This window comes from Rhinolophus sinicus, linkage group LG06 (assembly GCF_036562045.2).
Source record: "Rhinolophus sinicus isolate RSC01 linkage group LG06, ASM3656204v1, whole genome shotgun sequence".
Taxonomy (NCBI): domain Eukaryota; kingdom Metazoa; phylum Chordata; class Mammalia; order Chiroptera; family Rhinolophidae; genus Rhinolophus; species Rhinolophus sinicus.
The window spans coordinates 55,617,916-55,762,094 of record NC_133756.1 but is presented as its reverse complement, the minus strand read 5'-3'; the positions used below and the strand labels follow the sequence as shown (position 1 = coordinate 55,762,094).

Here is a 144,179-nt window from a genome sequence, read left to right as displayed (position 1 = left end):
AAAGTCTTATTGGCCTATTAAATCCCCCAAACTAGACACTACTGCTTTTAGGGCCAGCAGGATTACAGCAAACAGTATGCACAGGAAGGGTTCATTGACAGAGGGGGACAAACTGGACAGGGTTTTGATGGTCAGACTGGAGGCAGATGGACATCCTATACTAAGTCTCAGTATATCTTTGCTGAGTTGAATTTAACCACACTCTGTATGGAGGTGATGTGAACATAGATGTGTGGTGGCCATGGGGACGGCCTGCTTGGGCTCTCCCTCTGCGTGTATAGGTGACTATTAGGAAATAAATTTGAAGAGTAAAATTGGGGCAGGTTATAGAGAGCCTTGAATGTCCGTCCCGGTAAGGAGATAGACTTTAGAGAAACGGGCGGCATTTTAATGGGCAGTTTTAAAGTGGAAAAGCAACATGAAAGAATATTATTTTTAAAAGATTAACCTTAAATGTGAACGATGGCTTTGGATGAAAAGGATGGGCTGCTGTAAGTTCATCAGTTGTAACAAATATACCCCACTGGTGTGGGGTCTCCATAGTGGGGAAGTTTGTGCCTCTGTAGGGGGCTTATGGGGACTCTCTGTACTTTCCACTCAAGTTTTCTGTGAACCTAAAATACTCTAAAAAATAAAGTCTATTAAAAAATCAAAAAGATAAATCTGGCAGCTGAGTGCAAAATGGGCAAAGATGGGGAAGATCCTGTTTTGAGAGTTCTGAAGCTTATGCAGTTTTAGGAGTCTTCTATAAGGAAAGGAATATAAATTTACAAATGCAAATTGAGGTATAAACCACTTGAGAGGGGTCTGTTTATGCAAGCCAGGCATCCTGGAGTTTAGGATTTATTACTAAATGCTAAATTCACCTCTGGAAGGGAGTGACTCTAAAGGAAGAGAACACAGTCAGGAAGCAATGGTATTAGATTGGTGCAAAAGCCATTGCAGTTTTTGCAATTATTTCTAACCTTTTAAATCGCAATTACTTTTGCACCAACCTAATTAATATCCCAGACCCTAGGAGAGAAGGGCTGAAAACAAAGCATCCGAAAAAATGGAAAACAGGGAATGAGTTTGGGCATTAACAGGAAGTCAAACCCATGGTGCTTGATGATTACAGTTGAGTCTTGAACAATGGGAGGGTTTAGGGGTGCTGACTCCCAATGCAGTAAAAAAATCCATGTGTAACTTTGATTCCCCCCAAACTTAGCTACTAATAGCCTACTGTTGACTGGAAGCCTTACCAATAACAGTCAATTAACACAGATTTTATACGTTTACATGTATTACATACTGTGTTCTTATGATAAAAAAATAGAGAGAGAAGAAAATGTTATTAAGAAAATCATAAGAGAAAATACATTTACAGTATTTATTGAAAAAAAATGTCTGTGTATAAGTGAGCCTACATAGTTCGAACCTGTGTTGTTCGAGGGTCAACTCTATTTGGGATCAGAGGGGAAGGAGGGACCAGCAGAGACAGCCCTAAATTTGGCCCCTGAGTGATAGCAGCACTGCAGTCAGAAATAGGGAAATCAGGACAGAAAACTTTGTAGGGTATGTTTTCTCTCGGTAAGTGGGAATCAGTTGGCAACATTTCCTAATTGCCAGGCCAGTGCCAGGCCCAGCATATCGCTGGAAGCCAGGGGCGTGAATGAGATTTCTAAGCCAGAGAATCCAAGTCTGACAGAACTGTGTCCTCAATAGGAGGAGATTTTTCAGTCCTGTGACATTTCCAATTCTGTTCTCCCGTGGGCCCCAGGAATTCTTAGAGGAATAGAAAATTATATTATTTGCTCCAAGAATCTGAATAAAGACAGGAAGCAGTGGTTGCTGGTTACCTTTTCCGGGAGTGGCTCAGAGGATGTTTACAGGAAAGATTCCTTTCTGCTTTCTGACTTGTCGAGCTTTTAGACTAGAAATAGGGCCTCCAGAGTAGAAGTCCTGGGGGACAGAGCAGATACAAATAATAGAAAGCCAAAATGGAACTTGCTCAGAGACCAAATACCCTTGCACATCCTTCAAAAAGAAAGGAAAAAAAAAAGCTGGGGAGGAGGGGAGGGAAATTTCCATTAACATAGGGTTGCATCTCTGTTCCTTTTGCTCCCCTGATCAGACCCGGCCTCTTCATTTTCCCTTCTTTCCTAAATTTCCTTCCATCTACTAAACAAGAATATTCAATGGAGGTAGGAATAGGAAGAGCCTGTATAATAAATGTTTTTTCCCAATCATAAGTTATTTAAAAAGACCAGCCATCATCATTGTTGTTATTATAGTTACATCAAGTGAAATTATAGTTTTACAAAGCACACACCCAATTTAATACAAACTAGAGTCATGGTTGGCCTCCCCTAGTGTTCAGTAGAATTGTAGAGTTGGCCTCAAATGCCAGGGTACAAACCCTTGCATCTCACTCCCTAGTAGGGTAACTGTAGTCAAGTTATCCAGTTTCCTCATCTGAGCAGTGGAGGTGACAATAGCATCCATCTCATAGGGCTGAGGTAAGTAACCATGGAAAGTATCCAGCAGAGTCCTTAGAAAGGCAGAATGTACAGCAGCACATCCAGATTTGGTGGGACCTGAAGGTTATACAATTTGGGGAGCACTTTTTAATAGAAAAGATGACAAATCTTACTTTTGCACGTTTTATGTGAATATATGACTATGCATACACTGCTAAGGCCCTGCCCAGAGTCTGGGAAAGGCTTGTTAAAATGAGAGATCCTGCAGCTTAAGCTTCGTCACTTTCAAAGTTAACTCGCCTCTGAATAAACGTTCAAAATAGATGTTAGCCTTTGCTGTTACTTATTTATTTGAAAAATGTTTATGGAGCACTTCCTATGTGCCAGGCTGTGAGCTCCCTCTAGGTATTGGGGGGTGTTGTAGGTCTGGAAATTCTATGCCCTAGCTATCAGGAAGGTCATTAAATATCAAAGCAAACCAAACTCCTTATCTCAAGAATGTGCTTTGATTTGACAAAACATCTCAAAGCTACTAAATGGCTGCAAAACACTTCGCAGACCTCCTTAACAGAAACACTGCACCAATGGAATAGATGAGCTAGTTGCGGTCATTACTTTCATTTTTCCATTTAAAAAGTTTGTGGTAAAATACACATAACTTAAAATTTACTGTCTTAGCCTTTTTAGGTGGCACTAAGTATATCCATATTGTTTTACAATCATTACCACTATTCACCTCTAGAACTCTTTTTATCTTTGCGAAGCTGAAACTCTGTACCCATTCAACACTAACTGTCTGTTTCCCCCTCCCCGGAGCTCCCTCACAACCACCATTCTACTTTCTGTCTCTATAATTTTGACTAGTTGGAGTAGCCAAATACTCTGAGTATTTGCATGGTAAATCTGTAAGTATCCACGTATAGAGTATCTCATATAAGTGGAATCACAGTATTTGTCATTTTGTGAATGGCTTTATTTAGCACTCAAGGTTCATCCATGTTGCAGCATGTGATAGAATTTCCTTCCTTTTTAAGGCTGAATAATATTCCATTGCAGGTAGAGGCCACATTTGGCTTACCCATTCATCTGTCGATGGACATTTGGGTTGCTTCGGTGTTTTTGCTATTATGAATAATGCTGCTATAAACATGGATCTAGAAGTGGTCCTTATTTTTCTGTTATTTTGGAACATTTGCACCCCCATGATCATTTATGAGAATGTACTTGGATTGTCACTCTTCTTTGCTCACATGTGAATTAAATAAAGTAGTCAAATGCCTATGAGCTGAATTTAGATTAGAATCAAACTGAAATTCTTCCATCTTTCACTGCCATGGGCAAGGATAGTGGGTCCGTGGAGCCCTGATGCAGAGCTTAGGAAATCTGGGACTTCCTGGTGCTGGCAAGGCAGTGAGTGTTAGTTTCTTATATGATACTGAGGCAAATCCTTTCATCTTGCTGGGCCTCAGTTTCCGCACCTGTCTTCTGAGTGATTTGGACTAGGATTTCCTTGCTTGGATGATCAACTCAGCCTGCGTCCTGGGAGAGTCCTCATTCCCAGGCAAACTGGGATGGTTGGTCACCCTCCCTTCAGCAATACTCAAACATGACATCAGATTTTTAAAGTGTTCTAGATTACATGGCATGTGGCTGATTATCTCTCCTCCATTCCCCTCCAGCCCCGCCCCCCCATCCCAGGAAACATCAAAAGGGAATTCAGCAGCTGAGTCAGGCAGGGACAAAATTCCAAATGTGTAATTTTTAACAGGCCTTTTGGGAAAGGGTTGATTTCAGATCCTGTTAAGAAGTCATCCCCCACAAGTGTTCTGGTCAGGGAGGTCTGTAGGTTAACAATTAGACAAGGGCTGTTAAAATCTCAGCTGAACCGCTTAAAATATTTCCTACTTTTAATAAATAGCTGGGCTTCTCATGGAACCAACCATAAAGCAGATAGGATATTTTCCTCCCTCAAAGTGCATAATTTTATGTCATGGGGAAAAAAACAAAACAACAAAAAAAACAGCAACAATCAACAAACAAAGTTAAACTAAGGTGTGCTCCTTATCTGATCTGCAACTGAAAGGAAAGCTCAGCCTGGACTATGTTGAAACTCCCCCTCTTATATAGGAATGTGCCGACGTGCTGGCCTGAAACCCCCAATGAGCCCCCTTTCCTGGGGAGGACGATTCAGCCAGATTCCAACCACCATCAGCAAACAGGCAGGGCTGGTGTGAATGAAGTCAGTGAAGATTCAAGGACGGTTAACTTCTAGGAGTAAAATGGAGTCCTGGTTGATTTGGGCAAAAGATTCATTTTAGCTCAATTCTGTCAGCTGCATATTTTTAGGTTATTTGCAAATTTACTCCTAGGTCCATGGGCAATTACAGTGCATTACTGATTTGATTGGGTCTTGATATAGGTCCCAAAAGGCAATCTTGCGCCTACTCATACAACCTTCTCCCTAAGAGAAGACATGAAAAGACAATTCCCCATATCAATTATTATTCCCTATAGGCAATGGTTTTGTGACCCCTTTTTATGGTCTGTCTTGATAGACTATATGTTTATAGACCCAGTTATATTTTATGAAAACTTTCTACACATACAACATTCAAACTTCATACATGAAGATAATATATGTATGACATTATTATCCCCATTTTATAAATTCAGAACCAGAAGCCCAGAGAAGTTAGGCGTTTTACCCACAGACACAAAACTGGTAAGTGGCAGAGCTGGGCTCAAAGATAAATGTTCTGACTCACAATCAGCACTCTTCATTAAAATGCAAGCAAAGTGTATTTTGCTTTTAAAAATTCTCCTTCTAGCATTTTTGCTACCCTTTCTCATACTATTGATATCATCTAAAAGATACTGATTAACAGGAATTTAGAGCGAGTGTTAAAAAAGAAGGTCAAAACCAGTGTTGTGTAACACCTACATTTAAAGGATCAGCCAGAGGAAGAGAAGCCAGCAAAGGGGGTTCATGTGGTGCTCAGAGAAGGGGTGGGGGGGGGGCCCAGCCAGCTCAGTGCTGCCTTCTAAGCTGAGGGAGGGGAGAGGAAACTTCATCTGTAAGGACAATAATTAACAACAACCCCTGGGTTTGGAGTTTAGGGAGCTATTGATGACCTCAGTGAGCACACATTCACAGAATCTTAGCATCAGGTTCAGTTAACCCAAATATTCACCCTTACCCCGACACACACCCCGATGCCCACTGCTTGCCCACTCTAGTGACACTGATGAACAGCTCTCTGAGGCAGCCATTCATTGCACTTTTGAACAACTTTGATTCCACAGGAACTCATTCTTAAACAGACTTCCTACTGCATACTAGACACTATTTTAAGTGTTAAATGATGAAAGGAGTCAACAAAACATTCCAACTCTCTGCCCTCATAAACTTACGTTCTAGTGAGGAGCTATACAGAGGGTGCCAAAAAAATGTATACACATTTTAAGAAAGGAAAAAACTGTATTAATACATACCAATAACGAAAGACGAATATTAGTCACGTTTGACTTCTGCAATTACAAGAGGTGCTCAAAGTGGTTACCATCAGCATCCAGACTCATCTGACTACAGCAAACTACTGCTTGAGCATAGATAACATCTCTTAAAATGTATATACATTTTTTTGGCACCGCCCAATACTTTAAACAGCCAGAAGCATAATAGCAGGTGGTAAGAAGGGCTATGAAGAAAAATTAAGCATGGTGGTGGTTGTAGGGAAGAAATGGGACGTGTATCTCAATTAGATAAGGGCGTTATCTCTGATACGATGAGAGGCAAACCATGTGGATGGATAACTAGGAGGAAAAGAATTTCAGGCAGAGAGAACAAAGGCTGTGCAGAAAGGAATTGGAGGAGGAGGAGGAGAAGTGGAGATCAGGGAAGGATTAGGGGAGGCAGGGAATCAGGGTGCAGCATATGTCATTGAAAGTCATAGTAAGCTCTATGTCACCAAGGTTTTGGTCCAGAGCAACTAGAAAACTGATGTTGACATTTCCTGAGATGAGAAAGTCTGGGAGAGGTACAGGCTTAGGGGCAAAATCAGGAGCTCAGGTTCTGACATACTAGGTTTTACGTGCTCATTAGACATCCGGGAGGATATGTTGAGAAAGCAGTTGACGTCTTCATAGGAGAAGCCCAGGCTATGAGCATGTGCATGCTGTGTAAAGCCACAGGCCAGATGGGGAGGTAGTTGGAGAAAAGATGAAGTCTGAGGACTGAGCCCTGGGCACTTGCCAATTTAGGAGTCGGGAAGCTGTGGCATCCAGCAAACCTGAGAAGGAGGAGCCAGCAAGGTGGAAGCACCAGAAGGAACGATGCCTTAGAAACTAAAGAAGCAAGTGTTTAAAGAAGAAGCGTGGGATCAGATTTGTATGATGCTAATAGATCGAGCTGGATGACAACCCAGAACTGGACATTGGACTTGGCAACATGCAGTTTACTGGTTATCCTGACACTGGAATGAGGGAGAAGTGGCATGATGGGAGGAAAGCCTGACTGGAGTAGGCTCGGGAAAATGAGAGAAGAGGTGGAGACAGCAAGTGTAACAACTTTTTCAAGTGATTCTGGCATAATGAAAATCAGAAATGAGGCAGTAGCTGGGAGGCAATACAGGGTGAGAAGAAGGTGTTTGTTTGTTAAAGATGGGAAATATTACAGCATGTTTGCATATTTATCTGAATAAACCAGGAGAGAAAGGGAAATTGATGATGTCAGAGAGGGGACAATTGCAAGACCAAAGTCCTCACATGGGGGGAGGGGGGAAGATCCAGGGTACAGGTGGGGGCTGGTCTTGGAGAGGAACAGAGACAGTTATAGAAGGAACCTTGCAACAGGAGGGAAGCAGAGTGTAAGGATACAGATGCAGACATTTGATACAGTTAGTGGTACATCCGTGGAAGCTCTCTTATGCTCTTATTTTCTCAGTAAAATGAGAAGCAGTCCCAACAGTTTGAAGTGTCTGAGGAGAGAGGAGACTCAGCAGAATCCTCTCTTTAGGAGAACGGGAGAGTGCGTTGACTGAGGAAACCATCTAGGATTGCCAGGCAGCACTAAGGGTTTGAGGTCACCTAAGATTTGACGTTGTTATTGAGTCACGAAGATTAAACCACCAAACTCCAGGCGTCTCTTTGTCCCCTCCCCTCAAATATGGATGGTCTCCTTTAAAACATACAACATTTATTATGTTATTTGATCTACAAAGCCTTGTGGCACATTTAACTAAGTTCCAGGACTATAGGTGCAGTCAAGGGCACGTTCTCTCCAGGGTCAGGCTCAGAGGTGGGCAGGGAGTAGAGAGAGCGAAGGAAAGATTGATTTGAACAGAGGAAAATCAATATTTTTTGAAGGCAGCAAGCTCCCTTCAGGAAGGAGGAAACAAGCAACTAGACAAAGCAGCTTTTATATGAGAACCAAATGAGCTTTCTTTCTTTTTTTTTTGTAAGGAGGGCACCACTCACTGTCCCATGTGGGGATCGAACTGGCAACCTTGCTGTTATTAGCACCATGCTCTAACCAACTGAGCTAACTGGCCACCCTAGAGAACCAAATGAGCTCTGATACACTGAACCCCAGAATCAGACAGGCCTACCCACCCAGGCCCAAGCTGCAATGGACCATCACAGACTTCCCTAAGAGGCCCTGTTTGAAACTTACAGCATGGAGGAGAAAACAAATGATACCTGCAGGCAGCTTAATGCCAAGAAGACAGGCAAGTTACAGGTCGCACCTGCTGTAGGTCCAGTTTCTCCTTCCAAAGTCACTAATCAGGTACATGATTCCATCTGGTAGGGGTGGAGTGGGGGAGGGTGAGCAAAAGCATAGGAAGCCACACTGACTGTGACACTAATTCATGTTCCTCACACAGAAGAAAACAGCAGGTACGGGGAAAGAAAGTTCCCTTCTGATAGTCATGAACTGAAAGATCTTGGACCATCAGAGGCTGCCTGCTCTCATGCCTGGGCCTTGGACTCCCAATCAGCCTTAAAGCAAACACCGGGTAGATGATAGGGAAGGAGAAATTTGAGGGTATATACAAGTAATTGATTTCTATGTTGGCTTATGAAATCAGAGCCAGCCAACAAGGGAAGTGAGATAGTGAAAAGGAGGTAGGACCAATCAATTGGAAGTCCAAGTGAAGCCAAAGCATGGCTGGCTTTGAGGCTTTAGAGGGAATGTGTGGGAAAGTTCACAGCTTTTTACATATTTGAAAATCACTATTATTGTTCTCTTAAGTCTTTTTGCTAGGCTTAAACATACCCAGTCCCTTCGTTGGTCTTCACATGAAACTCAAGTATATTTATAAACAGCCTGGTTGCTTTCTACTGAGCATGCTCCAGCTTGTTCCTTTGAAAGGATGGCACTTGGAGACCACTACAAAATTCCATCCAGCAGAAGTAGGCAGGGACCATCTCCCCTGGCCATAGACATCCTCTCTTCGCTAGTACAGGAAGCCGTGGACCTGTCTCCTACTCCCTGCTCAGTCACCTTGAGCTACAACCTCCGTGTCTTTTTTGTTCAAGTACTGCTGCCACGGGAGGGCTCTGCCACCCCATACCTGGGCAGTGAGTTTCTTTTTTTAAAAAAACTCATGTGTACATTTTCCCTTATTAAATAGCTAGGGTTGAGGAGTGATTTATTTGTGGCTCATTTCAACTCTTATTAATGACATTTTTATCCATTTCTTGATCATTTAGTATTAGTCTCAGAAGTTTTGGGTAGTGAAGGAATGGAAGTGTGTAATTTATTTATATCTATTTATTCAGTGACCATAAATATTTATTGAGAATCTTCAGTACTGGGATACAGCTATAGACAAATAGGACATGCCCCCGTCTCCATGGAGTATGCAGTGTAGGATCAGAAAAAAGATTCTTGTGATTTATATTTTTGGATAAGGGAGACCTCAACTTACCTAGAGACCTGAACTGACATAGAAGTTTATTCTTCTCCCCTCTAATTATAACAGGGGAATTAATCCTTATCCCTTCTCTTCTACTTTGGGACTCATCACCTCTCACCTACTCTCTCTCATACATCACTTCTCTCTCTCTCTCTCTCTCTCTCTCTCTCTCTCTCTCTCTCTCTCTCTCTCTCTCTCTCTCTCTCTCTCAGGTGATTTCCGTTAGCACATGCATCTGCTCAAATATTTCTCACTTTCAAAACCCTTTCCTTGACCTAGATTCCCCTCTCCAGCTACTGCTCTAACCCCTTTGTATTCCTTCACAACAAACCTTGAAAAAAAAATCCTCTAGGCCTGGTGTATTTGAGGCTGGAAAAAGTGTGGATGTATTTGGAACAGCTGTGAGTGTCATGGCAGAGAGCTGATAAGCGAGGAAGAGTACTTTCCAGAGTGGTAGGCACTGAGATCAAAGCCCTCTGCAAATATTTTGATAGGAGGCAGCTGTGTTACAGCAAAGTGGGCACTGATCTCCCCTCAGAGGACTTTGCTGAATGCTGGCTCTAACATTCTCTAGCTGATGTGACCTTGCTCACCTTACATAACTTCTTTGAGCCCTAGTTTCCTCATCTATCAAATGGAAGTCTTTTTCGTAAGTTTGTTATGTCATAATGTGACAATGAAACAGGATACCTGAAAGTGAAACAAATGTTAGGAAGTATTGTTGTACAGTAAAATGTTTCCACTCCATTTTAAGAAAAGGGGTTTCTCCCAGTCTGGGTCCGGGTTCCTCCCAAATCAAAGCCTTATACAGAGGCTTAAACACATGACTCCCTGCTGTCCATTTGGGAACGTGATCCTGGAGAATAGGACTGGGGAAGAGGAGGAGTGAAACAAGGAGAGAGGGAGGGAAGGCCAGTGCAGGATGTTACTAAGTTGGTCAAAACTACTGGTGACTGGTGTTCTATTCCGTGTGACCTTCTGAGGAGCCTTATGAGGTGTGACAATTAAGGTCCCAAACACATCCTAGAGAAAGTGCCACATACCTCACTGCTGAATATCACTGTGGTCACCTTCGAAGTACTCCCCTTGGGAAGCTATGCACTGATGCCAGCACCTAGTCCACTCTTCAAAGCAATTTTGGAACTCTTTTTCTGGAGTGGCCATCAGAGCTGTCATCGTATTACCCTTTATGTCCTGAATGACATCAAAATGTCTTCTTTTCAGTATTTCCTTTACCTTTGGGTAAAGAAAGAAGTCATTGGGTAAAGAAAGAAGTCGTTGGGGGCCAGATCAGGTGAGTAGGGAGGGTGTTCCAATACAGTTATTTGTTTACTGGGTCAAAACTCCCTCACAGACAGTGCCGTGTGAGCTTGTGCATTGTTGATGCAAGAGCCATGAATTGTTGGTGAAAAGTTCAGGTTGTTTTCGTCTTTTTCACGCAGCCTTTTAGCACTTCCAAATAGTAAACTTGGTTAACTGTTTGTCCAGTTGGTACAAATTAATAATGAATAATACCTTTGATATCAAAAAAGGTTAGCAACATCGTTTTGACTCTTGATTTGGACTGACAGAACTTCTGTGGTCATGGAGAACTGGCTGACTTCCACTGTGCACTTTGTGTCAGGGTCGTAGTGGTACACCTACATTTCATTACCAGTGATAACACAGCCCAAAACATGGTCTTCCTCTCCAAAAGGCTCGGCAAACTTCACTTCTCCTTTGCTTTTGTTCATCGGTGAGCTCCTTTGGGACCATTTTTGCACACAGCTTTCTAATGCCAAGATTTTCAATTAAAATTTTCCTAACTGTTTCTCTATCTATGTTTACTTGGTCTGCTATGCTTCTCACAGTCAGCCGATGATTTTGACGCAAAACTAAATGAATTTTTCAATGTTTTAGTCATTTTCGCTCATTCCTGGTCGCCCTAACCTCCCTTCATCAGTGACACGTTCTCTCCCTTCAAAAAAATGTTGAATCCAATTGTATACTGTCGTTTTCTTCATGGCATTATCCCCATAAACTTGGACTAACATGTCCCTGATTTCACTTCCACTCCTGCCAAGTTTAACAAGAAATTTAATGTTTGTTGCTCTAATACAAGGTCAGACATTCTCGCTACGGCACACAAAAACACGCAACAACAGTAATGAACGTCACTCAGCAGGACACTGCCACACGTCGACACGAACACAGCTGTGAGACACAGATATACCAAGGTTATGAAACCTTCCCAAGCTGTTTGTACAGTGCTGCCAATGTAAGCGCATGGTGGCAAGTTTGTAAACGTAATTGGCAGACCTCATATGACATGCATCTCAGAACTGTCCCCTCAGGGGACTAGAGCGGTAAGAATTTATTTCAAAATTCTCATCTCTATTGATCAAGAGTGCCCCGTGGGCATTGACTCCCCCTCTCTTCAGGGTTGCACATACCTGAGTGACAAGTAGACCCCAGGGAGAAAGTGAAAGGTAAAAGGTGCAGGATGAGGAAATGTCAAGTCAGGTTGTACCTTTGAAACTTACTCAAAATGGGTTCCTACAGCAGTGACTGGAGTAAGAGGTAGGATCAGGAGGAAGTGAAATGGTGCACAAGATACAACCCTATGTGACAAAAAAGAAAATGATGAAAAGACCTGGCGTTTGCATGTATAACAAGTATTATATACCATCTCTGCAGAAAAAGAGGGTAGACCTTAGACATTAGTTTTTCATCCTATGTTCTCAGACATAAATTGTTTCTGTGGAATTAAGAAATATAATCCATAAACGTCCCATTGGCTTTTTGTATCAAATTATAATTAGAGACAGCATGACCTAATTGAAAGAGACCCAGACCAAGATTTTGGGCAAACTGCTTAATTTCTCTGGTGAAGTAGGGGCAGAGGTTGTGGGGTAAATTGGTATTACTGCTACGACTACTATTTCTACTACTGCTAGTGCTACTAGTACTGCTACTGCTACTACTACTGCTATTTTTCCTCTGTATATTCTAGTGGGTTTTTTTGTTGGGGAGGGGAAATTCATCAAATAACCTACGTGAAACTATTTTGTAAACTAGGAAGGGTTGTTATCATCTGGGTATTATTAAGCATTGATTACCAAAGCCCTCTATAATCCACTGACAATTCCAAGATGCATAAAGAGGAATGAATTAAAGAGCAAAGTTTACTATTGTGGTATTGCAGTTATAGGACGAAAAAGTAGCAGCATTAATGCTTTGCTAAATGGAACTGTTTAGAAACAACTGTCTTAAAAATATGGATATGTTGAAAATATGGATATGTTGTCCAGTAGACAAAACAATTGAAATAATTAGACAACTTCCTGTGTCTTTCTCTAATTTTCCAAATCTAGCACTTGTTTAGTAGGGAGTAAAAGCTGGGAATTCTCCTTAATATGCTTTGCCTAGGAAAGTTATTTAAATCACACTCCTAAATTCAGGAGCATTTTCCCCTTCAAAGTGATTTTAAAACAATTAAAGACACATGTACAAGATTCCATGGCAGCAAGAACTAATTAATATGATTAGGAGTCAGGAGACCCTAGCTCACTTACTCAATGGTTATTTATTAGGCTCTGTGTTAAGAGCTGGGTAGGTATTGAGTGGGTAACAACACAGATTGTTACTGTCCTCATGAGAATGCTTGGGATTGTCTAGGGAGGGAGTAGAGAGTGTGGAGAGAAGAGAACTCAGGTTCAGCCCCAAAGGACTCCAACATTTAGGAGTCAGATGGCCCACAAGTGAGAAGCCACCGAGGGAAACTGAGAAGGAGTAAGCAGAGAGGCAGAAGGAGTAAGCAGAGAGGCAGAAGGAAAACCAGGAGAGAGTGCTTTCTCAGAAGCTCAGAGAAGAAAGTGCATGAGGAAGGAGGGAGTAGCCCACCTTAGTGTAGAATATTGCTGAGATATCAAACACGGTTAGGGGCTGCAAAAGATCTCGCCACGTGGAAGTTATTGATGACCATAATAAAAGCTGTGGTAGAAGATGGGGCAGAGGCAGAGCGGAGTCCGTTGAGAAGTGACTCTTTCACAAACCTGAGTCAAGAAGAGCTGGATGGACAGATAGACATGTGAAGCTCAGGGAGAACTTTCAGAGATGAAAAATACTAGAGCATACTAGAGATGGAAGCTGATGAAAAGAATTCATAAGAGCAAAATTACTTAAATCATTATTTTTAAAATGCAACTGCCAGTAGGAAATATATTTTACACTGTGACTTGGTATGTACTCTGTACACATACAGTCGAAACAAAGGTTTCAGAAAACACTAGTTTATTGAAACCAGGTTTGCCTTTACTATGTACAATGGAATCTGATCATTTCTATTTTCTTCTATTTCATTTTTAATTGAATTATAAAAGTGTACTAGATTATATGTGCAATATAAGAAATTCAAAGAAGGAAGAGGTAAGTACAGTAAAAGCTAAAATTCCTCCTTCATACCTGCCATCTTTCCAAATCCCATTTCCCAACTCAGAGGAGTACTGAGAATTAGCAATTTGATGTGTATCTTTTGAGGGCATTTTCTATGCATTTGCATATGTATGTACACACACGGTTGTTTGTTTCTGGTTTTGTTTTTTGTAAATGTAATGATACATACTCTGTTGTCCTGAAACTTGATTTTTTTCTCTATCGCTCTCTGTAGAAGGTACTTTTATATTACTTTATATTATTAACTATCTCATTCTTTAAAAGGGTTTGTAGCTTTCTATTGCATAACTGTGGTATGATTTATTTAAAACATTCCTCTATTGTAGGACAGTGAGATTGTTTCTCACTTTTTAAACAGTGCTACAATGGGTACACATATGACTATTTTTAAGGAAAAGAATCTTGGAAGTGAATAGACAGGAATATTTTGATAGATATTACCAGTTTGACTTCCTTAAAGGCTGGGTCAGCATGTATGTGGAATGATAGTCACTCTGTGATTTTGTTATTGTTGTTTATTTCTTGGTTTTAAGCGTTGTTTGCAAAGCTTTTCCCATTATGAAAATTATAAACACTCTCCCATATTTCCATTTAGTTTTATAGTTTTACTTTGTACTTAACATACACCTTTTAAAATCTATCCAAAAATTTTTTTGAATTGGTGAGAAATAGAGATGAAGCTTTATTTTTTCCCAAAAGGATAAGTAATTTTTCCAACACCATTTGTTCAATATTCTGTCATTTCTGAGTGTTTTGAAATGGCACCTTTATCTTATCTTGTATTCTTATGTGTAGTCTCTGGTCTGTGCCATTGGTGTATTATTTATTCCAGCAACAATTCCCCATTATTTAATTATGGTAGCTTTATAGTTTGTTGATAACTGGGAGGGCCATACTGTCCCTGTTATTCTTTTTTTTTTCTCTCTCTTTTTTTTTGATGATTCGTGTGTATTCACTTTCATGGACAACATTTATTTTATGTTCCATTATAAAATCCCTTTAGGGTTTTGTGTCATGATTTTCTTATGTTTTCTGTATGAAATGTCATCCAAAGTCATCCATTTACAATAAGGCATGAAGGAAAAAAATCAAATGTTTGAGGAGAATGAAGGTATGAAATAATTGTTACGGAAAGCAGCAGAGCTAGCTTATCAGATTGTCCTATAAATGAGGACAATGAGGAGGGAGTCAAGAATTTATAATAGCATCTATCTGCTGATTGGATGATTTTTTCATCAATGCTCAGCTGCCCAGGAGCAGGCATGAAGAGTGATTTGGTTGAGCTCACGCTGGGATTGGGTGTGGCTAAGACAAGCATAATAGAGGGACAGACAGGGAAAAGAAGGGGGAAGATATTTTTATTTCTTTGCCTTCCTTTCAGCAAAGATGGAATAGAAATAATTGTGTTTCCTATTCACCAAATGTGAATATTTGTGAATAAAGAGAGGTTCAACTTTTTGTTTGTTTTGTTGTTGTATTAAACATCTTAATAAAATGAAAATGTTAACTTGTGGGCAAGAAAACTAAATTACAACTGATTTTTGTATTATATAAATAATTATGTACCGGGGGTGCCAAAAAAATGTATACACATGACTTGTATTCATCTTTTGTTATCGGTATATATTGAATATTACAACTTTAATACACTTTTTTCCTTTCTTAAAACGTGTATACATTTTTGTGGAATCCTCTGTATGTGTGTGTATATATATATGTGTGTGTATGTGTGTGTGTGTGTGTATATATATATATATATATATATATATATATATATACACACTCATATATAAAATCATGTTATACTTGAGATACTTTCCTTGCTCCAGGAGAGCACGTTTGGTGTAAACTCTTATTTTTTGAGCATGTATATATTTCCCTAACATTTTCTTTGGTACTAAGCATTCTCAAATGCATTCCCAGGGGTCTAGAAATGTTGGTACATATCCATTTGGCAGTTTAGGGATTTGTTAGAGTGTGGGAAAATTCTGAGTTTATTTTCAGGTTACAACATCTGAACACTTCTTTGCAGGTCCAAAGAATAGTTTATTTTAAAAACTGTAAGGATATCATAGTCTTGGTCCCCATTGTGAGGAGAATTTGTTGCTATCTTTGAAGAAATATTATTCAAAATAAAATCCCGAGTTAGAAAATTGAAGACCTAAAATCCAGATTAAATGTAAAAGCCTACTAATGTTTCGAATTGCTTATTGGTCTATTATGTTTTCCTTTATTTAGACAAACAAAGTTAAAGCATTAGTAAAGAAGGTGGTCCTAAGGGATATGACCATGGACATTCCTATACCAACCTTTTTGTGATTTCCCTCTCTGCATACTAAGGCTTCAGCAGAGGCTTTCTCTGTTCTGTCCTGGGGAAATAACTCAAAGTCTCTCCTCTGGGACTTCCTAGACTCTTGGAATGCTCCCCATTCCCACCACAGCTCTCTTAGCCTGACTTCCTGTGGATGGGAAAAGACTCAAAGACACTGCAGTAATCTCAATGACACCCAGAGCTCAACTATTGCAGAGAAGAGGACGTGATGCCCTGTATGTTGGTTAGGAAATGGCCTCATCCAAAAGCATCTTGTTGCTGTTTTCGTAGTTCCCATCAACCTTCAGAACATTCTCCATAGCTCCTTCAGTCATGGCAAGCGGGACTCAGGCAATTTTAAATGAGTTGTTGTTCCAGTCTAGACTTTCACTAAACTGACATGTAGTCAGATGGGGTGACTGCGTTTTTCAACAGTTGCCAGCAACCTCGCATTCAAATGATCTGCTCATGTATCTTTTGTATGATCAACCACAATTTATTCCCTGAACTTTGAGGGAAGACTGAAAATAAACACAAACATCAACGTATTTTTGGCACATCCCACCAATTAGAAAATCCACATTTCAAATTCTGACTCCTCTTGATACTCACTATCTCCATCCAATCATAAATCCAGTCAATTTTACCTAAAAATATATCTCTTGCATCCATCCCCTTGTCCAGTGGCACTGCCAGTTCTTGGTTCAAATCATCATTGCTCACCGAGTCCATTATAAAAGCCAGTTAACTAGTTTCTCTCATCTCTTGAAAATGTATGTCTATTCATAGTACTTCTCTCATTAACAATTTTCTATGGCTTATCTGCACAAATGGTTGATCTAAATTCATGTCAGTTTTGGTCCTTACCTAACCTGTGTTTCTTGCCTCTTTGGTCATTCTCTCATTGGTGCTCTCTGCTCCTACCACATAGAACTGCCTGCACTTCCAGTGCTGTTGCCTTTGCCCAAGGGTGAAATACAAAATATTTAAAGAACAGGAACCCACCAATCAGAATGAACCCCGTGACCACTCAGAACTGCAGCATTAGGGCGTTCTGCTGACTATCAGTTCTGGGGGCTGTTTCCAGCATCTTGATCTCGATTCTCTTGCTGGGGAACATCTGCAGGTCCTTCATGAGGTCCATAGAAGACTAGCCTTTAAGCAGGGGCTGGAGGTAAGAGATAGTGTCATTTAGAAAGGCTTATGGGCCTGTAGATGCCATAATTCACATTTCCAATACCTATGTAGAGACTAAAGTATTTGCAAAGTAGGCACTATTTGCAGAACCTCAAATGACCTTTTATATTTTTTGAGATGTGTTAAAAGAAAAGAAAAAAACCCACTGCCTTTTCTCTGGTTGCTTCATAAATAGTTTTGACTGCTTCTGTTTCTCAAATTTAATCAGCAAGAGACATCTACTTTTCACACAGGCCCACCAGCAGATCAGTTTTTTAACCAGGCTCAACCTTTTTATTTCCATGCTGACTAGGAAACATGATGTCCTCAACTGACCTAAAAGTACAAGGAAAAGTTCCAATATCTTCTCTAACAAGAAAGAAAATAATACATGTTTTCCCTCAATTCAACTAATGGTTGTGAGAACTAGTCATCATTAATTATATTTTCTGCATCCGCATCACTAAGAAATTATCAAGTTGCTGCTCAGTGCAAAACACTAAACTGGCGTGGAGAGAGATTTAAAGCAGTAACCAACACCAGCCCTGCTCTCCATGAGCTGACAGTCTGCTGTGGAGATAAGACATGAACAACTGAAGTAATAACTTTTATTATGTATCACATTCTGTGTTGCTAGCAAATAATAAACACTAGGGCAGTTAAGAGACTACGTCTTTCTGTCATTTTGGTGAGGTTTTCTGAAGGAGCTGGGTTTTGAGCTGAGCATTGAAAGATGAGTACAGTTTCCACATTGTCCCAGCAGGAGAACCGATATATGCTATGGACATGGATAACACAGAGCAGGATAAAGGAGGTCCTTTACTTTGAGAGGAGGCCATGAAAGTAATTGGGATCAGACTGTAAAGACAATTGTGCCAGGAGGAGACATTTGGACTTAAGACCAGGACCAGACCTCTTCAAAGTTTTGTTAAGCAGGAGCTTTACATAACCAAGGCAGCATTTACAAATATTAACCCAGCAATAGTAGCTAGCAAGCAGTGTGCTGGAAAGAAATGTAAAATAATTGGAAACAGCAGGGGACAGGGTTCAAGTATTGGGTTTGAGTCTGGATCTGCGATTTGCTAGCTGGGAGGGCATGGACTAGTTACTTAACCTTCCAGTCTCCATTTAATCGGAGGTAAAAATAGAAATAATACCATGTTCTACAGGTTATTACAAGAATAATGTTGTTTCACATTTATTCCTGTTGTCTCATTCAATCCTTATATCAATATCTTATTGTGGTAAAACATATATAACATAAAATTTACCATTTTACCCATTTTTAAGTATACAGTTCAGTGACATTAAGTACATTTCACATTGTTGTGCAGCCATCACCACCATGCATCTCCAGAACTTTTTTCATCTTTCCCATTTTTCACTTTTTTTCACCAACACATTGCACATGGTGCAGGATGGCTATTGCAGGAAGACATTCCATTGTTCTTGGTTATCTAGAACCACTTCCTCAGCTCATCCTGGTAACATAAGTCCTTTTTTCCTTCAGGAACTCTTACTGTGATTGTACCACCCCCATACAAGGGCCATACAGTGAGCATGTTACCCAGGCCAGGCCTTGTTCTCCTCCCCGCCAACAAGTACTGATTCAAGAGTGGTCACACAGTTGTAATCTGATGGCAACCATAGTTGCAGAGGATTGCATCCTTCTCTGGTGCTGTAAGGAGGCTGTGAGCCACGGGTCAGCGTTACTGTCCATTTTAAGATAAGCAGAGAGATGGCAAGAGAGGTGGAGTCCTGAGGAACCAATGACATGATTCCCGAGTTTAGACATGTCAAGCCAAACACTCCCAATCAACTTCCCAGATACATGATCCAATACATTCCTAGTTCTTACTTTTAAGTTAATCAGAGTTGAATTTCTGTAATTTGCAAGAGAAAGAAACCTGACTAACACACTAGATCAAATGGCTTTCATGGGAGTGGTAAGGAAGAAACTAACAAGAAGCATTGTGAAGCTGTGTGGTGTGAGGTAAAGGGAAAAGTCAAGAGTCCTTCTGAGGTTTGGATATTTGATAACCAATAATAGAACAACAATTCTATTATTGAAAAAATGGAAGAAGTTGCTGTTTGGGGCATAGAAGAGATAATAAGTGGTATTCCCAGGAGCCCCGAGTGCTATCTAGCTCCCAAAGGTAAAATGCACATTACTAGTAATTGCTTATCATTTTGTCCTCTTCCGGAATCTCAAACTCATGAAGTGTCCATGACCCAGGTAGGATAGGTCTTTTGGACTCTGACCTTTATCATCTATGTCCACTGAGAAACCTCATATGAATGCTCCTTGTAAATATAATTTATTCACTAATCTATTAATTAATTCATTCATTCCTGTAACACATATTTGCTGAATGCCTACTATATATGTCAGGTACTATGCTAGATGCAGAGGATACAGTGATGGGGAAATAGATACGGTCTCCTCTCTTTAAACAGGGTGTGATCTAGTGGAGAAAGCAACCATAGGATGGATTACCACACAAATGAATATAATTAGAAATTGTATTAAGCGCTAAAAAGAAAATACCTCTTCTAGAAGAGGTATATTAGGGGCATCTAGTTTAGATGGAGGACAGTGAGGGTATTAAAGGATAGCTCTCTGGGGAAATAACATTTAAGCTAAGGTCAGGCCAGGGTGAGAGATCAATACTGAAATGGAAAGAAAAGGTGGAAACCAGAGGAGTTAGCCTCACCCACCCATAAGAAACAAGTGATTCACCCATTAGGAATGTGGGGCAGGGAGGACTGAAACTCATTTCTTTGAAGTGGAGCCACACAGGGTCCTTAGAGCCAGGACTGGCAAATAAATTAGGTATTATAGGGACGCTACCACCTGCTTTCTAGTGACCTCTAAATGACTCTGCTCATTTATTGGTACTTTTATTTACTCATTCAAGAAATATTTATGGAATACCCAGAGGTAGAGGCATTGTGCTATATAATGAGGATTTAGGAAAAGAGAGACAATCTCTAGTCTAGTTCTCAGAAGGAGAGCAGAAGCAGAGGTGGGCCCCTCTTCAGATGGCTCCAAGAGAGACCTAGATCTTTCCCGTAGGGAATCCATTAGACACAGGCATATGTGTATATTTGCTAAGTCCTCTTTCTTTAAGTGCTCACCCTAGGAGACTTGTACACCTTTTTTTTCCCCTCAGAGATTTAAATTTAATCCTTCCAGCCGAAGCAAAGCTCCTTTACCCACATGAAGCTAAGAAAGGGATCACGTGGGGCAACATGGCAGACTGACACCAAACACAGAGTGGCTGCCCAGTCCCTCCAGATAAACATAAGGAAAGGTCATCCAAACACAGGAAGACAGCCGTCCCCTTCCCTTTTCCTTTACCCCCTCCCCTTCCTCCCTCTGGCTCCCTTATCCCCAGAGGGTGGACCCAGCCTTTCCCAAAGTTTATTCTGAGAGCTCCAGGCTCCCACAGTGGAACGTGCTGTGGACATGGGAATACAACAGCCTAGCCAACAGGGAAAACCAAAAATATAAACGGAGAGATTTAATAGATTCCTCTCTCTCTCCCAAAGTTGTGGCAGAAATGTCTGCTATTACTGCTTTTACTGTTTTTGCTATAAGTCAGCCCTTCCTGGAAGGAGGCCTTCTGAAGTTTATTGCATTTGTCAGCGGACACTTTGCACAGAAAAAAGTTAAGTTCTTTCTTAGGATTTCAGTGCCACTAACTTGATCCACTAAGCAAATGCAATAAAATGTTAGGAAACAAAGACCAGAAAGGCTTGCATCTCACAACTCTGGCAATGAGTTTCACAAGAGTACAAATAACACTAAAACTGCAGGAAAATTTTGCAAAGGCTAAATTTCCTTTAAATTCACTTATTGGAATTTTATAAAAAACCAGGAACCCCGAACCCATAAATAGGAAGTCATTTTATCTTTTACTGACGTATTCTGATCAAAACAGTGGTGAGAACATAAGCTTTGGTTTTTTTATTCTCTGCTTAGGAGAAAAAAGTTTAATACTACAGAATTGTGAACCTCATGATTGTAAACTAGCATTTGTGATGAAATGTTCAGTACTAATTTCAAAACAGACACAGTGTTTAAAAGCAAAGCATAACGGTGACCTTTCTCATTAGCTGTTGCTCAAACAAAGATATGTTCCAGCAATATCCGATGCTTCCTTCCTGCCAGGGCCTCCACCCAGTGCAATTTAAAACACTTGCGTTACATCCAAACCAGAGCTGAGGATGTGGTGAAGCTGAGTTTCAGCAGCATTGTGTTTATGGTTTATTATTACTTTCTAAGGTTTTTAAGTGTTTTGCTTTGTTTGTTTTCATAAATTTATTGTGATGAATTGGATTTGCATGATTAAATATGTGAAACCATATAAAGGAACTCATCATATATTTATTTACTCTTCTACTTCTCCATCTCTCTCTTTTTGTGGCAAACAGCATCATAGGTTCTTGACCATAAGGACAGAGATTTATCCCATTGCTCCTTGGTAAATGTTTTTATGAATAACCTCTAGGCAAAAACAAATGAAAACTAATTTTAAGGACTATGCTTAACTCGTTTTGTGCAAAATGCTATAAACACAAATCCAAGGAGAGACTATGGGAAAGAAACAGGAAGAGAGCTTGAGAGAGTGCTTTACTACAAGTCATCCTCATTTTCATCATGAGCGATGCTCCTAAATTAGGTAATACAAGTTGAAAATGTCAAAGTCAAGGTGAGTTTTCCATGGAAAAATAAAGAATGCAGAATTTTTCTTCTTGTCAAAGACCTGATGCTCGATCCTCATAGACAGAAACACTTAGTCCAACTATAAATGACATAAACCATTTATATTTTTTACAGTGGATGTAAGTTTATAATAAAAAAATGAATACATGTTATTTTAAAGGTAATTTTACTTCTTTTTACTTATATAGTATAAAGCTTTCTAAAGTACATGTACATGAGTTAAAAAGAGCTATACACTCGTAAATCTTATGAAAGACCTAAGAGATGGGTGACTCTGATTAACTTAAACCAGTCAGGGACTATTCCTGCATCTGACAGTGGAATCTGTCACTCTTTACAATTTTGCAAGAATGGGGAGCCCCTATTTCCCCAGAGAAAATCTGGGCACTACTAGGAAAGGGGAAGAGGAATGGACAGTGGAGAGGGAACCAATGACCATCCACTTCAGTACTCCACAGGAGTTGTCATGAAGATTAAATAATATTGTGGATATAAGACAGTTTGCCTACTTCCTGATGTACATTAGTGCTCAAAGGACAGGCTGAGAACCAAGTAAGGTCATTCTCAGTCCTTCCAAAAAATATGCTCTATGGACAAAGATTTTGGAAGGACTCTCTTCTGAAAGGATCATGAGATGCCAGTAGGTGAGCTTAGTTTGAGCTGCCAATAACCATTTCTCTTTATGAAACCATTTGGAGAAAGTCTGTTGCAAGAGAGAGTAAGGAATAGAAACCTCCAAGAAACCTTAGGAAATGAAGTAAAAGAGCCCTGCTAGTGTCTTCCAAAGCCTTGAATCCAGATACTCATACGTCTGAAGTCATCTCTTCCCTTGGACCTCCCAGTTATATGAGCCAGTAAATTCCTTTTTTATTTTAAGCTAGTTTGAGTTTAGTTTCTATTACTCAGAAGTGAAAGGGCGCAGACCAATACAACCTTCAAAATCACGAGTTCAAACATCCTATTCTTTCCGACAACTTGTCATCTTTCTTAGTAGTTTGTTCAGGTATACCTTATCAGGGCAGCCAGTCCTCTATCGACTCCTCCACATTTTCCATATGCATTAAATCCCTCCTGCCTTCGCTTTCCTGCCTTTGCAACTTAGATTTATGGTTCTTTATTTAAAAAAAACTCCCTTGCCTTCATTTGGCAAAAATTCAATCCATGGTGCCTAACTACCTGCTTTTTCTGAACACGAGTAACTAAATAACACGAGAGAAAAATCATGCAAAGGGGCAGATTGATTCTAAGGTCATGATCATACCTTAAATGGACCCTCAGTGTGGTTTAGCGATCCTGCTACCATTGTCTGGTTGGCTTTCTCTTATGTTCCCTCTTTAGGGAACACCAAACATTTCATCACTCTCATCTCTCCCCCACTCCTCCTTAACTGATGACCTCGCTTCGTAGACAAAATGGAAACCATAAAACAACCTGCTAATATAACCCATCCTCTATTAGTCATTTCTTCTCATAATAAAGGAGTTATGTTTCCTACTTAAGTCCCATTCATCCATCTGAGACTTGGATCCCATGCCCTCTCAGGTTGTCAGAAATCTGCACTATCAATTTATCCATTCTAGCCTATATCTTTAAACTTGGCTGGATAGCTCTGTTTGCCCCTTCAGAGTCATTTTTTCTCCTTCTCTGCCTGGCTTGTGCTGGGAGAGGCTGGAGTCTGTATGAACTTTATCAGCAGGCTTCTTTTGCGCTTTACTCTCTGGTGGGGTTGGCCAGTGGGAAGCCCCAGCAGGAGATCTGAGAGAGGGAAGAATATGCGATAGTGTTATTTGTTTCTCTGACTTCCCCTCAAAATCTTCTTGGGTTGGCTGTTCTTTTGATCAAAGTCATTGTCCTCTCAAAACAGCCCTCTCCTTCCTGGTTCTGGTAATTGCTCCCTTCCTTCATCCCTTTAAATCTAAGGTAATTGTTCTCCTCTTTCTTGCCTCAGAGTACTCTACAATCTCTTGTCAATTCATTGTAAATAGTCCCTCCCACAAATTATCCTGATCTGAGTGTTTCATCTGTTTCTTGCTGACTGACACACTCTCCCTCTCTGATGGATTCTTCTCATCAACACATAAACATGCTCAAGGATCCTAGCCGCACAGATTTTAATCTTTACCTGTTATCTACTTTTTCTATCCTACACTCTTGATCACATCTCAGATTTTGTTATTAATTAGAATTGTTCCATCTCTGAAATCTTAAACTCTAATATCTGAGCACAATCTCTTAACCTTATCAATGCATATTTTTTTAATTGCATCAAAGATCTAACCCTCTTGACTCCTTCACCGCACCTCCAATTTCTCAGTCTCATCTTGTTCTCATTTCCTTCTTCAGCCAGTTTAAAAACTCTCTTGCATAATACTCTCAATTCCATTTCTCTTCATTCTTCTACGTACCCACCTGGAAAAATCCCAATCCTGGGCCAGTCCAACTATCCACCTTCTCAATCCTATACCTAACACTAATGGAGAGGAAGATGCATTTTGTACATATTAGTGTCACTGTCTTTTTAAGATCTCCAACCTCACCTCCAACAATGCTAGTTGTCCCTGGTTGACATCTTTTCTTTCGCCCCAACAATATAATTTCAAACCTTCTTAAACTGAAAGGATAGACCTGCATTTGCTATTTTATCTTTCTCAGCTCTTTTCTCACCTTAATTTACTCAAATCTTTTTCAGTCTTACACTGTCCACCGGAGTTGCTTTTGCCATGGTCAACAATAAATTCCTAATTTCTCACTGCAGTTGTATTTTCAGCCTTTGTCTTATTTGGCCTCCCAAGACATTTGACACTGTTTTCCTTCTTGAAACTCTCCTCTCTTGCATTCTGGGACATTGTCTCCAGCCTTTATCTTATCTCTTAAATGTTGACATTTCCCCCAAGGTTTTATCCTTTTCCCTTTTTTCTTCTCATTTAAAGCTCTTTTCATCTCCCTAAGTATTTTTTTTCACTGCCAGTGGTCACTAGCACGGACAACCTATACACTGATGGTCCCTAAGTCTAGAGGTCAAAATTTGCTCCTAAATTCTAAATCAGCATATCTAATAGCTGAGGCTTTTGTTTGTATGTCTGAGTAGTACCCAGAACTCATATGTTACAAATTAAATGATTAATATTTATTTTCGCATTATAATCTACCCAAGTTCTTCTCTTTTACTGAATGGCACCATTTGCCATATTCCCAGTCACTGGAACCCAACTTTCTGCAGATATCTCTGACTCCTATCCTTCTTATTTATTTGATCACCATGCCCTTGTTGATTCTATCTCTTTCTCAATAGTTCTGAAATCCATGCATTCTATTTCTTCTGACCTCATTACTTCTTGCTTAGAATATTATAAGACTCTTCTAACCAATCTCTATAATCTTAATCTACACATCTTCCATACCATCAGAAGAATGATCGTTCCAAAACAAAAGTCTTATCATGTTATTTCCCTTCCTAAAACCCTTTAGTGACTCCTTTTTCTTGAAGGGAAAATCCAGACAGGCTAGCATGATGTAATAAGCTCTAATAGTGAAAATTCCTTTGGTTGCAGGGAACCAAAATTAGCTTCTGGCTAACTCAAAAAAAAAAGAAGAAGATAATTTATTGGAAAGATATTGGAGAAGCTTATGGAATTGGAGGAATTAAACAGCCCAGTATCAGGAAGAACCTGAACCAGAGCAGCTCTGACGATGTCAGCAGCAGAAGTTGAAAAACCTTAACCAGGTCTACCACTCATTAATTGTGCTGATTGTGCAGTGTTTGTAGTGGCCCTTCTCTCCATGAGGTTTCATTAATGAGACTCAACTTAAAGATTCCTAGGCTCTGTGTCCCTCACTTACAGTTCCAAATTCCCAGAAATAATACTCTGGTTGGCCTAGCTTGGGTAAATCAATTAGTCTCTAGACACATGGGAGGAGTACATGGCACAGGTGTGACCATCAGGGACTCCCTCTTGCATAGAGGTCGTTCTCAAAGAACTGGGAATCACTGTGAGCTGAGAGTATATCTAAGGGGTGTCTGCTATACTCTACTTTTTCTCAATTTTCTTTCTTTACTATTCCTCAAATGGTATGTTATTTTCCAGCCATGGTGTGTTATGGACTTAATGTTTGTGTCCCCCCAAAATTAATGTGTTGAAGCCCTGTCCGCCAATGTGACTATGAGAAAGTAATTGTTCTTGTTTAAGCTACCTAGTCTATGTTATTTTGTTATGGCAGCTCGAACTCACTAAGACCGTGCGCTACTTGCTGTCTCCTGAAACAAGTCATGTTCTTTCAGACTATCTAGTCTTTGTGACTTGCCTGGCTTTTTCACCCACTGTTTACAGGGGCTTGAATTAACTTCTCCTTATCTCCACCAGTATATCCCCTTCCCTTCACTCCGCAGTTAGGAATCAATGTAAAGATCACTTCCTCCAGAAACCCTTCCTTGATTCTTCCAGGCTGATTTCATATTTCTCCTCTATGTATCCACAGCTTCCTGAGCTTAACTTTATCACAGCTCTTATTGTAATTCCCTATCAATGAATCTGTCTCTCCTACTAGCTTGTGAGATCTTTGAGATCCAGGAGCTGGTATTTTTAAAATCTGTATCTGCAGAGATGAACATAGCACAACTCATTGTTGATGTTCACCATATATTTGTAGAATGAATGACCGAAACTCATGGCTACCTAATTCCACGTTCAGTCTGCATTCAACAACACACTATTTCCAACCCTCTACGCATTGCCTTGTGACTCAGCTGGTTATAAATGTGTGACTCTCACTCATGAAATTATGAATGACTGGATGAAAATTTTTTACCTTTTATGTTTGTATCATACATGACATCTCACTCTGTACTTTGCACATGTTAGGCAGACAATACATTTTTGTTACAGAAATAAGTATGGCTGACAAAAAAGCTAATGCACTCTAAGCTTCATTAACAGATATTCAGTGTAAAAAGAATGTTTGTACTTCTAATGATTCTTACGTGGATCAGATCACATCTGAAGTATTCTGTTCTGTTCTGGGCAACCACTATGCATTCCTTCCTTCAACAAATATTTATGGAGTGCCTACTTTGTGCCAAGCACCTTTTTTCTATGCCTCAGGCTTGGAAATTAAATAGACTTAGCTTTGAATCCTAATTTTGTCACTTACTATGTATATTGGGAAGGATAGGCTAGGTTTTGCTGCAGAAACAAACAATCCCAAAATATCAGCGGCTTACCACATCCCAGTTTTGTTTCTCATTTATACTATGTGTCCACCATGGACTGACTTGGCTTTACTCCACGTAGTTTTCACTCCAGGACCCAGTCTGCCTCCATCTGGCACATTACTGGTTTCATGGCAGAGAGAAAAAGCATGGTGAACCATGCACTAACTCTTAAAGCTTCTGTCAGAAATGACACATTAATTTCTGCTCACATTTCAATGGCTGAAGCAAGTGATATGACCACATCTGGATTGACACAGAGAGGGGCAAGTAAGGATGAACAGAAATATAGTCTGCCACACTAAGTGTTCTAAGGTTTTCAAGTCCCTCTTTTATCATGTGTAAAATAATAATAATAATAATAATAATAATAATAATAATTTCTGCATTGAAGACTGAGGTGAGGATGCAAAATAATATATGTAAAGTGTTTGATACATTGAAGTCTGTCAAGAAATGGTAGTTATTTCAGTTTAAAAGTTTAAAAATAATTCCGCTTAAGAAATTACTGTAAGTAAAGCTCTCCAAGCACTTCAGTATAAAGTAAATTAGTTTTCTCTTCCTTTGAATTTTTTCTTTGAAGACGTGACCCCACTTAAACTGTCTGAACTATGTTTCTAGCACTGACTTGATGTTTTTTTTTCCCATCGTGATTCTTGCCAGAATCAAAGTGACCTGTGAAGAAATAGGTTGGATAAAAATTCTATGATTTTATTATTCATCTTTTTATGTTCAAGGTCTATTTTCTAAACAGGATTATCAGCAACTGGGACAGGGCCATATCTCATGCCTTTTTGCATCACTAGAAACTAAGCACAGTTTCCTACCCAGGGGATTTCTTGGTGGTGACAAAGCTGTTTGGAAATGGAATTGGGATTTGATGTTATCATTTCATAGTATCCACTGACTTTCTAAATTTATATTTACATTTTAGAGACATTTAAAAAAGCATCTTATTTATTTGTTAAATTTATACACCATTTTCAACCAAACAATATCAGACGAAAGTCAATGGTTGTCTGACTTGGTATGCAGGTTGAGTTACATGAATGCAGGTGAAACTGTTTCTGGAGTCACCCATTGAAAACTAAGTAGAATAATAATTTACCACTTTTTCATTACTCTGCCTAAAATGACTTAAAGAAGTTCTACATATGTAGAAAATTGAAAATTCTTTCAATGAGGTAATTCAAATTCTAGTTCTTTTTAAAATTTGGTAACTGTGTGATCTATCAAACGTGATTAAAAAATAATTATGCAATTGGGGACATTCCAAAGTGAAACTTTGAAATATATGTATCTTCCATTTTAACTTCTTAGGAGGTATGGGCTCTGGCCCAGATCTTCTGAATCAGACTCTTTGGGTGGCAGGGTCTAGGAATCTGGATATTTTAAGAGTTCCTTGGACGTTTTGATTATCTGCCAACTTTGGGAAGTAGTGAGAGGATTGCTAGACTGTGGGCTGTACCTGGGGCTTGCATCGTTTTGGCAGTTAGAGAGATCTAGTGAGAACCATAACCCTCCCCCCCTTTCTGCACTGCCCCCCTCCCACACATACATCACACTGTTGTAGATACTGAGAAATGCAAACCTGTGGACCAGAGAATATTCCGTGCAGGGGCTTCAGTGACTGCATGTCCATTAACGTGGGAGTCCTAAGACATCATATCCCCAGGGGGAAAAAATTCCCCAACAGTGCTCCAAGCTGCACTTATTGCTCAGAATTGATTCTGACCTACCCTGGCTTCTCCCCATCTCACCATTTACAGTGTATATAGCATTTGTCCAACTCAATGTAGCTGGTCCCTGGTTGATTTTATCCAGAACCCCCTTTAGCTTGAGTGCTTATACAGCTACCTGCCAGAGGAGCTCTTTTAAAAAGAGAAGCCTGTGTGCACATAATTCAAATTCTACAGTTCCCAATGATAACACTATTATGTGTGATTGCAATTCTCTAAATTCTTTTCGCTTATTTCCTGCCACCAGAGTGACGAATGCTTTGATACGTTCCTGAATTTCTGTGATGCGCTGCCATGAAGTCCTGTAACATGTCTCACTGACGGTGTTGATCTCAGGGTTAGCTTTAAGTGCTGGGCTGTTTCCAGAAAGTGCAGCCTCTAGTACACCTCCTACCTTACGCTTGCCCAGTGAGATATGATAGCACAGGGACCCAATTCCTTCCCTATCAAGCTGTCTTGTTTGGCAAACGTCATGATTTAGTGTAATTTTAGAAAATTACAGATTTTTGTTTTTAGAAAGTGAGTTTCAATGTATGTGCACATATTGCTGTATGAACATTTTATAAATGCATATGTGTGGATACATGTGTATGTGTGGTATTACGATACATATGTACACCAATATACTATCAGACACACATTTTCTGCTTCCTTTTTTGTCTTAAAGAGCAATATTATAGCCATTTTGATACCTAGTATTCATAACAGAGCACAGTTATCACTTGTGGAGATACAATTAACCCTTGACATACTTGAAATGTTTCTGTCATTGGAAGTCATTATTCAAAGTTGGGAAGTGATGCCTAGAAATCCAGGATTGATGGAGGATGTGGCACAGGAAAATGAAATGGAGGACATCAGTGTTCTCTACTTAGCCCACCATCATTCTGTCTGTAAGGTAATTTGACAAATCCAACCTCTCAGTTATGGAAGATGAGTGGGTCATGATGCAGAGAAGTGGATTGAAGTTCGCAGAAAAAGATCAGGATAAACTCCAGGCACTGTTTCTCTTCTTCCTGAAACAACCCTCCTTCCTGCTAGTGCCCCACACATTATCATCTTTTATTTTTTATTTCCCTATTTCCAGGGCAAAACATTTCTTTTTCAAATTAGGGTAAAATATAAATAACATGGTATTTATTATTTAACCATTTGTAAGTGTAATTGACCCTTGAACACCAGGGGGTTGGGGCACTGACCCCCGTGCAGTTGAAAACTCTGAGTATAACTTTTTATTGCCTTCTAACTTAACTACTAATAGCCTACTGTTGACTGGAAGCCTACTGATAACATAAACTGTTGATTAACACATTTTGTATGTATTATAGACTGTAGCCTTAAAATGAAGTAAGCTAGAGAAAAGGAAATCTTATTAAGAAAATCATAAGGAAGATACATTTATAGTATTTATTGAAAAAATTTCTGTGTATAAGTGGACATGTGCAGTTCAAACCCTTGTTGTTCAAGGGTCAACTGTATACAGTTCAGTGGCATTACATTTCTGTACTTAATGGTGAATTCCATGAGTCTACCACGCTCATTGTGGCTAGCTTATGTGGCTTGTGGTAGAGATTAACAAAACTGTACAAGTGAGAACCCTGGAAGCCTCCAACCTTTCCAACTTCCTCTACAGGTTCTTTAATGGTTCGCTCACTTTTCGTATCAAAGCATTTTTACTGTGGGAAGGTAACCTGTAAGAGGCTATGCCAGATTGGGTGGGGGATACAGCATTGCAGACCATCTCCTGTCCTGTAAGACAGCCTCATCTGCTAGCAAAGAAAGCCAGACAAAAAAACTGTTCATCCCAAAAACGTGCAATGAAAGAAAGGTACTAAAAGGTAGAAGGAGAACAGAGAATTAAGTGTAACTGGGAGAGATCAGGAGATGAATAAAATTTTTCTAAAGAAGGAGTAGGGTGGTCCTAGTAGCACAGAATAAAGAACAGTGCTTGACATTTAGTAAGTGCTCCATAATTATTTATTCCGTGGATAAATGAATGACAGCCAAATCTGAGCAAAGGCCAGGAACTGTGAAAGTGTAAGGGAACTTTGATGAATGGTGTGTGATAATAGATGGATGTGGTCAAGACCTATAGTGGAAGGTAGTATTAAGATGATAGAGACAAAGTTAAAATCAGATTAGAGAAACCTTGGCCCAAAAGAGCAATTCTCACCAAATTAACATCAGAATGAATGAAAAGAAACACCTTGAGGGAAAAACTATGGGTAGCATGAATGACCAACTCAATCCCACCTTTAAGTGGCTGTTAGGACACTGCAGTGAGAATGAGGGTAGAGGTGAGGTGCAAGAATTAAGACAGAAATTTAGACCAGAGAAAAACTTCCATGAACATACTTATTTAATGAATCATAAAACAGTGAAGCAGCACCATGCATTCGACAAGCATGGACTAAAGGCCTACTCAGTCCGTTCCTGTGGCCACAGAGCTGTGTAAGACAGCTACTACTTTGTTTCCCCAAAAATAAGACTTAGCCGTACCATCAGCTCTAATGCGTCTCTTGGAGCAAAAATTAATATAAGACGCGGTCTTATTTTAATATAAGATCGGTATATTATATTATATAAGACCCGGTATTATATTATGTTATTATATTATATTATACCCAGTATTATATTACATTATACTATAGTATATTATACCCGGTCTTATTTTAATATAAGACCAAGTCTTATATTAATTTTTGTTCCGTGCTCGCTTCAGCTGCACATATACTAAAAGTTTTGCTCCAAAAGACACATTAGAGCTGATGGTCTAGCTAGGTCTTATTTTCAGGGAAACACGGTATATTCATGGCCTCCATTCTACTTTGAAAGGTAGAAAGGTAAATTAATGATTTTGATATGCTGTGAAAAGTGCTATAATCGAGGTTATATGTTAAATGAAATGGTGTAGAGAGGGAGAGATTAGTGCCACTGCTCTGAGGTCAGGAAAAATTTCCTAGACAGATGACATTTAAACCTAGTCTTTGAAGTATCATGTAGAAAGAAGCTCATCAGTTAGAGAAGAGGGACAGGGCATGCCAGGCAGAGGGTATAGCACAGACAAAAAGGGGCATGAAATTGCATGGCACGTAAAGCATTGCTTTATACTCTAAGCAGCTGCCCACTAATCTACACAAAAATACTAAGACTGCTAGAGATTAACCATCTGGAGGACCCTCACAGCTGTGAGAACCACTGTCTTAACGGACAAAAGGAAACCATGAGAAACAGCAAACCTGGCCAATACAATCAAAGGAGAAAGAAAGTAGGACAGTATCATCCAACACTTCCATGAATGTTTGGGTTAATAACAAGCTGTTAGTCAACGTGATTCCTTACAAATGTACTTTGTAATTAGTCTACTTGGATTCCTTATGAATGTAAATTGATCCGTTTTATTACCACCTTATTCTTCTACACATCAGAAGTTAGCATTTTTCTGGATGGCCACGTTTGTGCAGTTATCCAATAAGCTAGAATACAGTCCTGGTCACTCCACTTCCTCTGAGACCTGTGATAAACCCAAGCAGAAGCAGTTCTACCAGGAGGGCGATATAATGCTAGGACACTGTTAAGCATTTGCTCTTTTTTTATTGACAGTCAGGTTGGTCCCAAACCCATCTTTCTTGGCTGGCATGCCTACTTACTAATTAAAGCGAGGCTTTTACATGGCTTAAAATATTTTAATGTGACCATGCCCTGAGGGTCTTCAGCAATGAGTTTGGTTTAATAAATTTAATTACTAATTAAGACACCCTCAATTTCAACCTCCATTAGGTTATTTTTTAATGAGTTTCAGAACGTCACTCAGGACATTTCTTCCCTAGATGTAGTGAGAAAACACTTATGCACATGTACACACCAGGTGTGGATTTTAGTCTCTGATTTGCCAGGTATCACCTATGCAACCCTGGGAGAAATCACTGAACCTCTCTGGGCTGCTTTTTCCTTATCCATAAAGGAAAAAGTTTGGACAAAGTTTTCAAAGTTCCCTCCAGTTCTTACCTTTTATTAAGGCAACGGGTTGAATGGCTGTTCTCAGTATTCCCCCTTTTAGGAGGCAGAGTATGCAAAACTGTACAGAATACACTGTGTGTGTGTGTGTGTGTGTGTGTGTGTGTGTACTTAAATGAATCTCAAACAATCTGGCGGTTGTGAGCAAGTAGTAGAATTAGAATTGAGTATGTTATCAGTGTGCAGAAAGATTTCTTGAAATATTTATCAACTGGCTGATGTACAAATAAAATTTAGAGACAATCTGGAGTTACCAAACGGTATTTATTTTCCCCAAACTACTTAACCCCTCTGCTCCTAGAGTCTTGGATTAGTTTTTCTCCAGGAGCTATACATTGCAGGCCCCATCAGGACTGGATGGATAAGGTTAGCTGAAACCAACCTGTTTCCTTCCAGTAGGGATCTTAGGGAAAAACAATTCACCAGCCTGTCCCTGTCCCTGCCTTTCTTCTGGTATCACCACGTCAGGCAGATCACACTGTGGGATATTTACCTTGATAAATGAGAGATGAGAGAATTTCGGAGAAAGAGAAAAATTAAAACATTAACTATTTCATTGCTACAATTGAATGGCCCTTCTTCTCAGATAAACTTGGGGAGCAGAATCCCTTATTTTTTCCTCTTCCATCCTAAGACAAAACACACACACACACACACACACACACACACAGAATAAAATGCTGAATCTGATACACCTACAAAAATAATTGGTACTTTAAAAAAATAGCTATTTTATAATTTGTTTAAAATCCTAGGCAAAATGAGCATTTGCTTTCACGTTGAACAGGATCTGAGGAAAACCATGGTCTGGACTGTCCCATTCAGTGCAGCCAAATGTTGATTATCCAAATCCATGACAAATCTGCCTTTCAGCTTCTTTGTGACATTCCTCCCTCTCCCTGCATGTTTAACTCATCTTTAAGAATGAAAAGTTGGCCTGCTCTCCACTTTCTTCAGAGCTGGATCTTCCCAGAATGGCAACATTATTTTATTTAAAGTCCATTGAATTCCCAGAATTCTAGAAACATCCATATTCAAATGTTAGAATAAAAACATTACAAAGTAAGACAAAAAAGTGCACTCTGCTTCAAAGCATGGAAAATTAGGAGTTGACTGTTTGGGAAAGTTCCTGCTGTGTCAAAATCGGTTGAAAGAATGCCTGTTTTCATTTTTACTATTCATAAAGGCCTCGGTAACAATTTGGGGTCATAACTATGGTAGTTAAACCCATTGGCCGGTTCATGCTAAAACTTACGTCATAATTATTCACTACAATTAGCTGGCCCTTTACAATGCTCAGGAGCAGGGTGACAAATGCTAGCTATAAAAAAGAAACTGAGAAACATACAGGATGAGTATTCTTCTCTATATATCAATAACAGGAAATACAGTGACGATGGAGAATTCGGACTCAATTAGGATTTTTTAATTCCTATATTATAGCTTTTAAAAAAATCTCTAAAAATAAACTGTGTATGAATAATTATGGCTTAATGTGATCATTTGATACAGCTATAGGATTGTTCCTTTAAAATAGTATTCATATTTCTGAAATCTTACAAGATGCTCCTCTACCCTATCCCCTCTGAAGAGATAAATGCAGTAATTTAATATCCGGGATGGCTTCTAGAACTTTTTTTAGGTTGGAAACCCTTTTGCTGGGCTTGTGACTCTGTTTCTACCCAAATGTCCAACTTTGGAATAGAAGCTGAGGATTCCAGGTCTTTGGAGTAGCAGAGAACCCGAAATCCAACAAGTTGACTAATTTTAAAAGCAGAATCAGGAAACAGGAGCCCTTCTGCCACTCCAATATTTCTTTCTCATTGCCTTCTAACAGTCCCTCTCTTGTAGGTTGCTTCTCCTTTACCCTTTTCCTTCCCCCGCTTATAGCTTTTGCCAACTGGCATTCAATGACCCTACTGGACATTAGTTTAAACTAACATGGGGGCTAAGAAGCCTGCCAACCTGCCTGTTCAGAACCTGGAGGCAGGAAGAATCTTGCTGATGCTTTGCTGGGCTTGATTTATTCACAGGTGCTGCTCTTTTGCTATGTAAAGCATGCCTGAAGTAAGCATGCAGGAATGATCCATCCAAGATTCACATTTTTGTTATGTTACCTAACAAGGAGGAACTCCTGATCATTCTTCAGCATATTAGGGCAACAAAGTTGATTCCTATGCAACAGCCTATCACACAAATCATTGTCCCTATATGGTAGCACTGGGAAGGTAGAAACCATGGCAAGCATCCCTAAAACCAGTTAGATTTTCCCATCCTTCTCGGTAAGATGTTTATAAATGTAGTCATGGCAATAAACACAGAATGGCTGGCTGGAAAGGTTAAAAGCAACTTTAAAAATCCGCCGTACCAGCAGTTTCCAAACAGTTCATGCACATCAGAATCTCTTGTGGTGCTCCTTAAAAAGTTGGATTCTTAAGACAGTGACCGAGATCTTCTAAATCACAATCTCTCGGGTCAGGGCCCTAGAACTCTATTTCATGTAAGTATCTCATAGACAGTTTTCAGAACCACAGGCAGGCCAGTCCACAGTTACCCATTTTCTCTACATGCTGTTCTTTGGGGGAACAGACGACCCCTGAGAATGAGCACGATGGCTTCTTAGGAAGGGTCAGGATTGAAGGCAAGGTTAGAGAAACTAAGATCCTTAAAAATAAACGGATGATTTCTTTGAACAGACTTCCAGGTGACATTGTCAGGCCCTACTGCACGACACATTTACACTGTAAAGAGTCTGAGCTTGAAACCAATGAAGACTGTATGACAAGCTGAAGCCAGGCTCCAGCTGTTCTTATTCAAATAATCTTTGCTCGTGGAGGATGAAGTGGCAGGAGCACAGAGTTGTCACAGGATCATTGGCCCATTCTTTCAGAAGACCCCTGATTCCCCAGGCCAGATTAATAGTCCTTTTTCTATGTTCCCTTGGGAACTAATCACTGCCTTTATCATAACACACATGTATTAAATCAATAATTGTCTATTTATGTGCCTCTTTTCCCATTGTAAACTCCATCTAAGCCAACTTCCAAGCAGTAAGCACTCAGTCAGTATTTGCTGAAAAAGTGACTTTGCATTTTAGATAGTTCTCACTTGGCTGGATTTTTCTCTGCAAGATTCTAAATACATTGATTTTGAAAAGCAACCGATGCGCTTCACAGTTTAAAGCACTGTCCCACCTGAGAACAGGAAACAACATTCACAAAGGTGAGGCCCACCCTCCAAATCCAGATGGCCTGTTTTTGTAAATAAAGCCTTATTGGAACAAGTCACACCCATTCATGTATGTTATCGTTTATAGCTGCTCCCGTGATAAAACAGCAGAGCTGAGAATTTGCAACAGAGAGACAGAGATTGTATGGCCCACAAAGCTGAAAATATTTACAATCTGGCCCTTTACAGAAGGGTTTGCCAACTCCTGCCATAGAGTCATCTGGAACTGACTGTGTGACATGGGACACATTGCTTCACCTCTCTAAATCTTGGTTTTCTCATCTGGAGAATTGGGATAATAATGATATTCTATCCTATAGGGTTCTTGTTTGGAATACATGAGATATCCTTGTAAACGTGCACATAGTAGGTGTTTAGTAAATATTAGCTGTTACTTTTAGAGATTTTAAAAAGTTGCCTAGGGCCGGCCCGGTGGCTCAGGCGGTTAGAGCTCCATGCTCCTAACTCCGAAGGCTGCCGATTCGATTCCCACATGGGCCAGTGGGCTCTCAACCACAAGGTTGCCAGTTCAATCCCTCGAGTCCCGCAAGGGATGGTGGGCTCTGCACCCTGCAACTAAGCTTGAACATGGCACCTTGAGCTGAGCTGCTGCTGAGCTCCAGGATGGCTCAGTTGGTTGGAACGCATCCTCTCAACCACAAGGTTGCCAGTTTGGTTCCTCGACTCCCGCAAGGGATCGTGGGCAGCGCCCCCTGCAACTAAGATTGAACCCGGCACCTTGAGCTGAGCTGCCGCTGAGCTCCCAGATGGCTCAGTTGGTTGGAATGCGTCCTCTCAACCACAAGGTTGCCGGTTCGACTCCCACAAGGGATGGTGGGCTGTGCCCCCTGCAACTAGAAAACAGCAACAGGACCTGGAGCTGCACCCTCCACAACTAAGACTGAAAGGACAACAACTTGACTTGGAAAAAAAAAAAAAAAAAGGCCTGGGAAGTACACACTGTTCCCCCAATAAAGTCCTGTTCCCCTTTCCCAATAAAATCTTAAAAAAAACACACAAAAATTTGCCTATATTTCATCTTGTCCTTTTTTTGTATTCCTCATCGGCTTAAAAAAAAAATCAATAAAGCCGGAACATTCTCTAGCTTTAATGGAAGTATTGCCGTTTGAAAGAACTTTGGATTCAACCCCTTTCTGATGATTAACAACTCAGCTCCTCAGAACAGACTCTAAAAAATCCTTTAATTCTATGAGAAAAATCCAAGTCAAGACTTTTGGGTATTTAATAAACATGCTTTAATATGAGATGTTTGTTTTGCACAAACTTCAATCATAACAGACAGAAGTGGGGTTTGACTTCACATGCATTTATCCCCTAATCTGGGATCTGTCTTTCATAGCACTCCATTACCTCTAAAACCAAACACTCACAGCACTTCTATTAAATTTCTTGAAAAAATGCAGAGGCAGGGGTGGAGCACTAAATATTTCAAATGTTTTTTTGTGTGTGTAGCAAGAAAGGTTTGAACGATAAATAAGAGACCAAGCCAAGAATCTCCAAAGGCATCTTTTACTTAACTTGTAACCCTCATTGCTGGAAAGCCTGCTGACCACTCTTGTTAAAATAAATTGCTTAAGTCCTTTAATCAGACAGATGTCCTGCAGAGTGGATTGTAGCTCATGCAAAGGAGGACAGCTCTGACTCATTTAACATCTTACTTATTAGTTTCTCTTTCTGATCATGGAGCTTAAATGGATTTCAGTTTTTCCTTTAGCATTCAAGATTTCCAAAATCTTGGCATTGACCAAGATTCTGCCCTATGGGAATTTACAGCAGTAGGCAACCCCTACCTTGCTGGACTCCTTTCAGGACTCATCTACCCATCTGAGGAGTTACCTGCTTGGGACACTGGGTCTAGTTGCCTACAGAAATGGAAATGTACAGTGTTTGCTAATGTCCAAATCTGTGCTCCAAAAGTTGGACTGCAGTGTGGATTTGTATAGTTGGGATAGTCATAGATTAGATTAGATTAGAATCAATCTAGATTTAAGAAATTTCTTTTGGAATGTTACCCTGAACTCCAAGGATAAGTTGACTCTGCTCTTGTGTCAGTTTGGGTCCTTTAAGAAGCAGTCACAAAGAAAGAGTTAGCCACGCCTGAGATTTACTGGCAAAGACCATAAGTGGAGGTAGGCAGGAAGAGCCTTCAGAGTGTGGCGCAGGGGGCTAACATGTGAAAGGGAGAGAAGGGAAAGAAGAATTGGGTAGAAGGAACCTCAGACTGCTGCACAACCCTACGGAAGTTTCAGCCAGGCTGGTAGAGAGCTAAGACTGTCCATCTCAGGCGACTTATGTTGGGTAGAAATGACCCAGCTCTAGTGTCCCACCATCTCAGTCATTGGCTGGGACCAAACTTGGGGAGACGGTGGTCTTGAAGTGAACGCTGGTCTGTATCCAAAGGTGCAGTAGCCGGAGGCTGTGCTATACTTCTCGCATCCAGTTCTCTTGAAGGGAGGTCTGAGAAACACTCTTCCGTGGTTAACATTATCCACCGCTTGCATCACACAGGTCCACTTCTTCACACAGGTTCAAATAGCAGCTCCTTCATGGTTCCCATGGTTCTTTCTTCCTGGGGAACAACTTAGAAAAAGGAGGGTAGTAGGACAAACTCTAGTCTCATCTCTGGCATTCACCCTCTCTCTCTTGTACTAGCCATTCAAAATTTCCCTCATCCTCAACCTTCACTTTCACTTCGACAAGTATTGGTGGCCCTCCTGCTGGTTGAAGCCAAACCCTCATCCCTGAGGAGTATTTATTTCCTCCCAGCACCCGGGTTTCTCTATGTGCCCAGTCACAGTTACAGTTGGGTGACAGAGTTGGACAATCTGAGTTCCCGTTGTGTAAAAGCATCTCTCTTGCTGATCAGGGTCAATTATTCCTGATTTTACTTTCTGTCTACTGGTCTCTGGACACAAGGGAGCCAAAGTGTCTAGGTGGGGGCTGTGCCTTGTAATTCAATGGGAGTTCTTGCTCTGTCTCCTGGCAAGAGGTCACTTCCTTTGAGGACCAGGACTTCTAACCCTGCAGAACCCAGAATTCCCAGGATGAGTCATTGGGAGTAATGGTAAATGAGACCACTACTCTTTCTACCCTTTGTATTCTTTTTAGAGGGGAAACAGTCGCATAAAATGGTCTCTAAAAGGTTCTGTGTCCTGAAGGATGCCACTCCATCCTGTAGGGTATTGTTACTAAATTGGCACTTCGCCTGTACCTTCAGCAGGCCATTCCAATGCTCGAATGGGCTGCTGTTACTGGCCATTGCCCAGGAATCTATTGTAGAAGGCACTTTCTAAGATGGTTCCTAGTGGTCTCTACCTATTGGTATTCATGCTCTTAATTTAACACCCTTCCCTTGAATGTCAGCTGGACCTAGTGACTTACTTCTAACAAACAGAACACAGCAAAAGTAATGAGATATTACTTTTGAGATGAGTTACAAAAAGACCAGCTTCTATCTCGCCCACCCTCTCTTATTCTCTTATTTGCTCACGCTCATGGAAGCCAGCTGCCATCTTGTGAGTTATGCTGTCTCTCTAGATCCGTGTGGCAAGCAACTAAGATTGGTCTCTGGTCAACAGGCTGCAAGGACCTGAGACCCTCAAGCTAACATCCTGTGAGAAATTGAGTCCTGTGAACAACCACATGAGTGAGCGTGGTCGCAGACCCTCCCTCAGTCAAGCCTGGAGATGACTCCAGCGTGGCTGACATCTTGGCTGCAGCTTTATAAGAGAGGCTGAGCCAGAGAAGCCAAACCACACCCGGATTTCTAACTCACAGAAAATGTGAGATATGTGTTGTTTCGTGCTGCTAAGTTTTAAGATGATTTGTAATGCAGCAGCAGATAAATATACAGTCTTATCTTGGACCACTTCTTCCTCACAAAGCAGATATTCAGGCCTGCTGCTTTCAGCTCTGTCCATTTTCTTTCTTTATTCTCTTTCAAGTCCATGCCTGAGGGTGGCTATAATGTAACTGCTGTCCATTTTTGGCTCACTCCATATGCAAAGTTAACTCATTTATAACTCAGGCTCAAACATTTTCCCTCTGTTTGAGCTGGTCATACAGGGACCCCCCTTATAAGGTGTAGGTAGGTGCAAGTAGAGGAAGAAGTGCTGGTGTAACTGTGGTGGGTGACACGGGAGTCTGAACTATCTGTTTCTAAAGTTGACTTGTGTCCTCTGGTACTGCTATGCTCAGTCCCGAATGTACCAGTTCCATCTTTTAATGGAGTACTGCTGGATTTGTGTGACTTTATGACTTAGTGGGCCCAAAATAATCCCACTCAAAAATGGGTAGTTTTGGGTACTTAGTGTCCCATGGTCAAGCATTCATTCCAGGTCTACCAGGGCTCAATAACTCACTAAGAGTTATTTCTCGAAAGGTACATAATGTTTGCTGATGGCATGGCCATGCTCAGAACTCCAGGGGACTGCTTTCTGATTCTCCTACCGGAATTTACCATAAGCTCCACTTTCCCACTACTGACAACTTGACCAGCATAAGCCTACTGGAACTTATGGCCCAAATAGTCCAGCTGCTTGTATTAGACCTGCTTCAGAGCCCTTTTCTGCTCTGGACCCCACTCAAAGCTGGAAGTCTTCCATGACACCGGTATATGGACTGGAACAATATTTCTGGTACAGAATTTCTTTCTTTCAGAACCCCAAAGACTTATCAGGCAGTTTTCAGGGTCTGGCAGTCAGGGGTTTGCTGGCATATACCTCCAAGGTAAGAGACACATTACTGCATTTTACTGCAGCGGAGGATGTAAAATGCAGTAATGTGTCTCTTACCTTGGAGGTATATGCCAGCAAACCCCTGACTGCCAGACCCTGAAAACTTTATTAATGTGGCAGATCCCTGGATATTTTTAGGGCTTATTTCCCACTTTCTGAAGTGTGTGGATCTCACCAAGGGCTGCAGCATGTTAATAACCTCTTTATTTCCCCCCTGATCATCATGATGTTATCAATGTAATAATGTTCTGAGGGAAGTTTAGCTATCTTTTTTTGAACTAAATTATGACAATATGAGATAGTTAACACAGACCTGGAGCAAAACTGTAGGTTGCTGTTCATCCCCTTGACTTTCTCCATCTCCAACCTCCATGTTTATCAATCTCAATTTTACACTTGAGGATGAGGGAAATGTCCCCGTGTGGATCCAGGGGCCCAGGAGACCCACTGTAAACTAGATGTTAGTCAGGACTCTAATCACAAGCTCATGCACCTACTGTTATTTATTTATTTGTTTAGTTTATGTCTCCCTAGCTAGACTATAAGCTCTTTGAGAGCCACAACTTTGTAGGTTTTACTCTCTGCTGTATCTCCAGCACTTTCAATAGTGCTTGGCACACAGTAGGTGATTTAATCATGATTGAGTAAATCAATTCCATTATTATTTTAATTTGCATTGCTTTAATTATGAGTAAGACTGTATTTCTTGTTCTGTAACTGCCTCTTCCTCACTGTCATCATTACCATTAAAAATATGTAATAATAATAATAATAATAATAATAATAAATTTTGCTCCCTCTGTTCCTGGCAGTCAGCAGTTGCCATCTCAGAGCAGACAAAAGGGCTGATCCAGTCTTGGAAATCTGTCTAAGGGTGAACTTGGCAATGGTCTGGATTATTTAGAGGCTATGAATATATCCCAACATTTTGTGTTTCTTTAATATCCTGTTGTCAGCTGTAAAGAAGCACTTACACTGTGTTATAATTGCCTTTTTACTTGTCTATTACTTCCCCTAGATTAGATTCCTTAAAGGAAGGAACTTCTTCCTTTCATCGTATATAACCAGGAACTAGCACAATGCCTAACAAAGTGGGAAATGAATACATTAATTAAATGAATGTTCATGAGTAAATAAATCAAGTCAGCCTGTCAGGGCTAAGCAGCAAATAACAAGTTTAATTTAGATAAAAACAAATTCCTTTTGAGCTTCACTCTAAAATGATGCTCCATATTCAAGCACCAACATGGCAAATGATTCAGTTGTCTCGCTGGATCTGGGCCAGAACTGGACTTAACTCTGGGAGTTTTGAAAAGGAACTTTTTCTGGACTTTCACCTCAGGGCATTCATTGCTCTGTGGGATATGTGATGAAATATCTGTGTCTTTAGAAATAAACATTGCCTCAAAATAGAAAAAAGAAAAAAAAAAGATTATACTCTGTTGACAGACTTAAAAGTTATTGCACTATGAAAAAAAAATCTGATCTTACATATGTGTAGGTATGTGCATTTATATGCATATTATATATGTATGTGTGCACACTTTTATACACAGGCATACATTTATAAACAGTCATTACAAAAGTCTAGTTTGGCTTAGCAGGAAAATACAAAAAGACAAAAAGATGTTTATGGCTTAGGGATTTGTCTGTATTTCTCCTATGGAAGATAACCATTTGGTAGTTTCAGCAGACTTACTTTAACTAAATATGCCAGTGTATTCATTTGACATACATTCAGCTAATACATACAGTATTTACTGCACACCTACTATGTCCCAGGCATTATTCTAGGTACTTGAGCTATATTAATGAGAGAGAGAGAAAGACTGAGAGAGAGGGAGAGAATGAAAGAGAATCCTTGTCCATGGGAAACATTAAATAAACATAATAAGATTACACAGTACGTTAAATGGTGCTATGGGGGAAAAGTGAGTAAGATAAGGTGCTTCAGAAGTGTGCCAGTATGTGTGTGTGTGAGGAGAGGGAGTGGCAGGGGCTGGGGAAGGTAGAAACTTACAGAATTAAATCGGATGATCAGAGTAAGCCCACTAATAAGGTGAGATTTGAACAAAAACTTAAAGAAGGGGAGGAAATTAGTAAAATGAATATCTTGGAAATTAATACATCAACTATTATCCATAGGTCTTGCCATATAATGTAAATATTTGAATTAAACTAAGAGTTTCAACAGTTATATTCAAAATGAATATCTGAATTAAGACAGACATAATTAATTTTAAAAACCAAAGTATTAATCAGCTATAATTAATGAAATTTACTAATTGTTCTTTTCTGTTGGTCAGAAGAAGCCAACACTGAAGCTTATACTGAGTAAAAATAATTGAGAGCTAGAGAAAGAGGGAAAAGGTAACAGAATAAATATTAGCACTGCCAATATGCAAAAGAAATGCAGTTATTTTATCTAGCAGTTTGATTATTCCAGGTCTCCTACTACATAGTGAAGACTGGTAGTTCAATGCAATGCAATAATAATAAATCTTTATTATGGGGAGGCGGCATTTGGTATTGGCCATACCCAGGATTGTCTTTTTCATGGATTATTTTGTATAATTATTTCAAGTAATACTCATGTCATAAATGAGAAAACTGAGTCCTGGAGAGGTTATGATATTTACCAAAGGTCACAAAGTGAACCAGTGGCCAGTCTGGATATGGTCCCAGATTTGTTTGACAGGAGAACCTACCATTTCACTCTTTAAGCTCTATTGCCTCTCCACTACATTTTACTATTACATCCACGTCTACGATGAAAGATAAAATGTAGGTGAGTTAAATCTTCACAAGAGCAGAGGAGAAATGTAATAAGATTTGACAATCACATTGTGCTTTCACCTGGTCCCAGAACTTAAGGAAGGGTTACTCGAGGATGTTATGGCTATGATCCACATTTAAGCCTTGTGATAATATAGCCTTTGGAAACCAAAGCTGTATGACTACATCTTAAGTGATAACACACCAACAAGCACTTTTCAGGATTTGGGGTTACTAACATACCTGTGGAAGATATAAGAAAGTCCCATTGTGCCCCAGTTCTATACTTTAACAGACCATGTTATTTTGAGGCTCCATTGCAGAAAGTCAGAAAGAAAACGTTGAATGGGCAACTGGCTTATTTCTAAGCTATGGGAGTAGTTTTCACTCAAGATATAGTGTTGCATAAACCAAAGATGTACAAAGGCCTGATAAGGTAATGGAAAGATTCCTGGACTGAGCACAGATCTGAGTTCTTGTCCTGGCTATACCATTAACTCATGTGACCTCGGGCAAGTCACTTCACCTCTACGCACCTTGGTTTCCTCATGCATATGACGCACAGAGCTGTAAAGCTTAAAGAATGCCCATGGATGTACGTCCTCCAGGGGCTAATGATAGCTTGTCACAAATAATTTATTTGTATGTGTGTCCTGGAAGCAGAATGCTTGATTCAGGAAGTCCAGAATGGGAAACTCAAGTGCTGGGGAAGCTATGAATACTAAGAGGTAAGTTATCATGAATTTAGTAAGGATTAGCTAACAGGTACTCCACTAAACCCAGAGTCCTCTTTAGAACCAGCGTTATGAAAATGAGCTGGTTTTCCCAGCCTCTCCATGTACTGCACCCTGAATCCCACTACAATGCAGATGAAAAGAAGCAAAGGCCATGACACTATGAGGCCCGGTTCATAAAGCATGGAGGAGAGAAAAGCAGAGGGGAAAAAAAAGATGTGAGGCAAGGAGACATTGCTATCTCTTAAGTTGGCACTAAGTAAGTGCAATATTCAGAAAAAGTTAGCTCCTTCTCTCGGAAAGGGAAAGAGATTCAGACTCCCATTCAAAACTCTGATAATTCCCCAACATAGTTTGGAGGTGAGAGAATATTGACTTTATCGAGAGCAGTTTCTGGAGTAGCATGGGTTTCAGGAGTTCGTTGTTTTTGTGGCCTAGGAATAAGTATGCCACAAAAGGAGCCTAATGAGTGTCACTAGTGCCCATTTAGTGCCTGGTCTTTGAACCTGGCTGACCCACTGCCCTGAACATGTCAGCCAATTTGCCTGTCATCCCCTACTTCCCTGCTAGCTTTACCTTAGAAGGGCCAGCCCTTTCTCTCATTCCAATGACCTGAACTCTGAGTAGGTTTCAGTTTCTTTTAATCAAAAGCAGCTTGACCAGAAAGAATACCACCATGTGCCTTCCTGCTGGCTCATAAAATAGGCCAGAAACAAGAGCAGTGTTTCTCCCCAATCTCCCTACGTCCACATTCCTGATTCTGTGTCAAGTCTGTAACAGCTGCTAGAGTGGAAGGACACCAGACTCTCCTCCTGGGTTTTTAGACTTTGGCTTCACAAACCAAGAGACATCTCCTCACCTTCTTGGTTTTGGTTTTCCTGCTCTCTCTGGTGAAATAGCCCCTGCCCCTGTAGAACTTACCAAGGCTACCAGCCACTCCCACCCTTGAAGCAGGGAATTACACAGTCAGCATCAGGTCTAAGGAAAAGTCACTGGGGCTTGGGGAGCAGGCAGCAGTAAGAAGGAGGGGAGATCCCAATTATGTAATGAAAGCACCGTGAGAGCTCCCAATACGTTGATGACATGGAATTGGATAAGAACACCCCATAGAAGGGGAATAAGGGCGTTCTAAGCAATAATTGATTATTTGTTTCTTAGAATTTCTTCAGATCAGAGTGGCTGCCCCTATTCTCTACATTCCTTCCTAAGGCATGTCCATGGAAAGAGTTTGCTGGAAAGGGATGGTCTGAGCCTGAGCTGCCCATATTCAAGTGTTAGGCCTTACCTTCTCAGGAGAAAACTGAAATTGGAGAGGTTAAAATATCCTATCCACACAGCTTCTGGAGCAGGGCCAGAGCCAGGGAGGAGGTAGGGCCCTCCGGAATGCCAGGTCATCCCTGCTAGGGCAGCTTATGGATTCAGCTCATGGGGAAGCCAGACCAGGCCATTAATGCCAAGTCAGCAGGAGAGAGCCAAGTGGGGAACAGGAATATCATATGATGGGTCAGAGGCCAGAGGGAAGGTCACCCAAGGTGCTGATATCAGAGAGAGTTTAAACAAATGGGAGGCAGGAAGGACCAAACGAAAGTCGGAGGGGGAGGGGATAAGTCTGAGGACTGGACTAGGGTTTATTAAGATGAAACTGGCGAACTGCCACAGCCCTTCAGTGAACATTTAGTACAGCCTCTTAATATCCTGAAGCAAGGCCTTGAAGCGTCAGTTTCTCACCAGACTTGCAGTACACGGGCCACGGCATGCTGGGAACAGAGAAGAAGTCCTGAGCCAAAGTGAGAGGGACTTGCCAGAGTCAGAGGCAAAGCTAGGGCAGAGGTGGCAACCCAGAGAAGAGTCTGGCAATAAAACCAAGAGAAGGTTTAGAAAATACTGCCCCATTTCATAGTTGTCAAAATCAATGGGACAACTGACACAGGAGAACAGCTTCAGGAAATGGTCTCAGTGGCCTCTGGCAGAGAACAGGAGTGGGGGTGGAATGGAGGATTGTTGGGATGGAGAATCGTGAGATGTAAAGCTAAACCTTTCAGGAAAGTCTACCCATTAGGAGGTGGAGAGAGCAAGAGATGGCCCAGCCTCAGGTGACGGGGCAGACAGGGGTGATGCAGGGAAAGCAGATACCAGCTGACGGTGGGGTAAAGGATGAGACTCCTGTGAGTGAACTCAAAAGTCCAAAACAATCAAATGGAAGGGAGTCGTAGAGGGGCATCCAGGGACATTCAAAGAGAACCATTTCCCAAAGACACCGAGGCACCTGGCTCTCCTTTCAGACTGAGAACAAAACACGACTTCCAGACCTTCATTGCCTAGCAGGGCAAGGACACTGATGTTCTTCCCAACCAGAGCCTCCTGAGGCTTGGGATGGAAGGGGTAGGGTACCAGTTATGAACAGTGACGATGAGATGGGGCTCAGCATAAAACCTAACAAAGAAAGACTCAGACAGGAGCCAGCAAGAACTCCTAAGGTTCAATGGGACTTGTGCTAGCTTGTGGGAGAAAGAAATCAAGGGCTGCTGTGGTAAGATGGCTATTCTGATATGCCACTGCCAAGACTGTGAATAGGTATGTTCTCTCTGGAGACCAATTTGGCAATATGTAGAAAGAGCCATAAAAACACGCCCAGCCTGTGGCCAAAAACTTCCACTTCTAGGCATCTAATTTAAGGAAATAAATGGAAAAGCAAAATCAAAACAACACAAAATAAAACAAACAGAAGTAGAAAGTTGCATATATAGAATAGTTTCAATTTTGTGAAAAATTTAAATATATTTACATAGAAAACAAGATTGAAAGGAGTACCTAGGCATTGATAATCACTGTCTTTGTTAGTAATATTATAAGTTATTTAAAAATGTTCACCAACTTTCTAAAATGAGCGTGTATTATTACAAACAGAAAACATAAACATATTGTGTAACACACAAAGGGAATTAGGGGATGCGGTGAAATTCATTACATTGAGGTGTTTTGCCTCCTTATGTGACCCTTTATGATTGTGCCTCAAAATTACCCATGTGCACACAGTTTGCAAGGCTTTTAACATCCTTAGAATATAGTTGTTTCTGATTACAAATAGACCAGACACACAAGACCCCCAATTTTTTACTTCTAAATTACTGAACTATTTAGTTCTGTTGTAATGTAGCTATACTTGACCAGTATGCATAACACAGTACAGACAAATGAGACCCAGAGTTACTGAAGCAAACAAATGTTTATTACTTCATCATTCAATTGGATCAGTGTTTTCATGACCTAAGTGTCTTGATTTATAAGGCATGCCGGTGCTTCTGCAGAAGTGAATTGGGAAAGGGGAAGCAGCAGAGCTGGAAGTAAGGACTAGTTAAGCTATAGTAATGAGCCATCCAAGAGTCAATGTCTAATAGGAGAGTAGATACTCAGATCACTGGGATGGTGTCCAAGAATGCTAATCTGATGGCATTTAGCAGTAACAGATGGTGGTCTCATGGCTTGGTTTTTTAATGTTTCAAGACTAGAGACACATTTAGCTAAGTTAACGGGGGGATGGGAGGAGTAAGAAGATGGTGTTATAGGGATGTAGTATGTAAGGAAGTCAGGTAACATTTTTAACAGCTACACAGCTGTACCTCACAGGGACCAGAACATCATTTAAGACCTAGGAACTGCTGGAGAATGCAATGCATCTTGTGTTATTCTGTGGGCCCCTTGGTACCCCTCAGCCTGACTCTAATGCTCTGTCATTGTTACAATGATACAGCTATTTTTCGTTTTTACTGTTCCTGCCACTTGCTACCAACTTCTTGTATTCACCTTTTTGTCTTATGATTTCTGCCCACTAATGGCATCTGCTACCTCATGGAGTCTGCTTTCTGTGTATGTTTTTTATTTCAGTGTATCTTTCCAACATCTCTCCCTACTCCCAATAGCAGGGGCTCTCCAAAGGCCTCCTATTTAAACTCTGCAACATAGAAGGTCTTATTGGTGTTGTTGCTTATCTTTTTCTTCATGGGGTACAGCTCGCTTGCCAGATTACTTCACAGAACACTGATCGGCCTACAGATGGGGCACCATTGGATGAGACAACCAAATTTGGTAGAATTAGCTAAGGACGGGATGTAGGAGCTGTGGCCAGCTTTCCTCAGAAGGGGCAATGGGCATTTAAGGAATTGAGAAGGTAAGAGGTTCTTCCCCAATGCAGAGTCCACCCAATGTGAGGCAGACCCTTGCCAGAAGTCAGAGTAAGGCAGAGATCTGTCCTTAGAGAAATAAAAGTTGGCGAGGTTGTCAGAATCATAGTCTCAGGAGGGAAATGGAGTCAGATGCCAGTTAGATAGATAGAGAACACATGGGAAAAGACTACTACATACTGCACATTAAAATGTCCATGTCTCACACCAGCCATATCAAATTTCAGGCTTGGGGCATTGTGACAAATGGTGGTAGATTGGTAGATGGACTTTTTATCACAATAAGTCTTGGTCAGGATAAGCTCAGAGCTGAGCCATATTGAACCAACATGCTGGGTACCCCTCGTGCTCTGTAGAAATTCCATAAATGCTTTTGCATTACTCGTAAATAGGCAGGAAATTATTCCTCTCTGAAGACTTTATTCTTTAGCTAACAGTGGGTCAGGAAATATTGCCTGAACTCGTGACTTGGGAACTCTGAATTTAAACATTCAACACAAAGTCTTCCATTTCATCCTGAAATACTGTAAAATTAAAATTTACAGCCTTTAATTTTTTTCCTTCAATGTGTATATTAGTTTCCTGTGGCTGCTGCAACAAATTCACAAACTTGGATGGTTTTAAAAAACCCAAAAATGTATTCTCTTACAGTTCTGGAGGCGAAAAGTCCCAAATGTAGGCATTGATGGGATCATGCTCCTTCTGAAGCCTCTAGAGAAGAATCCTTCCTGGGCTTCTGGTGGTTGCCAGCAATCCTTGGTGTTCCTTGGCTTACAGCTGCCTTGCCCTGATTTCTAAGTATCTTTATTTGGCCATCTTCCATCTGTGTAGATCTCTGCGTCTCTTTCTCTTCTTATAAGGATTTCAGTCAACAAATTAGCACTCACCCTAGTCCAGTATGACTTCATTTTCACTAATTACATCTGCAAAGACCCTATTTCCAAATAAGGTCACATTCTGAAGTTCCAGACAGACATGAATTTTGGGGAGACATTAGTCAACCCAGTACAACATGTTAAACAATTCCCAATCTTTGGTCAAATTAATAATGGAAAGAAAATCCTATACTTTTCTTAGGTTCCATTGGATGAAGTCTGTTTGTCACTTGCATCTCTGAAATGGATACAGGATACAAAGATGACTGGAAGTATAAAACCTTAAATCTTTGACCAGTTGCTTAGCACCATAGATACTCAAGGGATATGGATAAAAGGGACACCGGGTAAACGAACACTGCTTATGACTAACTAGGACTTTGGCTCTAAACTCCCAGAGGGTGCCCCCATTAAAGATTTGGGCTGAACCACAGGGCCTCTGGTCTAATGCCCTGTACAAAGGCAAGAAAATGCCTTCTTATAGACCCAGAATCAAGACTATAATTTTCCATAGTGACAAGAGGTCAAAAAAATAATTAACTCAAATGAAAAATGTCTAAAGGAAAAGAGAAAGTTGATCTCTCTACCTTGGGAAGCAGCAGACACAGAGGATAAAAGCACGGGCTTTGGAGTCAAGTTTGACATGAGTTCAAATCCTGGTTTCACCACTTACTTATTGGGTGACTGTGTTCAAACTAATTAATCTACTTAGGTCTCAGTTTCCTCATTAGGACGGTAGCGATAGTAATATCTCCCTCACAGAGCTATTGTAAAGAGTAAATGAGATAACCCGCGTAATGCATTTAGTCCATGAGACTTGCTGCCTATGCTCATTACCAATGCCTGGAAAAACTGGCCTAAGCTGCTCATATCAGGCCTTTCACCTCCTGGACCCCACACTGATTTCTACCGGAACTTCCTAGAGCAAGAAGGCCCTCCCCTGTGGGAGGCACTCTAAGACCTTTGTCACTATCTGCATGAGAGACAAGTTCTCCAAAAAAGCAAACCGAAAAGCACTTTCATCTAAGCTAGAAGTTTTAACCTGGAGGTCGCAAACTGGCAGCTCCCAGACCAGATTCTGCTCCTTATGAAACTTACTTGACCTGGATAAAAATTTTTAAAATTTGGGATTTCTTGGCTACACTTAAAAATCCAATGATGTTCTTTAAAATACAAATCTCTGGTTTGAGAAATCAGGCAATTCTATGCCTAAATTTTCCTATGACTAGAGTGCCCTAATTGTAATGTAAAAACTGGCACACTTTTGAGAGTGAGAGAAGGCTCTGTTAATAATTATGCCTGAACAGGCATTAACTGAAACTGCCTGAGGCAAACCAGGATATGTGGTTGGTTACCCTACCTCAGTGGTCTGTAGCTGCGTAGGAATGAACTCCTCCTTTGGGGGTCTGGCTCTCTGTTTGTCCCTACTTCTAGAGCTTTGAGTTTTCAACCTCAATTCTACTATCTTTGTATGTCACACCTAATAATTGGCCCTTCATCACCAGAAGCCAACATCTCTGACCTTCTCTAAGAAGGAAAGAGTCATCAATCAGTACATATGCCGGACTTCATGTGGGTGCTATCAGGAATTCTGATAGAATTTCCAATAGCCTAGCAACACTTAAGTAATGTCATTAACACTTTGTCGTCACCCGGTGTCTTATTAATTAGTAGTTTTTCTCTGCATCTATAGGGCATATGTCATTGGGCTATGTCATATGTGTCATAATCTTTAGAGACATTGCAAGATTCTTCAAGTGTCTTCTGAATCATAAAATGATCAGTTTGAGAAGAATATAAACAAATTCTTTAAAAATTCTTAATTTTCAAGGAGTCCCCATCCAATGAATGGGTTATATTCCAAAAGTTTGCTTGTAACTCTAGCCTGAAGAATCAAAAAGAGTATTCCTATAGAAACAATGTTGTTGCCATGCCACCCCACACATGTATACACACCTCAAATAAAATGTATTATATGTATTACAAAATAAATACACTATAGACTATCTGAAAATTAGTACTGGGTACTAATCTACCCCTGAGTATTAGTAGTTGGAACTCTGTATTTATGTAATAGAAAGTATCTTCTAAGTATTTTTTTTAAGTATTCACTCTTTAGAAATTTGGTGAGAGAAGTAACTTACTGAGGGGGTTTTGGGGGGACATTCTACTCTTCTGCCCATTTGTAGGTGCAAATGTTTATTTACATAGTATTTGTAGGATAGGGACAATCTGTATAATAAATTTCAAAGCTCTTTATTACCTAGAATATTTGACGAATATAGAAAATGTCATTCTTTGATCAAAGTGGATTATTTGAAACTTAGTGTGGAGTAGGACTATTTAGGTGGGTGCATTGGAAAGAGTCCTTCTTGAAGAGACAGGTGACCTTGCTTTAAGTTCAGTCTTATTAACTTGTTATTAACTTGCTGTGCAACTTTGGGTAAATAGCTTATCCTCATTGGGATACAGCTTTCTTATCAGAAATCTGAATAGGAATGATAAAAATAATTCATACTCATATTTCACAGACTTGTTTTGAAGATAAATTGAAGTTATATGTGTGATAGAGCTTAGCACACTGTGAAATGCTATAGAACCAAAAATAATAGAAAAGTAAATTAATGTTTGTTGACTCTTATTATGAACCAAGAACTGTGATGGAATTGCTATTATTAACTAGCCACCAATATTAATTGCAGTGGCAGCAATAATATTCTTAAAATTGCCAGTCTAATTCTTCCTCTGTTGGATACAAATGAAGAGACCAGGGCATCCCTTCTACTCTGAGCAGAAACCAACTAGCTTCCTCCCACTGGAAACACTCACAGAGCACCGGGCTTGTAAACACCCTGCCTTCTGATTTCAATGACAATATTACAATGGATGTGATGCTGCATCCTGGTCTACACCCCAGAGTAGGAGTGATATTGACTCACTGGGACTTGTGAATATTATGCAGAAGAAATGCCCCACTTAAAGAGTTGGATAATGGCCACTTTTGGCCAGACCTGTTGGATTTAATTAATATTCTGATGGGGTTCGGGGAGGAAATGGTCTTGGGTCCCTCTAGAACCCATTAATGGTATTATTATTTGATTCCTAGTACTTAAATGGTGTTGTGTGTTAATTTGCTGCCATAACAAAATACCGTACACCGGGTGGCCTAACAGAAATTTATTTTTTCAAAATAATTCAGTATTCTGGAAGTTAAAAGTTTGAAATCAAGGTGTTGGCATGGTGGTTTCTTCTGAGGATGCTCTTGGACGATAGATGGCTTCCTTCTCCCTGTGCCTTCACATGGTCTGTGTGTGTCCATGTCCTAATCAGCTCTTCTTGTAAGGACACCAGTCATATTGGATTAAAGCCCACACTAATGGCCTCATTTTAACTTAAGTGCTTTTTTAAAGACCCCATCTCCAAATATAGTCACATTCTGAGTTACTACTAACTCAGGGGGGTTAGGACTTCAAAATATTCATTTCGAGGAGACACAATTCAGCTCATAACACCTGATCAGTCAGTTTTCTGTTTTGTTCTCAAGGAAATTTCCCTGTGATCTCTATCTCCTTTATCTTTTCCTCCTCCCTCTAGTCTTTTCCTGCCCCCACTACTAAAACCGAGTAGCCACTTCAGTTTTCATAGCATTTCAAACATTGATTCATTGAATGTAACATTGCTATTTGTATTAGGAGCTCCATTTCACTGACTTGAAGTTCAAGAAAAGCTTGTGTAGATTCAAATACCACTTCTCTGTGAAACCTCTTCAAAGAGTCCTTCTAGAATCCGCTGTTCATTGACCCATATTCTAAACTTCTACTTTTTTAGTCTCTAAGCAACTTCATAGTCTATAATGAGACTTGTCTACTGGTCTACTCGTTTCCTTAGATCCTGGTGTCTTGGTAAGCTTGTTTTCTCATTTAGTAATTCTTCCAGAATGGAACTCTTTTATTCCCCCTCTTGGTTCTTAGTCATTACCCAGAAGGAAGTCTTTAGAAGCTGGCTTGATCACATTTATTTCAACTAAGAGTATTGTCTTCATCTATTCACAGGAGAAATCTAAAGCATATTTCCTTTTGCAGCCCCGTTCAGGCTAACTTCTAAGCAAAGCAACTTAATGCCTTGATGATGCCTTGTTTGCCAATCCATCTTCTCCACCCTGCATATACTAAGCTGATGGTTTCAGTGATGTTACCTAACAGGTATTTCATCAGATTTTTGGCTAGTAGGATATATAGTTATGCTTGTGACCTCATATACTCTAGTACCACGTAGCTCCCAGACAAAATTTAATTACACTGATGAATATCCTAAACTAAATATGTCATCAAGCATAATAAGGATGTCAAATACATTCATGGCAAAGAATGCCAGTCCATCAATGATAATCAATAATTTTCAAGGACTTTGAAGCAAAAGTTTATAGACATTTTGAGGCACCAATATTATAGAATTATTAACTCATAATACTATTTTTCCTGTGTTTTATTATTTCTAATTTAAGCCTTACATTGTCAGCTATTGAGTTAATTTCAGAATAAAATCATTTAAATCCAGGTATCTAAATGATTGGATAATAACCGTTCTTCTGATTCTGTGGAATGTAATGTTCTATTGAATGAGGAGACTTCGCTGAACAGGTTTGTAAAACTAAATATTTTTCAGCTTTTACAAGCAGTCACTTCCCAATCCTCTGGCAAGCATGCCACAGGCAGCCACCCCTATATAAATATGCAGTTAGAAAGATAAACACTCATTAAAATCCCTAGTGGTAGCATTGTTTCTCAGGGTTCAGCAATATTTGTTCAGTGGGTAGATAAAGAAAGAGATTAGCAATGTTTCCATTGGGCTCCATTCCTTCCTAAAGCCAGCCAGCCTCTCTGAGAGAAAGCCAGTACTCTGGGCATGTGTTCCAGAATGCCCCAGGAAAACTTTCTACTTCAAGAGCAAACCAAGCTCCTCATTGGTTCCATGTTAAGCCACCCATTTTTTTTTAGGGCCATTATTTTTCAGTAACTTCGTAAGTCAGACCTCCAAATTAGTAAGGGTAAATTTGTAGTACAAATTTCATATTTAAAGATATTAGTATAGTTTAAATATTTACAGATTAAATATTTACAGATCAGGTGTGCTGATCTAATTTCATAGACTTACAATACATTTGAAAACCTTAATCTATCAGTTAGTATAGAAAGACCCCTGGTTTTGGTTTCGGTGTAATTAGGCCAGTGACTAACTGTGATCTCTGGGAAAGCTGGGTTGGGCTTTCCTTATAAAATAAAGTAGGATAGAGTTGATGAGCTCTAACATCCCTCTGACTCTGAAAATTGTGATGTTTTCTTGGTAAAAAAGTGAACTCATCTGTCCATCTCATAAGGTTTTTGTGAGGACCAAATGTACTCCACAGCATAGTGTTATCCATCAAATAAAATACACAAGTGAGGGGTGGCTGTGTTTGCTTTCTTATCTGGTCAGCATTTGGTAGAATAGATGAAAAAAGAAACAATAGCAGAAAATGTTTACCCCTCCACTTTAGAGAAGGAAGGAAATAATTTAAGATTCTGGTGTTATTTATAGTTCTTTCAGATGAAGATTGGGTGAAATGGTTAAACTTGGCATGTATTATTATGTTAATTTACAAGCAGTTAATGTACAATCTTTGTCAAACAAAAGAATATGGTGGCTGCCGGTGGTTCAGGCGATTAGATCTCTATGATCCTAACTCCGAAGGCTGCCGGTTCGATGCCCACATGGGCCAGTGGGCTCTCAACCACAAGGTTGCCAGTTCGATTCCTCGAGTCCCACAAGTGATGGTGGGCAGCGCCCCCTGCAACTAAGATTGAACACGGCACCTTGAGCTGAGCTGTCGCTGAGCTCCCAGATGGCTCATTTGGTTGGAGCGCTTCCTCTCAACCACAAGGTTGCCGGTTCGACTCCCGCAAGAGATGGTGGGCTGCGCCCCCTGCAACTAGCAGCAGCAACTGGACCTGGAGCTGAGCTGCGCCCTCCACAACTAAGATTGAAAGGACAACAACTTGACTTGGAAAAAAAAGTCCTGGAAGTACACACTGTTCCACAATAAAGTCCTGTTCCCCTTCCCAAATAAAAATCTAACCTCCCCCCAAATATGGTATTTTTATTAAAACTTTAAAAATATTAACAAAGTAATCTTTTCAAAAGATAAATCTAGTATTTAGGCACATGTATTGTGATTTTCCTTAAACCTTTTCACTTATTGATGAATTCCAATTACTTTTCCAGGGGCTGGGGATACAACGGTGAACAAAACAGGTAGAGTCCCTTCCATCACAGAGCTACCATTTCGACACTAGCGTGGGGAAATAAAAAAATATACAAATAAACACATAACTATACCAAGCCAATAGAAGGGTAAATGCTATGTGACATTTAAAGCAGGGTAAGGAAGATACGGAGAAGCAACGAGAGGGAATGCTGTTTTCTATGAAGTGGCCTGGGAGCATGTCAATGATATGGAACATTTGAGGAAAGACTGTGAGCAAGGAGCAAGTCACATAGGCAGGTGTATGGGGGGAGGCCATTCCAGGCAGAGGGAACAGCAAAAGCAAAATCCCTGATGCAAGTGAGACCCTGGGATATGTGGGCAACAGCACCAAGGCCAGAGGGGCAGAGGAAGAATAAGAGAAGTGATTCTCCACGATCTTTTTCTAAGAAAAGTAATCAAACTTATTTTCGTCTTAGCATCGATTTTCATAACAGAAACTCTTTATCGAACTTTAGCCCTGTGCCTCAGTTTTTCGTTTCTAAAACAAGGATGATAATAGTACTTCATAGGGTTGTTGTGAAGACTACATGACTCATTAAATATAAAGAATAATTAAGACAATATCTAGTACAGAGTAAACCATGGAGAGCTGTTTTTATTACTATCATCATCATCATTATCCTCTCTTTATTCACAACAATATCAATGATTCAATTTTTCGGCCAATAGTATTCTTGTGCACCAACCATTAATTATGGGGAGAGTTTTCTTACACATGTTGGTTAGACATTAAGTAGGATCATGGTACATAGTGACTCAGGCAAAGAGGTCCATGTTATCAAATGTCTTAGAGAGAGCTTAAAATAATATAAAAAACGGGTTTGAAACTTAATATGATAATCTAGACATAAAATTAGTATGAGCTCATATCCATACACTCACTTGAGTTTTTTTTTTTTTTCTCTTTTCAGTCTTACTCAGTTTCCTCGCCTCATGACAACACAGAATTCTTGGATGTTTGCAATGTTTTCCACATTCATTTCCAGTATTTGGTCTGAACTGATTCGTTGTTTCTCAGTTTCAACCGTCATGGAATCAAGATTAATAACCTGCTTGGTGAGTTTTGTCCACTTTGGAATCTGGTGCCTTTGTAGTCAGCGTGGCCTGTCGTGCTCTCCGTGATTCCCTCTGAATGCTCCAGTAGCGAGCATCAAGACAGCTGCAGTGACAGGAAACCTGCCTACCTTTGGGCCACCCCTACCTGCTTCCATTATTTCATCTCCTCTCCCAGGCATTTATTCATGGATGAGGAGAGTCTGAAAGTGGATTTAAAGTTCACTAGCATAATCCTGGTGCTTAGAATAATGCATGGCACATGGGAGGTACTCAATAAATATTTGTGCAATGAATAAAATAGGACAGGTCTGGTGGATGATGTTGCATTCTCCTAAACAGACTGTCACTGAAGTGTGGCTGAGAGGAAGAGCATATGCCCACTGTACTCTGCTGTGGGGTTGGGTTCCCATCTCCACCGCCCACATGGAGCATCCACCTTCACTATCATTCCCTGCACTTCAGGGCACAGGGTACCTGGGACGAGCTTTGCTTCAGGCTCGTGGTTTTATAGCCATTACATTTGGTTTCACTAGTTATAACAAGTTGAACCGAGCTTATGGTAACAAATAAATAAATCAAAACACCAAAACCAAAACAAAACAAAACTATCTTGGAAGGATTTTCATTCCTGAGCTCGTTGGTCATTCCCTCAACATTCCTCCAGGAAATAGTCCCTTCTATACCAGACACACACCTAGGTAATGTAATACAGTAGACCTTCACAGTCTAATTAATATAACTAAAGACTACCAAATAAAATACTGCATGAGAAAACAAGTGCCACAAGAATGGGACTCTACATACCCATATAATGTCAAATGAGATGATTGGTTTTCAGTGAGGAGAACAGGAAGGCTTTAGCAGAGGTGGTATTCTCTCTATCATGGAAACAATGAAGAACATTTCAAGAGGCAGAGTGGTTACATGTTATTAATCAATACTGTAATTATAAAATAGTAATACTATACCATCTGTCATATCTATTTAATTATTAATCCAGCATCCTTTATGCCTCTGAATTTTTCCTTTGTTTGTCTGTGATTCTTTGTCCTCCAAAGCAACGATCCTGAGCCACTTTAACCAAGAAACATTTACATGTAAAAAACAAGTTGGTGTATAAGGGTATGTTCTGGGACTGTCATAAGATTTGACGGAGGTATTGCCTTTTATTTCTTCTTTTCTTTGCCAAACACATGAGCCACCTGTCCCAGATAACAGATTTTTGATGTTCATTCTTTCTCAGTAATTGCATTTATTTTATAAAAATGAATTGCCATTTGTCTCTGTTTTCAATTATCATATTCCTTCTGACTAAGTGGAGAATATGGCAGATGTTTAATATATTTTTTAAAAGAGTTAAGGGAAGGATGAGATTGAGGAACTTTTCCAAATTCCCTTCTCATAATTTTACACATTTATTCAGCTAATATTCATGGAGTGCCTTCTATGTCGCAGCATAGATGACAGGAAGGGTATTCTTGGTAGAGTGGTTGTGTTAACTAATGTATACTCTCACTATTCAAGAGAAATGCTATACTTTTTTTGTGTGTAGGACGTGTGGTCCAACCACTAGGTAAATGTTTTAATTTTGGTTGTTCATTTCCGCTGCAGTGTTGATGAGTCCCTTTACTCAAGGAGCATCTAATGGTAAGAAGCAAGTAGCACAGTTAGGGAGCTACGCATTCAACTAGTATTTATTGAGCAACTACTATGAGCCAGGTACTTAATAGTTGATGTTTTGAGAAATTTAGTTTTCTGAAAACGACAGTCAGTGTAAGACAGAAAAGAGTGGGTGCAGTTTTAAACTTAAGCACAGAATCTATTTTTGTTCCCAAAGGGTGTGGGAAGAAAGCAGAATAAACAGGTTGAAGACCAGATTCCTTACTGGAAGGAATTCAAAGTGTCCACCTGAGAAATCTCATAAACAACAAGGACAGAGGTCCTGCTCCTTGCTAGAGGGTGCAAAAGGTGACTTGTTCCTAAGGTTCGCTCCGCATGTCCTGCCGCAAGCGGCATAGAATGGCTAGTACGTCCTGCATTGTTAGGGACAGTCTGCGGGCTCGCGTACAGCTGACAGCTAGCGTCTTGGGCGCCAGAGCTAGCTGCCGCCCCACCTGCTGCCGGACGCTGAGCCCCGCCTCCTAGGCGCGCGGGCCAATGGGCTGGGCGCCAGGGGGCGGGGCGAAGCCGGGCGGGAGGAGCGAGGACAGGGGGTGGGGCGGCGGCAGCCGGCGCGGTCGTGGCTGTAGCTACAGGGGTGGCGGCGGCGGCTTGGCCCGGCGTCCGCGGGCCGTGGGGGATGGGGTCAGCGAGCTCCAGCCCTCGGCGGCGGCGGCGGCGTCCGTGAGTGTAGGGCGGGCGTCCGCGTGCAGGACGCGGGATGGAGCGCCGCGGTGAGTGTGGGGCGGCGGCGCTCGCTTCGGCCGCGGCAGCTGCGGCTCGGAGCTGGGGTCACCCGCGGCGGCCGCCCACGATTTGCGGTTCAGGGTCCCCGCGGCCGACGCGGCGGTCCAGAGCGGAGGCGGCTGCGGGGTGCGTTGGGGCCCGGGCCGGGGTCCTCGGGGCCTCTGGTCCTTTGAGGAGGGTCCGACCCGAGCCGTGGGCGCGCGGGGCGCGGCAGGAGCGAAGGAGCCGGGAGGGCGCGAGCGGTCGCTGAACGGACACTGCGGACCCCGGATGGGTATCCTGAGTTAGGCGACGCCGCCCAGTCCGCGGGGAAGAGACTTGCCGGGCCGACTTTCATCCCATTCCACGTCCCCCCGAGCTTCCTGCAGTCTCTCTCCCTGTTCTGGCCACACGCCCTCATCCGCCTCCATGCGGAATGCAGGGGCTCCTTTTCCCTTTTCCCCACTAGTTTCCTTCAACGGGTCTTCACGTTCGCGTTCCTCACTTGGGATCTTTTTGGAAGTTTGGTGGCGTTTTCTGAAATTTCAGCCTGACAAATGCGAAGGCTGAGATAAAATAACAGACATCTGGTGTCCCATCTCTACCTTTTCTTATCACACTTCACCTCATCTCGGCCCAGGCTGTTTTATCATTTGCTGCGGGGTGGGGGTTGGGGGGACCAACTAAAGGTAGAAAAACACTCCCCTTCCCTTTCTATCCGAGTGCCCCCCTCTGGTGCATCGTTGTCACTCTATCCACACCCCTCCCCTTCCACTGTCCCCACCCCTTCTCTCTCTTCCGCCTGTAGCTGTCCCTTCACCAAACCCCCCTCCCACCTCACCCCCCTCCACCCCCGCCTCTTTGCACCTTTTCCCAGCCTTGGCCCAAGTGAAAGTCCTGTGCTTGGCAAAATAGGAATTGACAGGCGAGGAGTTGCAGCTACTACGAGGAGCAGAGCGTATCCCTGTGAGTTAGTTTCTCTGGGTGTCCAGGACCCTCCTGATCGCAACCTCGTGCTCAGGACGGCTTTCCTGCCCCCGGAGGAATAACCAGGGACTCTCCTCGTCTTTTAGCCTCTCTGACTTGTCTATCTCCCTTTTTCACCACTATCCCTCTTTAGAGACAAAAGTGAAGTTTCTTTACTGCCACCACCACCCCCACAGTGGTTTTTTTTGATCTTTGGTATACTCTGTCTTCTAACGGTGGATCTTTTTGGAGTGTTAGAGGGTGTTTTGTGAAAGTTCCAAGACCGCGGTGAAGCTGAAATAGCCAAGATGTTTTTTGTTCCACATTTCTTTTCACTTTCTTCTTTTTTGGGGAATTAGCTTCACCTCCTGTTCAGTTTTGGGTGAGGGGGTTTCCTCTTCACAAAAAATAATTTTAAATTAGATATGAAAGCGAATATTTTAGAATGAATAAAGAAATCACAATAAATTATGAGATCCCTTTCTTCAGAAGATTTTTAAAAGCAGTTTGCGAGAACTGTGTACTCAGAAATGCTTTCTGACTGTAGGAATTGTGCAAATGAGGAATCTTGACCTTAAGTTTCATTAGCTTTTAAGGTACAAATAGCTTTAGTCTCCTGATTCTGAGAAGAGTTTAAGAGTGAAGTTGAAAGAAAGTATAATAGGCCTGGGTAGAAAATGTTTCAGTTCCCAAATTGGCAGGAAATAGAACTTTGGCTGAGATGAAGAAAGCGCTGTTCAGAGAATATATGGTGAATGGTCATTCTAGCTCTGCCCATCTCCCTAAAATAGAACATCCACCTAAATTATCAGCACCTTCACTTCTCACCTGTAAAGGCCCCTGACCTAGGAATGTGGACTTCTACAACTACTGCTGTTGGTCCCAGGAGTTAGTAGTATGTTGAACAAAGCTCATGCCCAGAAGCCACCCTGGAAGGATTTGTATTCCCTGTGCGGTTGGTGATTCGTTTCAGCCTTCACTGAGACAATTTTGTGTGATCCCACTTTGTGTTAGGGTCCTGTGGAGCCTTCAGTCTAGTGGGTAGAAGTAGATAATATTGAATAAACAGGGCCCAAGACATAATAGCTTGGATTATTCAAGAAATGTATGTTGGATGTCCTATGGGAAAGTAGAGGGATGATTTATTTTCAGTGGAGGAAATGAAAATGCTTCTTGGAAGAGGTGATATTTTATATGAGATTGAAGTTAAGAGAATGATTTTGTTAGGTTGGTGCAAAAGTGATTGCGGTTCAAAAGGTTAAAAATAATTTCAAAAACCGCAATTACTTTTGCATCAACCTAATAATAAGCACAGAAGCCCTTCTGGCCAGAATTGCTGGTTATCTCTAATGTATACCCGGATGTCACTGATCAGCTTCCACCATTCTGCTTTGAAGTCTATTTTGTTTACTTGTTTTTAATTTCCTACCTCACCTCCAGTGTGATGATGAGTCACAACACATAAAGACACATTCACGTGTAAAGAAACAAAGAGGTTTAAAAGGAAGGTTAAGAACACATTTTTGGTACAATGAGAATTTTTCCCTGTCTTCTTTGTCTTAATTATTACTCTAAGAAGCATAAGAGCCATTTGATGATACTGCCTCCCTAGATAAGAATTTTTCTTTTTCTTAAAAAAATGTATTTGTCACTAAGAAAGTTTTCAAATACCATATTCTTTCTTTCTAAGGAAGAGGATGGAAAATATTTTGAAAAGTATTATGGGAGGAAGTTGAGTTTGAGGGACAATTCAAAAGGAACCTCCTATAATTTTACTTATAATTTATCGAATATTCATTGAGCATCAGAGTCATAACAGATTTTTATATACTTTGAGTGAGTTTTCACAGATGTATATACTCATGTTATCACCACCATAATCAAGATCTAGAACGTTTCCATCACTCCAAAAAGTTCCCTCATGCTTATTTGGAACTGCCCCACCCCTACACCACAACCTCTGTCCCCTGGCAACTATTGATGGTTTTTGTTACTAAGGATTTGGTTCCATCTTTTCTAGAATTTCATGTAAATGGAATCATACAATATATATTCTTTTGTGCTTGGCTTCTTTCATTCAGTATAATACTTTTGAGTCATCCATGGTTTTTGCTATATTATGGATATTTATTGTTGAGTAGTATTCCACTATAAGTCTGTATCACAATTTATCAATTTATCTGTATATCAGTTTATCTGTTGATGGACATTTGGGTTGTTTCCAGTTTTTTACTATCATGAAAAAAATTGCTATGTACATTTGTGTACAAGTTTTTGGATGAATGTATGCTATCATTTATTTTGGGTATATAAATGAGTAGAATTGCTGGGTGGTTTTGTAAATGTATGTTTTACTGTATAAGAAACTTCCAGACTGTTTTCCAAAGTGGTTATATACTTTGTGTAGCAGCAATGTGTGAGAATTTTAGTTGCTCTGCATCCTGCCCAAAATTTGGTATTTAGCTAAAATTAAGAATTCTAGTAGATATTTAGTGGTATCTCATTGTGGTTTAAATTTGCATTTCCCTGATATTAATGATCTTGAATACTGTTTCATGTATTTATCACCCATTTGTGTGTCTTCTTTTGCTAAGTGTGTGTTCATATCTTTTATTTATTAACTTATTAGGTTGTTTTCTTATCATCCAGTTGTAAGAATTCTTGATATAATTTGTATATAAGTCCTTTGTCACATACTTTTTCCCAATTTGTAGCTTCTATTTAATTTCTTAACAGTTGTCTTTCTAAGAGCAGAAGTTTTAAATTTTGATTAAATCCAGTTTACCAATTTTTTTCTCCTATGGTTCTTGCTTTTTGTGTCTGAGAAATTGTTCCCTAGTTTTTCTCCCATGTTTTCTTTTAGAGGAAGTATTCTTAAATTTTTTTCTTAATAGACCAGATTGTAAATATTTTAAGCTTACAGGCTGTAGCAACTCAATTACTCAACTCTGCTCTTGTATCTCAAAAGCAGTTATTGACAATACATAAATAATTGGGCATGGCTCTTTTCCCCCAAAGCTTTTGTTTATAAAAACAGGCAGCCGCCCCTCCTGACTCCTGAATTTAAAAGACATAGTATTTAAGTTATATGTTTAGGTCTGTGATACATGTTGAGTTAATTTTAGGGGTATGCTGTGAAGGGCCGAGGACCATTTTTTTCTCATATGGATATCAAGTTATTTCAGCCCCATTTGACTACCTTTCCTCCTATTTAATTACTTTGGCTCCTTTTGAAAATCAATTCACTGTATATATGTGGGTCTATTTCTGGACTCTATTCTGTTGATTTAAGTTTCTCTTAATACCAGTATCACCCTATCTTTACTATAGCTCTATACTAAGTATTGAAATCAGACAGTGTAAGTCCTCGAACTTTGTTCATTTTCAAAATTGTTTTGGCTGTTCCATATCTTTTACATATTCATGTACATTCTAGACTCAGCCTGTCAATTTCTATAAAAACTTCAGGAGGGATTTATTTGGGATTGTTTGAAACTATAGATCAATTTGAGAGAAATTAAAGTCTTAACAGTATTGAGTCTTCCAATCTATGAAGATGGTATACTTGTTGATTTATTCAGTTCTTTAACTTGTACTAGTGTTTTGTAATTTTAAATTTAGGATCTTGGACATGTTTTGTTCAATTTATTCCTAAAAATATTTTGGTATTTTTGATGTTATTGTAAATGGTATTAGTTACTAAAATTTTATTGTCCAATTGTTTGTTGCTAGTATATAGAAATAAAATTGATTATTGTACCTTGTATAATACAAGGTATTATAATACCTTGTATTCTATGACTTGGCTATATTTATTTATATGTCATTTAGATGTTAGTACAACCCCATCCCCAGTTGTGAAAAGCTTATTTATGGGTTCCTTAGGATTTTTTAGGTACACAAACATATCAACTTGGAATTAAGTGTTTCACTTCTTCCTTTTCAATCTGAATGTGTTTTAATTCTTTTTCTTGTTCTATTATACTGGCTAAGACCTTCAGTAACAATATTGATCCTGGTCTCATTGGGAAAACATTTTCTTTCATCATGATGCCTTTTATCAGGTTGAAGAAATTCTTTTTTATACCTGCTTTAATCATGAGTGGATACAGAATTTTGTCAGATGCTTTTCTGCTTCTATTGAGATGATCATGTGATTTTTTTTTTCTATTAAATATTAAACTAAGCTTGCATTCCTGGGAAAAACTCTTCTTGGTCATATGTATTATCCTTTTTACATATTGTTGAACTTGACTTGCTAATGCGGTGTTAAGAAATTTGTTATGTTTTCCGGTAATGTCTTTCTCTGGTTTTGATATCAGGGTCATGTTGACCACATACTATGAGTTGGGAAGTGTTCCTGTCTTTTCTATTTTCTGAGAGTTTTTGTAGGATTATTTTACCTGGTTCAATAGATTTCATCAGTAAGGTCATCTGTGTCTGCAGTTTTCTTTCTGAGACATTTTCAATTTCTTTAATACATATAAGGCTATTCAGATTTTCTATTGTGTTAGGTTTTGTCATTAGTGTCTTTCAGGAAATTTTTCCATTTCATCTGAGTTGTTGAATTTATTGTCAGAGTTGTTTGTTATAATGCCTGGTTACTCTTTTAATATCTGTAGGGTCTGTACTGAAGTCCCTTCTTTCATTTATGATGTTAGTAATTTGTTTTCTCTCTTTACTTTTTGGTCAGTCTAGCTAGATATTTATCTATTTAAATGATCTTTTCAAGGAACCAGCTTTTAATTACATTGGCTTTTTTCTGATTTTTCTCTGTTGTCTGTTTTATATGTATTGATTTCTATTCTTACCATTATTTCCTTCCTTTTACATACTTTGTGTTTAATTTGTTCTTGGTTTTCTAGCTTCTTAAAGTAGAAGCTTAGCTCATTGGTTTTAGACCCTTCTTTCTTTTTAACAAAGCAACTAAAACGGTATATTTTTCTAACCACTGCTTTTACTGTGTAACTTACACATTTTGAAATGCATTTTCATTTTCATTCAATTCAAAATATTTTCAAATTTCTCTTGTGGAAACTTGACCCATTGATTATTTAAAAGTATATTTTATAATTTACAAATATTTAGAGATTTCCCAATTACTACTGTTATTTATTCCAAATTTAATTTTGCTTGGGTCAGAGAACATACATTATTTGATTTCAATGCTTTTCAATTTATTGAGACTTGTTGTATGGTCCCTTAGACAGTTTAGCTTAGTGAATATTTTATGTGCACTTGAAAAGAATGTGTATTCTGCTGTTGTTGGGTAGAATTTTCTATAAATGTCTTGTTTTTAATTTTGTCTCATCTGTTTTTGTTTCTTTTTCTTCTTATCCTGCCTTCTTTTGGATTAATTTTTTGAAATTCCATTTATGTCCACTGTTGGCTTACTAACTGTACCCCTGAAGATTTTAATATGAATTTTTACTTATTATAGTATACCTTCAAATAATATGCTACTTCACATATAATGTAAGAACCTTATTGTATACTTTAATTTCCCTCCTCCCATACATTTTGCTATTGTCATATATTTTACTTCTGCATATGTTGTAAATGCCACAGCACATTGTTATTACTTTTGTTTTAACTTTAAAAATTTACAAAATGAGGCTTGTTTTGAAGCTTCATTAGGGTGAGTCTAGAATGCCATTTTTATTAGGTCTGTGTTAGATGTACTACTAACACATGCCTTTCTGGGATCTTTCCTTGAGTGTTCAACAGGTGTCTCTACTCCGGCTGATGAAAACTCAGAGGTCTCCCCATCCTGTGGGAGCCATGGGAAATGTCCTGCTATAGCTCCCTGGAAATTCTTTCCCCCTCCTTGTGGAGTTTCACCCTATACATGTGCAGCTTTATATTCAGTAAGAGAATTAAGGAATTGCTTATGCTTATGCAAATTTCTGGAGTCTTCTTCTTTTCCTTCTGGTACTGTGTCCTGCAGAGCCCAGCCTCCCACCCCTCACTGCACTTCTCTCTGAAGTGTGATCCCTGTCTCTCAACACAAGTACCACGCGATGCTTGGCTTCCCCCTTCCTGTGCCATGGGCTAGAATGTGCCTCCAGACAGAAAGTTGGGGAAATTGTAGGGTTCACCTCATTTGTTTGTGATCCCTTCTCAAGGATCACGGTTCTGTGCTATCTGTAGTAGAGTGTCTGAAGACAGTACAGGAGAAGGGCAAGTCTGGTCTCATTTATTCTTGCACTTGATATATCTAAAATTTTAAGGATTTTTTAATCCACAGATTTTCTTCCCATCTTATCCTTGCATTTTATTTGTTAAATAAATCGTGTAGTTTGCTCTATAAAATGGCCCACAGTCTAGATTTTGCTGGGTGCATCCTTGATGTAATTTAACGTGTTCCTCTGTCTTCTTACTGCGTATAGACTGGTAATTAGATCTAGAGCAGGGTTTCTCAGCCTTGACAGTATTGATCATTTTGAGCAAGATAATTCTTTGTGAGGGGTGGGGGGTGCTCTCCAGTGCAAGTAGGATATTTAGCAGCATCCATTTCGTCTACCCACTAGATGTCAGTACAACCTCCTCCCCAGTTTTGACAACCAAAAATGTCTCAGGACATTGTAAGATGTTTTTAGACCAGTGTTCTGTTATGAAAAGTAGGCTACCTAAACTACAGAATCAACTCTGGGAATATGAAGAAACCTAGCAAAAATAACAATACTATGTTAACATTGCAGAGAACAAGTGAAAAAGATTTTAACAATATGTAACTTGAGGCTTCACAGAATGGCTGACTCAAGAGCAATATTATAAAGGATACGGATTTCTTTTTGAGAAGGAAAGAATACTAGAGACACTAATACTGTGAAATGGTAAAAATGCAAGTAGTTTCTTCTCAAATAAATGTTTCTTCATTAAGTGTTTTTCGGCAACTAATTGAACAACATTTTAAGTTGTTGGACATTTACAATAAATATACAGATGATTTACTTTTTTTTTTTAAACACTTTACAGTTTAATTATATACAAAGGATTTTGGACTTGCAGAAGAGTATTGTTGCAATAACATACTTTTCATACTTGAAACTTATATGTGTGATATAACATTACTTTAAAACAATGCAAGTGGGGGGATTAATAAAATAATCCTTTTAATTTAAAAGTGAACTGCCATTTTTTCTAATGTTTCCAAAGGTCATCATCCTCCTTGCTCAGAAGAAGGATGGAGAAGATGACAGATAATTAACATATTTTTAAAAAGATTTAAGAGGAGGATTGGGATTATAAGACTTGTCCAAAATTTCCTTCAGGTGACCTTACTTGTAATTTAACCATCAATTATCATTGAAGACCCACTCTGTGTCAAGTCCTGTGCACAACAGTTGGCTATTTTGAGATGGTTTAGAGGTAGATCTAGTGGGAAGGGTCTTGAGATGAACACAGAGCAGTTCCGAGGGGGCAGACTTTCCTTTATTGGTCTCCCTGAGAGTTGCCTTGCCATAACCATCCTTAGCCTTTAGAATCTTTTCTTCTCTTCCCATTGGTGTCCTTCAGTTTAGTCATCAGTGGTTTTCATGATGAGCGTCCATGGCACATCATTCTCTCCAAACAGGAACATTTGGATGTTAGGTATCTTCAGCATCTCTAGTGCTTTTGATCTTAATACAGTTAGGTTTAAGGCTTAATGGATAAGTTTTTAAAAATTAAGTCTGCAAAATACTCATAGAGCCTAGGTAATGAAGGAGCCTGGGGTTCATATATATATATATATATATATTTTTTTTTTTTATTTTTTTTTTTCAGGTAACAACCTGGGGGCCTAATTGGCTTCAGTTCCCTAGAACCGTATGTGAGAGGTATCCCCTTTCCCTTTCTCTGTCAGTGGGCAGTCTCTCTATCATCTCTGTGTCTCTTATCTTACTTATTCTGTCTCCATCTTATTTTATTTTCTCTTTCTCTGCCTCCTCTTGTCTCTGCATCTTTCTTGGTCTTCTTCCTCTCTCTGTCTTTTTCGCCTCTCCATAATTGTTTCTCGCCTTCCACATCTCTGTCTCTCTTTCACTGCTTTTTGTCTCCCTCCCTCCCAGTTTCTTGTCACACCACTACCTCCACCCCAAATACCCTTTCTCCCATCAGAACCTTGTTCAAGACATTGTCGGTGACACTGTGAGTTCCACTTTAATGAGGAACACAGTCCTGTTTACTAAGGGGAATATTAGATAAGAAAGCATAAAATAATATATTTTAAAATAGATATAAGGGGCTGTTTGAGGTTGAATGGCTTTCTCATATTTCTTCCACAAAACCTTATTTATGATTTAATCAGGGTTGCACTGCACTCGCCTCCCACCCCCTCGGCCTGGGAACTCCTGATGTCTCCTCTTAATAATTGTTTTCAGTTCAGGGCATCATCAGTTTTCCTGGTGAGAGTCCATGGTTCATTTTTCTTTCTAAGTGTAGTTAGAAGGAAAGTGGTTTTGAGGTTTCCTGAGTATCTGTGGCGTGCAAGTCTTGGTACTGTTGTGTTTAGGATTTGTGGGGTGGGGTGGGTACATTTGTGTAAGTTAAGTCTGAATAATTCAGTGTGGAGCTAAAGTAACCAAGGAGCTGAGCATTTTCATATTTATCTTTTCCAAGTAGCACCTGAGGGGCCAGGTTTACTTTATTTCCCCAGCATTGTTTTCATCTTTCTCAGACATTTTCCTCATTCTGAGCGAGTTTGAGAGTGTAGTTGAAGAAAGTAATATAAGTCTAAGTGGAACTACAGAAGGCAGAGTAGTTAGCTGGTTTTGAGGTAGTTCATTCTTCTGAAAAGGAGTTGAACCAGGCCTGTGTCACCCTTTACCTGTGTGGGGTCCTGTTTTGGTTTTTGTTTTCTTAAAGGAATCGGAGCGGGAGGTACAGGTGGTCAAAGGAAGCACCTCATAAGACATGTGGATTGGTCACCTGAGAAACTCCCACTAGCCAGATGTAGTCATCAGGTGACTTGTTCCTGAGGTTCGCTCCGCCTATCCTGCCGCGAGCCACACCGGGTGTCTTAACATGTTCTGCGATGTTAGGGACAGTCTGCGGGCTCTGGTGCAGCTGACAGCGGGCTTCCTGCGCGTGAGCGCCAGCGGCCGCCCCACCTGCGACCGGCTGCTGAGCCCCGCCTTCTAGGCGCGCGGGCCAATGGGCTGGGCGCCCTGGGGCGGGGCGAGGCCGGGAGGGAGGAGAGAGGACGGGATGGGGCGGGGCGGTGGCGGCCCTTGCTGTGCTGGCGGTAGCTACCGGGGCGGCGGTTCGGCCGGGCGTCCGCGGGACGTGGGGGGATGGGGTCGGCGAGGTCCAGCCCTCAGCGGCGGCGGCGGCGGCGGCGGCGGGCGTGAGTGTAGAGCCGGCGTCCATGTCCAGGTCGCAGGATGGAGCGCCGCGGTGAGTGTGGGGCGGCGGCTGCGGCAGCCGGCTGGGGTCTCCCCGCGGCAGCCGCGCTCGAATTGCGGTCCAGGGTCCGGGCGGCACGCGGTGGCCCCAGGTGGAGGCCAGCTGAGGTCTTCGCTGGGAGCTGGGCCGGGTCCTCGGGGCTTCTGGTCCTTCCGGGAGGGGTCCCACACGGACGAGGGGCGCTCGGGGCTTGCCCGGAGCAATCGGGAGGGCGCGAACAGTGGCCCTGAGCAGATGGACGATGATAATAAAAACAAACACACAGCACATCCCATCGTCCGCATCCAGTTCTAAAAGCGCTCCACAGTCAATTTCTTTAATCCTTACCACAGGTCCGAGATTACTTAACTCGTTTTTCACACGGGGAAACTGAAGTTAAAAACCTGCTGGAATACATAGACTAGTAATTGACAGAGTGCGGATTTAAACCCAGGCAATTTTGCTTCAGAATCTCTGCTGTTGACCGCTGCAGTCCGGTCTTGCTTCTGATCCCTTCCCGCTCCCACCTGCCCTGACAGCAGCCCTCGCTTCAACTGGGTCTCATTCCTGAGATATTTTAGGATTTCCCTGGTGCATTGTTCTCGTCTGTCTTTTGGGCTGGGGGCGTGGGGGATGTTTCGTTCAGTCTCAATGGTTTTTCCCAATTCCGTTGTGCCTGTGTTTGGGGCTTGACGGTGTTTTTTTGTTCGTTTTTAAAATTTTCTTTTTGACGCGTGAGCTCAGATCTGAGAAGTTTCAGGGTGGAATGGAGCCTTAGTGAATGACGAGACGAGCCTAGTGTCTTCATATTAATCTTTTTTTGCTCTTTCTCAAGTAGGAATTGGCCTCATACCGTTTCCGAGTGTAGGACTGTTAGCTGCTAAAGGCGGGACCTGAGCGCCCCTTCCCTTTTCTCCAGCTGTCTCCGTGACGGTATCTCTTGGCCCTCACTATCAATGCTCGCCGGCCCTTTTTGCTTCATTTCCCCACTCTTTCTAAATCCTGGGATAGAGAACGTGGTCTTGGGCATTGGATAGTTTGAGCTGGTCAAGGGAGAGCACTGCCTGCCAGGAATGCTAGACATTTTGGAGGCGTGGGAGGTTGGGCAGCTTCCTCTTTTTTAAACGCGCTGGGTTCTAAATGCACAGGAATGAAGTGCATGTGCATTGCATGCCTTTCTTTAGAAATTACAGTTATTTGCATATTATTGCTAAAACTTTTGACATGCCCCTGTTCTTTTTTTTTGTGGAGATTTTTAAAAATATATAATTAAAGACCTCCAGGATGATTTTTTTCTGATTTGTAGATTTCTGATTTTTAAGTAGATTCCTACCAAATCAGAAATTGTGTTGGGGGGGAAAAAAAGAAATTGTGCTGAAATGGCAGATTTCTGAAATATCTGGCAGTTTTTCCCTGAGGTAGAAACAGTAAAACGGGAAGTATTATATACAAATATTTGGGATAATTTCACACTTCAATTAGACAGCCCAGTGCCTAAAATGAAAATAATTCTGTAATGATACATTTGGAGGGGAGGTATTTAGGGCAGGGACATTAACTCAGGCCACCTAAGTCTTGGAAAAGACACATTCCAGGATACAAGGAAGTTAGTGTTCATATTTCTAATGCACATATTGCTTAGAATTTAGAATGTACAGAGAAATTTTTGCACAGTAATTTTCTATTTGCTACAAAGTTCTTTGCGAAGTGCATTAAACACGTTTTTAATGTTGATGGTGTGGAGTGGAAGAGATGCATGAGAATTAGGAGCGTTTCACAAATATTTTGCTCAACGATCTGTTTGTACAGTTCAAACTTCACTTGGAAGAGATTTAGTAGGTTTCCATGAAGTCAGTTAAGTTTCTGCAATTTTAGTGGTATATCTCTTGCTCACAGTCTACAGACATATTGTAGTGAAGCCACATCCTGTTCATTACTTGTGTTTAAGAAGAATCTCCCACAATAAAGCGCTGCTAGCAATAATGGCTAACACTTACTGAGTCTTCGTTTTGAACTAGGCACTGTGCTTAGTGCTTTCCATATTATTGCCTCATTTAATTAAATTGCCAACTGTTACTAACTACATTTTATGTTACCTCTAACCAAAGGATGGTCAATTTGGGACACAGTAGTGTGGATGGTCTTGGAAAGTGTACATCCTCAAAACTTTCTCATTATCATAGTTCAATTTTACGAGAGCTTGAATTAACTTTGCTATTTAAATATTTTCAATTGTAATGTTTCTTTTTTTCAGTTTGAAATATGAATAGTAGTAAAATATGTATAACCAAATTAGTATATTACTCATCATTGCTGATAGAGGTAGAATATAATAACCCTTTTTTAGTTTCTCTTTTCCCCACCATTTTTGTTTCTTGTTTACAGATTTTTCTTAGTCTTGACTAAAAATATTTAAGCATTTTTGAAGCACTTGTTACAGCTTTGGGTTGCTAATTTGACACTTGTTAAAGTAAATTATTTTTGCTGAAACAGGTGAATTGTTTTATTTGGAACTTGTGATATATGTCTTTAATTTTTATAACTGTCTTTTTACCAGGACAATGACCAATTCTCTGATTTATTAAACTAAAAGCCATCAAAGTTAATCGGAGTGACTTTATAAAGTAAGCTGCAAAAATGTTGGGTTAATAGTCTTCTCAATTAATGATCTGTAAAAGAGCTGCCCAAACAAGGCACTTGTTTTGTTGTTGTTGTTGTTGGGGAGACTTAGGTATTATAATAAATAATAGCTTAAAAATTGTCGTAGGTTAATTTTAGAAATTATCTACACATTTAAGTATTAATGTTAGATAAGTTTACAACTAGTTTAAATGTAAAAATTACATTCTTAGAAATAATTTGAGATTAACAAGATTATTGAATAAAGGAACTATAAAAGCTATTAGAGAAGTATTGGGATACCTTATTTAATAATCAGAGGTAGAGAAACAATAATAGAAATCTAACTTTGATTTCAGTTTTGTGTAATCTTGTCTGTACTCAATTTTATATGCTTGGGGTGTGTGTGTGTGTGTGTGTGTGTGTGTGTTTGTAAGACACTGTTTTAGAGACAGATTTTTAAAAATCATTTATATTTTCCATTAAAACCACTGCAGCAATCTGGAATTAACCATTTTTTCTATAAACATTAATTAAAACTATAAACTTATAAGCTCATTCATTCTGCAAATAGTTTTGAGTAGTTCATCCCTCATATGCCATGCGCTGTGCTGTAAACAGAGAATATGTGATTACGTAGCAAACATGTCATCTTGATATCCTTGAGATTATAGTCTAGATAGGAAGACGTAAACCATCTATATGAACTTTAAGTGAAGTGATGAAAAGTACAGGATGCTGTAAAGCATCTAACAGGAAATTCTTCTTTACTTTGGTCGTGGTAGTTACGGGGGCAGGAGTGGTCCAGGAAGATTTCTTTGAGGAAGTGATTTTTGAGCTGAGATTAGAATGAGTAAACCGAGGGGAAGAAGTAGTCCAGGCAAATGGCGCTGCGCAGAGGTAGGACCCTGAGTCAATCAGTCAGTGTTTTACAAGTTGTAGGGTCATGGACCCATTATGAGTAAGAAACCAATTTGGTGGGTTGCAGCCAGCGTTTTAAAAAATGAAATGGGATAGGATAGAAATCATCTGAGTATATCACCTGGCTCCTTAGCTGGAATCTGTTTTCTGTTTTATGCATGCCTACACGTAACAGCACACACAGACATAACATACCTAATGTGTACACTGGCCAGGATGCAATATTATTTCCTACTATGGGTCACAGTAAACAAATATTGTTGGAAGAAAGAGAAGGAAGTGTGTGTGGCAGGAGTGTTGAGTAGGAATCCTGACTCCAGATGACATGGCAGAGGTAGGTAGGAACCAGATCTCATATTGAGCCTTGTAGCGCACTCTTCTCCTGGCCCTTTGGAAGAGTTTTGAGCAGAGAAATGACATGATGAGATTCATGTTTTGGAAAGTGTACTACTGCATTTGGAATGGGACAGGAATGATGTGGAGAGATCATTAGGAAATTAGTAACTAGCTCAGACGAAAAATGATAGTAATTTCACCTAGTGTGGTAGTAGAGATACAAGTGGATAGGTGAAAGACCTGTAGATTAGGAAGAAGAAAATTTATAGAGTTGGGTGAAGTACTGGAAAGAGTAAATGATACAAAACATATTTTACACATGACCTGAAAATAAGTATTACATAAAATTTACTACTGTAAATTCTGTGGAAGCCCTTAGTAATTCTACCATTTTGAAATTATCCAAATATTCAAGATAAAATGTTTGAAAAATGTTTTAATGATGATGCTTGAGCTAATTTTAATTCCACCAGTCATTTCCTTTTTGATTCCAATAGTAACAAACAAAATTAGGACTTTTTATTCTGGAAAGGTAAAATATAAGAATGAAACAGAAACAAACTAAGATTTTTTTTTTCTGAGTTCCAACTATGTGCCAGGATTAGGTGTTTTAATATCTGAAGTCTTTTAATTTTGTGTTTCCTTTTAGTCCTCAGATAGCCTATAAGCAAAGTATACAGGTCACATATCCAGAAAGTATTCAGCAAGGATTCAAATCTAAATCTCATTCCAAAAGATTGTGTTTTTACTATACCAATTGAAATTATCAAAAATATTGCCCCGATGATCATACATTTATTTGACCAATCAGGGTGTGTCAGATTAGTGGACACACCCTTAGAACTTGTTTTCAACAAAGAAAAATTCTTGCTCTAATTTGATAACCCAGATTGTGTGTATGTGTGTGTGTAAGTGTGTGTGTACGTGTATGTACGTGTATGTATGTATGTGTATGCATTATCGAGAACTAACTGTAATTGAACCTCTTTTATGGGCTGGATAGAAACTTCTATACCATTGTCTCTTTTAATGCTTACTGTCATCTCATGAGGTAGATGTCAGGATGTTACATTCCTGTTTTATAAATGAGCACACCAAAATAAAGATTAACAGCTTGTCACGTTACACACAGTAAGTGATGGAGGGGCATTTTGCAAACAGGTCTTTCTTTTTTCAAAGCTCATATTTCATCTTTATTTTTGAAGGTAATGTCATCGAGGGAGAATATGTCCTTCTACTAAATGACATTTCAGGAAAACTTTTACAAATTAAAACAATTCTGTACCCTAGGAGTTAAGAGCATGGATTTTGGTATCAAGGCAGATCTGATTTAAGTAGCCAGTTCATCATTTATCAGCTAAGAGTTTAGACAAATTATTTAACCTCCAAACCTCAGGTTCTTTAACTTATGAAGAGACTAGTAGTTTGTATATCATAGAGTTATCAAGGTTACTGGTACTTACTAAATAGAAGCTGCTACTCTTGGTAGTAATATAGTACAGTTTTTGTTGTTGTGGTTGTTTTTAATAGAATACTGAGGTGGGCTATGGGCTGGCTATTTGTGAAAACCTAGTCGAATGTTTCCCCTGGTTGATGTAGTATTTGTGTTTCTCTTTTTTTTCTCTCGACCCCCCCCCCCCCTTAAGGATTTCAGTTTTTCTGACTGTTATATGAAAGGATGATTGCTCACAAACAGAAAAAGACAAAGAAAAAACGTGTTTTGTCATCAGGCCAGCTCTCTACTGATGTTACAACTTCTGAAATGGGGCTCAAGTCTTTAAGTTCCAACTCCATTTTTGACCCGGATTACATCAAGGAGTTGGTGAATGATATCAGGAAGTTCTCCCATATGCTATTATATTTGAAAGAAGCTATTCTTTCAGGTTTGTCCACTATTTTCTCTTAGCATTTTTATTGGGTAGTTTGTAAAATTTTGAATGCCAGCCTAGTTACAGAGAAATGTGTACACAGTGGTAGGAACAGGATATTCTGCAGTAGTTATTTGATGGCTTTTTATCCCCAATTTTTGATGTTTACAGCGTAAACTATTTTGTAATCAGATACAGTGCAATACATTATAGAAACTTTGGTAAGTGTGAGAGAACAAGAATACAAAAAACTTGAAAATCAGTCTTTGGTTCTTAGCAGTTGGTCCCATTTGACATAGGAAAGTTTTGAATCATTGGAGTTTAAACCTTCTTGTTCATGGTAACACAGTGCATTGGTTCATCTTTAATAAGCAGACTAATGTTTATAGTTCAAATTGTTGAGACTTTTGCTGGGATTCAGTTTTCTATATTGTTCCTAAAACCTAATCTAAAATCACTGCATTTGAGTGAATTTTTTTTGCTTAAAAGTCTAACGTAATTCTGTTTTGCTGTTCTTCAATTTGCTTGTTCAGTTAAGGCAGGGGTGTCCAAACTGCGGCCCGCGGGCCAACTGCGGTCTGCAATCCATTGTTAATTGGCCTGCAGCAAATTCCAAAAATACGTTTAGTTTACTTAAATAAACCAGGTGAGGCAATACATACTTCACGTACTTCACCTCGAGTGAGTGGCCCGGCTGTTTGTGTATTTTACTGCATATGGCCCTTGGTGATAACCGTTGAAAAAAGTTTGGACACCCCTGAGTTAAGGGATAATCACAATTTATTCTCCGTCTAGTTAGATATGGATAATGGAGCACAAGACTTGAGTCTTCTGATGTAAAGAGGACATCTGTACTCCCTGACTTGCTCTTAGTAACTAAGTTTTTCAACTTTTAGTGTCTCTTTTATATCCAAATTTGATGGCAATGATAATGAAGATACAGCTCTTATTCTTTTGTGATAAGTAGTGTTCATTTCTATATTCATAATTGTATGTCAGGATGTAGAAAATGAAGATACCTCGTGTTACTTATATTAGACCTCCTGGAGTTTTGCAGACATTTGTAAGAATCCGAGAAATATTTTCTGTATATATGTTAAATATTAATTTTCTGATGTATGCTCTGAAAAACAGAAACTAAAACCGTATCATGTATTAAATGATGCTTTTTAAGAGTTCATTCTAGCCTAACTGTAATTTTCAGTTTGAAATGCCCAAAGTAAGTGAACTTGAATTGTAGCTTCACAATTTTCATATTTGAATTTACCTTAAAGCAACAGTCACATAAGCCCCGTTAAACTGTGTGTTTAATATTTTACATGATTTTCAATTTATGAGTAGACAATTGAGAGATTAGAAAGCAAGAGGATTGAGAGCTGATCCTAAGTAAAAAACGGAAAAAAATGATAATACGTACAAGATAGCCAAAGGAGACTACCCCTTGAGGTAAAAGTATGTATATGGAAATATATTTTTCATGGAAATTTAATATTAAAAATCTGTAAGGATATTGTCCTTTTAATAAGAAAACCCATATTTCAAAATTTAAATATTCGATTGTATTGCTATTAATAAAAAAGCTTGCTATTTATGGCTGGTAAATTTAAAAAATGTAAAAACCATCTTTTAGACAACCAACTCTCATTAGTAAGCAGTGGCCAGTGAATTTTCATTCTTTACCTTTGGACTGATTTTAATTCTTGGTTCTTCAATCATAATTAAAAGGATATATGTATTCCATCTCAGAATAAATCTTGGATTTGACAAGAATTTGTTTTCTCTGTCTTTGGATCATTGTTATGAAAATGCAGAAATATACTATTTAGTTTATTTGAGTTGATAGAACCTTTTTTGTTTGTTTTCCTTAAACAAGGGAGTATATATAAACATATAAACTAACCTCATTATAAATAAGAAATGCTACATAATAGTAATATGCTTGTATTTAATATTGGTCATGATTTTCAGCTTGCTAGAGTATCAGACTATTCCTTATTTACTTAATAGAATTATTACAAGAATCACATGAGATACAGTCTTCAGGAAAACAGGTAAAAAGTTTAAAATCCTGTAACTATTTTAGGTGGTATTATTATATGTTTCTATAGACTAGACATAGGCCATGCTTTTGTCTTCTGGGTATTGAGAAATATCCCTGGCTTTGCTGTACTTTAGTCCTGCCACTGTTGTAGACTGTGGCCAGACAGCAAAGAGCTGTTTCATTGTTTTTCTTTTGCAGTGAGGGAGCATTGTCAGTTATTTTGTCAGTGGCCTTGCCAATAGTTTGTCTTTTGCCTCCTTAAGAGAAAGGATGCTAGATTTTTGGCATTGTTGATGGCCTTTTAATTCATGTCAGTTGTCTGTCAAAAAGCTAAAAAGTTAGCTATTAAGAATATAGAATGTAGGCTTACAATTCAGTCACCTTTTGGTGTAATTTGAATATCATTTTCTTTGTATACTTTACCTGTCATGAGGCAATGATGTGCAAAATCACTTGACCATTGCTTCCAGTGTTCAGTCATATTGTTGAGCCTAGGCTTTATGTTTCACAGAGTACTCTTAATGCGAACAGTACTAAATCACAGGCCCCACAAAGGCAGGTACGTTTAGTCCCATTCACAGATGAATTGTGTGTATAATTTAGACTTTGATTTCATCTGCCCCTTCTGCTGATAAATGATTTCATTTGGAACCCAGAGGTCATGAATGCAGAATGGTGTGTTCTTTCCATGCTGTGTCACCTGCTTCACATGGCAGGTACTCTAAAAATACTGCAAAAGGACTCAGTTTTCGTGATTTCATTAGCTAATTCTGTTTTCACTGGGGATGATCTAGATTGTGCTATCCAACATGTTAGCCTCTAGACGTGTTACAATTTAAATTTAATTAAAATTGAAAATTCAGCTTCTCAGTTGCACATTTCAAGTGCTTATTAGCCACATGTGGCTAGTGGCTACATGAAGATATGAAAATTCCCATCGATGCAGAAATTTCTGTTGGAAAGTCCTGGTATAAACATTTGGCCTTTATCAATCGAGAAATTGAGATGAGTTTTTGAGCTATAAATATTTTTGATTTGTCTAACATTAAAAGGAAACCTAGAAAAAGTTGGTATGGGAGCAAATTTAGGAAAATTTTACCTGGGAATAAGAACTCTTGAAGTCTATTTGGACTCCCCTTCCTTAAGCTGCCTTTGGAGTGTGTAACTTTCATGCCCTTCATTGATTTGAGTGAGCAGATCAGTTTCTAGCCAGGTTATACAATTTCGTTAAATTGTGGAAGTAAGGCGTGACAGAAGGAGCTCTGGAAAGACAATCTCGTGAATTAGATTCTAGGCCTAGGTCTGCTACTGACTAGTTTAAATCATTTAATTTGTTAATGATGCTGTCAATTTTATAATTCGTGGAGGTTCTACACTGTTCTTAATATTAATAGTTCAGAGCTGAAGCAGACAGCTACTGTGTTTCCCCGAAAATAGGACCTAGCCGGACCATCAGCTCTAATGTGTCTTTGGGTCTTATTTATAGCAAAATAAGACCGGGTCTTTTATTAATTTTTGCCCCAAAAGACGCATTAGAGCTGATGGTCCGGCTAGGTCTTATTTTCGGGGAAACAGTATTTGTTTTCAAACTACATAATGCATTTTAGAGGATATTCACCTCCCACCAGTCTATAGGATTTTAAATGTGAGTTTTATGATAACTATCCTAAGTGTGGTATTTATGAAAATTTGCCAAGTGAGAATGTAAAACTTACATTGCGATAGTTGTTGAGGAGCTGATTAGAGAAAACAAGTGCCTGCCAAAGAGCTCTGTGCCCCTTAACAGAGTTAAGATATGTATGCAGTTTGCCTCTAGTGTTTTTATTAACAAATAAAAATGGACAGCTTGATGTGGGAGATTAGACTAGAAAAACACTTGCTTTGATAGTAAGTGACAGAGTTTGTTAACTCTATCCACTTATTTACAGGAGGAGGTTATCTTATAGTCGTTTATACAAGTAGCAGATATGAAATTTGAAGTTTAGATCTATCCAGTGTTATTAAGGTGCATTATGAATAATTGCAGGGGTAAATATTGCATCTTATATTAAAACGCTAAAGGCACTCAATTATATACATGTTCTCTGTGTTGAAATATAACACAGATGAATACATGTGCAGTATGAGTGCCAATTCAGGTTTATGGTTGCCGCCTGAGAAATAATGTGTTCTGAATTCCAAAGAACAGATTCATAAATGTTCTTGTAGTTTATACAGTAATCTTAACCTCTGTCTCTGTGACATACCTCAACACCACACAAGGAAGCTCAAAATTTGGGAATTTGGAAAGTGCAAGACTTTATAATTAGGCTAGAAAGAATAGGACAAAAAGAATAATTTTTCTGATATTCAATACTTGGAAGTGTCCATTGCCATATTCGAAGGAAAATCAGCAGTTAGTCTAAGACTTCTTGTAGCTTGTTGATTATATGACACTTTAAAAAATGTATTTTAATGAAAATTTACTATTGTGACAATGGTGTCTTGTTTTTCTGCTTTGTTTTTTAAACAGGCTAGAAAGAATGATAAATAAAACTTTACCTTCAGTTTCAGATAAAATTCTCTAATTTTTAAAAGTGCTTTCTAATTTAAGAGTATCACTTTTATTTTGTAAAAACGTAACTCTGTCATAAGAGATAGCTTCAGATGACTTCTAGGTCCTAAATTTGACAGAACTATAGTTAGAAGAGGAATATTAACTTTCTAAAGTAAATTTTATGGAACAGAAGGAGTTAAAGTGTTTAATACCATTAAGTAATATGTTCTGTTGTGAGAGGGAAGTTCTGCAAAAATGTTCAGTCTTAATTGAAATCCTGTCTTACGGATTAACCCAATTTTTTTCCAGGGTTAATATACAGGAGGATGTATAAATTGATATCAGACAGATTTCAATAGGTGTTAATTTGACTATTGATGACTATTACTTTCAGCCTTTCTAATGTGCAAGAAATTTTGTGAAATACTAGAAACCTTAAGTTGTGAGTCTCAGATATGCCCTCCTGCTGTGTTCTTTTAGAAGTAAACCTCTCTAGACTTGATTTCTAATGGGTATCACTTAGGAGAGGTTAATGTGAATGCTAATAGGTGTCTAAAAGGTCTGAAATGAATCTGAGGAATGAGGTACGAAATACAGGTAGCTCATTTATTACACATGTGCCAGCTCTTAGGCTATTGCTTTCCTCTTCTGTACTTGCCTAGAATGGTTTACATAATTTAACAGCACTTAAAATAGTTAACCAGCATATTCAATTGGAAGTGAACGCCTATTAAATCACAAATTGTAGAGTACTGTCATTAAATTATAACTTCTTTAACCATGTTGATATGTCATAGTGATTAAAAGCATAGATTCTGGAGCCAGAACATCTAACATGGAATCCTTTGGCCACTGGGCAAGTTACTTATTTTTGTTGCCTCAGTTTCTTCATCTGTTAAAACGAGTTAATAGCACCTACATCATTGGGTTGTGAAGATTAAATGAGTTCATAAATGTAAAGCTCATGGAATAAGTGTTTTAAAATGTCAGCTATTATTTTTACACTCCCCAAGTGGCTGGATAAAGAACGCTGCTGTTCAGGCTTTACTTTTATCCTGTAAATTCAGAAGTCGTTACAGCAAAAAAATAAAAAAGCCAAGAAAGAAAGAAAGAAAAAAAAGAAAAGGGAGTTTCCTAGTGATAAGTTCTGAAACTTTTTTTCCTCCTTGTTGTTTTCATTGCTTTCCCATAGAGGTTAAGCTGAATTAACAAGACTGTTTTTAAAATTGTCAGGGTTTTTTTGTTGTTTTTTTTTAAATCAAGGAAAACACCATGGATTTTTTTCAGTTATTTACTTAAGCATTTCCATGAAGTGTTTGCAGTATAAACACTGTGGTATTGTGTTAATGCATGAGAACCAAAAAGTGGAGCTGGCTAATCTGTTTTCACTTGATAAGCTGAATGAAGCAGAAAATAAATGGTACAAATGAATGAAACAATAAATTAAAATTCAGATTACCATGTTACTGGGATAGTAGATAAACAAACAAACATTGGGATACGGGACTTTTACTGTTTTAAATAACTACTGTTAAGATTTTGGTAGAATATTATTTGTATATATAAAAACTGTAGTATAAATTAAATTTTATTACATGTACAATGTGGCCGCTATAAAGTTTAAAAATTATCTTGTATTTAGTTATATTACTGAATTAAATATTGTAACTTCATAAGTATAGAAATGTTTTTATAAAGTATCTTTAATTATAATTTTATTTCCAAGTAATTTACTAATTTAGATTTTTATATACAAAATGAAATTGGAACTTAATTTTAATGTCTGTTTTTCATTAGCCAAATTATTGTGCGACCCTGCTATATTTGTTATTGAATGTAATTGTATGTGAGGCAAATCAGATTTCAGAGGTAGTTTGAATGACTTACAGATTTAACAGTAACAATAACTTTATATATTACGACTATAAAGCCGTTTTATTTCTGTTAATTTATTTGATAGTCACAACCTTTTAAGATAGCTAGATGTTCTTATTAATTCCATTTTTCTGATGATGAATCTGAGATCAGAGAAGCTAAGAGTTTTGTATACAGTCATCGTCATTTCGAGGAAGTGTGTGGCAGGTCAAGCATTGGAAGCCAGGTTTCTTGATCTAAATCTATTGTTTTCCACCACACCAATCAGCCACTTCACCTTTCTTCTGTATTGGGGAAGAATAGTTACTGCCTCATGTGCTTTGCTCACTGCTGCTTCTGTTTGGAGGGAGTGGGGTGGGAAGACTGTTTCCTGTGGTGAAGCTGCTTAAACTCCTCAAAACTTTTCTCAAAAGTTACTTTCGGCTTGAGACTTTTTGCCTCATAGGAAGAGTTTGAAGTAGCTTTATTCTTTTACAAGGGAAAAGAACATTTGGTAAAAATGGAGTATATTTTAGCACTTATAAAATGTAATTAAGGGCTTGCAATAATTTATAAAGTCCCAGCTGAAATCCTATCAGGATATAGTGATGTGCTAGTAGGTGACTCTTCTATTCAAAAATTAGAAAATTTATGAATCTTTGTAATTAACATTTTTTTAATTTAGTTGTCACGTTTGTTTCTGTTGATTTATAGGCTTCAGAAGTGTGTTCAATCACAGGAAATTGGAATTAATTATAGGGTAATTTGAGGTTCTTCTGAAATTTCTTGCTGAATAACTCAGTTACTGTTTTTCAGCATTTTGCTTTGGAACAACTTCAATATGTGTTTCTAAGGGCTTCTTTGTAGGAAAAGAAGAATTTCAAGTTGGTAAAACATTTATGCTGATAGTTATTGGAATGTTTTGCAGTGATTTTTCAGAAGAACCATAGCAGGGATTCTTGGGACCCCTTATACTGTTAAAAATCGTTGAGGATCCCAAAGAGGTTTTGTTTATGGGGGCTGCGTCTATTACTATTTACTGTGTTAGAAAGTAAAACTATGAAAATTGAAAAACACTTAATAATTTTAAAATATATTCATTTCAACATATTTAATCTCCTTGACTCTGAGAAGACCAGAATCTATTACTTTGGTTTATTTAGGCATTTAAGCCATTAGTGTTTTGTAGTTCTTGCTTAATACCCAACACTAATTTTGAATATTAATGGTTGTTGTTGACACTCAAAAATCAAGCTCTTTTGGCCTGAGACCTGAAAATAAGGCAAAGGATTCTTAGTTTCCCTAAGTATATTAATTTCTATAGATTTTATTGTGAAACATCAGAGTAGGGGATAGAAATGACTGGCTTTCCTTTCTCTTCTCTTTTAAGACTAAGTTAGGTTTCAAAAAGAGTACAATACCAACTCTGTGACACTAGGTAATCACTCAACATTGGTTTTGGTAAGTCGGTAGAAGTATTGCCATAAACTACCTTGTTTTAGTTATAGGCCAAACAAAGAATAGACTTTGCAATGCAAAACTGGGGAAAAAAATACATTGTTATTTCTTGCAACTAGTCAAATTTTATATTTTCAGAAGTTTTTTTCAAAGCTACTAGGTTCCATTTTAGACCTTACCTGTGTTATTAACCTGTTTCTACTGCTGTGTAAACTAATAATAAGAATAGCTGCAAACATTTATTGAGGGCTTACTATGTTCCAGCCACTCACATAAAGTGCTGTGAGTACTGTATGTTTTTTAACTCATTTAATCCAACAGCCCTGTGAAGTAGCTATCATTATCTTCTCTTTAAAGGTGAGGAAACTAATGTACAGAGAAGTTAAGTAACTTGCCCCATGTCTCTCAGCCATGGAATTGGAATTCAGATTTAGGTAATCTGGTTCTAGAGGCTACACTTTTAACCAACCACTAAGCTATATTGCTTCAACTAAGGACACTGTTAGGTTGGTGCAAAAGTAATTGTGGTTTTTGCAATTATTTTTAACCTTTTAAACCTCAATACTTTTGCACCAACCTAATAACTGAACACCCACTGTTATAAAACAGACAAAATAGATATTGATCATTTATTTAATTAAGGTAATAACTTAATTATTATACAGATAACTGCATATTCACATTTTCCTGTGCATTAAAAAATACATAAATGAATTTTTAACTATAAAAATAGTACATATTTATGGGGAAATTTTCAATAGTACATAAAATTTCTAAAATCTTTTGCACATTTGTATTTCATTTTTAAATAGACTTTATTTTTAGAATAGTTTTAGATTTACAGAAAAATTGAGAAGATAGTACAGAGCATTCTCATATACTTCTATACCTAGTTTCCCCTATTTATTAACATTTTAACATTAGTATGGTAGAGTAGTTAATCAATATTTGATAATAATGATACATTATTAATGAAAGTCCATAGTTTATATAGATTTCCATAAATTGTCCCTAATGTCCCTTTTCTCTTCCAGGATCCTATCATATTATATTTAATTGTCATGTCTCTTTACGCCCTCCTTCGTAGTGATAGTTTCTCAAACTTTCCTCATTTTTGATGATCTTGACAGTTTTAAGGAGTATTGGCTAGGTATTTTGTAGGATGTACCTTGTTTAGAATTTGTCTGACATTTTTTTCGTGATTAAGACGGGGGTTATGGGACATTGGGAGGAAGGTAACAGATGTAAAGTGCCATTTTTATCACATCATATCAACAGTACTCACTGTGAACATGATTTATCACTGTTGATGCTGACCTTGATCATCTGTTTAAGTAGTAGTTGTCAAGTTTCTCTACTGCAATTCTTTTTGTCCCCCCTTCTGTAGTGTAGTCTTGAAGGAAGTCACTATGCTCGTGCTTTACCTCGAGGACAAAATATCTATAGAAATTATTTGGAATTCTTCTATACAAGAGATTGTCTGTTCTCCATCTATTTATTCTGTCATTTATTTGTATCAGTATGGACTCATGGATATTTACTTTATACTTTGCATTGTAATCCAATACTACTTTATTTATTTGTTGCTCAAATTGTTCCACCTTTGGCCATTGGGAGCTCTTGGCTCCTGTGCACCCTTGGCATACCCTCTTCAATGTGAGGGTTGTTTTTTTTTTTAAACAAAACAAAACTCTTACCTTCTGATACTACAAGATGCTCCTAATTCATCTTGTATGTTTCCTTCCCCAGTCCTAGAATCAGCGATTTCTCTAAGGAGCCCTGGTTCCTTTTATTGGAGAAGGTATTAGAAACCAACATCTGGGGGCCAGGTGTGCTCATTGCTACTGGGCTGTGGTTGCTTTTAGGCCCTCTCAGCTGACAGAGCAAAGAAATATATGTGTGTATACTAACCTGTATATACACATATATCTATAAATACTTCTATATGTAGCCATCTATATCTACATTAGGCTAAACATGATTTCTTACTGAAGTATGGAACTGAAATCTATCCCCACGTGTATCATTATTGCCTCCTCCCCTAGTTTATTTGTAAGTTTCCACTCAACAGGGAGATAACTGGCTCCTACCATCCACTATCCATGTACTCAATTGTTTAGTTCCAGTATACAGTATCAGAATTAACCTGAATCCTCATGGAAAACACTTTACCAACTAGAGCACAGTATTTATGTGCGTTTTCTTTGCTTGTAGTCTTATAGATTCCACTCATTTCCAAGGCTACTTAGGCCAGCAGCTAGTGCCCTGTATTTTTTTTCCCCCTATCGTTAAAACTTGTTGGTTGAATGAGTCAGATTCTCCTCAAGGCACTCTATTCTCTCTGCTTCCATCACTACTTGAACTATTTTTCTGTGCCTTTTCCTGGAATACTCATTGTTCCAATATACACAGCTTCCAACCTTGCCTGCTCCTCTTATCCTACGTATTTCTTTCTCTTGATTATGCTGTTAATGAATGGAATATTTGATGGACAATGGTAAGGTTTCTTGTTTTTGTTTTTTATCCTATAGATAGTTTTTCTTTCTAGTGATTATCTTTTAACATTTCTGGAAACATTAATTGTATTATTATAAAATGCTACTATTTAAAAATGGTTTTTGTTTGTTTTTTAAGCAATTTCAGTAGGGACGCAGTATAACATAAGAGCATAATCTAGAATTATGCTCCCTGGGTTTAAATTCTGGCTCCACAGTTTAGTAACTTGGTGAACTTAGGTGTGCCTCAGTTTTTTCATCTTTACAATGGAGATTTTGAAATTATCCACCTAATAGGACTGATGTGAAAGTTAAAGGAGATAATATCCTTTAAGTACTTTTAGGTAGTAAAAAGCACATAGGACGCACTTAATAAATGTTAACTATTATTAAGCACTAGTGCTATCTATGTAAGGTTACAGAAAGGAAAATTACTTCAGAGTATTGTATTTAAAGTAGTTGTCTTTCAGACTTTTGAGGATTACTTCAGGAGTTTTAAAGGTTGGGGTGATTTTGCTTTCTGGTTTGCCTGGGATGGTGATCCAGGAATATGCCTGTAAGTGCTGTTATGATTAGGAGTAGCACTCCTCTTATTACTGGCTAGAGTGTTCTAGTCTGAATGATCGATTATATGGTCACCTTATTTCTAGGGGTTATAAAATGCTGTCTGTACCCCTCTGACCAGAGTTGGCGTAAATGAGTGGAGTAGGTAGGGTGGGGGAGCCCAGTGGGGACTAGGAAAGAATGTACAGCTAAGAGAGCAGTGCTGCTTTGTTCTAGCTCCTTGAGGCCAAGGGGGATGGTATAACCAGATTTGGATTTTTTTAAGAGTAAGCAGAAATCTGGAATTTTTGTAATGAGCCCCCAAATCTCATTATTGGAAACTAATTCAGTTTTTCTAAAAAGCAAAAAAATTAATTGAACTATGTAAAGGTCTATGCATTTTGTCATATATCTGACTTGCTGATTTCTAATATCTTATAATTCATTCAAAGAGTCAATTCTAACATGGAAATTTAATAAGTAAGTGTTCTTGAATATTGGTTAATATATCAGACATTGTAGGGCTTTATTACCATATATATGAAAAAGTATAGTAGAATAAAAACTATAAGAAAGAAAAAGTTACCTTATAAAGTTGCTGCAAGGGAAATCTGGAGAACATATTTAGACTGAGAAAACTGAAAAAGGTAATGCTAAATTGATCATAACTGAGTGCCTTTGAAATCTTTAATGAATTAAAAAGATTAAAGATATTTTTGAAGGTTATACATTTAAAATTGTACATAATTGCAATGGTAAAAATAGAAGTGAATATATAGTAGGCAAAAATTGTGGAATCATTGCTTCCATTTGAAATGTGCTTCAAAATAATCTTTCATAGGTTAGATTCCTGAAACTTGATTTTGGAAACAAGTTTTAAAAATGTTTTTCCTTTTTAAGACTGTTTTAAAGAAGTCATTCATATACGTCTGGACGAACTTCTCCGTGTTTTAAAGTCTGTAATGAATAAACATCAGAACCTCAATTCTGTTGATCTTCAGAATGCTGCAGAAATGCTTACTGCAAAAGTGAAAGGTAAGAACATATTAAAAGAGGGTTAGTGTGGGCAAAAAAGATCCATTTTCATTCATAATGACTACAGAGCATCTCCTCATGGCTTTCGTCTGATGTGTGCCACTAGGAGTTATGTGTACCTCAATAATTACATTCCCACTGTCACACCTAAAACTCTCTTCCTTTTAAAAATTTAAACTATTTGGCAGGAAACACTTGAAAAATTCTAACTGTGAAATAAACTAAACAACTGATGTTTAAAATTTTTGAGTTTTTTGAAAGAGTTCATACTCCTTTGAAATAGGTTATTAGTGGACAAAAAGGCTTTGTTATGCGAGGACAAGTGGTGCTGGAAAATGGCCATTTGTAGTGACTCCACTTAAAGGAGGGGAAACAAATGGAGAAAATGGAGAGTTAATTGGAGATGTATTTGAAATGTGAAAAAATGAAACTAAAATTGTAAAATAAGTTTATCGTGTATGTGTTTATGTATGTATGTATGTATGTATGTATGTATGTATATAAAACATGCTAAAAGAATCAAGAATTGGGATATTATCCTCTGATGAAATGACTTGCCAACCAAAAATATTAGAATCTGTTATTCTGGACTGCGGTATAGAAAGACTGAGGGTGGAGGGAGTATTTGAGAAAAGATGAGACTGGAGGCATGAGTTCAGTTAGAAGATTGTTAGAAATAATGGGCTAGATGAGGGTTGACAGTCTGATGTAAGGCAGAAGCTGGGAGGTGGTACAGGTGGAATGTGGTTTTCCAGAAAAGGGGATGAATGTTGATTTGACGGAACATACCACAGGTTGTATGTTAGGGGTTAAGTTGGAGTTGGGAGTTGAAGAGGACTTGAGAATTATTGCTGTGTAGTAGGTGGCGATGGAAGAGGACAACACCAACTCAGGGTATGCAGAGTAAATAGAGGACTGAGTATGAGATCTCAGAGAGAGAGAGAGAAGCTAGAGGAACCTAAGAAACACCTGAGAAGTAAGGAAATGATCTGGAGAAAATGTCATGGAATTTTAAAAGTGCAAGGTTCTAAGAAGCGATCGTCAGTGTCAGTGTCACTGATAGGTAATATGAATTCAGGTAATGTTGAATTCTAGAAAAAGTGACTCCCTGGGGGTTTAGTAAGGAAAGGAAAGGCTTCGTTGGGGAGAAGGATTACCTGTCCTGAGTCTCAAAGGAAGAGGAACTGGCCTTAACTGGGTAGAAGGAGTGTTGAGGACGGATACAGGGCACGGGTACGAGAACTCCGGATGTTGAAGAACATGATGTGATTGGTGAACACACTCCTATCTGGAGAGGGCAAAGGGCAAGTGTCAAGGGATGAGGCAGGAAGAGAAAAAAAATCTTTTCAGTAAAATATAGTCCATGTACTTAAAAACTGCCTCCCCTACTTTTGACATAGATTTATCATGTTTGTGTGGTTCTGTTTTTACTGTATTTCAAGCACTGAAGAAAAATGTAGATGGATTTAAATGGGGAAAAAATGGATAACTTCTACTGTGCCTTTTTAAAATGTGCTTAGTAACCAAATGTGTTTTTAAATAGACTGTTTATAAGTGTGCCGTTTAACTTAGATAGGGAAATTTGTGTCTATAGATAGTAAAATTTCCATGCTTGGAAATAGCGACCACAGTGCATTCGATTGTTGTCAGTAGCTATTGTGTTCAGTCAGGATGTCCTGGGGAAGGAGTGTGCCTGTGTGTGGTTGGTGTCCACATTCCAGAAACAGACTGGAAGAAAGTGGCCTCTCAGTTGCCTTGAAGATCTTTTTTCTTTGAGGTAAAGCATATCTTTTTGAATATTGTTTCCCATTATGACTGTCTTTATACCCTTAGGTTTATTGTTAGGGTTTTACTTTTGTGGTGGATGAAATTCAGAAGATTATTTTGTTGGGAAACTTACTCTGTTTCAGTAGGACTTCATGAGACTAGAGATTTGGAAACTTTAAAAATTGTGTTTTCTTTGGTGTAAGTTTGTTTTTAAATAAAACTCCCCCCGCCACTCTTGTTCTTGAGCCCATCTAAAAATATCATTGAAATTCCAAATGAAAAATATTGAGTGACCTTAAAAATTGAGATCAAATCAGAGCTTTATGTCTTTCATTTAATGATTATTTAGTTTTCAAACCCTGGAAAGGCAAGGGAAAGGTAGAAACCATTTATGAATGTCTAATTCTGTGCAATCTGTTTTGCATAAGCTGTCTAATATTTTCCAAAAACCTATAAAGGTACATTTTTATTTCTATTTTAAAGAGGAAAATCATTCTATATTAGGATCAGAAAGCTGTCAGGAATGTGCAGATTGTCTTGTCTTAACCCCTGATTACATTTCAAAAACAAAGGTGACCTGACTTGCTTTGGAGGTCTTAGCTGTCAAATACATTTTGCCAATATACCAAACCATTTCAAAAAACAACATATAAATACAAAGTAACTTTAGAATCAGGGAAGTATAATCTCGTTTGTGCTACTACAGGTTTGAATGCATGAAATCTATGCATTTCTATGCATAATAAGTGAGAAATTGGAATTTTACCTCTTTTTATTTTAAATGTGGAATTTACCTTTTAATAACTTTAAAAGAAAAATCCTTAGCTTTTCCCATTTATTCTAGTACTGATTTGTATTTCCTGTGTCTCCTCCTGTTTCCAAGCAGGAAGTTTAGTCTGACAAAATATTTGCAATATGGTAAGACAGATACAGCCTATTTTTGAAATAAAGACATCTTTAGCCTGCAGTAATTTATTATGTACTTAGTATTTGTGTTTTCATTAGTATTTACAATTATTTTGGTCAATCTTATTTATAATGTAAATTAAAAGGACCCTTTATTTAGATTTTTCATGATCTGTATTTTTTAGGTTTTTCACAATCTGTATTTTACCCTATGTTTAAAAATTGGCAAATTATACTTACAAAATTATAGAAGCCTCCTGTTTTCTTTGTTTTGAAAACTTAATTTTAAAATGGGCAATTCATTTATTCAGTTCATTATGGAAATGGTATAAAACAGATTCAATGGTGAAGTGTCTTTTCTACCTCAGACACTTAGCCACCCATTCCTTTCACTAGATAAACAACAACTGTTACTGGTTTTTGTGTATCTTCTAGAGACATATTACTCATGTATAAGCCAATACTGTATGTTCTCTTTTTACTCTCCTTTTTACACCAGTGGTAGCATTCTGCTTCTTCCTCATTGTTCTGAGTTATCTGAACATAAAGGGTTTCCTTATTCTTTTATTTGTTTTGTTTTTTCAAAGTTGCATGGTTATGCATTATATTGATGTTATATAATATGTTTAACCAGTTTACTACTAATAGATATTCAGATTGTTTCCAGTTTTTTTCTGTTACAAACGATGCTTTAATGAATACCCATGTAAATTCTTAGATGGTAGTTACTGGATCAGAGAGCGTGTGCATTTATATTTTGGATATTGCTGAATGCCCTCTGTAGAGATAATAGTGCTGAAAAGGCCGATTTCCTCCTCCAACTTAGCCAACAAAACTGGTTACCAAGCTTTGTTATCTAGTCTTTGTGTATCTATTTATAGTAAAAATTTGTGTTTCAGTGTAGATTTGATTTGCATTTATGTGGATTGACCCTTTAACCATTTTTTTCTTGATGGTTGGTCTTTTTTTTAGCATTGATTTGTAGAAAGTGTGTATAAGTAAAATTAGCCCTTAGTCTTTGATATAAGTTGCAGATTTTCTTTAGTTTGTTTTTTATCTTTTGATTTGCATGTGACATTTTATTTTTGCATTTAAATTTATCAATCTTCTGTATAGTTTTGGGGTTTTAGGAATTAGGAAGGACTTCTGCTCTAAGATTATAATAGCATTCTCCAGTGTTTTTTCTTCTAACGTTTTCATGGTGCCATTTATTAAATAAGCCTAAAGTATTTATGTGCTTAGCTAATTTATCGAATAATTCATCTTTTCCCCACTGATTTGTGATGCCATCTTTATGATAAATACTAAATTGCCATATATATTTATATCTATTTCTGGACCTTATTCTGTCCCATTGATTTGTTCAGTCTTGTGCCAATACCTGGTAAGGGTAAGCTGCTCTTTCTATTACTCTTTTTGTTCAGGATTTATTTTTTCCATCAGGATTTTTGAATTGGCTTGTCTAGTTTAAAATAATATCGTGGTAGGTTGAGGGTGATTTGAATTAAATTTGTAAATTAAATTAAGGACAATTTATATACTTAACATTTCTATCTGAGAATATAGTATGCATTTTAGTTCAAGTTGTCTTTTGTGTTTCTCAGAAGCAACCAAAAGTTTTCATTTCGTAAATCTTGTAGCTTATTTTACCCCAAGCATTTTTCCCCCTGTGTGAATGGTGAAAATTTTCTTCTATTATATCTTTTAATTCAGTGGTTTTCAAACTGTCACACTTGATTTATGACATCAAGTTAGAAGACTATGACCTACATTTTTAAAATATGAAAAAGAATAGGAAAAAATCAGAATGCAATACTCATATAAAATTTAAGGATGTTACAAAAACTTTATAGGTGCTACATAACTGGTATTTATTATGTATGTATGGTATTTTTGGTCATGATGTGTAATACGTATTTCTTACTGAAGGTTGTGGTCAAAAATGTTTGAAAGTTGCTACTCTAAAAGGTGTATGTATGAAAGCTATTCATGTGATTTCTTAAAGAGGTACTAAATGTATCTTAGTGCTTATTGTTACGATATAATAGGGAATCCAAGAGAGACAATTATTTAAACCTTGAGCAAAATTTTGATGAGGTTTTTGAAAAATGGCTAATAGATGGGAGAGAGTAGAGACAGACACTGATACTCTGATTAGCAGGTTGTTAAATAGTCCAGAATAGAGGTACAATGTGACCTTTTGAACTAAGGCAATAACAGTACTAATGGAAAGGAATAAAAAAATTATTCTAGAGGCATTTTGAAAGCTAAGCTAATGAGCTAAGGGATATATGGAAAAGACTAGGTTTGAGGGACAGAGCAGAAGGGAAGATATTCCGTTTAGTACATGCTGAGATTGCAGTGCTGGTAGGTAAAGACTGGGAAGTAGGAGAAGGGATATATCAAACAGACCATGGGAAATGTGGGTCTGGGGGCTCAGAGGTTAAAACTAGACAGATAGTTTAAGGATTCATTCCCTTAAAGGTACGAAAGTGAATGAGTTTCTATGGAGATAATGAATAGAGAAGAAAGTCAATACCATGTTTCTCCCAAAATAAGACCTAGCCGTACTGTCAGCTCTAATGTGTCTTTTAGAGCAAAAATTAATATAAGACCCACTCTTATATTATATTATACTCGGTCTCATATTATATTAAGACCGGGTCTTATATTACTTTTTGCTCCAAAAGACGCATTAGAGCTGATGGTCCGGCTAGGTCTTATTTTCGGGGAAACATGGTATAAGAAATGAAGGCTCAGTGGGAATGACTGTATGAAGTACAAATTGCCTACAGATGAATATAGAACATGAAGATGCTCATGTTTACTGATTACGAAACACTGTACTCTAGGTGCTTTACATTTATTTTCTCAGAAAAAATTGAAGTTAGGTAATATATTTAGAGTAACACAGAAGTGGTAGAGGTCACATATTTGAACTCAAGTCTAAAACTCTGAAGCCTTACTTATTTTAGCTACTATAGCACATTGCTTCTAAGAGAGCAGAATACTTCAAGATGGAAAGGGATAGTTAAAATTTGTAGTAATAATAGCTGACATTATTGTGGATGTACTTACTGTATGCCAGAAACTGTTAAGCTCTTTACGTAGATTATCCCATTAATCTTCACAGCAAATTTTTGAGGTTAATACTATTTTTGTATCAGCTCTCTTGCAGATAATGAAGCTGAAATAGAGAAGTTTGTCCAAGGTTGCATATGTATTAAGTGGTAGAGATGTTGAGAGTTACAGAATGGTCAAGTAGGAAGAAAACTTAGAAGAAAATAGGCCTCCAAGTCTGACTAATAGGAGCTTTTGTTGATGGTGTTGTTCAGTGGTATTGAGTGAAACTAATAGCTAACCTTTATTGAGCATTTTCTATGTAACAGGCTCTGTTCTGAGTTCATTCAATCTTCACAACATTTCTCAAAAAACACATTATTCCCATTCTATAAACGGAAAAACTGAAGCAAATAGAGTTGTTACTTAACCTAATAAGAGACAGAGTTAGGATTTAACTTAGGCAGACTGGCCTCAAAACCCATCCAGTATTCAGGCATCAGCAAACTACCAGTGGGATAAATCTGCCTGCTGGCTGTTTTTGTAAATAATTTTATTGGAACACAGCCACTCGTATTTGTTTGTGTGTCTTTGTATCTCATTTGTTTATGTATGGCTCCTTTAGGCAGAGTTGAATAGTTGCAACAGACTGTATGGTCTGAAAAGTCTAAAATATTTACTATCTAGCCCTTCACATAAAACGTTTTCCAACCCCTGATAATCATTAAAATGGATCAAAAGCCAAATCCTGGTGAATTCAGTCATGACCAATTTATAGAGGTTTGATAGTAAAGAAATGTTAAATTAGATTGAGTGGTAGCTTTAAGAAGAAATATGGTAAAATGAAAATTTTTTCGAGAACTCAAGTTGGCAGAGTGGATAAATGCTGTACTCGCCTCCTCCCATGACCACATCAAAATTACAATCAAACTACAGAACAGCCATCATTAAGAACTGCCTAAAGTCTAGCTGAACCGAAGTCCCACAACTAAGGACATATAGAAGAAGCCACATCGAGACTGGTAGGAGGGGCAGAGACACGGAACAGGCTGGTCCCACACCTGCATGTGACCGTTAAAAGTCAAGAGGCATATCTCAGCTGCGAAGGTTCCCCCTGGAGCAGTGAAGGGTCCCAGCCTTGCACCAGGCTCCCTAGACCAGGGTTCCAGTGCCAAGGAGAGAAGTACCCATCATTTTTGGCTGTGAAAACCAGCAGAGACTGTGAGTGAGAGAGACGGAAGGGGGCTGCAGTCCCAGGTGTTCCTCTGAAAGGGCCTGTGCATGAACTTACTTGCTGACCGACTTACTCAGTCTGAGCTCCCACATGGGCACAGGCTCGAGGGGCAACAGGGACAGGCAGGGAGGAACTGAGTTGTCTGGCTTCAGGGCCAGGCTGGAGGGGTGGCTTTCTTCCAAACAGAAGTGTTAGTAGAATCCATTGTTTCTTTGTTGAGTCCTCCTCCATCCTGGTGTGCAGATGCAGGCAGCCACCTTATCTGAGTCTCTATCAAACTGGCTAACACTGTTCATCCCACCCTGATGGTTTCGTGTCCCTGCCCACCCAACTTTTGCATGCACCCAAGCCACTTACAGTGGCTTTCCATACAAACGGCCTCTCTTGGCTCATGCTGTGGACTTTCCTAAAATCTCTCAAAGGTTCACAAACCCCCAAACAAAGAACATCTGGCTTCAGCTTGCCCTGTACCCCTTGCTGAGCAGCCCTAAGCCCAGCACTAGAGGCAGCCAGCCTTAGTTCATGGTCTGGCCTTTCAAGGCACCTCCAAGCTCAGCGCAGAAGGCGGCCACCTGTGTATTACTTTGTGGTTCATGACAGATGGCCTTGGGCAGGGCACAGGCTGCAGCTGAATTTGACTTGTGGCGGGGCCCTTACCAGGAGGCCATGGGGCTAACACACCCAGCTTCAGACTGAAATGGAACATCACAGGGCTGCATCTGAGGACAACACACCCAGAGAGCAGACTGGGCAGGCACCAGAGCCCTGCTAAAGCGAATCCTGCTCCATAGGGTCAGCCCCTGCACAGCAGCTCCTCCACTGTAGGCATGGAGAGTTCTCACAGCCAATCAGCCCACAGTCCCTCTTATGGATGCGCAAACAGCAACCAAGTCTCAACTACAACAGGAAGGCACACACAGCCCACACAAGGGACACTCAGGTGACCAGGAAGACTGCACCACTTGCCCCTGTAAGACACCTACTACATAAGGCCACTCTGCTAAGATTGGGAGACATAGCAGCCCTACCTAATACACGGAAGCAAACACAGGGAAGGAGCCAAAATGGGGAGACAAATATGTCCCAAATGAAAGAACAGAACAAAGCTCCAGAAAATGAACTAGACAAAATGGGGCAAAGAAACCACCAGAGACAAAGTTCAAAACAATGGTTATAAGGATAGTCAAGGAACTTAGTGAGAAGTCCAACAAAAAGATAACGAGCATAAAAAAGGACGTAGAAACCATTAAAAAAGACCAGTGAAGGATACAATACAATAACTGAAGAATACAATAACTGAAATGAAGAACACACTAGAAAGAATTACCAGCAGACTAGATGAAGCAGAGGATCGAATCAACAAGGTAGCAGAAAACACCCAAACTGAACAGCAAAAAGAAAAAAGAATCCAAAAAAAATAAATAAATAAGGATAGTTTAAGAGACCTCTAGGACAACATCAAGCATAACAACTTTCACATCATAGGGGTACCAGAAGGAGAAGAAAAAGCAAGGGATTCAGAATGTATTTCAAGAAATTATGACAGAAAACTTCCCTAAGCTGATGAAGGAAATAGACATACAAGTCCAGGAAGTGCAGAGTCCCAACCAAGATGAACCCAAAGAGGCCCACACCAAGGCATATTATAATTAAAATGCCAAAGGTTAAAGACAAAAAGAATCTTAAAAGCAGCAAGAGAAAAACAATCACCTACAAGGGACCTCTCATAAGACTGTCAGCTGATTTCTCAACAGAAACTTTACAGGCCAAAAGGGATTGGCAGGAAATGTTCAAAGTTGTGAAAACCAAGGACCTACAACCAAGATTACGCTAACCAGCAAAGTTATCATTGAGAATCAAAGGACAGATAAAGAGCTTCCCAGACAAGAAAAAGCTAAAGGGGTTAATCATCACCAAACCAGTATTATAAGGACTCTCAAAGGGACTTCTTCAAGATGAAAAAAAAAAAAAAGATCAAAAATATGAATAATAAAATGGCAATAGCTACATATCTCTCAATAATCACTTTAAATGTAAATGGATTAAATGCTCCAATCAAAAGGTATAAGGTGCCTGAACTGATAAGAAAACAAGACCCGTACATATGCTGCTTGCAAAAGACTCACTTCAGATCAAAAGACACACACAGACTGAAAGGGGAAGAAGACATTTCATGAAAATCGAAATGAAATGAAAGAAAGAGAAAACTGTGGTAGCAAAATTTATACTGACAAAATAGACATTAAAACAGTCTATAACGAGACAGAGAAGGACCCAGTAATCTGACTTCTGGGTAATTACCTGAAGAAACCCAAAATACTACTTTGATGGGACCTGTGCATTTGTGTTTGTTGCAGCATTGTTTGCAATAGCCAACATGTAGAGGCAGCCTAGTGGTACACACACACACACTCACACAGGAATATTGTGAGGCCTCAAAAGGGAATGAGATCTTGACATCTGCAGTGGCATGGATGAACCTGGAGGGTGTGTCCTGAGTGTGAAGTATGTCAGACAGAGACGGATGCAATGTGATTTCACTTATAATTGGAATCTAAAGAACAAAAGAGACAAACAAAACAAACAACCTTATAGATACAAGACTATTTTGATGGTTGCTAGATAGGAGGGTGGTTGGGGGAGCAGGTGAAAAAGGGGAAGGGATTAAGTACAAATTGGTTGTTAGAAAGTAGTCACAGGGATGTAGGGGACAGCATAAGGAATATGGTCAATAACATTGTCATAACTGTGTATGGTGTCAGATGGGTACTAGATTTATCAGGTGATAGATGGGAGGGGGTTGGGGAGCAGGGCGAAAAAGGTGAAGCCATTAAGAAGTACAGATTGGTAGTTACAAAATAGTCATGGGGATGTAAAGTAAAAGGTAGAGAATATCGTCAATAATATGGTAATAACTATGTATGGTACCAGGTGGGTACTAGACTAGTCATGGAGATTATTCTTAAATTATATAAATATCTGTTATGCTGCACACCTGAAATTAATATAATACTGAGTGTCAACTGTAATTGAAAAATTTTAAAAGGGAGGAAAAGGTGCAAGGGAATAAGAGGTTCAAATTTTCAAGTATAAAACAAGTCATGGGGATGTAATGTACAGCATAGGGAATATAGTCAATAATAGTGTAATAACGTGCGGTGACATGGGCATGTAAATGGTGAATAACTGTGGTGTACACCTGAAACTAATATAATATTGTATGTAAGTTATATTTTAATAAAAATCTTTAACAAAATTTCCAATTGGGAAAGATTTGAGTATGTTAATAGCTTAAGAAAAGAAAAAGTCAATTGAATGGGAGATAGTGAAGCTATGAGGGACGAGTAACGGTGGTGAAGGGTTGTGGAGAATGCAGGAGATAGTGGGAAGATTTGTTATTGGAAAGGAGGCAGATTTTTCTTTGGAGCGGTGAGCAGGAGGAAAAACAGAGAAAGGATGTTAGAAATATAGGGCTGTTTTGAAATGGAGGCAAGGGCCGTAATAGGAATTTTCATTAGATGGCTGTAACTTCATTCAAGTAGGAATGGAGGTAAGGGAGGAAGATGGTTCGAATAATTGTCTTCTCGCTGCTCACAATTATTTTTTCAATCTCCCAGTCATGTTTTGTTCTACGAAAAAATATATTCATAGGAAAGAAAGAGGAATAATAGAATTTTGAATAGTGTTATAAAATATATATTAAGTCTAACAGGTTAAAGTTTGGAAATAGGAGTAGGCTTTACATTTTTGCTGGTATTACATTATAAATTACTATTTAGAGTCTACTTTCCAATGAGATTTTAAAAACAGCTTTCTTGAGGAGTAATTGACATACAATAAACTGTACATATTTAAAGGGTACAATATTACATATTTAAAGGGTACAATTTGATCAATTTTGATATTCATATTCTTATGAAACCATAAAAATCCAGATAACACATGTCCCTTTGTAATCTCTCCCCTTCTGTGCCTCCCTTCCCCCCCTTTTCATCAATTTTGATAAGTTGTGTTTTCATTTTCATTCTGTTCAAAATACTTTCTAATTTTCCTTTTCTTCTTTGACCCATGTGTTATTTAGAACTGTATTGTTTTAATTTTTCTACTATTGGGGGATTTTCCAGAGACCTTTCTGTTACTTCTAATTTAATTACATTTAATTACAGAACATATTGTGCATGATTTGAATCCTTTTAAACCCATTGACATGTGTTTTATGGCCAGTAATGTGGTAAATATTCACTGTGCACTTGAAAAGATCATGTATTTTGCTGTTATTAGGTGGAGTGTTCTGTAATTATCCATTTGGTCAAGATAGCTGGTAGTATTAAAATCTTCCATATCCTTACTGATTTTCTGTCTGTGTGTTATGTTAGTTATTGAGAAGGGTTATTGAAATCTCTGGCTGTAACAGAATTTGTTTATTTCATTGCAGTAATGTTAGGTTTTTCTTCATGCAGTTTGAAGTTTTTATTGGGTGCATAATGTATAGGATTGTTCTATCCTCCTGATAGATTGACTCCATCATTACAAAATGACCTTCTTTATCCCAGGTAGTTTCGTTTGCTCAGAAATCTACTTTGTGTGATATTAGGCAGTAAGCTGGGGCAGTTGTCGGGTTTACCATGTTTGTTTCTTGTCTGTCAGGATTCTTGTCCTTTGTTGCCTCATAGCCAGTGTCTTGAAAACTGTTGTTTCATATATTTTGTACGGGTTCCCTTTAGTATTTCACGCAGAAGTATAAGCCTGTTTTTTCATCTTGGCCAGAGCAGAAGTCCAAAAATATTTTTAAAATTAGTTATGGTGCTTCTTAAGTTTTTCTTTTTGTTTGCATCAGGGATACTTAAAAGAATCTGATGAAAGGTATAGACCTTAGCCCTTAAATCTACAAAGGTTTATGCACATGAAGTCTTGGTTGCAATTTTACGAGGTTTACCAGTTTGAGGTTTAATTCATCCCTGCTTAGGAATCCTTGCTTTCCAGCAAGCATTTTCAACCTTATTTGCACATTAGAATCACCTGGGAGAGCTTTTTAACAAATATCTAGACCTGTGAAATCTGAATCTTTGGTGGTAGGATCCAGACTTTGTTTTCAAATCTCTCCAGGTAATTCTAACGTGCAGCCAAGCTTAAGAACGACTCTGTTTTAAGGCAAAGGATGGCATCCTTTCTACTTGGTTTCTCTACCTTCCCTTTGTTGGCCAGGATCCTAGGGAGTGGGAAATGCAGGGAGCCAGTGGCTCCTTAAACTCAACCTGAGTAGAATTGGGTTACTTTTTAAAAATTGCCTTTAAAATACTACCTTCAGAATTTGTCTTGGTAAATTGTATCTGATTTTTAACGAAGGTGCATACAGAGAAGTTACAGTAAGAAACCTTTTTCAGTTATGTTTTGCAATTTGTTTTAACAAAATGCAAAATGTTAGAATATCTCTATGCTAAATAAAAGACAGCTATCTAATTAACATGGACCTCAGAGCCCAAGAGCCTATAAGAAATAAGGCTATAAATAAATAGGAATTTAAATTTTCTAAAGCATTGGGTGATTTTTATGTGATATGCTTTGTATATAGGTTTTATGCTATGTCAAATGTATATATGACTTCAATTACTGGTAATTCATAGTGAAAAATATACTTCATTTTGACTTAAGTGAGCCACAGTGTGTTTAGCTGTTTAAAATAAAATGCCGTAAAGCAATAAACAAGAGAAAATAGAACAGAGCACTCTTAATGAGAGAAGTCTGGTGGAACATGGACTCTGGGACTCCAAGACTGATTGATTTCACATTGAGTCACTTCTTCGATGTGTCACATTATGTAATGCATGTAGTTAGTAGTCAGTTTGGAATGCCAGCTACTTTTATGCAAGCTGATTTCTTTTGTATGATTTCTTTAATGAAAAACTTGAACATCATATCCATTTTGTGTATTAAGCTGTTCAGTTTCTGAATCTTCTATTGCTTCTTTAAGTAACAGTGGATTTTTAAGAGATTAAATGACTTTATATAAATCTAGTTTAAAACATATTCTTCCTCACTTATTGTAACCAAACTTTCCTCATAGCTGTGAACTTCACAGAAGTTAATGAAGAAAACAAAAACGATCTCTTCAGAGAAGTGTTTTCTTCCATTGAAACGTTGGCCTTCACCTTTGGGAATATGTAAGTAGAGGACAGTCATTTAAAGAAATTTGGGCTTAGGTTTCTCAGTGAGCGTATGTCACACAATTCAGTAAATAACAAGTAAATTGTTAACCAATATAAAATATTATCACAACTTTGGAAAAGCTACATTCTGTGTTGTTTTTCTACTGCAGGTGTCTTTATAGCTGTTTAGAAGCATCATTTATTTACAAATGACTATGTGGTTTATGTGAATAGATTCCTAGGAGTTTATTTCTAAGGGTCTTACAGAAAAAGCATTTATTTTAGATGACATGTTGAATGTAAAGCCTATGACAGAGCAATGTAATGACTTGTCTTTTTATTTCTGGGTTTTTTTTAACCTCCCTGGATAGCCTGACAAATTTCCTTATGGGAGATGTGGGCAATGATTCATTATTGCGACTGCCAGTTTCTCGGGAAAGTAAGGTAGGCCAAGTGTGAAAGCAAAACTTTAATATTTTTAACTTAATATTTCAATAATTTCCTAATCTTAATCTCAGCATTACTCTTTGATAGTTTTGAGTTTAGCAAGAAAAACTGATCAGTTCATTTCAAATACGATCATTTATGGTCAGTTTCTGGAGGAAAATTTTGATTGTACTTTTTAAGTGGAACTATCACTTAAATGAACATGTCCATTAATTGTATAGTATCTTATATAATGAATCTATATGTTATGTGGTCTAAAATTTTAGTAAGTAATTCTTAACCATTTTTCCCTCCTGACCTTGTCATGGATGTTAAAGACTGGTGGAAACCTAGAAAAATAATGCAAGAAGTAAAAACGGTATTCATCTTTTCTCACATCCCACAGTTTGTTTGTTACAATGGAACATTATTAACAGGCTGTAGGTCTTAATTCTCTTAAGAACATCCCTTTAAGTATTCAGAGGGTTGGGGTTTTGATTCCCAAATGGAAGCAAAATTGCTATGAAATAATAATAGAACACGAGGAATATATGCAAAATATTGCTTTACAGATTTATAGTACTAGTGATATTTTCGTTTAAATTTTTTCACCAAATGCAAGATACGTAAACAAACCGTATTAGGGACATATATTGGTCCTTTACTTTTAAGCATGATCAAATCCAAAAATGATTTCAACAAATATTTGGAATTGTGCCTAGTACTTGTATTATATCAGAATAATATAAAAACTTGAGGTCTTTCTTAAAATGTTACAAAATGTGAATGACTACTTAAGGCATTTGTTATGTGTACTACATTACTGAGAAAAAAATTTGACTATTTCTAATGTCATGCATTGATGACTCATTGAGGATAGTGTATAAACCTTATCAGAATGATGAATAATTTTAAGATCTTTAAATATTTTGCTATCATTCAGGATTTTCCCTCAGTGATATCTTTTCAAACTTGCTGCTAATTCAGAAGATGTAATAAAAATTATATTTATGTGACAAGGCTCTGAACAATTTAAATTTTAGGTGTGAATCATATTTCCTGTTCCTGTACATCTATTGTGCACATGTATTATACTCATTCTTAATAGGAAAATATCTTTTCCTTTCTTTTTCTTTTTGCACCTAGTTTTCCTGTTTGCAATTTTTAATTTAACCTAGAGATTGAAATAAAGTCCACAATATAATACTGCTAATAAAATAAAATTACTTCGTTTGATGAAGAGTTTTGAAAAATACTTTAAAAACAGTAGTTGCCATTTATGTAATAGTGCTTATTGTGTACTGTGTACTGTGTGAAGCCTACATCATCTCAATTCTTAAAATGGCTTTATGAAAATAGTCTAATTATCCCCATTTTACAGATGGGCAAACCAAAGCTAAGTGAGCTGAAATATGTAGCCCAATGTCAGCTAATAAGTGATAGATCTGGACTTCAAACCCAGGCCTCTTTGATTTCTTTTGCATTGAATCCCTTCATTCTCCGTATTGTCCAATTAAATAGATCAAATGTGTTTGAGATCTCACAATTTTGATAGATAATGTTTTCCTGTATTGTCTAATAAAGTAGCCTCTTGCCACATGTAATTCTTTAAATTTAAATTAATTAAAACAAATAAAATTAAAAGTTCACTTTTCATTTACATTAGATACCTTTCAAATGCTCAAACAACTACATGTAGCTAGAAACTACCTTAGTAGACGGTGCAGATATAGAATATTTACATCATCATAGAAAGTTCTGTGCTAAGCTCTCTGATAGGCTTTCAGACAAAATGCTTATCATATAATAAAATGGGAAGAGATGGCTGGAAGAGACAGGTCTTTGTCTTCTATTTAGATTGCTTCTGTAACTTCCTGGCTGATATTTTCGAGATTGCAGAATTTAAAGTTTTGAATAGATTCATTAATGTTAACTAATGCTGTTAGTAAATAATGAGGTTATTCATTCTTGGACCTTGAGAACTGCTGTTGTAAAAAGCTATATCATTCTTATAAAATGTTCTGGCATTTGAACAGAGTTCTCAAGTACTTTGAGTTCTAAATACTTGAAATTCTTTAGCAGGAATTATGTCAGAGTAACAAATTAGAGTGAAAAATTCTGAAGCAAAGATCTGTTACCTTCTGCTCTAATCTTAAATTTGTTTTCTTCTATGTTGTAAGTCTTTTGAAAATGTTTCTGTGGAATCAGTGGACTCATCCAATGAAAAAGGTAATGCTTAAGGTACTTTAAACTTTTGTCAACTTTTTGCAGTTATTTTTGATAAATGTTTTGCATCTCTTCTTGCTTAGTAAACTAATGTATTCATTTTAGCTTAAACTGATATGTAAAGTTTACATATAAGACTTAAGGAAAAAAAACACCTGCTAGAATAGATAATGTGGTGATAGAGACTAATCAAGAATTGTGTATGGCTTGTTTCTTGATAAATAATAGTAGAAATGCACATTAAGATCAGAAATATAATTTGAAACCATTTTAAGTTTAAACTATGACCCTTTAATTTCTAAACTTGTTGCTTGTATTTTTCTTTAACCAGTTTTCATTGAAGAGCATTGTAGGATTTGAATGCTTTTTTGCTTAGAGTTACGTGATCATATTTAATATATAGTTACCTTAATATTTTTATTTTCAGGAAATTTTTCTCCTGTAGAACTAGACAGCATGCTGTTAAAGAACACTGACTGTATAGAATTGGCTTTGTCGTATGCTAAAACATGGTCAAAATATACCAAGAACATAGTGTCATGGGTTGAAAAAAAGCTTAACTTAGGTAAGTGGCCCTTTGGGGCATCTGATTAACTTTGGAGTGTAAGAACTAAGTTGTTGCAATTCATTTTGTACAGACTATGAGTAATATAATTACAAATTAGTAGCTGTTTCTTTGTAGTAAATAAAATTATTGTCCATTTTCCCTTTTTGAAATAGGAAAGACTCTTTTTACAATAAATGTACTTATTGGACATTACTGTAGGGCAACCAACTAATATAATAGTATACTGTCTTTGCCTTTAAGGAAGTCATGCTCCAGTGGGTAAAAAGAAATGCAATTAGATAATATGGTAAAAGGAGATAAAAGCAACAATAGGTGTATGAGCTAATATTTTCCCAGGGTTTATGTTTGACAGAATGCTTTCACATCCATTATCTCATTTAATCCATACTAAAACCCTAGGAAGTAGGCAAGACAAGAATTATTATCCCCATTTTACAGCTGAGGCAAACAAAATGCTTGACATTAGATCATAGGTTTGTCTAAGATCATAGCAATAACTGGAAGAATATAGAATTTACCCAAAGCCTGTCTCTTTCTACTCCATTATTTGTTATTAATAAGGAATGCCCACCAGGATCACCTGAATAGCCTTATAAAGGGATAGTACACAAACCTAGGTCCCATCCCCCAGAGGTGAGGTCCAAGCAAGTATTTTGGAAGTTTCCCAGTTGATTTTGGCAAACACTGATGATGAAGAATCACAGCATCATATCGCGATGTGGACTAGTATTTGTGATCACGTTTTACTTTGGGAATTACAAATAATTTTAGAGTATGGAAGGGGAAAAATAAGTTAATTTTCTCTTCTGATGCCTTCTTTCACATTTTCAGAATTGGAGTCCACTAGAAATATTGTCAAGTTGGCAGAGGCCACTAGAACTAGCATTGAACTAGAGGTAAGTTGTTCAGTGAACTACTAGGGTTCTATACCAAGGGATTATTCAGATGCGCTCCTTATTGTGCCTTGCAAAATCAGAACGTTTCAATTACTATAGGAAAGACTTAAATGCTAAACTTTTTATTAACAAAATAAAATTCTTTTAAATTTGCCTGGATACCCATTATGAAAAAAACTAGGAAATTCACAATTTTATACAAATGTTGCTTATCTTGTTAGCTACTAATTTTGCTAACTAGTTTATAATTAATTATAATGAATTTTCTTCAGTATTTTTCCATAGTCATATTTATGACTAGTCATTTAAAAAAAAAAAAGGTCTAAACTTAAAATTCTCTTTTTAAAGAAAGTGGAGTGGAGGGGTCTAGAACTCTAGTGCCATTTCTATTGGAAAATTTATTGTTCAATTTTAAATTCCAGGAATTTATGCCACTGCAGTCTCTGTTTACCAATGCTCTTCTTAATGATATAGAGAGCAGTCAGCTTTTACAACAAACAATTACAGCTCTGCAAGCAAACAAATTTGTACAGGTAAAAATTTATATGCACAATACACATTTTTTTGACAACATACCTTTAGAAAACAGCTTTTTTTCTTTCTTTCTTTTTTTAAAGTAACCCCCCTCCTTTTTTTTAAAACAGCCTCTACTTGGGAGGAAAAATGAAATGGAGAAACAAAGGAAGGAAATAAAAGAACTTTGGAAACAGGAACAAAATAAAATGGTTAGTATTATAATGGAGTTTTATCTACTTATCTATGAACATCTAAAATCATCTGCAGTATATATTAGCATCTACCCTGGGAAGATGCATATCTTACTCTGTAGTTCTTCTAAAATGCTCTGTTAACCATCTTGCTGAATATGCTAAAGAAACGTGTACATTAGGGTTTCTTTCTTATTCTGTATTTAATAATACTCTTTTTCTGTGTAGCTCGAAACAGAGACTGCTCTGAAAAAGGCAAAATTGTCATGCACGCAACGTCAAGAAGAGTATGAAAAAGCAAAATCTTCCATGATTCGTGCAGAAGAGGAGCATCTGAGCTCAAGTGGTGGATTAGTGAAAAATCTCAACAAGCAGCTAGAAAAAAAGCGAAGGCTGGAAGAGGAGGCTCTTCAAAAAGTAATGATCTTATTTTGTTATTTGCAAGTTGAATTAGCAATGATCTGCTAAAGCTTTGGTTCTCAAACTTTACTATGTGTCAGGATCAGCTGGAAGGCTTGTTGAAACAGATTGCTGGGCCTCACCCCCCGACTTTCTGATGAGCCCCAGACAACTTACATTTCTAACAAGTTCCTAGGTGATGCTTCTGCTGGGGTTGGTGGGGACCCACACTTTGAGAACCGCTATGCCAAGAGACTTTTGTCTGTCTTTCAAGTTTTGGGGTTCATTTGTGAGAGAAATATCTTAGAGAAGCCAGCAGTTTAATATTTTTGACTTTATTATTTAGAAAGTTCATCTGTTAGGCAACTATTTGTACATGTGTACTAATTCCAGTACCAGATAGCAAGGCTAGGCTGAAGCTTTTTATTATTTATGAAATTTAATTTGATAAACAGATTAAGAAGATTATATAGAAAATGGTAAATGTACTTAGCAAATGCTGTTAAATAGAAGTGAACATTTATGTAATAGGCAAACAATATGCTAATTGTAAGTCGTACTTTACGGTCCATTATAGTCAGGTGCCCTTGAGTCACTGGCCAAAACAGATTATTTGTTATCTTTAGAAATATTGTATTTAAGACATAGAATATTTCAGAATTTTTGTGCATAAAGGCTTTTTAATTATTTAAATTCAGCTTTACTGCAATAAGCATTTGTTTTAAAATATAGATTCTAGTGATTAGTGTTATTTTTGTGTGTGTGATATTCTTGAAGGTAGAAGAAGCAAATGAACTCTACAAAATTTGTGTGACAAATGTTGAAGAAAGACGAAATGATCTAGAAAATACAAAAAGAGAAATTTTAACACAACTCCGGAAACTTGTTTTCCAGTGTGATCTTACCCTTAAAGCTGTAAGTAATTTCTTTAGTACTTTGAAAACAAGAGGGAAAAAAAAGTTTACATATCTGCAGAAGGGAGAGGGATGCTTGATGAGTCATGATTATTATGAGATTTAATTTCTAAGATTAATGGAACACTTAGAGTTTGAAAATTGACTTTCAGTTTTCAATAGATGATTTCTTTGTTTAAAATTGAAATCTGAGACTTTGAAATTGCCTTTAAGACACTGTCTTGCTTGGGTTGCTTGTCAGAATGGATTTGACCCCTGAAACTTCTATCAGCACTATGAGATCTACTCTTCAAAATTTCAGTAAACTAGATAGATATTAAAATTGAACTCAGTGATTTATTTGAAGACAAAATTATCCTGCCCTCATGTGTTTCCATTTGCCTCTTTAAAATAGTTTTTGTGAAAAATTTACCAAAAATAACCCTCTTTTTTGGTGTACATTTCATGAATTTTAACCCAAGTATAAATTTGTATAACCACCACCACTACCATGATCCGGATTCAGAACAATTCCATTACTCAAAAAAAATGTCCTCATGCTGCCGCTTTGTAGTCAGACTCTGCACCCACCCCTAACAAACAGTGATATGTTTTCCATCTTTATAGTTTGGTCTTTTCCAGAATGTCATATAAATGAAATCACACAGTATGGAAGTTTTGGAGACTGGCCTCTTTTACTTAGGCATAATACCTTTGAGATTCTTCAATGTTATGCATGAATCAATAGTTTATTCCTTTTTATTGCTGAATAGTATTCCATTATATGGATGTACCATGGTGTTTATCCATTCACCAGATAGACATTTGCATTGTTTCCAGTTTTGAGTGATGGTGAATATTTGTTGACAGGTTTTTGTGTGAACATAAGTTTTCATATTTCTAGGGTAAATACCTACAAGTGAGATTACTGGGTAGTATGGTAAATGTCTGTTTAACTTTGTAAGAAATTGCCAAACTGTTTTCCACAGTGGCCATACACTTTTCATTCTAACCAGCAATGTGTAAGAGCTCCAATTGTTCTGCTACCTTGACAGCTCTTGTCAGTTGTTGTTTTTGTTTTAGCTAGAACAGCTTATTAGAACATTAAGTGGGTAATGGTAGTAGTTTGAATTTGTGTTTCTGAAATGACTAACGATAGTGAGCATCTTCTCAAGGGCTTATATGCAGTCCGTATTTTGCCACTTTTTTAAAGATTGAGTTGTTTGTTTTCTGATTGTTGAGCTCACATATATTGTCTTCCAGTCTGAAGCTTCTCTTTATTCTTTTGGCAGTGTCTTTTTTGGAGCAAAAAATTTAAATTTTGATGGAGTCTAACTTGTCAATTTCTTCTTTTTATGGGTCATGCTTTGGTATTGTATCTATGAGTGCTTCATCTAATCCAAGGTCATAAAAACTTGTGTGCTTTCTACTAAAAATTTTATAGTTTGACATTGATATGTGATCCATTGGAGTTAATTTTTGTATAAGGTGTGAAGTACAGGTTGAGGTTTGTTTTTTGTATTTGGTTGTTGTATTAAAATTATACCCACCAGATTTTAATTTATGGAGATGATTGAACACTGACATGGAGAGGTCAATGTTATTGAAAGATGAATTACATTTCCCAAGAGACAGGGACACGGTATGCCACACAGGGCCACAGGAGAAATACCAGTTTGGTCAAACAGAGTAGGAGTGAGGGGAAGCGAAGTACAGAGCCTTTACTGGGGTTTCTGAGGAAAAGACAAGATAGGGAAGGATAAGCCATATAGGATTGGTTATTTTGAATAGTCCAGTGGACTTTAGGGTATAGGAGTGTCTCTGGTTGCTTGGTACCTGGCCCTGGGATGACATACAGGAGGAGAAAATATTGGCTTGGTGTGTGAAAGTTAGGTAATGCGGTGGTTGGAGTTGGCATATGAAAGACACGCTATGCTCCCAAGCTAAGAATTGGCTGGCTCTGAGAGGAGCAGTTTCTCCCCAGCCAGTAAGCTTTTTAAAATGTCAAAACATCATAAAATACAGAAAATAAAAAACATGGTTAATGCAGTTGTCCACTTGTTCCAATACCATTTGTTGAAAATATTGTGTCTTCACTGAATTGCCTTTACATCTTTGTCAAAAATCAATTGACCACATTTTTGTAGATCTCATTTCTAGTTTCTGTTTTGTTCCATGGATATATGTGTGTCTGTCCTTTTGCCAAAGCCCTACTGTGTTGATTATTACTGCTTTATAGCAAGTCTTAAACTCAGGTAGTGTGAGTCTTCTAACTTTATTAGTTTTCAGAATTGTTTTTGAGTATTTGAGATCCTTTGACTTTATATAAAAATGTTAGAACCACCTTGTCTATATTTACAAAAAAATCTTGCTAACATTTTGATTGGGGTTATATTAAATCTTAGATCACATTGGGGAGAATTGACTATATACGTAGCATCTTAACTATATATAGAGTTGTCTGGTCCATGAACATATTGTGTGTGTCCCTACTTATTTAGGTATTTGATTTTTTTATCAGCCTTTTGTAGTTTTCAACATACAAGTCTTTTACATGTTTTGTTAGATTTAAACCTATGTATATTTGTGTTTATTTGGGGGGGCTATTGTGAATGTGATTGATTGATTGATTGATTAATAGATAGAGCTAGAGATGTATACGTACAGATAATTAAAATGAAATAATACGAGATATATACAAACATATGCAATTTATGTGTATGTATGTATTTATGCACACATACACATACATTTACTTAATTTCAAAATCCAGTTGTTCATTGTAAGTATTTAGAAATACAGTTAATTTTTGTATGTTGATCTTATATCTTGCAACCTTGCTAAACTCACATATTAGTTGTAAGAGCTATTTTATAGAATCAGTTGGGGTTTTCTGCATAAAAAATCATGTTACTGCAAATAGAAACAATTTTATTTCCTCCTTTCCAATTTATATTCCTTTTATTTATTTTTCTGATTGCACTGGCTAGGACTTCCAGTTTATTGTTGAATAGGAGTGGTGAGAAAAGACATCCTTGCCTTACTTATTCTTGATCTTAGGGAGAAAGCACTTAGTCTTTCACCATTAAATACGAGGATAACTGTAGGTTTTAGAAATTTTGTCCTTTATCAGGTTCAGGAATTTCTCCTTTTTCTGGTTTGCTGAGAGTTTTATCATAAAGTTGTTGGATTTTTGTCAAATGCTTTTTTGTATCATTTGATTGATGTGATAATGTAGTGTTTCTTCTTTAGTCTATTATGATGGATTACATTGATATTTGAGTATTGATTTAGACTTGCGTTCCTGGCATAAGCCATCTCTTGGTTGTGATGCATTGCTCCTTTTATAGATTGATATCAGGGTAATTCTGGCCTGATAAATTGAATTGGGCAGTGTTCCTTCTTACTGTTTTCTGAAAGAGATTGTTTAGAATTGATGTTACTTCTTTACATGTTTGGTGGAATTCCCTGGTGAAAGCATTTGGACTTAGTGTTCATTTTCAGAAGATTTTTCACTATGTATTCAATTTCTTTGATATCGGCCTAATGAGTTAATTATTTCTTTTGGGGGTGAATTTTTGGTAGTTTGTGGCTTTCATGGAATTGGTCCCATTCATCTAAGTTGTTGAGTTTATGTGCACGGAGTTGTTCATAGTATTCTCTTATTCTTTTAATGGCTTAGTGGGCTGTGGGGATATTCTCTCTTTTATTCCTGATATTGGTAATTTTTGCTTTCTCTCTCGTTTCCTCTGTCACTGGTTAACCTGGCTAGAAGTTTATGAATGTCATTGATATTTTCAAAGAAACGGCTTTTAATTTCATTGGTGTTTCTCTTTTTTAAAAAAAAACAAATATTTATTTCTGCTTGCTTTGGGTTTATTTTGCTTTTGTTTTTAGTTACTTAAACGTGGAAGCTTTGATTGTTCATCAAGACCTCCCTGCTTTTTTAATACGAGTATTTAATGATTTAAATTTCCCTCTAAGCACGGCTTATCAGCATCCCACAAATTTTGAATTATGTATTTCCATTTTTGTACAGTTCAAAATATTTTCTAATTTCCCTTGAGACTTTTATCTTTGACCTGTGGGTAATGTAGAAGTTTGTTGTTTAATTTGCAAGTATTTGAGGATTTTCTGGACATCTTCCTGATACTGAGTTGTAGTTTAATTGTTGTGGTAAGAAAAATACTCTTTATGGTTTCAATTCTCTTAAGTTTGTTAGGGTTTGTTTTATGACCCAGGATATGGTCTGTCTTGTTGAATGTTCCATGTATGCACTTGAAGAGAATGTGTATTTTGCTGTTGTTGACTGGAGTGTTCTGTAAATGTCAATTAGTTCCTGTCAGTTTATGGAGTTGTTTATTTCTTCTGTGTCCTTGATGATTTACTTTTTACTTGTTTCAATTACTGAGAAGGGAATTTTGAAGTCTTCAACATATAGTATATTTTTAGCTCTATCAGTTTTTGCTTTAAGTGTTTTGAAACTGTCAGTTGCTTATACATTAATGATTTTTATATATTCGAGGTGAATTGATCCTTTTATCCTTATGAAATGTCTCTTTTTATTCTGATAATTTTCCTTACATTTTAGTCTGCTTTATTTAGTATTGATATAACTATTTCAATTTTATTTTTAGCATGGTATACTTTCAGTTTTTTACTTTTAACTTTATCATATTTAAAATGAATTTTTTATATAGCATATAGTTATCTTGATTTTTTAAAAATCTGTTTTGGCAGTCTGTATCTTTCAAGTGAAATGTTTAGACCATTTATACTTGATATAAATATATGTTCAGATTTAGATCTATATCATTATTGGTTTTCTGTTTATACCTTCTGTTTCCCTTCATTTGTTTGCCTTCAGCTGCCTTATTTTGGATAAATTGGCAATTTTTTAGAATTACATTTTAATTTATCCATTTAATTTATCTAGTATAGATTTAATTTAATCTGTTTTATTTACCTGTTAGAATTATATTTTCATTTATCTAAAATGCTTACATACATTTTAATTTATCTATTGGGTTTTTTACTGTATATCTTTGTATAATTATTTTTAATGGTTGTAATAGGCATAGATACATTCCTTTTGGAATTGGAATCTGCATTTTGAACAAGATCCCCCCTACATGATTCATTGGCACATTAACTTTTTTGAAGCACTTGTTTAGAGAAGTTATAAATAACTTGATCAAGGTCACCCAGCATGTAAGTTGTAAAGCTGGGATAAGAACCTGATTAAATGACTTTAGAGCATGTGCTCGTAAATACTGTGTTATCTTGCTTAATGATTATTCAGTCTGGATTTGAACAACTCCAAAATTAGGATGATGTTTATATCGAGCGAAACAAAATATGTTTCCTTATGGACTTTTCAAGTCATACTGTGCTAATAAAATCCCTCTTCCACAAGATAACACTTTAAATATTTAAAAATTATTATTACCTACCCTCCCTGGGTCTTTTCTCCAGATTAAATACCTCCAAAACTGATTACTTTTCTTTGTATAACATGGTTTTTAAGTTCTCTCATGAGTTACAATCTTGTTTTCTACATCCCTTTTAAAACATGATGCTATTTGGTGATCCAACAGTTATGATTTCCTTTAATTTGATGTCATGTCAGCAAGAGGTTGCCTGATTTTGTATGTAATACATCTGTATTCTTTAATGCCTACTAGTTATGTAAAAGAAATGTAAGATATATGCCTGCTGTCAAGGAGTTCAGTATCTATTTAGAGAGAGAGAATTAACATATCTGAAAAATTGGAAAGTGATGTGTACCGGTGTATGAAGTAGACTTTGATGTTAAAGTTTCCCAAACTTGATCAGATTCCCAAACTTAAGAAAATCACTACAACATGTAATCTATAAAGACAGTTTATATAGAGGTTCCATATATATATATTTGTAAAATTTCTTATTAGCTAGAATTCTTTTAAACCAATTTGCTCAGGTTTGTTTGTTCCATATGGCATTATTCACATTCAGATCCAAGTAGACACCAAATGCAACAGCAGTTCTTGACTGCAGATACTGTTTTCTAGGTAACAAGCATGACTTTCTCAGATTTCTTTGTTTTCTTCTCCATCAAAGGCACAAGAATTTGGGATTTTGGGTGATTTATTTTTCAACACCACCTCCAAAATTGTTTTTTTTAATTATATTTTCATTCTAGGACATATAATTGCATATGTATTTCAGAGAAAACAAAATCATTTGAGATATAAAGATGCTAGACACTCAGATTCATTCACAATCATAAGGAACACACACAAATCAGATTCACATCCCAGCAAAATTGTAAGTTATGGTTATCAAGGATTATTCCTGAATATTCAAAATTGTCTTGAATTATAGTATTGATGGTATAAGATGTAGATCATAATTATATTACTAAGAAAGAGGAGGAGAAATGACCAAGTCAGTCACTAAAGATCTAAGCAAATCAATGGGCTTTGAAGAATGGGAAAAATTAGAATAAGAGTGATTGTGTTGTTTTGTTTTACAGAGCATTCAAGAAACCTTTATCCATTTTCTAAAGTATAGGACAGAAAATTATATTGAACAAACTTTTTAGATTAGTGCTGATTAAATGGAAGAAACTTTTCCCATTAATTTGAAATTACGGAAAATTCTATTTCACCAGCTGTCAGAAAAATTAGCACTCATCTAGGTGCCATGGACTAAAAATTAAATGTCAGTGATAAAAGCTGGGCATAAAGTTGGAAGACCTGTGTGCTTGAGTAATCAATACCAGAAAATGTGCAGAATTACAGTATGATCTTGACTAATAACATTTTCTACTACTATTCATTTGGTCATTTCCCCTTTATGAAGCATTTAGGACACTGCGTTACACATTGGAGACCTAGAAGAAAAGGGCTAAGTCCCTGACTCAGAATGCCGATTGAGGGACAAAAAGGTCTAGAGGCCTGATGATTTTTTAGGTGTCTGTGAGCCACCCTGCAATTAAGATGCCCATCAAGTCCTGCAGGATCTTCCCCTTGGGGGCCTTACTCTTTAGCATGTCTGTTAAGTGAGGGAAAAGGCTAAGTGATTTAGGGAAAAGAGATTTTAAGATTGGGCTATCTGTATATATTATGACTTAAGTCTCTTATTACTAATAAATACCCAGAGACAAATATTCAGCACATGAATCCATCCGTTAATACCATTCTATTCATTTGGCTTTTCAAATTAGTGGTGTTTTTAACTAGATTAATAAAATTTATTAAAAAGTATTAAAAATGTACAGTTACCTTTAGGATCAAGAGAGTGAGTTCACTTTACCATTAACGGGAGAATTCCCTGAACATTGCTAGTTGCTGGACTTAAGTTTTACTATCGGCAGTTTGAATTTCCTTTGTCCCTTGAAAGAGTCAGGGCACAAATAAGCTATTGTATTAGGTTTACTTTTCAAATACTGTTTGTGCTGAATCATAGTTATTCTTAAGGAATGCCTGTCTACCCTGAAAAGGACTTAGAGGCTAATCGAAAGTTCACCATATCGTCTGGTATATGAAGAGATATGAAGAGGAAGCATGGCAGTCTTGGAAATAACATTAGTCCAATCAAATTTCCATTCATTCACATTCCCCGCACAGGAGCTGGAGTGGCATTTTAAAAAATAGATCATGTTATATAGTTCGTAACTCTCTTTAAAACCCTCTACTGGCTTCCCATTGTACTTAAATCCAGACTCCTTAATGGTGGGTTAGATGACTGCTTCCCTTTCGGGCTCCACCTCTTTCAGTGTGCTTCAGCCATATTGACTGTCCTCTATTTCTTGAGCACGAGCTCTTCCAACTCACTCTTGCCCTGGGGTCTTTTGTCTGGATTGGTCTTCTCTCTTCTCCCTGTAACTTGGCATTGGCTCTTTCTTATATCAGGTCTCAGTTCAAATGCTACCTCCTCAGAGAGGCCTTCATTAACTTCCCATGTCAAAAATACCCTTCCACAAGCACATACCTGGTCATATTCCATAACCTGACAATCTTATATAGTATTATTTGCAGTTTTTAGTACCAGAAATGATCTTTATTTAATTTGTTTTCTCTCCAGTGCCACCCTCGGGAGAACATAAACGCTATGAGTACTGGAATCTCATTTGTTTATTTGCTATAATATTTCCAAAGCCTGGGTTTTTATGAACCTTAAATTAGTTAAGTCATGTGAAGTTCTCAGAATGGCTCTGGTACAGTATCAGCACCCATCAGCTGCTATTATTGTTATTGTTGCTGTTACTATAAGTAGTAGTAGTAGTAGTAAGAGCATATTTAGGCATTTGTAGAAACTCAGTGGACTAATGTATTTTGAATAGATTCAGAATAATACCTAATTATAAAAATTGAGTACTGTAGGATACATTATACATATAAAGCACTTCTATTTTCATAGGATTGAAAAATGAAAGTCAAAATAATCGTGTTCTGATTGGAATTTTTCCCCCCACATTTTTCACTTAAGACTTTAGATAGTTGTGATCAGACTGAGAGTACAGAGCTGAGATTTCTCAAAAATACATTCGTTTAAAATTGTGAACGAGTAGGGGCATGGGATTGTATTTTTGAACTTCTCAGTTTAAAGCCAGTTTTGCTGGAAATGATTGATATGTTGGGTTAAGACTACTTTTTTCCCCTTCTGATCAAGATCAGGCACAAAGTCAGGCAACATGGTATGCTCACAATACTATTCAGTGCTGTATGTGTCACTGGATGGCCTTTTTCTTGGTGCTGTTACTTGAGATAAATGTATGTTTCCATAGCATTCCATATATCATGAATTATTTTGCCTTTTATCCCTATCTGTGACTGTAGGTTACAGTTAACCTCTTCCAGATGCAACAACTACAGGCTGCCTCCCTCGCAAACAATTTACAGTCTCTCTGTGATAATGCCAAACTGTATGACCCAGGCCAAGAATATAGTGAGTTTGTCAAGGCCACGAATTCAACTGAAGAAGAAAAAGTTGATGGGTGAGAATTGATATATAGATGAAATTTTCTTCATCAGATAAAATATTCATTGCTAACCTCCTGTAGAGTATCAAGTGGTATCTTTTCTAACATTGGCAGATTTGACTTTAAAATTTTCTGAAGTTTTTTATATTAGTTAAGATATAACTAATTCACTTGAGAATAAAAAAAACTTTTCATTTTGACACAAGAGCTCAGTTCTTTGAGGTTTAAAAATCCTTTGAGAACGACAAATAATGGTCATATCTACTATTTTGAATGCAGAGGACACAGATTTACCCTACATTTCCACAGGTCATAGTAGAAAAGTTTAACCATGACATGAATAATTAATTTTACTTTTGCTACTCTTTTCTGTATTTCAGCTGTAAAAAGTACAAATGGTTAGTAAGTTTTATTCACATCTCTTTTAAGAAGTTGAACCATATAATATGGTTTGTTCTTAATATTTAGTTAAATTACTGTACATTCATTAAATTAACAGGTTTTTCTGAAAATAAAATAGGTTGATTGTTAGTCATTCTTTTCAGTAATGAGTTTTATTTGGGTTTTTCTTAGCAATGTAAATAAACAGTTAACAAATCATCCCCACACTTCTGGATATGGACCTGCTGACTCATTAGAGGATGTTGTGCGCCTTCCCGATAGTTCTAATAGGATGGAAGAGGACAGATGCTCCAACAGTGCAGATATAACAGGTAGTTTTCACATTAATGAGAGCACTAATTTATGAGAGATCGAATTGTTTAAAATGCAATTATTAAATGAGTTGCAACTCTGGAATTTAAAAATCAAGTCTTGAATTGTAACTTTATGAGGCCTTATTCACAGTTGTAAGCCCTGTGTCTTTCATAAAGTGGGTTATTGATCACTGTTAAAGAAACGTATCTCATTTTAAATAATGTCAGTATTTTCCCTTATGATCCATCTGTATGTAGCCAAGTTTAACTTTAAATATTCTTTTCTTAAAGGTCCTTCTTGCATAAGACCATGGACATTTGGGATGTTCAGTGACTCTGAGAGCACTGGAGGAAGCAGTGAATCTAGATCTCTGGATTCAGAATCCATAAGTCCAGGTATATAAGTCTAGCAGTGAAAATTCAGTGAAAGATTAAAATATTCCTTTTTGGGAATATGCTTTGCTTACCTTATGTTTATAATTAAACTGTCTCTTAGAGAAGAACATGTACCAGGGGTGCCAAAAAAATGTGTACACATAACTTGTATTCATCTTTTGTTATTGGTATATATTGAGTATTACAATTTTAATACAGTTTTTTCCTTTCTTAAAATGTGTATACATTTTTTTGGTGCCCTCTGTATGTATGTATGTGTATATACACATATATATATTTAAAAGAAGAAGAATAAATCTTTGTATATTTACCACCCAGCCTAAGAAATGGAACATTATCAGTATATTACAAGGCCCCTGTGTGTACCTCTGTGATAACAATTGTCTTAACCCACCAGAATAAGCCATCATCCAGAATTTTGTTAATCATTCCCTACCTACCGTGTTTCCCCGAAAATAAGACCGGGTCTTATATTAATTTTTGCTCCAAAAGACACATTAGGGTATATTTTCAAGGGATGTCTTATTTTTTCATGTACAACAATCTACATTTATTCAAATACAGTCATGTCACCTTCTTCTGGAACATCGGCATAATGTCCTAAATGCTTCCATCTGGCTGATGATCTTAACTGGGGCTTATTTTCGCGATAGGTCTTATTTCAGGGAAACACGGTATGTTAAAATGTTTTAGTACCTATATTTGGTTGACCTTTGCCCTCTTTGGAATGTTATACAGATGGAACTGTACTGTTCTTTTGTGACTTCTTTCATGCATTTTTTTTTGAGATCCATATTGATGTGAGTAGCTGTCTTTATTTTTTACTATACTCTGAATAGCATTCCATTCTGTGAACATTATTGTCAATCCTTTTTATTGTTTTGTAGTTAGTTGCTATAATGAACACCATAGTGAACACCAGTTCTTATACCTATGATCACTTATTCTTATTAATTTTTTACGAATGTACTTTAAGGCCCGTAATTTGATAATCTCATATTCCTTAGAGAGGCAGACTAGGTGTTTTGAACTCTCCCTTAGTGGCTTCAAGGAGGACACCTTGCCATGGGTTATACAGCTAGCAGGAGAAGAAGGTAGGTAGCACTTGAACCCAAAAGATTCTTACTTCAACATCCTTCTTCTCCGCTCCTCTACCACAGACTGCGCCACTGCGCCAGTCCTTTTCTTCCTGCTACGTTCCTTCCTCCTAATTGGCACTGCAGGAGATAATGCTACAGGATTTAACCACAAAGTCCAAGACATTTTGTTTTTTAGTGTTCTACATGTTATAGAAATTTTCTTCCTGTAAATAAATGTCTTGAATTTAAAGTTAGAAATAACTTCCATGCAGCACTGGGGTTTGTAGGCTTACTTTGCGTCCTCCTTTAAAACTAGTTCTGTTCAAGGACACTCGAGATTGAGCCTAAATATTTGAGTATTTGTAATGAGCTTTGTAAAAACAATGTCGTTCCAGCTGTCCCCAGAAATTAAGACCCATTCTAGAGCAAGCCCTAAATTAGTTGGAATCCTGTAAGACTTCATGTGATAGACAAACATTTGGAAACTGGTCACATGATAAATAGGTGAAGACCTGGGGATGCCTAGCCTGGAAAAGAGGAAACTTGGGGACATTACAGCTGTCCTCAAATATTGGAAATGTAAAGGGACTAAAAAGTAGTTAGAGTGCTTTTGTTTGCTCCTTTAGGGAGAAGTATGATCTAAGACTAGGATTTATACGGAGGCAGATTTCTGCTCAATAATACAAGAAAGCTATTCTACAATTAAAATAGTTCTAAAATGGAACAAATGACCTCATGATTTCAAAGTCATTGCGGACATGTTCAAAGCAAAAATTAGATGACTACCTTTTAAGAGTATTGTGCAGAGGAATCTTTTTGGGGCGAGGTTATTGCTTTAAATCATTTGTAAAGTCCTTTCTAACTCTGACCCTTAGACTGTTAGGCTTTGATTTAAGCGAATCCTTCCACTTAGTTGTAGCCCTGTTTGTAATATCAGCAGGGAGCAAATGAACCTCAGTACCTAGTTGTGCTGCTTCTGAACGTGCTTTGATACACATGGCAGATCCTTTGCTGGCATAACATCTGGTGCTCTCTGCTCCTGCCAGGAATCATTGTTCCCGCTTCCCAGCCTCCAGTATTCCTGGGAATATAAATGTGATGTTACTGTTAGTGTATTGCTATATTTAAAGATTTTTGTATACTTTACAAAGCTTTAGGTTATATTGTATACATTTATCTATAACTTAATTCAGCAAGCATTTAATGACAACTTTAGTATTGTGCCAGGCACACTGTCAGGTATTAGATACAAGACGTGAATAGAAAATGCTCCTTGTTCTGTAAAGCTTACATTCCCTAGCACTATCAGAAATTGGCAGTCAGGGTCTCATTGGGATGTCTGACCCTCAATTTTACATTGATTTGTACAAGTTTTAGTTCAGTTCTCTTTTGTTCCCAGGAATTCCCTGTATCCGAAGTCTGAGAATGGAAGCAAATTTTGTACATTGTAGCTAATAAAAATAATATGACTGTGTTATTCAAAAAATGTTATCATCAGACATTCATAAAATTCTCCAGTGCATGATCAGGTAATTGTACCCATAATTTTCTTTTAGGAGATTTTCATCGAAAACTTCCACGAACTCCGTCCAGTGGAACCATGTCTTCTGCAGATGACCTAGATGAAAGAGAGCCACCTTCCCCTTCAGAAACTGGTATTGACAATCAGTCGCTGAATGTCACTGAATCAAGTTCTCGCTAAACCAATTGAATCAGTAGCACGGCATGATATTAGGAAAATAGTATAATTCAAAGAATTACTCTGCTGTGTATTAAACAAAAGGCATTTTAATGACTTAACTATATTCCAACAAATTATGTACAAGTATGAGTTGATAATATATTAATCAAATGTTACAAATGTAAAAACGAGCAGCAGAACTACTAGATCTAAAATGTACTAGCACAGTGCTAAAATAGGCTAGATGTTTGATCTTTCATAAATAGTGACTAATATAGTGACTTAACTGTTAAAAGGGTTGCAGTGCATGAGAAATTCTGAAATAAAGCCACTTTAAAAGAAACAGTGCAAGAAGCTAAGCAGGAAGAATAAATAAGTATACTTCTTGATGACAGAGAAAGTTGTGCATGTTGAAGGATATAAAAGAGAAGTCTGTTACCTTAATGACTTGAATTAGACTCATATAAATTAGTTTTGTATATTTGAAATCAACAGTTACCTGTTTTGGCATCTTTTACTAAAATAATACAGAACGCTTGACCTCCGGTAGGATATTGATACACAACTAGCTATTATTATCTGTAATTTTATAATGATTTAAAAATAGCTTTATCCTTAATGCAAATAATGCTAATACACTAATGTCATACAGCTAGTTTTCTTTGAAGCTTTTATAGGGGCATTTTTTCTAAGAATATAATGCCACCGATGTAACATCCTTCCCAGCTCTATAAAGGGCATATTAATAACAATATAAATTTTCTAATTCTGAAAACATTATGCTGTGCTGTTTTAGAAGTATCTTATTGGTTTGGTGGTGCTTTTTACTCATTGCTAAAATGTTTGATAAATATGTGCCTTGTAAGAGATCTTTAAATAAGATGCTTATTTTGATGTTACAGGCTCAAAATAATAGCTTTTTGTAATATATGAATGATTGCAAAGTCTAAAGATTTTTCAAAATACACTATTCTGTGGTATAATTTTTGCCGCCTTATAATTCTTATATAATAATCTATTTCTGTTGCAAGGACCCAATTCCCTTGGAACATGTAAGAAAACATTGATGTCAAAGGCAGCTCTCACCCACAAGTTTCGCAAATTGAGATCCCCCACGAAATGTAGGGATTGTGAAAGCATTGTAGTCTTCCCAGGTGTTGAGTGTGAAGAGGTAAGATGTTTCTGGCATTACCTTAGCCCCTTTATGCTTTCTGTTTTTTCCTTTTTTGTTACTAATTTTACTGAGTCAGATCTTTTGCAAATATCCTTTTAATAAATTAATAAGGAACCACAATGTATCTTCTATAATTTTATATTTTCTTTTGCTAGTAAATGTATTTCAAGCACCACAAGTTATATTTTTAAACTCATTTTTGTTGTGTTACCACTCTACCTATCATTTGTCCAATTGTGAATAGTTTTAAGTTAAGTTAACCAGTTTTAAACTTTCATTTTCTTGCAGTGTCTCCTTGTTTGTCACCGAAAGTGTTTGGAAAATTTAGTCATCATTTGTGGTCATCAAAAACTTCTGGGGAAAATACACTTATTTGGAGCAGAATTCACACAAGTTGCAAAAAAGGAACCGGATGGTATCCCTTTTATACTCAAAATATGTGCCTCAGAGATTGAAAATAGAGCCTTGTGTCTACAGGTATGTTGTAACTCTTGAAATGAAAAATTTTAAATATAAATGCCTTTGTGATTTGTTCTAATGGTAAGGAGACTTTAAAGGAAAACAATGATCTGAATTTTTAATAAGTAACTGATTTTATTCAGATTTATTTGGAAAACATTACCTTATTTGGCCTAGGCTTTTTTGTAAAGCATTAATAAAAATTAAAATAGATACATCAAATATATCTAGATGTCCACATTTAGCCATTTGTACTAAAGCAGAATTTTTCAAAATTTTTCTTCTTTTTTCTCAAGGGAATTTATCGTGTATGTGGAAACAAAGTAAAAACTGAAAAACTTTGTCAAGCTTTGGAAAATGGAATGCACTTGGTAGACATTTCAGAATTTAGTTCACATGACATTTGTGACGTCTTAAAGTTATACCTTCGACAGGTAAAGTTTTTACCCTTGAAACCTACCAGGAAATAGAAAAGAACAAAAATATGATTTGCATTTTGCTCACAACATTTGCTACACAGACCATTTTATTAACAAAGACCATATTAATATTTTTCTACTTATTGTACAGAAGTGAGTATAAAATATATGTACAGTTTACAGAGAAATACTGCTAAAAACACTCGTTTCCCATCACCTATCTTAAGGAAATTGAACATTATTATACCTTTTAGAAGGGCCCTGTATGTCCCTCCCCAGTTGTAGCCTATAACCCCACCCCAATGATCTTTCCTAACCATGTTAGTAACTCCCTCTTTTTCCTTAATAGTTTTAATACCTGTTGTATATTCCTAAGCCACGTATCATTAAGTTTTAGAAAACTCTGTAGATAGCATAAATCTAGCTATGTAAAGAAAGGCTATTATTCAGACTGTTACATGAAGGATTCAGTAAGTAGAACAGTGTCTAGGTCATAGTCCAATTTTACCTTCGTTGATGTTTTAAAATAGCTGTTGTGGGAGGTCAGTGGGCAAAGTCATGAACTCATCCTGGAAGTTCACCATATTTGGGACCTCAGGTAGGGCTATCCTTGCATAAGCTGGCTAGTGGAAGTCAGCAGGAATGTGGTTGGGCTTCTCTATATTTTCTCTTTCTATGCTCACTGTCGTACCTGTAGTTTTCAGGATTAGATCCAAAGGAAACACTTCTGTGGGGTGAAATAAGTGACCTTCGTGGCTTCATGCAGCAGTTTATGAAGGAGTTTCAGGAACAATCAGCACACTGTCACGATGAGCCAAGTATAAAAGTGATCTGGTCCTTGGCTGAAATTGAAGAGACAGTTACAGAGAGAGAGCATAGTGACTACGGTCCTCAACATGTCGCTCTCGGGAGTTCTGATCTCGATCTGGGCCTTTCTTAACATAGTGAATAGCTGTCATCCTGGGATCACTCTTCTCCACCCTCTCCTCTTTTGTAAGGGAACACCTGTCTTCTGTGCCTTGGCTTCCTATGTTGGTTTATTCTCCTGTTTTGATCGAGCCCATCTCTTGAGCAAGGTGGAATAAGAGTATGTATTTGAAACCTTATTCATCTGTTTTTATTCTACTTTCTTGAATGGGAATGGAAGAGTGTGAATGGTGTGGAATAGTAGTCTAGGCTGGAAATTATTTTTCTTCAGAATTTTGCAGGCATTTTTTCTGTTGTTCTCTTTGAAGCCTGAGATCCTCATTCCTGATTCTCTGTATGTGGCCTATTAATTTTCTCTCAAAAGCTTATAGAATAGTTTTCTCTTCATTATCCTAAAGTTAAACAATGATATGCCTTGATGGGGGTGTAGTTTCACCCACTATTTCAGGCACTCCAGGAGCTCTGTCACTCTGGTTATTTGTCCTTCAGTTCTTACAACTTTTGTTGCTCATTTCCTTGAAGTTCTAGACCTTCAAGTTGTTGTTTTTCCTACCTATTTTGATTTGTCTTCCATGGTTTTCTGCTTAAAATGAGAGTTGCAAATTTAAATGTCTTTGGAAACTCTTAATGAATACATAAAGGCTTTCAAGATTTTGAACTTTAGTGTGATCTAGGTGGGCTGTTTGGGAAACACGTGATGTCTGCATCTCCAGGGCTAGTCTGATACCCTAGAGGAGGGTCTTCCGCTGCCTAGGTGTGTGGTGCCAGCACTCTGGGAGTCAAGTGGGGTAAGAAGACTCTGGGATCTCTGCTTTCCGCATGCATCCAGTCACTAAATTTCTGTTTTTTAGATGATTGTCCACCTGTTTCTTGTGCTAGGCATTGCCCCTCCCAAGAACCGTCAGTTTAACACTGCCCAGAGAAGAAACCCCCAGACTTCTGGGGAGCAGGTTGCTCAGGAACATGGAGTGGAGACAGCAAGGATCTAGAGACCTAATGCTTCTTGGGTAGCCTACCCTTCCTCGTGATTAGAGGACTTTGGGCTGACAGCCCCTGAGTTTCCTGATGCTGTAAACTGTTGTACCTCAGTTTGAAATTGCAGCTTTCTCGGGACTGCTAAGTCAGCACTTGGTCATCTGCTCTTCCACTTGTGAAATGTTGCTTTTGTCTCCATTCCTATTCTCTTGGTCCTGTGGACTGAACTGTATTTCAGTAGGGTTGCAGAGGGGGAAAAAAAATAGATACAAATGTTGGACCTGCCATGTTAGCCCAGGAAACCATTGATAGCTCTTTAATCACATTTTATAATATTCTCAGCTGAGAAGTTGAGAAAACGTACCTTTGAATGACTGTAAATCTCACAGTGAATCATCCTTTATCTATTCTAGCCATACAGGAAAAGGAAATGAATGGGGTCCGATACTATCAGCTATCATTCTGTCTCAGGAATACTATGGGACCAAGACTTCAGTGTGGGAAGCCCTGCTCAATTCTACAGTATTAGAGAGTAGCCTTCATTTTACTCATATACCATGTGGGAAATCTGAAGCTCCAAGAGGTTAAGTTACCTTCTTCAGATCCCGGAGTGGTGGAGGTAGAAATGGATCTCAGAGTGTCTCCTCTCTGGGACCAACAGGGGAAACTGGATAAGCAGGTGTCTACTTCACCACAGATAGTATAGGACACCAGATGTATGCTGTATTTTCCATTGCTGAGCAGTGGAAATATTGAAATAAGTTATGCCAGTAGACATATCAAGGGTGGCATACCCTTTGATAGTTTGAGGAACTTTTTCTGTTGAACTACTTATGCCAATTCAAGTTATATTTAAAAATTTGATAAATAAAATATTGACAGTTTCTTTCTTGTAAGCCATATTGTCTTATCTTCAGTCTGATTTAAGTAAAACACAAAGACCAGATAGCATTTTGTTCTGTTTCCGCCATACCAATTAAATTCAAGAGTATAAGCCTTTTCTAATTAATTTGGCTTAATTTTTGTATCATCCTGGGTTTGTTTCAATAAAACAGTTGAAGTTCTTGCTGGCTTAAGTGCAGTCATGAATCTAAGGTTTAGAGTTTTACTGATTATGAGTTAACTCATTTTTAATATAAATATGATTTATGGTGATTATGTCAGATCGACTATAGATTATGTCTGTAGCAAACATATGTACATTTCTAAATGTGGATTGACCTTAAATCGTGTTAATGTAAAGGGATGTATTAAACCATTAAGTAGCTATTCAGTAGATATTAATGGGGAAAAAAGGACAGAATTATATTTTTAATGTAATTTTATTTCTTTAGCTTCCAGAACCATTTATTTTATTCCGATTGTACAAGGAATTTATTGACCTTGCAAAAGAGATCCAACGTGTAAATGAAGAACAAGAGACAAAAAAGGATAGCCCCGAGGACAAAAAATGGCCAACGTGCATAGAAATAAACCGAATTCTTCTAAAAAGCAAGGACCTTCTAAGACAATTGCCAGCATCAAATTTTAACAGTCTTCATTACCTCATAGTACATCTTAAGCGGTAAGAACTTTGTACAAGATGAGTATCCATTAGTGGGTGGATAACTGAGCAGTTTTATTGTTTTTATTTTTTTTTAATTGTGGTAAAACACATAACATAAATTTACCATCTTAATCATTTTTAAGTGCACAGCTCAGTAGTATTAAGTATATTCACATTATTGTGCTAATGTTTTTAAAATGAACATTTCATTTCACAGAGGGTGCCGAAAAATGTATACACATTTTAAGAAAGGAAAAACCTGTATTAAAATTGTAATGATACATACCGATATCAAAAGACGAATACAAGCCATGTGTATACATTTTTTTGGTACCCCTATATGTGTTAGGGAAAGGGAGTCAATGCGTGTATGGTCATGCCCCTGGCATCTTTGCCTCAGATGCCTCTTATGTGCCCGGCTCTGGCTCTGGCTCTGGCTGGGGAAACAATGAAAAGGTTTCTGTCATCTGTTGTGCTTGTCAGCTTCAGGGGCAGACCTGCAGACAAGGGCAGTGCGGCATCATTCTTATTCTAATAGAGCTATGCACTGCAAGCCAAGGAAGACTAGGAAGGGAGGGTCATGAATCAGAGAAGGTAGCCCTGAGCCAGACTTAAAGAGCTAAATAGTGGTTTGGTGGCAGGGAGTATGCAGAAGAGCATTCTAGGCAGAGGGTAACAGACACAGAGATACAAGAGATCATTTTGCATTGAGGAAGTATAAGCAATTTGGTTAGACTAGGATATAGCAAGCAGAAGCAGGAATGAGCTAGCTAGGCAGAGGCCTGGGAAAGAAAGCCTTACATACCTGGCAGGTAACTAGACTGTCTTCCTTCTGTGCCCACTAAAGAATTTTGTGCCAAGAATTCAACATGCTCAGATTTGCCTGTTACATCTTTCTGGCAGCAATATGGAGAATGGTTTGGAGGGGAGGGAGGCCTTTACTGCACTTCAGATCTCCTGGAATAGTCATAGAAATAAAGGTGATGAGAACTTGAAGTAAGGCCATAGCAGAGGGAGTGGCAATAGAACAGAGCAATCTTTAGGAGGGAGAATCAGCGACAATGATGTTTAATTTTCCAGCACCGGGACCTGCAGCTTTTAGGGGTATTTTTTATTTCCGCTGGTAAAACTCTAGTAGTTGTGTCGCCGGAGGCTCACCGGGATGTCCGGAGAGGGTTCAAACTGGAGCAGCGGTGACCAGGTTCTAGTTTCTGCACAAGAAAGAATTCAAAAGTAGACAGATGCAGGAAAGCAATTTATTGAAAACAAAAGTACACAATTGAGAGGAAAGTGCGGGCACCCAGAGGAAGTCAAGGTCAGGGTTTTTCATGTCTCCTGGGGCAGGAATTGGTGATGTCGCATTGACTGGTTCATTCATGTCCTCCCCCGGGCAGGACCCAGCCTTTTCTTCCTTATTTTTCCTCCGGAACTGTCATGGCGTCAGATACATGATGGGAGAGTCATAGTAACCACAATGTAAATGAGATTATAATGACATTATTATAATTAGTTAAATAAATGTCACGTCGGGAATTAGCCTAGCTGCCTGAATCTAGTTCTTGTTTTTCTCCAGCTGCAGGTAACTGGATACAGTCACTTGTTACTTGTGTAACCAGTGAAGCACCTGACAGTTATATACCCTGGAGGGGGTTGTTAATTTCCTAGGCTATGTATCTTGCCTCATTTCTTCTCCTAACTTAATTTTTATCCTCTTATGGTTGAAACCCAACTTGGTGTGTGTCAGTTTTTAATCAAATAAATATATCCTTTTCTTAGACTTCTGCAGCCCATTTTCACTCCACCCTTCTCAACCCATAGTAGTAAACTACCATCAGGGCAATCTAACCGGCAAATGTCATACAGCTTTATGTGTTCTACTCTGCAGGGTCGTAGATCATGCAGAAGAAAACAAGATGAACTCCAAAAACTTGGGGGTGATATTTGGACCAAGTCTCATTAGGCCAAGGCCCACCACTGCTCCTATCACCATCTCTTCTCTCGCTGAATACTCCAATCAAGCGCGGTTGGTAGAGTTCCTCATTACTTACTCCCAGAAGATCTTTGATGGGTCCCTACAGCCACAAGATGTTGTTGGGTATAGTACAGGTGGTGTTGCACCTCAGGTGGATCAAGGCTGTCTTCTGAAGCCTCCGTTATCACCAGAAGAAAGAGAACTAGACCGTTACATGAAGTCACTGTTTTTTTCTTCAAAAGAAGTGAGTTTTGACCTTCATGCAATTGTGTTGGAACTTTATAATGTTTATGTTAAGTTTAAAAAAAAACCTTTGAATTGTTTATTTTGAGGTGTGTTTGCTTCTTCAAGTTTAAAAATTCTCTTCCATCAACAGGATATCCACATAGCAGATAGTGAAAGCAAAATTGTTGAACCAGCTACATCATTTGAGGAATCAGAACGAAAGCAGAATGTATTAGAAAAATGTGATGCATGTCTCATTGGTGAGTGGCCAGATACAATACGTGTTTTCTGACTTAAAACTATGTCAATAAACCATGCTTAAGAGCAAAGGTGAATGGAGCTGAGAGAACTCAGAGAAAGAAACTTCTTTAGTACATGGATCTTTGCTAGCCATTAAGAAAGTTGCCTCTTAGTGTACTTCGCATTTAAATGAATGTCATTGCCTATAATAGTCTTTCTTAGAAAAAGACATCTTGTAGTTCATAGATATTGCTTGTGCTCTTTCTGAAAACTTTTTTGTTTTCATTTTTGCCATGAATTAAAGTCATGACAGAAGGGTATTGAGTAGTATGTTAGTTCATTGGCACCTGTGACTATAAATCATTGTATTGATCTAACTGCTCATAAGGAGTCAACTGGATTCCTAAAATGACAAAAAAATTTAGACTCTTAAAACTTCTAAAAATTTTTTCAAATGCTTTTACCTATCACTTGCCTTCAACACAGTAAGCACACATATACGTATGTCTTTTTATTTCCTTCACTTCAGTCATTTTATTCACTATATGATGATTTTAGTTGCAGTGATTGGTAACTATCAAGCTGGTAGAAAGGCTTCCATTTATTACTGTAATTCTACAAGTTTCTAAAGCTAAATTCCAGTTTTTAAAAATTCAGCCATATATGTTAAATTGGATGTATACTCAAACAGCAGTTATCATAGCCTCACTGGGTCTAAAAAGTAAAGGACCTAATATTCATTAAGTGCCCCTGCTCTTTGCTAAGCACTGTGCTTATTGTTTGATGCCATTTATCTGGTTTGATCTTCATAATAGTCTGTGCTATGAAGTCAGTAGTAGTATTAGGCCCATTCAACCTATAGTCTAATAGTCTGAGAAATCATGCCAAACGTCATGCCCCTAATAAATCGTCAGTCAATATTTGAGCCTATGTTTGTGCTCATTTCACTGTCCCATGATCTAGGACTCCCAGTTTGAATAGTTATGATAATAAATGTCATTTTTGAGTGCTTATTATATACCAGAGAATTCTAAGCTCTTTTCATGATTAGGTCATTTGGGCCACACATCAACAAAGATATAATTATGATTTTCTTTTGACAGATGAAGACACTGAGGGACAGTGAGATGGCTTTGCCCAGTGCAGAAGTGGTAGAACTGAGTCAAACGCAGCCACTGGGCTTTAGAGTCTGCACTCTATCCATTAGGCTATAAGTTTTTCCCTCAGAATGCACTTTGGGCGGTACCTACAGCCCAACCACAACGAGTCAGTTCCCAGTGAGGGGTCTGTAAATGTGGGTTCGGACCTGGGAAAACAAAACAAGAAAGTGTTGCTTTGGTAGCCCAGGGAAGAGAGGTCAGCAGTCTCAGATAAGAAAGAAGGTCAGTGAGATGACTATTGGCAGTGATTCTGATGGGCACCTGTCAGCAAACTGCTGCCCAAAGGACTGTGAGCAGAGGGCTGGAATTTTTCAGAAATGTGACTTTTTTAGGAGACATGTAGCAAAGAGGCACAGGGTTTAAAGGAGCTCAGCGTTCTAGTCTGAGGCAACATGGACCGTGGGAACTTGATAGGAAAGAGGAAAGTAAGTCTGGAAGTAAACTGTAAATGGAGTGAATGGCATTTTTCGTTAAAATAAAACAATTCAACTTCACTGGGATGGGATGAATGTTATAGCCCATTTATTAGTTGATCAGATATGAAGGACATGTAAGGCGTTTCACGTGATATGCTCGCACTGTGGGTTGAGGTAACTGAAAAGCAGATTAAGTGAGTTGGCAAAAGCCTTGGGATTCAAGGCCTCACCTACTTTGGTATGTGAATTGGTGTAACTTTTCTGAGGTTAATTTACCAGTGTCTGCGTGTTGAAATCATGACAATCCTTTCACCCAGCAAATACTTGTTCATATGTGGCACGTCAAAAGAGGTTACTTCAGCAAGTGTATTTTACTCTAACCCAAGTGGGTTTTGTTTATTATATTGACTTTATTGATTTAAGTAAATAGAGAATTCCAACATTTTTATTCAGAGTCTGCCTTTAAACTTATCTGCATAGATAACTGAGACTAACTTGAAAACAATATATAACCTTTGTTGTTCGGAGAGCGTATTCATCGATACCTTATTCAGACTCTCTTGTTAACCAGGTATCATGAAATTGGCTTTTTAAATAAATTTTCTTCTTTTTCAGACAACAAAGTGCCTTTGCTTGTAGACCAAGAGCTTGAATCAGCATCACAAAAGGTGGAAGATGTTTTTAAAAGCTCCAAGCCACTGACTGTGAAATCCGACAGGGAAGCAAGCAGTGTTGCTGAGAGGTGCACTCCAAGGACCAAGATTAGACCTGCAAGTTTGCCTGTGGATAGACTGCTGCTTGCAAGCCCTCCTCATGAGAGAAACGGCAGGAATACGGGGAATGTAAATTCAGACAAATTGTACAAGAATCCTACCTTTGAAGGAGTTTATAGAAAAGACACCCCTACTATTTGTTGCAAATTTGATGGCTTTAACCAGCAAAGTCTACAGAAAACTCGGGAGAAGCAGTATGAACAAAATGACCTCACTGCAAAGACTGCAGTGATTGTGCCCAGCGCACTCCAGGAGGGGGGAGTGCTGACCGGCATCAGGGTTGGTGGGGACCATCGACTCAGCGCCACCCAGCCCAGTAAGCCATACACAGAACCAGCCATGTCAGCAAGACAGGTGTCAGAGAGACGGTCCTCTGACTCGTGCCCTCCTGCTCCTCTCAGAGCACCCAGAACACTGCAGCCCCAGCACTGGACAACGTTTTATAAGCCACGTGCTCCCGCGGGTAGTGCGAGAGCAGCTGAGGAGAAACCCACAGCATCCCCGCCAGCAGTGCCTCCTGGCACCGCTCACATCCCTCAGGGGCATTCGCTGAAATCAGTGCCAGACTCCGAAAACGCAGCAGCTTGTCCTGTGCAGCCACTCGGTGAGCCTAAGGGGAACTCGGAGGAGCGCGGCCTGCCTGGTGTGCATCCGCCGTGTCAGAGACCGCGGCTTAAGCGAATGCAACAGTTTGAAGACCTTGAAGATGAAATCCCACAGTTTGTGTAGGGTTGTCAAAATTCAGCTTTTCGTTTTCAGTTGTTTTGTTTTGTGGTATTGTGTTTGTTTTGTGAAAGAATTTTTGACAGGGCCCCTTTTGTAAAGGATTGCCAAATTGTGGATTTTGCTTTTGTCATTGTATTGTGTTATCCTGTGTTATATTGAATAGTAGATATTTTGATAGGGCCACATTTGTGCCTCACTGGAATTACCTGTATTTCTGAAGTTGTGAATAAGTAGGTAGACTCATGTTTTTTAAAATTTAGTTGATTTTCCTCATAAAATGGTCCATTTAAATGCATCCCTAATATATAGTTCTCAGCTAATAGGTGCAATTGGGAAAAATCAGCTTTATTTTTTTGAAGTGAAACTATGCTTATTTATAAAAGGAATGTTTCTGAATGCAAGTGCCTAAAAGATCTTTGTTTAGTATGATTGTTTTTTTCACACAATTTTATAGTGCATCTTTGACCGTTGTGCTTTTCTTATTATGTATGTAAACTTTTTTTTTCCAATTGGCAATTTACTTAACTTTTTAATATTTACATAATGGCCAAAAGGCTTGCAAATCTGTATTTAATTGCATTTTAATTAATTGCCAGATGTTACATGTGGTGATCAGTTGAATTGTACAAAGAAAATGCACTTAAACCTGTTTCTAAATTACATAGTTCAGTTTTATCTTACTTGGCTTTAGATGATTTTAATACATTTAATAGTTTTTCACCTCTTGGCTTTGTTCTACGTAAACTTTTGTTGTTCAACAGTTCTGAACCTTTTGGTATTTTATATAATGGTCCAAAAAATGTTTTAAAATTCAATGCATTTCCTCCTGATATTGTCTGGTGTGTTTTTTAAAAAACCATCTCTTTTGTATGAAATGTTTTTACTTATGAATAATTTTATGTACTTTTTCTACCTGGACTTTTAACCATTGACAATGTATGTTTCATCTGAATCGTGCAAAGATTTATTTAAGTTGATTCTAACTATAGTTCAGTAAACCTCATTGTTTTGGAATTTGTGAGGAGGTATAGATGATTGGATATATTTCATTTATAAAATGCCCAGTTTTTAGAACTAGTGCAGTTCTGTTATTGTCTGGGTTTCTTCATTTTGCCTAAAATAGGATATAAAAGGGACAAAAGAATAAAATAGCCTCTTTTTGTATATGTGAACTGTTTGTAGTAAATGCTTTTGTATATCATGTTATACTTGATAAAATGCACACACACACGTGTGTGTGTGTGTGTGTGTGTGTATATATATATATATATATATATATATATACACATATATGTATATATATTAACCTGTGAAATTATTTCAAGTTTTTTTGGCTTCTCTGAAACTGTTGCCTCTTAGGACATGAGACTTTAAGGTCTGTTAACCACTGGCTTAGTGGTCATACGTCCCTTGAGTGCTGCAACGTGGGATGCATTTTATGGGAAGTTATTTAGTTCTGTATGATATTAAGGACAAGGGAGAAATGAATAACTCTTTTGTGCTGGAGCCTTGTTTTTAGTCGTCATTGTATAAGATACAAAAGAATTGTATTGCTACGAAAACCTAAAAAGAAAATAAGAACCAACATTTATTGAGCCCTCTCTATATGCCATGAGCTCTGCTAAGTTCTACATAAATTATTTCAAGTTCACAGCAGCCTATTATAGGTGAGTATTTTATTGCTCCTGTGTTACAGAAAAGGAAACAGGCTTAGTTAAATGATTTGCTCTAGGTTCCGTCGCTGTAATAGTTGGGGTCAAGTCTTCACACACAGGGCCGTCAGCTTCTAATGGTCAGTCTCTTAATTACTGGTTACTAAATCATACCAGAGTCATATCAGGTAGTGTGTAACAATAGAAAATTCACCTTTAAAATTTTTTATTATGGTAAAATATGCATAATTTTTGCCATTTTAACCATTTTTAAGTATACAGTTCAGTGGCATTAAGTACATTCACATTGTTTTGTAACCATGACCACTGTCCGTGTCCAAAACTATCTCATCACTCCATACTGCAACTTAGAAAATGTCCTGTTAAAATCCTTCAGTTTTCTTTTACTGTATTGAGATAACCCAGTGAAAGAATGGATTACATAACCAGCTGTGCTCTGTTTCCCCTTCCTGTTAAACCTCACAAGTAAGAGTTCCTTCCACTTTGGGGTTCTTTCTGCCTTTAGGGCTCTCTGGCATCTTGTCCAGCTTAAGCTGCCAGTCTATAGATGGGGCATTAAACACGTATCTCCTGAGAAGACGATGCTGTTTGTAGAGCACCCATGGTGTGCACCGTGCTGTAGTACCCCGTAATGTGGTAGCAGTCTTTGTCAGGAAATTCTTTTATGACACATGGAAAGAATGGAAACCAAGGGAAAGGGCGATAGTGGGGAGTCCTTTTAGAGCTGCCAGACCACCAGAAAGCTTTGTGGAAAGCATATTGTTCAAGTTTCCAAGTCCTTTGTGAAGGGGTGAACGTAACTTCCCCATATAGGCTTGTTTTACATGCTGAGAACTTAGTTAGAATTTATGAGTATTTAAAATTACTTTGAGTACATCTTAGTCAGTATATTTCGTTTGATACAGAGGTGAAGATATGATCCCTATGAGGGACTTGTTGCCTAGAGATCTCAAGCAAATAGAATCATCCCTCACTTCCCTGGGTGATTTAATTTAAAGATGGTACTGTGGCTTCACTACTTCAACTAACATTGTGTTACTTACAGTCTGTACAACTATAAAAATCTCTTTAAAATGGCAACCATTATATATTTTTATGACAAGTTACAGTCAATGTAATTCTCCGGATTTTCTTTCCCAGAGGCAGGAAATGGTTTTGATGTGCTGATAGGATTATATATGTAGACAATTGAGTAACATCTACAGTTTAGCAAAGTTGCTACAATCAATATGCATAAGTCCGTTGTATTCCTTTATATCAGCAACTAACAGAAAATGAAAGTTTTTAGAAAGATCTCTTAAATAACAGCATAAAAATTTGAAATAGTTAAGAATAAATCTAACAAAATATCTTCATGGAGAAAATTTTTATATCAAGAGGCGTTTGAGGAAATCTTAAATGGAATGCTCCATGATACACATGGATTGGAAGCCGCCTCAATGTTATAAATATGTTCATTTACCTTACATTTATTTATAGGTTCAATATAGTCTCATCCAATATAATTTTTGAACCATTGCAGACATGATGCCTCATTACCCATAAATATTTGAGTGATATTTCCCTAAAACAAAAACACTCCTATGTAACCGGAGTATGACGATCAAGTCAGCAGATTAACACTGACATAGGACATTAATTCACATACCACACTCAAATTCACTGATTGTCCCAATAATGTTTCTCTGCTCCAGCGTCCCAGTCCAGGATTATATAGTGCGTTTTGTCCTCTCTCGCCTTCAATCTGGAACAGTTTTTCAGTGTTTTCTTTCATGACCTTAACACTTGAAGACTATAGGCCAAGTAATGTGTAGAACATCCTTCAGTTTGGGGTTTACCTAATGTTTCCTCATTATTAGATTCAGGATACACATTTTTGTCAGAAATTATGTATTCTCACTGTATCATGCCAGAAGGTACACAATGTCAGATTGTACTATTCCTGGTGATGTTAACTTTGATCATTGGTTAGGATAGTATTTATCAGTATTATTCAGAACTTTGTGAGGGATTCTTTGAGACTATGTAAATGTCCCATTTCTCATCAAATTGCACTCAGTTTGAGTCCATTAACACTTCTTGTCTGAATCAATTATTACTATTCTGGTTGTCAAATGGTTAGTCCACCATTGCTTATACTTTGATTGATATTCTACTGTAAGGAAGAGCAGTCCCTTCTCTGTGTGTTCATTTCTTTATTCATTTTTATTGGTATGAACTCATGGATTCCTACTTCATTCAGTAAGTTACAATGTATTGCTGTCATTTGTTTTGAATTTTTGCCAGATGTGGTCTGTGGGAATCTCTTCAAGCTCGCTTCTATGTCCTTTTGACTTTTTGAGTTCTTCCTTATTTTTTGACACTTCAAGGTATCCCAAGCTTATCTTGTGCTTTTCCCTGCCCCAACCGTTTTTCCACAGAGCCCTGATTCCTTTAAAACAAAAATAGTATGTGGAAAACAAGAGCTGAGAAGAGCTCATTGCTACTGAAAAGCCATTGGTTTTAAGCCTTTATTGGTGGGCAGGTCAAAGAAACACGTGCGAATACACACCCACAGACATGTATTTCTATATATACATGCAAGTCGGACAATTAAGTTCACAAACTCATCCTAGAAAAGTGCTACATACCACATTGCTGAATATTACTACAATCACATTCGAAGTACCCCCCTTTGGAAGCTATGCACTGATGCCAGCACCTAGTCGACCCTTCAAGGCAATTTTGGAACTCTTTCTGGAATGGCCATCAGAGCTGTCATCGTATTGCACTTGATGTCCTGAATGTCATCAATATGTCTTCCTTTCAATATTTCCTTTATCTTTGGGTAAAGAAAGAAGTCTTTGGGGGGCAGATCAGGTGAGTAGGGAGGGTGTTCCAATACAGTGATTTGTTTACTGGCTAAAAACTCCCTCACAGACGGTGCCGTGTGAGCTGGTAAATTGTGATGCAAGAGCCATGAATTGTTGGCAAAAAGTTCAGGTCGTCTTTTTCATGCAGCCTTTTCATCACTTCCAAATAGTAAATGTGGTTAACTGTCCAGTAGGTATAAATTCATAATGAATAATTCCTCTGATATCAAAAGAGGTTAGCAACATCATTAAAAACGAGATCATGAATTTGTCAGACTTCATGTGTCTTGAAAACCTTGAGTTCACATTGATACCTTCAATTCTAGCTCAGTACTTCAAGGTTTAATCTTGTCTTTACATATTGTACCGTGTTTCCCCAAAAATAAGATCTAGCCAAACCATCAGCCAAATGCATCTTTTGGAGCAAAAATTAATATGACCTGGTATATAATAGAATATAAATAATATAACATAATGTAATAATACTGGGTCTTATATTAATTTTTGCTCCAAAAGACGCATTAGAGCTGATGGTCTGGTTAGGTCTTATTTTCGGGGAGAAACGGTAACTCCTTTCTGTCATAGTGAGGAAACTGGCTCCCATGACCCTAAATATATATTTGCTTACTCTTCCTTTGTGTTCCAACCTCCTGACAATGCTAGCTGCTGCCTTGGCCCACCTAGCCCCAAATATGCCAAGTAAGTCCTCAGCCATTGCTGCACTGGTCCTGACCCTACCAATCCCTATCATGGAAGTCGAAACCCTACCACCGAGGACCAGGCCAGCTGAATCCTTGACCCCAGTGACAATCCCCACCATGCCATTTGAATTCTAGGCCCTGGTCATCTGGCTGCATCCGCTACCCCAACAGGAAGGGGAGGAAAGGGACAAACTCATGATCTTTTGATAATGACCAACTATTAAATATTTATTGAATTTACTAAAAGTTTAAAATGAATAGTTATAAGAAATGTTTAAACATAGATGGATATATTTACAAAATAGGAAGTTAAATTATTTGTTGTCCCTTTTTTTGTCTCAGCCCTAACTCTTGCAGCTATTTTTAAATAGTATTAGTACTTCCTGTAATTAAACCATATTACATATTATACTTTTTTTAGTGTCTTTACAATCAACCAATTTACTCTCCATACATAAAATTAGCATGGTTTTCTGAAAATAGAGTAAAAGAGACTAATTTTCCATGTTTCTGAGGTACACGCTTTATTTGTGGTGTTGGCTTTTAAGTAAATAAACAAATAGCCGTAAGTCACATGAAAACCTGTCTCAGGTTTCTGAATATGGTCCCGCCCACTGGGTACAGGATATTTTAAGTCTTCCTTATAGTGTCGAAAAAATTGGAAAGAAAAGATGTAACAGTGACTACACCAGTGAGATTGTCATTGTCTAGGAAGTGCTGACTAATAGGTGAATGTGACCCAAAACTTTAAAAATCAGGACATAGACTAAGTGGTAAGATCTTACTTACAACTGTAGGCACAGAGCCTCGTTATAATAGTTGCTGTCTGCTAAATTAATGATCTAGATCACATTCCATTTTACATCAGAAATTTGTTTTTTGAGATCTGCTTCCAAGGAAATCAAAACTTTTCCTATATCCAACTATTTTCTTCCAAGTTGTGAGAGTTCATCTAGTCAGTTGTCAATCAGCTCAGAAGGTGTTGTGATTCCACACGGGAGAAAGCAGTGAATCGATGAATTTTCCATTTACAAGTTCAGACAGATATTTAATAATTTAGGTTCAGTGAGTTTTAAATGATTTTTATTTTGAAATAGATCATAAATGCAGAAGTGTGTAAATGTATCATTTAAATAATAATTATAAAATGAACTCCCGTTTGCCCCCAACCCCCTTAATAGAACATTAAGGAGCCACCAGAGACCCCGCCCTGATCACATGCCTGCCTTTGCCTCCACAGACTGTAACCACAGTCTTGAATTTTATGTTAATTGTTTCCTGGCTTTTTGAAAAATTTCCTACCTATGTATTTAATTTTGCCTGTTTTTTGAAACTTCTACAAGTGGAATCATTGTTTGACTCTTTTGTGGTTTCTTATATTCAACATGTTTCTGAGATTAATCCGTGTAGATGTTCATAGCTGCAAACATATTTTTCCTTTTTTTAACCACTGTGAAGTATTGCTGTGGTAAATGTACTACAACTTATTACTCATCCCGCTGTTGATAGACACTTAGGTTGCTTCCAGGGTTTTGGGGGGTGTTTTGTTTTGTTTTGTTTTTTGTCACTGAACAATGCTGCACTGAAAATTTATTTTTTACTTTTTCTTCACTTTTTAAAAAAACAAATCTGCGTTCTGGTTGTCATCTCATTTAATCTTCACCAAGTCAGGTATTCTTAACTATGTTTTTCAGACGAGCAGATAGACTTCAAAAAGTTAAATAACTTACTATAAGTAACATAGCTAAGAAAGGGTGATAGGACTTGAACCCACATGTCTGTATTATAAATTTTATCTTTAAATTCTGTTTATAAATTCTAAATTATTTCATCTTCACTTTTTTAAGACAGAGACTGTCATAAATCAAGTATTTTCAGGCTACATTTTTTATTTCTAGTTGCTGGGATACTGAAGGTTAGGGTTATCATATCCCATTTTTAGTATGTGTGTATTTAAGCTCACTCATTTAGTTAAAACCGTTGCATCTAAAATCGCCCGGTTTTTCTGGGTTACAGAAAAACTTGTAGGTTAAACTTTGCTAATAATGGGAGAACAACAGCACGTGACAGCATAAACAAGTTTACCCCTCCACACGCTATCCCAGAACAGTCTGGAAAACAATGCTGTCATGGAGAGCTGTTGAGATTTGAAGCACAGAGAGAATAGGGTTTGTGTGAGCTCTCTTAGCTTCTGCTTGAAATCAGGAATAGTGTCAGCAACCCAGGTGAGAAATAAGCCCTGCATTAAGCCACCGTCTGTGGGGATGATGACCTAAATTCCAGTTTATTTTTAGGAACATAATTGACAGGGATTAGTGAATGTGGAGTTGGTGAAGGCTGAGGGTGGAGCTGGGCAGGATGCGTAACCTGGAAACTGGAGACACAATAGCTTTCTTCAAATATCCTAAGTGAAAACAAAGGATGAAGTTAAACATCTCGCTTACTCCTTTAGGTAGAATGAAGTCCTATGAGAGTTAAACGGAGGCAGGTTTTGCATCAGTGTTCTCTAAGGAAGCAGTTTATTATTAGAACTGTTTTCACATGGAATACATTATCTTGCAATTTGGTAGGTTCCCCAAACCTGGAAAAGTGTTCAAGGCAAAAACTAAATAACCATCTACAAGGATTACTATTAGGGAGGAAATTGGGCTGGATGATCTGTAAAGTCTTTTCAAGCTCTGATCCTGATTCTGTGACCTTCAATTTAAAGTGATTGAGATGTTTCTAGGTGCTAGAAATCCTAAAATCATTGCGTAAGCAATTACAGTGTTTTCATTTTGCCACTGTCTTTAATGTCAGCACAGAAGCATTTAAAACTCATTATCCAGAAAACATCTTTGAAGCGCTGGGGAAAAAATGTCAACCAAAAATTCTATAAAGAGTAAAAATATCCTTCAGAAACAAAATGAACTATAGATGTTTACGACAAACCAAAAACAACAAGTCAGCAGAGGCCTGCACTAATCAAAATTCTGTAGAAAGGTTCTTAGGCAGAAGGAAATATAGAAATGCAGGAAAGAATGAATAACTCTAAAAAGGTGAATATAAATGAATATTGACTGGTGTAAAACAATACTAGTAATGTGGAGTTTAAAATTTAGGTAGAGTTAAAATACATGACAACGGTAATGGAAAAGGCAAAAAAAAGTATTATAAAGTTCTAGCATTATGAAGGAAGTGGTAACTATTAAATTTAAGATACATGTTGTAATATCAGAAAGAATGATAAGTTAAAAGGAGGGGAAAATGAAATATTTGAGTAATCTGAAAGATAAGACAAAAGTGAAAACACTTGTTCAAATAGAAAACAGTTGGATAGTATCATAGATAAAAAAAAATCACCTAAATCAGTAATTACATTAAGTGAAAATGGACTAAATACTCCAAGTGATCAACCAATGTTGTCAGACTAGGAAAGAAAACAAAATCTAGCTACATCCTCTGTATAAGAGACACATCTTAAATAAAGTCACACAAACTACAAGGGTGGAAAGATAAACCATGCAGCTACTAAAGAAAAAACTGATGTAGCTATATTAATATTAAATAAAACAGATTTTTAGTCAAGAAGCATTACTAGAGAAAAGAGGGATATTCTGTAATGATAAATCAATCTATAAGGAAGATTCCACAATTATAAATAACACTGCTTTAAATGTATAAGGCAAAATAGACAAAGGAAAAACAGGCAAATTCACAATCAGCATTATTTTAATATACCTCTGAAGAGATTAAAAAAGTAGTAAAAATATAGATCTGAAGAACACAGTTAACAAACGACCTAATTCACATACAGAAAACACTGTCAACAATGACAGAATTGTATTTCATTTAAGCCCATATTTAAAATTTACCCAAACTGACAACAATCAGGAGATAAAGAAAGCCTCAAAACATTTCAGAGGATTGAAATAATTCAAAATGTGCTCTCTGATCTTAGGGAAATTATTGTAGAAATCAGTAACAAAAGATAACTAGAAAATCCCCAAGTACCTGGAAACTAAACAGAACACACTTCTAAATAATCCATAGATCAAAGAAGAAATAACAGACATTAGAAAATATTTTAAACTGAATGATAATGAAGACAATTGTGGGCTGAAGCAATGCTTAGAAATTTATAAGCTTAACTACATTTACTATAAAAGTAAAAATGTTAAAATCAATTAAACTTCATCTCAAGAGACAAGAAAAATAGTAAATCAAACCCAAAGAATGTAGAAAGAAGAAAACAATAAACAATAAATATCAGTGAAATAGAAAACAATAAAGCTACAAGCCTGGTTCTTTGAAAAGATTAAGAAAGTTGATAAACCCCAAGTAAGAAATCAATTAAAAAAGAAAAAAATACCATCAGGAATGGAAAAGAAAAAAAGAAAAAAAGGATACGAATCATGAGAGACTCTGCAAACATTGAAAAGATGTAATGATATAATAAACAACCTAACATCAATTTGAAAATTTGAATATGGACAAATTCCCCCAATATTAAGCTGACAAAATAAATAGAAAATCTGGAGAGTCTCTGTCTATTAGTTCAAATTAAATTGGTTATTAAAAGCCACAAAACAAATGTAAGACCTTCTTAGTGAATTCTTTCAATCATTTAAGGAAGAAATTACCCAAACTTTGTATAAACTCTTCCAGTATGTAGAAAAAGGAAATACTTCTAAACTCTCTAAATTCATCCTAAGAGTGGTACCAAAACCTGTTAAGGACATCACAATCTATATAAAAGAAACTTGTAACATGTAAAAAGGATAATGTATCACTACCAAGTGAGGTTAGCCCTCCATATATGCAAATGTGGTTTAACATTTGAAACATCAACGAATTTACCCTATTAATTTTTTAAAGGGAGAAAAATATAGTTATCTCAATAGATGCAAATTAAAAAAGGGATTTTGCCAGAGGGTAAGGGGGGTGGGGGGTGGGGGGTGGGAGATGAGGGTAAGGGGGATCGAATATATGGTGATGGAAGGAGAACTGACTCTGGGTGATGAACACACAATGGGATTTATAGATGATGTAATACAGAATTGTACACCTGAAATCTATGTAATTTTACTAACAATTGTCACCCCAATAAAGTTAATAAAATAAAATTTGGAAAAAAAAAGGGATTTGATGAAATTCAACAGTCATTTATAATAAAAACTCTTAGTAAACTGAATAGAACTTCCCTAAACAGACAGATGCAGTCTACAGCAGACACATGTAGTAGTAAAACATTGCAGTTTTGCCCCTAAGATCAGGAATCACTATTTCTATTCAACATTGCACTGGAGATTCTAGCCATACAATAAGGTAAAAAAAAATTTTTTAATTTATAAAAAGCATAAAGATTGAAAAGGAAAAAATAAAAATCATTTGTTTGCAGATGATACAACTAGGTACATAGAAAATACAAATGAATTCACTAAGTATGTGTATTAGAATTAGCTGGACAGGTTGAATGTTATAGTCTATTTACTACTTGATCAGATATGAAGGACACACACATAAGGCGTCTCACTGTGGATTGAGTGTAATTAAAAAGCAGATTAAGTGAGTTGGCAAAAGCCTTGGGATTCAAGGGCACACCGACATTTGGTTGGTGTGTAAATTGCTGTAACTTTTCTGAGGTTAATTTACCAATGTCTGCCTCTTGAAATCATAACCCTTTGACCCAGCAATTTCACTTCTATGAATATGTCTTATGGAAATACTGAAATTTTCATAAAAGGAATTTCACAGAAGCAAGTTGTATTACAAACTAAAAGTGTGTTTTGTAGTTGTTTATTACATTAGACATATATATAATTTTATTCCAAGTGAAAGTTTAATCCTTTAATATAACTTTAGGGATAGGTATTTCTATTGAGTAGGTAACAATTTTTGTCTGCTAAGCAGGATGAAATATTCACTAATTCCTACATATCTTTTAGACTGTGAATAACTTGTTTAATAAAATTATATAATTTTATTTTTCTGATCATGAATCTGTCAACTCAGGCTTTATAATCAAGTGCCACGCAAGTTCGATTTTGATATAGACAGTGACAACCCTTTCTTCACTTTTCTTTTCTCTTCTTTTTCTTCGATGACATTATATACCTGCTTGAAGACCAAAAGCTCAAAACATCTTTCCTCCCTCAAAATAAAAAATGTCTGAAAAATCCCTCATCGACTTCCTCTAAAACCTGAGTAGATCTGTAACTTTGCCCATAGACTTCTTCTTATAAAGCCTCCTAATGAGTGAAATGGCAGAAACAGGAAATGTAAATTAAGACAAGTTGGGAAGTGTTCTCCTGTAGTATCTGGAATATCACCATTTTCCCCTGGTGAAACCATACGAGGGAGGCTGTGAACCTAGGCCAGTCTGACTTCTAAGCCTGTGGTGGTTCCACTATCCCATGATGCGGTATATATTACAAGAAATGTTTATCATAATAAATGAGCCACAGGTATTGAGAATTAGGTCAAGCACTATTCTAAGCACTTTGCATCTATCTCTCACTCAAGAAACTTTAGTGAGCTCTCTATTGATTTATAAGGTTATACACCTATGAACTCAAACTCGGCTCTTACTGTGTTTCCCCGAAAATAAGACCTAGCCGGACCATCAGCTCTAATGCGTCTTTTGGAGCAAAAATTAATATAAGACCCAGTCTTATATAAGATCCGGTTTTATATTATAGTAAAATAAGACTGGGTCTTATATTAATTTTTGCTCCAAAAGACGCATTAGATCTGATGGTCTGGCTAGGTCTTATTTTCGGGGAAACACAGTAATTAAATGCCCTTCAAGTTTAGTTTGTAAAAAAATAATTGGCATTCATTCCTTTGTAAAGAAAACATCAGGTTTCTGGCCTTGGACCAAGATGTTCTAAAAAACAAATCAGTAAATATCTAGATCTTGCTCAGCTTCAAATTCTTGAACTGCTTTCAGAGTGCTGAGAATATTGCAGCCCAAACATGTAATGACAGTCTATAAATCTCCTGAATGACTTCTGAGCAATACACGCATCACACATTTGGTGGTTGGAAACTTAGAAATGCAGCAAGCTATTTAAAAAATTTTAAAGATCCACTGATTTTTTTGATCCTGTAAAATGGTGTCTTTTAATCCATCTTCAATACAGTACAGTTGTCAAACTGATAGATAAATTCAGTAAAAAGCAGTTCACTTTCTAGGGTGGAATTAAGTGCTTACTTTATAGAAATAATTTTCTGACTGCAGTGGTTTAAAAAAACTCTCCAGTATAAATTATGTAGTTGTACAAAGAGAATTTTTTAACAGTTGTACTCTGTTAAATGTAAGCTTTTATATTCCAAATGACAACTGACAGCTTTATTTTCTAATATTTTTCTGTAATAGCCTAAGTCTAGCAACTATGTTTATATATTTTTATACCAGGATTTTAGTTTTCACCAGTGACAACCATCTGGATCGCACAAAGAAGATGCACATAAGCTTGTTTCGGAATCACGTGGTTTAGTTAACTCTCATTGCTTGGATTTTAAAATATGATGATAATTTGTTTTCCATCACTTGGTCTTTGGCATATGTAAATTTTAAATTTCCAATCAAATTCGATGCTGATGAGTATTTTATGTAATGGTGAAAAAAGTTCAGAACTGGATTACAGATTAAAATATCAAAGTGTATTCATTTACATGTGGAATCTAAAAACCAAAACAAATGAACAAACAAAATGAAACAGAAACAAACTCATTGACACAGAACAAACTGATGGTTGCCAGAATGGAGGGGAGTGGGAGATTGGGCAGAAAAGGGATTACCAGGTACAAGCTTCCAGTTATAAAATAAGACACAGGGATATAATGTACAGCAGAGGGAATAGAGTCAATAACATTGTAATAACTACTTACGGTGACAGATGGCTACTAGACTTACTGTGGTGACCAATTTGTAAGGTATATAAATGTTGAATCACGATGTTGTATACTCAAAAATAATATGATATTGTATGTCAATGATAATTAAAAATAAATTTTGAAAAATCAAAGTGTACACACAACAAAGCAGAAATATTGGGAGAGGGATGAACTATTAGTGTTTTAAAGCCATCAAGTCATAATCCAAAAATATGACTTCTTTGATCTCACAATCTAAAGAGCACCTTAACTGTAGTTTTTCATTGTTAAAGGACACATTATAAAACTGAACAACTAAAAAACAAACAAACAAATAAAACCAAAAAAAATAAAACTCAACAACTGAAGTATAGGTATAAAATAAATAAAATACAGTTTTAAGCTTTTTCACTATTATGTAAAGCATTTAAAAACTGTGTTACATATTTGTAACATATCGATTATATATATAAGTATATATAATATATAATTATATATCTTCATGTGTGAACAGTGCACAAAGTCTTAACTAGTACAGAGCTTAAACTAATTTAATCTTGTTTCTGAATAGTTGAGTAAATCATATTGTTTAGAGTATGATATATTTTTTAGAGCAAGGGCAGCCAGCCATGGCCTACGGACCATATCTGACTTACTACATGGTTTTGTAAATAAATTGTATTAGAACACAGTCAAGCCCAGTCATTTACACAGTG

The 144,179-nt window shown here is 37.6% G+C and overlaps 1 protein-coding gene across 14 annotated transcripts; it reads left to right on the top strand.

The window, feature by feature from the left end:
- The first annotated feature begins 59,124 nt into the window (after positions 1-59,124).
- Positions 59,125-131,549, top strand: ARHGAP29 (Rho GTPase activating protein 29). Of its 14 annotated transcripts, none has more exons than XM_019752562.2 (25): positions 59,156-59,291; positions 72,173-72,239; positions 75,138-75,374; positions 87,187-87,321; positions 100,353-100,449; positions 100,806-100,878; positions 103,041-103,089; positions 103,514-103,651; positions 104,486-104,550; positions 104,973-105,083; positions 105,195-105,275; positions 105,486-105,674; positions 106,434-106,571; positions 115,372-115,529; positions 116,088-116,227; positions 116,501-116,605; positions 117,613-117,699; positions 119,241-119,339; positions 120,397-120,536; positions 120,828-121,016; positions 121,295-121,432; positions 124,654-124,883; positions 126,751-127,081; positions 127,214-127,322; positions 129,494-131,549. In XM_019752562.2, exons 3-25 carry the CDS (start codon positions 75,170-75,172, stop codon positions 130,378-130,380), a joined length of 3,894 nt encoding a protein of 1,297 aa, XP_019608121.2. In that variant the 5' UTR covers positions 59,156-59,291; positions 72,173-72,239; positions 75,138-75,169; the 3' UTR covers positions 130,381-131,549. The 14 variants fall into 14 exon arrangements, with proteins under 14 accessions (XP_019608109.2, XP_019608129.2, XP_074191262.1 ...); XM_074335157.1 differs by lacking the exon at positions 59,156-59,291 and adding an exon at positions 69,504-69,627; XM_019752550.2 differs by lacking the exon at positions 72,173-72,239 and having other exon boundaries at positions 59,125-59,291.
- The last annotated feature ends 12,630 nt before the right edge of the window (positions 131,550-144,179 follow it).

Coding starts and splice junctions, on each gene's coding strand:
- ARHGAP29 (XM_019752550.2), top strand. CDS start 75,170: ATGATTGCTCACAAACAGAAAAAGACAAAGAAAAAACGTGTTTTGTCA. Junction 119,340..120,396: donor ACCTTCCCCTTCAGAAACTG/GTATTGACAATC, acceptor TTCTGTTGCAAG/GACCCAATTCCCTTGGAACA. Junction 121,017..121,294: donor ATAGAGCCTTGTGTCTACAG/GTATGTTGTAAC, acceptor TTTTTTCTCAAG/GGAATTTATCGTGTATGTGG.